General features: G+C 35.0%; 10 protein-coding genes across 13 annotated transcripts; 2 read left to right on the top strand and 8 right to left on the bottom strand.

The window, feature by feature from the left end:
* The first annotated feature begins 3,960 nt into the window (after positions 1-3,960).
* Positions 3,961-25,153, top strand: si:dkey-11p23.7 (V-set and Ig domain-containing protein). 3 transcript variants are annotated; one of them, XM_051132223.1, is made up of 4 exons: positions 3,974-3,996; positions 23,075-23,142; positions 23,233-23,622; positions 24,632-25,153. In XM_051132223.1, exons 2-4 carry the CDS (start codon positions 23,085-23,087, stop codon positions 25,057-25,059), a joined length of 876 nt encoding a protein of 291 aa, XP_050988180.1. In that variant the 5' UTR covers positions 3,974-3,996; positions 23,075-23,084; the 3' UTR covers positions 25,060-25,153. The 3 variants fall into 3 exon arrangements, with proteins under 3 accessions (XP_050988181.1, XP_050988180.1, XP_050988179.1); XM_051132222.1 differs by lacking the exon at positions 3,974-3,996 and adding an exon at positions 6,546-6,831; XM_051132224.1 differs by lacking the exon at positions 23,075-23,142 and having other exon boundaries at positions 3,961-3,996.
* Positions 8,399-13,372, bottom strand: cmtm7 (CKLF-like MARVEL transmembrane domain containing 7). The gene is made up of 5 exons (XM_051132225.1): positions 13,222-13,372; positions 9,797-9,973; positions 9,576-9,674; positions 9,227-9,308; positions 8,399-8,450 (listed from the first exon to the last, which is right to left on the bottom strand). The coding sequence occupies exons 1-5, from the start codon at positions 13,339-13,341 to the stop codon at positions 8,437-8,439; spliced, it is 492 nt and encodes a 163-aa protein (XP_050988182.1). The 5' UTR covers positions 13,342-13,372; the 3' UTR covers positions 8,399-8,436.
* Positions 13,576-17,587, bottom strand: siglec15l (sialic acid binding Ig-like lectin 15, like). The gene is made up of 7 exons (XM_051132221.1): positions 17,487-17,587; positions 16,825-17,199; positions 16,267-16,608; positions 16,145-16,172; positions 15,961-16,043; positions 15,729-15,874; positions 13,576-13,713 (listed from the first exon to the last, which is right to left on the bottom strand). The coding sequence occupies exons 1-6, from the start codon at positions 17,548-17,550 to the stop codon at positions 15,738-15,740; spliced, it is 1,029 nt and encodes a 342-aa protein (XP_050988178.1). The 5' UTR covers positions 17,551-17,587; the 3' UTR covers positions 13,576-13,713; positions 15,729-15,737.
* A 752-nt stretch (positions 25,154-25,905) lies between the features above and the next one.
* LOC127179038 (uncharacterized) lies at positions 25,906-30,511 on the bottom strand. Of its 2 annotated transcripts, none has more exons than XM_051132288.1 (4): positions 30,441-30,511; positions 29,251-29,340; positions 27,648-28,865; positions 25,906-26,563 (listed from the first exon to the last, which is right to left on the bottom strand). In XM_051132288.1, the coding sequence occupies exons 2-4, from the start codon at positions 29,288-29,290 to the stop codon at positions 26,157-26,159; spliced, it is 1,665 nt and encodes a 554-aa protein (XP_050988245.1). In that variant the 5' UTR covers positions 29,291-29,340; positions 30,441-30,511; the 3' UTR covers positions 25,906-26,156. The 2 variants fall into 2 exon arrangements, with proteins under 2 accessions (XP_050988245.1, XP_050988244.1); XM_051132287.1 differs by having other exon boundaries at positions 29,251-29,337; positions 30,441-30,496.
* On the bottom strand, positions 29,401-33,796 carry rpp25l (ribonuclease P/MRP 25 subunit-like). The gene is made up of 2 exons (XM_051132289.1): positions 33,553-33,796; positions 29,401-33,170 (listed from the first exon to the last, which is right to left on the bottom strand). The coding sequence occupies exon 2, from the start codon at positions 33,152-33,154 to the stop codon at positions 32,483-32,485; it is 672 nt and encodes a 223-aa protein (XP_050988246.1). The 5' UTR covers positions 33,155-33,170; positions 33,553-33,796; the 3' UTR covers positions 29,401-32,482.
* Positions 33,797-35,313: 1,517 nt separating this feature from the next.
* Positions 35,314-42,148, bottom strand: LOC127178772 (uncharacterized). Its single transcript, XM_051131872.1, has 5 exons — positions 42,076-42,148; positions 41,878-41,994; positions 38,492-38,564; positions 37,112-38,308; positions 35,314-36,335 (listed from the first exon to the last, which is right to left on the bottom strand). Exons 3-5 carry the CDS (start codon positions 38,529-38,531, stop codon positions 35,893-35,895), a joined length of 1,680 nt encoding a protein of 559 aa, XP_050987829.1. The 5' UTR covers positions 38,532-38,564; positions 41,878-41,994; positions 42,076-42,148; the 3' UTR covers positions 35,314-35,892.
* Positions 42,149-42,921: 773 nt separating this feature from the next.
* Positions 42,922-48,210, bottom strand: LOC127178572 (IgGFc-binding protein-like). Its single transcript, XM_051131534.1, has 3 exons — positions 48,121-48,210; positions 45,305-46,510; positions 42,922-43,379 (listed from the first exon to the last, which is right to left on the bottom strand). The coding sequence occupies exons 1-3, from the start codon at positions 48,158-48,160 to the stop codon at positions 42,922-42,924; spliced, it is 1,704 nt and encodes a 567-aa protein (XP_050987491.1). The 5' UTR covers positions 48,161-48,210.
* An 808-nt stretch (positions 48,211-49,018) lies between these two features.
* On the bottom strand, positions 49,019-54,743 carry LOC127178923 (IgGFc-binding protein). The gene is made up of 3 exons (XM_051132108.1): positions 54,614-54,743; positions 53,329-54,516; positions 49,019-50,023 (listed from the first exon to the last, which is right to left on the bottom strand). Exons 1-3 carry the CDS (start codon positions 54,723-54,725, stop codon positions 49,566-49,568), a joined length of 1,758 nt encoding a protein of 585 aa, XP_050988065.1. The 5' UTR covers positions 54,726-54,743; the 3' UTR covers positions 49,019-49,565.
* A 2,011-nt stretch (positions 54,744-56,754) lies between these two features.
* Positions 56,755-62,607, top strand: aste1a (asteroid homolog 1a). Its single transcript, XM_051130378.1, has 5 exons — positions 56,755-56,907; positions 57,278-58,616; positions 58,703-58,916; positions 59,138-59,297; positions 61,645-62,607. The coding sequence occupies exons 2-5, from the start codon at positions 57,324-57,326 to the stop codon at positions 62,087-62,089; spliced, it is 2,112 nt and encodes a 703-aa protein (XP_050986335.1). The 5' UTR covers positions 56,755-56,907; positions 57,278-57,323; the 3' UTR covers positions 62,090-62,607.
* Positions 62,608-62,672: 65 nt separating this feature from the next.
* atp2c1 (ATPase secretory pathway Ca2+ transporting 1) lies at positions 62,673-107,501 on the bottom strand. Its single transcript, XM_051130373.1, has 27 exons — positions 107,407-107,501; positions 94,414-94,518; positions 92,371-92,487; positions 87,392-87,481; positions 87,266-87,301; positions 87,005-87,066; positions 84,826-84,934; positions 84,287-84,442; positions 82,884-82,952; positions 82,718-82,793; positions 82,497-82,563; positions 82,256-82,380; positions 79,967-80,064; positions 78,842-78,937; positions 78,664-78,753; positions 76,108-76,212; positions 75,381-75,537; positions 73,024-73,194; positions 71,106-71,203; positions 70,768-70,818; positions 70,518-70,684; positions 70,363-70,431; positions 68,708-68,824; positions 68,440-68,587; positions 67,825-67,920; positions 66,455-66,596; positions 62,673-64,310 (listed from the first exon to the last, which is right to left on the bottom strand). Exons 1-27 carry the CDS (start codon positions 107,428-107,430, stop codon positions 64,189-64,191), a joined length of 2,763 nt encoding a protein of 920 aa, XP_050986330.1. The 5' UTR covers positions 107,431-107,501; the 3' UTR covers positions 62,673-64,188.
* Between the last annotated feature and the right edge of the window lie 298 nt (positions 107,502-107,799).

Below are 107,799 nucleotides of genomic sequence, written 5' to 3'. Positions count from 1 at the left end.
TGGCAAATTTTACATTCACAAATGCAAATTATGTAAACGTTTGTAAACCTGTCTTTGTGGTCTTCTTAAGAGAAATGGAGGATTATCTGAATGTTATTTTGGGGTAGAATTCGCTCTGCATATAAGGTCTTTGTGTAAGGAATCTTATGTAATATAATCCACTATTTTATTTATTTATTTATTATTCATTTATTTATTTGTACTCTGTTTTACTTTTATTGTTGCCTTTTCAAGTGTCACTACTGTTAATATTTTGAATTTTGTACTGTTCTGTATGTTAAAAAATAATCGTATACTTTGCACATTTAATAAAATGTAAACTGACGTTTAAAATTATGATGATCCAAGCAAAAGTGAAATTATCACAAACAATTTTCAGTGTTTATTCTGAAAAAACTATTTGAAATTACTTTCCCTTGGTTGTAGCCATTTCCAGCACATCCAATAATTTTCGCCTTAATAAAGTTTTCTAAAACTTAGTGCAAGTACTACAGTACATGCTTAAGATGAGATATGAGAATAAAACAAAATAGTAATATATATATATATATATGTATATAGTGCCCTCCACTAACATTGGCACCCTTGGTAAATATGAGCAAAGGTGGCTGTAAGAATAAATCTGCATTGTTTATCCTTTTAATCTTTCATTCAAAAAATTCACAATATTCTAACCTATCATTTAAGTAAAACCATGGAAAGCAGGGGGAAAATCTCTTTATGAAATAAATGTTTTTCTGTAGTTCATGTTGACCACAATTATTGGCACCCAATTATTGCAATGTCCTTTATTCAAGATAACAGCTCTGTGTTTTCTTCTTTAATGCCTGAAGAGTTTGGAGAACACCTGACAAGAGATCAGAGCCCATTCCTTCATACAGAAACTCTTCAGATCCTTTAGTTTCCCAGCTCCATGCTGGTGCTTCTTCTCTTCAGTTCACCTCACGCATTTTCTATAGGGTTGGGGTTAGGCAACTGGGAGGGCCATGGCAAAAGCTTCATTTTATGCTCAGTGACACATTTTTGTGTTGATTTTGATGTTTGATTTGGATCACTGTCCTGATGGAAGATCCGAACACAGATCATTATAGAACGTCTAACAGATGCAGTCAGGTTTAAATTTTTTATCTGTTGGTATTTGCTAGAATCCATGATGCCATGTATCTGAACAAGATGTCCAGGACCTCTGGCAGAAAAATAAGCCCACAACATTAAAGATCCAGCAGTATATTTAACCGTGGGCATGGGGTACTTTTTGTACCAAACCTATCTTGAGTGTTTGCTGCCAGAAAGCTCTTTTTTTTAGTTTCATCTGACCACAGAAGCCATTCCCATTTGAAATTCAAGTTGTGTCTGACAACTGAATATGCTATGAGTTTGTTATTGGATGAGCAAGGAGGATTTTTCTTAAAACCCTCCAGAACAACATGTGGTGACGTAGGGGCTGTTTGAATTTTTTTTTTAGTCTTTTGGCCCCAAGACTCAACTAATCTCTGCAATTCTCCTACTGTGATCCTTGGAGAATCTTTGGACGCTTAAACTCTCCTCTTCACCATGCATTAGGACGATATAAACACACGTCCTTTTCCAGGCAGATTTGTAACATCTTCAGTTTAATTTGAATTCTTAATTATTGTCCTAATGATGGAAATTGGGATTTTCAATGCTTTAGCTCTTTTCTTACAGCCATTTTCTATTTTGTGAAGCTCAACAATCTTGTTCTGCACATCAGAACTATATTATTTGGTTTTATTCCTTGTGATGGATGATTAAGGAAATTTGGCCTTTGTGCTCCTCATATTTATAATCCTGTGAAACAGGAAGTTATTGCTGGACAATATCATACTCCTAGTCATTCTAGTGTGCTAAATAAATTCAAATATGAATGGGAATATACTTCAGAGATATTTTACTCATTATAATTTCTAAGGGTGCCAATAATTGTGCCCAACATGCATATGAGAAAAAACATTTATTTCATAACGTAAGTTTCCCCCCACTTTTAATTGTTTTACTTCAATGAAAGGTTAGCATTTTGTGAATTTTTTGAATGTAAGATCATAAAGATAAACAAAGCAGATTTATTTTCATAGCCGTCTTTGCTCATATTTACCAAGGGTGCCAATATTAGTGGAGGGCACTGTATATATTGTGCAATATCACCAATCAAGTTGTCAAATTATTTATAGGTGTGAGAATATTTGATTGTTTGTACTGAGGATGCATGTAATGCTAGCTATAAAACCAGCCTTTGAAAAACAAAGGATTCTAACATTTTACATCATGCATGTGATCCTTTTTGTTATTTTCTTGCAATAAAGAAGAATTTACTTAGAAAATGCTTGGCATGGGAGTTTGGAAGATGATGTAGATAAGCAGCTAGGGGAAAAAAACAGCCTAAAATGAGAAAACGTGATTTTAATTCCCATCTTTAACAAGGGCTGTTTATACTGTGGGTCTTTATGAATCCATCAGTTTTCTCTCCTCTTTAATGAATTTGATTATATCCCCGTGTGGGTCGTAACCTTTCTGTACAATGAAAAAAACTATTGTAAAGACAGATGTGAACTGAGTTTGAATCCTCCCACATTACATATTCAAGTTCATTTTACAAATTAAATGATAAATGGACCGAAGAGCAATGAACTTTATTGTTGGCTATGCGTAGGCCTGAATTTTTAGATTAACTTTGCATGGATACACATAAACTACACTTGACCAGAATCCAAGAAAATGAACATCCAGACATTCTATTACAAACCTACAGCTAGAGTTGATCCTGTGAAAAAGGAAATAGGATTTAAGAGTCATCTTTCAGAGTCAGTTTTCATGCATTTTGTGTCTCAGAATACACACACACATCTGTAATTACTGTTTGGAGTCAGTAATAAATGCCAGTGTAGACACAGGACAAAGCATTAGTATGAGTTGGGGATTTGTGTTAACCAAAATATGTTAACAAATGAATCTGCTAAACTCGTCTTATCAGGGTACTCATAAAAAGTGATTCAAGTTAGATCAATGTTACCAGCTCTTTCATCTTGGAATAATAAAAATTCAGTTGAACTGGGACCTGATTACGAAATCCTTCTTTCTTATGCAATTTCTTTATGACCTCATTGAAATATGAAGACATCTATTGGACCTGCAGCGCCACTTCCAGAGGTCACCACCAGAGGTCAGTCGTTTCCACATTTATAATCATAGCTTCACTGACTTATTCAAATTTCATTTAAATTGCTCCAAGTTTTGTGCCATTTAAAATGTTTTGAAAATTTCATTCGAATCCTTAAAGCAGCTGAAAAATAGAATGCATTAAAACTCTCTAAATTAATTGCAATATATGTTGATTAGTCCCCCTTAAGACAAGTTTATAGTTAGTTTTTAGATATTTCTGTATTTATTATTTGTAAGTAATTATTTTGTTTGTATATATAATCTTTCAATGTATCCTTTGTTTAACAATGATGTGTTCTGAAGAGGTTAAAAAAGGTAAAAAAGTGTCACAAACTCTTTATATTTGAATTAGATTTTATTTCACTTTCAGTTTTTACTTTTATTGTAGTTAGTGATTTTGTTATTTTGATCTGTATTTTAGAAATTTTTATTGTTGTTTGTTTTTAATACAGTTTTATGCATATATTATATGATATACGTTTACGTTTTTACATAAAGTAAACATACGTTTCAGTTATGTAGATTTAGTTATTTTGGTATCTACAGTTAAACTAAATGAAAATGAGAAATCATGCCCTGGCAACTACAGCTGAAATAAAATAAATTTGATTTTTTCTTCTTCATTTTTATTACTTAATTTAATTTTACTGAAAGTAACTAAAACGTTTATAGTTTTAGTTTTAATTAATGTTAACTCATGCAACAGACCACAAGAGGGCAGAATAGGTTATGTTCTGGGTGTATAACATCAAGGTATTTATGTGTTAGATCATGCCTCCATGCCAGAAATATCAGATCCAGCCTAGGACCTCAGTTCCGGTAAGAAAATATTCGTTTTGTCTGGTAACAAACCCCAAACCTGTTAACTAGAAATCTCGTCTGGTACCCAAAATCAGCAAGTGTTATTAAACCACAAACCATAGCAATGGAAAATTACTGCTTAACAACAACATGTTAACATTGCAATGAAGACATTCTTGTCTCTTACTGATGAAGACAGACATCCCTTGAAAGTACACAAAACAGTAAAAAAAATAATAGAAAAACAACAATAACTGACTAATCAATGAATAAATAAATGAAATTAGTATATAAATGGCTATATTGAGTATTAAGAAAGTATAACAAAAACACATGTAGGGTTACTCTCTTGAAGCAAACAGAGTTTGCACTTGAGGATCCTTAGATCCTTTATGTTTCCAATTGCACACTGACATCGGCAGCAAACCGCTTTTGTGGGTCACGTAGTAGTGGTTGTGTTTTTTACCATTGCACTTCTGTAAAGTATGACCCACAACTGTGAGAAATGTAGTACGTACAAATGTAACAGTTTCCCTGTTTTTCCTGTTTGGGTATTTAATTTTTAATCAGTTACCAAAGCGCTATTTACTTTAGCCTATGGAATAGAGGTTCTTTCACTGGGCTTGCTGTACTCTAAACAGTCTTAGGGAGGGGTTCAGATGTGCATGAGTCATGTTTCCAAATTAGCTGGACCACTAGGATGGAATCTCTCAAGTACGGCAGCTCTCTCCATTTCACTCCTTCCTTATCCTTCCCATAAATAATGGTTTCAGTCATCCCCAAGGAATTAAAATATATACCACATTACTGTAGAGTTACAACAGCCCGTAAGTGATGCAGCACATGTCACTGTATTTCCTTCTTTCTCTTTTGGAGGCACTTCCGCTTATAGAGGTTAGGGGTTTCCTGTAATTCCTGTAGCCCAGCAACAACCACTTGCTGTAACAAGTAAGTAGTGAGCATGATATGTGAGTCACTCTGTGCTATGTAGTTCTGCAAGATGTCTCAAACATTTCAATTTGATTTTATCATTTTGCTACATTAAAGTCAATTTGATTACACAGTAATAGGATAAATGGAAAAAAAAAAAAATGTGAGGTCATATTTCATGCCAAAACCAAAAGAAACAATGATATAAAGAACATTTGACCTGTTTAAAGGGTTGCATTGAATTATTGTCCCTATAACTATCAATACTGTAATGCATCCAGACACATTTTTTATAATGCATTTGTTTTTAAATCAGCATAAAGGCAATACAACAAATATTATGATGTCTATAAATACTTCACAATCCAATTTACATTTTGGCATTATGTTTATGAGAATTGGGGAGGGAAAATGCGCTTGATGTCACAAAGCAAAAAAATTGTAATGGCACAAAAATCTTAAAGGAGACGTTTACTTCCAGAACAAAAATTTACAGATTATGTACTCATCCCTTTGTCATCCAAGATGTTCATGTCTTTCTGTCTTCAGTCACAAAGAAATTATGTTTTTTGAGGAAAACATTTCAGGATTTTTTTTTTTTTCATATACTGGACTGATAATGGTGCTCCCGAGTTCCAAAATGCAGTTTAAATGCAGCTTCAAAGGGCTCTAAATGATCCCAGTTGAGGAAAAAGTGTCTTATCGAGTGAAACGATCAGTTATTTTCTAAAAAAAAAAAAAAAAAAAAAAACTTTTTAGCCCCAAACACTTGTCTTGTCTTGATCTGCCTGAACTCTGTTTTTGTTCATGGTATGTTGAAAAACTGATCTCATTTTCTCCTCCAACTTTAAAATCATCCTACATCACTGCAAAAGTACCGACCCAGTGTTTACAAAGTGAAAATGTGAAGATCAAACATCCTTTACCAAAAAAGGTAAAACAGCGATAGGACGATTTTGAAGTTGGAGGAGAAAATTAGATGGGAGTGTTTGCGGTTAAAAAGTATATAAATTGTTGGGGTTTTTTTTTAGAAAATAATTGATTGTTTCGCTAGATAAGACTCTTCTTCCTCGGCTGGGATCATTTAAAGCTCTTTGAAGCTGCATTTAAACTGCATTTTGGAGGTTCAAAAGTCAGAAGGTTCAAAGTCCAGTATATGGAGAGAAATCCTGAAATGTTTTCCTTAAATTTTTTTTTTTTTTTTTCGACTAAAGAAAGAAACACATGAACATCTTGGATGACAAGGGGTTGAGTACATTATCTGTAAATTTTTGTTTTTGAAGTGAACTTCTCCTTTAAAAGCATAGTCCACCCAAAAACTAAAATTTTGTTGTAATTTCTTAAAGGGGTCCTATTATGCTCTTTTACAAAGTTTTGATTTTGTTTTGGGGGTCTACTAGAACATGCTTTCATGCTTGGTGGTTCGAAAAACACATTATTTTTAACATAATTTACATTATTACAATACATTTCTCCCAGTCTGGCACATAAGGCTTGATTAGTTCCGGGTTTAATAAAGGCTTGCCTTCCTGAAAAACGAAATGTGTTCTGATTGGTTAGCTGTCCCACTGTTGCGATTGGCGAACAGCTTAGACAGTATTTCAGTACTGCCAGGCCCCTTGTCAAATAAGCAAGTTTCGTGTACTGTTAGCGCAAGCTATTAAAGTTATTCTTACGTTTTAAATATGGATATTTTTCTTACAAAAACGCATCGATTTACTACAGGAGGCCTTTATTAACCCCCCGGAGCTGTGTGAGGCACTTTTTATTATGGACGGATGCATATTATTGGACTTATTTTTGACTGATGAGGAGAAACACCCATCTATGCCATTCTAAAGCTTGGAAGTGCCAGGATAAATTTAATACAACTCTAATTGCATTCGTCTGAAAGAAGTCATATACACCTAGGATGCATGGAGGGTGAGTAAATAATACACTACAGTAGTGTTGGGTCCTATCATCAGCCTGCAAGATAGCCAATACACAACATTATCGTGCTAATGTGTTTAATTATTTACATACTTTCATTGCCCGAAACCAGCTCCAGCGTAAGGCTAAAAGCAGCCTAACATTATCAAAGAATATCATCACTGATTAGCCTAGCCTATTCTAGTGCAAGTTTATGCATTTTAAAAAACACTCGCGTTATAAGTGAAGCTATCTACACTGTATGATGAATACATCTCTTACCACACACTGCACACGTCTGTGGCGCGTTACAGCTCCGACACGGCAAACGGAGTAGATCACGGCTTTGGCATGTGTTTCGACCCCCCTACTGCACACGTCTGCAGCGCGTTACAGCTTTGAAGCGCCCACTCTAGTTAATGCTTGTGTTTCTACCCGCCGCGCTGTGGCTCGCTGAAGCGGTTCTCCGCGCTGCATGCTAAAGTTTGGCTAATCCCCCACCTCGTCCCTACCCTCCCTCCCTCCAACAATCCGAATTTCCGTGGCCGGGATTTAATTTAATTATATTCTAATGGACCGCGTTGTGACATCATTGCATGCGGAAAGCAAACGTTGTAATCCAAAGAAGCTGTTCCTTGTAGTTCTTGAAATTTTTTTAAAAAACTAAATATCTCCTTTTGGAGTGGACTTAGATCTGTAACTCTGTAGATCTTTTTTATGCCCAAAGATACACACCACACACTGACTAAAGTTAAAAAAGTGAAAAAGCATAATAGCACCCCTTTAAACTTCCTATCATTTAAAACATTTGTTGTCTCCATTGTTTTCTGTGCAACACAAAAAGAGATATTTTGAAGAATGTTGGTAACATTTCCAGTTCCCATTGACTTCCACTGTGTCAAAAAATATAATGGAAGTCAATGGAAACCAAGTTGTTAGGGTGACCAACATTCTTTAAAATATCCTCTGTTGTGTTCCACAGAATAAAGCAAGTATTACAAGTTTGAAATGACATGATTTCTGATTTTGAATCAGTTAAGAAGCAACAAAAAATACACACTTGGAGATTTTTTCTTTTTATCACAGTGTATAAAACAATGGGGTATTTGGAAAGTCAAAAATACATTCATCAAACTTTACTGTTGCGCTGCATAATATAATATCATATTTAGTGATACTGTGAAAAGCAAAAATACACTTCAACTCTTGTGATAATAGCAATAATAATACTGTGGGTGAGCATCAATCCTTCATGAACATCTAATTACAGCCAAAATATTCTTTGATCACAGGCACTGAATCAAATCCACCTCACACAATATACTGTCAAATAAATACTGTAAACATTCTCATGAATAAATGGCCCCTTTTAGTTGATAAATATACCAAAACTCCACTCTTAAAATAAACCATTCTTACTGCTGAAAAATTCGGAGTTCCCAGCTGATTAAGTTCATTGAGCCACTAAAGTTTTGATGAAGATCCACTTTTGAAGCATACAGCATCTCAAAAACAACCAAAAATGTCCCTTAATGTCTTTAAAAACTCATCTGTCCAGAACAAACTGAGAATTTGTTTATGCTACTTCCAGCTGATAAGACAGTTTTTTCCATCCGGTTACACTGCAGCACCTTCAAGAGAGAATTATAGCAGATTATGCAATGAAATTCAACAGATCCGTTTTGTTAAAGGAACAGTTCACCGTAGTTAATATTTGCTAAAAATGTAATCACTCTTAGGCCATCTAAGATGTAGATGAATTTGTTTCTTCATCAGAGCAGATTTGAAGAATTTAGCTTTACATGACTTGCTCACCAACATGTCCTTTGCAGTGAATGGGTGCCGTCAGAATGAGAGTTCAAACGAGTCCAGACTCCATGTCTTGTGAAGTGAAAAACTGGGTATTTATAATAAACAAACTCATCTTTAAAATGTTTTTAACTCTAAACCATTGCTTTCAGCTTAAATACAAGTTCATAATCCATAATACTGATTTCTCCAGTGAAAAAGTTAATTAGGAAAGAAATATGCACAGATCAAGTGTAAATGGATTTTAATGTGAGAGGACACACAGGAGATGGACTTTTTTCACTGTACTTTACATTTAACAAGACATTAACCAGGGACTGGATTGTTGTGCATTACTTGTGGATTATTGTGATGTTTTTAATCAACTGTTTTGGACGGCACCCATTCATCGCAGAGGATCCATTGGTGAGCAAGTGATGTAATGTGATGTAATACATTTCTCCAAATCTATTCCAGTGAACAAATAAACTCATCTACATCTTGGATGGCCTAGGAGTAGATTTTCAGCAAATATTCATTTTTTACTTTTATTTCTTTAAACTTTATCCACTGCTTTCATATTTTACAAATAATGTTATTAAAACAGGGTCTGACTCACCAGTTGGTTGAGAGCCACATGTGACCTTATAAGAAGTCCATATGCTGACTGCAATAAGACAAGTAGCTATAAAGCCAAACACCTGTGTTTATGTAAAAACAGACATTAGTAACATACTAGCAATCCTCTATAGTTATAAATTTTATTACTAAACATGAAAAGTCATTTGCTTCTGATGCCTAATAGACCTTTATAAGAATTACTAATGCACTGCCCAATAGCAGTGTGTAATGCAACAGTAATGACTCGTATTTCCTGCTTCCTCGTTCTGACACAAGAAGGCTTTGTGCATTTCCCTGGCCAGTCAGCACATGTATTGCACATATTGCGAGCATAAAAAGGCACTCACAGATCCAGCGATTAAAGCTGAGATCCCATAACTCTTCACGGCTGCAACTATAGAGGCTATAAACACCAGGATTCCTCCCACAGCATAATGTAAAAACTCCTGTGAAAGCAATAAAGAGCCAATTTGAGATGAAAAAGCAGCATAAACTTTCTGAAAGATTACAAATGCCATGATCTTCGGTGAGAAGATGCGTAAGTGAAATGTGAGCTCAGCCAACTTACCGTCAATGTCCAGTTGATGCATGTGATTTTGCTTTGAAGTCGAAACAAATACATGAGGAAGAAGATTAAAAAGACTATGAGAAACCACGCAGTGACCACCTCAAAATAGCGGAAGGCAGAGTATTCGTGCCGACGTTGCTCACAGTACACACAAAGGAAAGCAATCAGGAGGACCACCTGCAAAATTAGAGGTAGTAAATTTCATTTTAAAAACCCTTTGTGCGCTTCACAGCAAATACTAATATTTTACACTGACACATGGAACAAAATAGCAATGGTTTTGATTTCAACAAGATAATACAACTCAGTAAATAAAACAGGTCCTTGATTTCTGTTTCTGTTAATTTCTTTAGTAATATTAGAAGTTTAAATGAATACTGTCAAAATTAGCGTTAACACAAGTGATTAATTTTTCCAGTTTAACAGCATTAAAAATATTTAACGCAGCAAATGCAGGGGTGGGGAAAAGGTTGACCACCTCACTCACGACTGCTGCTTCTGTCTCTTTTTTCTTGAAAGAAGTGTGTTTATTTAGACGCAGAACATCTTTATGACCACATCAAACAGGAGACTTTTCAAATGCTCACTCCAACTTCATTTCAGCGCCAAGCGCTAGTCAAACGATCATGGGAAAGGTACAGGTGATGAGGGAGCTTCAGTAGAACAACGGTTAACTGCGGTCAGATGAGATTTTGTCAGGCGACATGTCATTAAAAACTAATTTTCCTGTCCTGTCAGCCGTTATACTGTGTTTGCAGCATGCACGCTTCAACTGCACGCACAAATAGGCCAGCACGTGCTGTAGCCTGTATCATTTATAATAAAGCGCGAATTAAACTATAAGTCAGATCTGTGTCATGTTCAGTAGTGGTAGCTCTTAAAGTAATAGCAGCCAAATAACCTAACAACCCAGCTGCTGTGATGTCTATTAATCAAAGAACAAAAGAAAAAAAGAGGATATTAATAACTTTTGTAGCTTTAATGATTCATCTTTTAAAGCAAGAAGCCCCAAGAAGCCATGGTTTACAGTGAATTTATAACAATGCGTAGCGGAGTGCCTAAAACCCCCTTAGCTGTTATAAATTCACTGTAAACCACGGCTTCATGGGGCTTTTTGCTCTTATAAAACGGTTATTCCATATAATTAGTAAGGTTTCACAAAATAAAACTGAGCAAATAAAGTGTAATGATATTAATACAAACATTATTCTTTCGCCAAACATTAGCTGCGTCTCATTTGGAAGGCTGCTTCCTTCGGAGGTCGCATTTAAAGGCTGCATACGTCATCAGTGAAGTCGCATTTAAGAAAAGTAACCATTAAATTAAAATTAAAAGTAAAAAATAAATTATAAATAAGTATTTTACACCTAACAAGGAATAACAGTCAGTTTTATTATGGTTACATTTCTTAAATAAGACAGCCTTAATGATGTATGCAGCCTCCGAAATGAGACGCAGCTATTGTAGCTCCTCAGAAACGGTTGTGGTTGCGACAAAGTGGTTGTCAAGCAACACACAAACGTAAACAATACAAAGGTATGTTTGTAGAGTAATTTACAACAGCTTTGAACATGACTCAACCTAACTGTAACTAATGTCAGTGGTTAAATATTATAGGAAAAAAATAATAATTTCCTAGAGACATCAGTAATACTGGTATTACCTTTAGTCATAATTTAAAAAAAAAAAAAAATACTGTCTTTATGTTGTTTCTACATTAATTTGAAGATTAAATGAAAAATTATTGCAATATAAAAAATACATATAAAATATATGTGCAGTTAACTAGTTTAAATATTTTTTGTTTCTGGTATTATAAGTGTCTGATTTTTTAACATTTTAAAATAAAACAATTTATTTTTTTAAATTGTAAAAAGCCATTTTAAATTCTTAATTTTTTTTTACATAACATACATTTTGAAATAAATTAACTTAACCCTACCCACCAAAAATATATATGAAATAATATTTTTAAATAATAATAATAATAATATCAAAACAATAATATTACTCTAGTATTACATTTTGTAATCATATTTGTCTTGGGCTATAGTACTGTTAGAGTTTAAAATATGATGCATTTCCTACTTTAAGATGAATTGTTGTTGCATAAGTGTTAAATGTATGCAAATACAAAAAAAACAGTGTTTCCTGTAAACACTGGTATTTCCCGTTGAACCGCGTAAGTAAAAATGTGTGAATGGTAGTGGGGGGGGTCGGTTGTGAAACTACTTATATTGACAATATAAACTTTGGTTTTGGTGGGTTTTGTGTTGAGCCCTCTTTTTGCCACAGAGGCCCCACATGTTGCAGTGCAAATCTCTCTAAATCTCTCTCATCACTGGAACCATTTTAGCAACCGGCTGTTCCTGAGCATCCGGGGTGTGTGAGTCTTAACAAATTATCATTGCCTGTCATCACCTTCTACACACTCAAACCAGCACACATACCCTAAACCACACTCCGAACCACAAATCACTAAAAAAAAAAAAGTATATAATTTCTTCCTCCTTAACACAGCAGTAGTACCACGGTTCAGTGATGATGTCACATGGCAATGCTGAATGATTAACATATTCACATACCATGGTATTTAATCCAAAAAGAATTGCTTTATTGCAGATTTATATCCTTTGAGGAATATAAATCCATAAACAACGGTGCAAAAGCATTATAATAGTATGACAAATGTATGTACAAATGAATAAACAACGATGAGTAACTTTTTAAGCTTAAATATAATGCTTTTCCCACTTGAGAATAAATAGGTGTTGCACAAAAGGTTGAGTAATTTTAGCAAAAAAAAAAAAAAAAAAATGTGTGAACTCTGTTGTTTCCTGTTTAACTGAGTAAGTATATAAGTCTAATAGTGATCATACATAATTATACTTAATTATTATTATATCATTTACCATGTTGTTTAATACAACATGGTTTAAATAATATTATGGTACTGTTTTTCAATGTGCATTTTAATTAAAAAATTAAATAAAACTTACAGATTTCTCAGATTCATCTTCTGAAGACTAACATAACACTTTCCAAACCATTACAATAACATGATGCATATTAAATGTTTTTGAAAATCATCATCCTACTATCAAGGTAAACTACGTTTTAGCATTTTTATTAGTGAAAATAACTTTTAGGAGATTTTTCACCAACTTTTCCCCAAAAGATATATTTTAGATGTGCTGCTGTGAATAAATTCACTGATTAAGTTACTGTATCCTGCATTGTTCGTGTTAAATGTGTTAATGGAAAGTTTAGTGAAGTGTTCCGTTATTCGGCATCCGTTAGCATCGTCGTGTAAACAAGTGAGTTACCAAATTTCAACCATCTATCTTTCCTACATTAAGGATTATATGCATTCCTCTACGTTAACTTCACAAAATAAATGTCATACAAGTATAACTATCTCTTACCACTTGGGCGATTTTCAGTAATCCATGAAATGAACGCGCATAACCGATGTTGCAAAATCTTCCATCCGAGCTGGACGTTGTTGTTGTTGTGGTTGTAGTAGTAACGACAGTGTGTGACATTCTGGTATATTTAGGTAATATTTGAGGAACTTCACAAATAAAATAAGATAAGATTTATTTAAAGCAAGCTGCTCACATTGAACCAACAGTTCAGTTAGAGGAAGCGTCATCTGCAACTGGGTGTGGCCAAAAAAAAAATGCACGTTTCCACGGGATATAAGACAGCGCCGTCCACACGGGGGCGCGTGGAGGCTCAAAGAACTTTTTGAAAACATTTGTACACCCAAATAATTTTTTTTTTAACATACTAACTATAGTGACATATCTGAAATACATAGGAAACTACACCATACAAATTTAACATAAAATGATTTTTAAAAATCATCATACAGCATTCAAAAACAAATGTGATTGGTCCATCCGGATCAGCGCCTAGAAAAGAAACACACACCACGTGACAAGGTGTAAACGTGATTCTCTAGAAAAATATGCAAATAAGTAAATAATTCACACATCTACGTATCTATCCCTTGCCTTAACAGTAAAACTAAATTATTACTTAATTATTACTTTGTACCTGACCAATAAGACACAACTTCAGGACCGCAAAACCCCGCCCGTTTTAACTCCATGTATTATGAGACTTGCCTAACATTTTTTTCAGAATGAATATTTTCCACCACACGCAAAAGGCTGTTAAAATACAAATCACTGAATACACACCCTCACAAACAGCTATATATATATGTGTGTGTGTGTGTGTGTGTGTGTGTGTGCTTGTTTTTGCTACGTTGTGGGGACCAAATGTCCCCACAAGGATAGTAAAACCTGAAATTTTTGACATTGTGGGACCGGCCTGCAATGTTAAAAAATGATTAAAAATAGTAAATGATGTTTATCTGAAAGTGTAACGATGCAAACATGTTTTCTGTGAGGGCTAGGTTTAGGGTTAGGGTTGGGTTAGGGGATAGACAATATCGTTTGGTCAGTATAAAATCTATAGAAGTCTATGGAAAGTCCCCACAATTCACAAAAACAAACATGTGTGTGTGTGTGTGTGTGTGTGTGTGTGTGTGACCCTGGATCACAAAACCAGTAATAAGGGTCAATTTTTCAAAACTGAAAGCTGAAATAAATAAGCTTTCCATTGATGTATGATTTGTTAGGGACACTACAAATAGGACACTATTTCGTCAAGATATAACTATTTGAAAACCTGGAATCTGAGGGTGCAAAAAAATCAAAATATTAAGAAAATTGCCTTTACAGTTGTCCAAATAAAGTTCTTAACAATGTATATTAGTAATCAAAAATTAGGTTTTCATATATTTACAGTAGGAATTTTACAAAATATCTTCATGGAACATGATCTTTACTTAATATCCTTTGCCATAAAAGAAAAATCAATCATTTTGGCCCATACAATGTAGTTTTGGCTATTGCTATAAAATATACCCCAGCGACTTAAGACTGGTTTTGTGGTCCAGTTATTTGGAGGTTTAAAGAAAGAAAATTTGTTCGAAAAAAACTGTAATAGGCCTACTCCCATAATATTTTCCTAGATCAACTGCTTCCTCACACATACACATAAAAAAAAAAAGAAAAAAGAAAGCATTTCAGCATTTTTATTTCCCCTTTGAAGACTTCCATGATAAACATCTATGTCATCCAACATGTTCCTGCCTTTCTTTCTTCAGTCGAAAAGAAATTAAGGTTTTTGAGGAAAACATTCCAGGCTTTTTCTCCATATAATGGACTTCAATGGTGCCCAACAGGTTGAAGGTCTAAGTTTCAGTGCAGTTTCAAAGGGCCCTACATGACCCCAGCTGAGGAATAATGATCTTATCCAGCAAAATGATTGATTACAAAAAAAAACTTTTTAACCACAAATGCCCTCAAGTGCCCTTTACTAAAAAAGCAAAATGATGATTTTGAAGTACACAGACGAAGAACTAACCGTGTGTGCCTTTTCCAACGTGATTACGCAATGTATGAAGACACGCATACTAGTGCAAGATGAGTATTTGTGATTAAAAAGTATATAAATTGTAACTTTTTAGAAAATGACAGATTGATTTGCTAGACAAGACCCTTATTCCTCAACTGGGATCGTGTAGAGCTCTTTGAAGCTGCATTGAAACTGAAATTTGGACCCTTAAACCTTTAGGCGCTATTGAAGTCCACTATATGGAGAAAAATCCTGGAATGTTTTCCTCAAAAAAACTTAATTTCTTTTGATTGAAGAAAAAAGGGTATGAACATCTTGGATGACAGGGGTGAAATTTTTAATCTAGAAGTGAACTAATTCTTTAAGCTTAACTGATACCATAAGTTGGTTCATGAAAATCTATTAATATGTATACATACACATAAAGGTCAACTTAACTGATCCTTAAATAAAAACAATGCTATTATGAAGTTAAACATAGTTGTAAAATATTCCTCACCTTTCACTTTTAGCCAATGTCTGGCGGGGGTCCTGGGGGTCCTGGGGGCCTAATTTTTGGGGCCCTGCAGCTGGGAATCTTTTCCACCTTTCCCTCCTCTCTCAATGCCCCTGTTGAGTACACATCACTATGTCTAGATTCACGACCTAGAAAGATTAATATATGCGTATTAATACTATGCAACTCTACTATAATGAACAATTATATAGGTTTTATTGATCATCATACTCACCAACTGAACAAGTTCTGATATTGGCATAAACTGTCTCGTTAGTTTGATGTATAGACGTTTTAACCTGCTGTACACCTATATCCCTGGAAATGAAAACAATTATTGGCATCGAAATAGGCCTACTTTATAATAAAGATGCACAATTCGCTATTGGCTAGTTTAAATGAATAACATGCAATCTTACCGTAGCATGACTCTCTGTGCACGGCGTCCTTTTTGGGGAAATAACAACACATACAGCACATCAGAATTTGCACACACCAATTTTTTATTTAAAAAATGCACAAAAAATAATCAGGTACTTACTCCTCATCATGTCCAAAATGAATGCTACAAGTCCGAGCAACAGCAACCACCCCAGAATGGTTGTCACCAAAAGACCAGAACAATTTGGATTGTTTGGTAGAACTGTTTTCTGATCCTGGCCCAGTGAGTTCACAGCTTGGCAAGCGCTCACATCCTGGTCAGAGACTAGAACTGAGCTGGCGACTATGTAGTTGCTGTAGTCAGTTTTGTTTGGAGCGTTTTCTAGCAATCCAGATGAGGTGGTCCATTTTAGTTGTGGAATTGGATTCCCTTGGGCAATGCATTTCAGCATCATACCTTGAACCTCAAAATCCATGGATAGGCTGAGGATTTGTGCCGGAGCTACAGTTGACAACCACAAAAAAAAAAAAAAATCTGTAATTTCATGCATACAATGCAATGGTCCCAAAAAGTATTTTGACGCTTAAGCTGCAATTAAAATGTATCATTAAATGTATAAAATGTATGACAGAATTTTCATTTTTGGGTATCTCTTTAAGTCTGACTTTAGTGTCACTGTTTATTTTTGTGATAATACAAATGCTGTGTAAACCTTACCATTGATATTAAGCATTGTGTGTTTCTCGAATTTATCATAATTCAGCTCCACCCTGCAGGTGTACTGTGAGGCGCTGGTAAACTGTAAATTATTGATCCTTAAGGAAGTGTCTCCTTTCCTGGGGTTACCTTGAAGTGAGGTTTGCTGTGATGATCTTGGATTAGTACAGTTAATGTCTTGTCTATTTGTCTTGTTGTGAACTTTGCACTGAAAAATGGGTTCATGCTTGTTGCCCTGCATCCATTTAACAGTGATATCGCCGGTGTACGTATTTTGTTTTGGGTGTGTGAAGACGCAGGGGAGAATCACATTTTGTCCCAATGTGCCATTGACCTGATCCTGTACTTTCATGGTCCATTGTGAACATGTCAGGCCTGCGGACGAGAATAGAATAACAACATATAATTGTTACAAGATAGCCTAAAAACTCTAAATCTGGAGTTAATCATAGTTTTTTAGAATATATGTTTCCTATTTACATTTATTGCTTTCATTATAATTCTTTCGTACACTATAAAAATAAAAAGATACACAAGGAAAGCTTTGTAATTCCTTAATGCTAGACCAGTTCTCCAAGACCTTGCCTGTATAGTATCGGAAAAAACTAAAGTGTAGAATTAGTAACATTCTTGCTTTTAAAATGTAAAAAATGATATATTACCTTTGAGACTACAAATAAAATAAAGCAGACCAAACACAGAATCCTGCATCTTCGGAGAGAACATTGTGGGATCTCACAGACATAAGATTTATAATGAAGGTATCGCAACTAAACAAGATGGTAAGTAATGCCTAAAAGAAGGAACTGTCTACTTACGTTTCCCAAATACCCTTTTTATCATGAACTGGTCAGTGCAGGTAGTTTCCTCTAAAATGCCCTGCTCCAAAAATAAAAGTCAAATTTCTCACAATGAATTGCTTACAGCAGCACCGCATGTTGCAATCTTTATCAGGTTTCTCGTCACTCTTAGATTAAAGATTTTTCTTAAATTATTTCAGTAAAGTCTAATCACTAAAGTTAAGGCAAAGTTACAGTTACAGTTAAAACTCCAATGTTTGTGTCATTTGATTTTCGTGTGATAGATAAATAGACGGAGAGGAAAAAAGATAGATGGACGGGCGGACGGACAGGCAAAAATATAGATAGATAGATAGACAGATAGATAGATAGACAGATAGATAGATAGATAGATAGGTGGACAAATAAATCAACAAATAGATAGATAGATAGATAGATAGATGATAGACAAATAAATTGACAGAGACAGACGATAGATATATAGATAGATAGATAGACAGATAGATAGATAGATAGATAGATAGATAGGTGGACAAATAAATCAACAAATAGATAGATAGATAGATAGATAGATAGATAGATAGATGATAGACAAATAAATTGACAGAGACAGACGATAGATATATAGATAGACAGATAGATAGATAAATTGACATAGATAGATAGATAGACAGATAAATCGACAGACATAGATAAATAGATAGATAGACAGATAGATAGATAGACAGATAGATGATAGACAAACAAATCGACAGATAGATAGATGATAGACAAATAAATCAACAGATAGATAGATAGACAGACAGACAGACAGATAGATAGATAGACAGACAGACAGACAGACAGACAGACAGATAGATAGATAGATAGATAGACAGACAGACAGACAGACAGATAAACAAATAAATCAACAGACAGATAGATAGATAAATTGACAGACAGATAGATAGACAGATAAATCGACAGACATAGATAGATAGATAGACAGACAGACAGATAGATAGACAGAGACAAATAAATCGACAGATAGATAGATAAATCGACAGTTAGATAGATAGATAGATAGATAGATAAGTGGACAAATAAATCAACAGATAGATAGATAGATAAGTGGATAAATAAATCGACAGACAGGTAGATAATAGATAGATAGATAGATAGATAGATAGATAGATAGATAAATTGACAGATAGATAGATGATAGATAGATAGGTAGATAATAGATAGATAGATAGATAAATCGACAGATAGATAGATGATAGATAGACAGATAGATAGACAGACAGGTAGATAGATAGATAGATAGATAGATAGATAGATAGATAGATAGATAGATAGATAGATAGATAGATAGATAGATAGATAGACAGATAGATAGATAGACAGGTAGATAGATAGATAGATAGATAGATAAGCGGACAAATAAATCAACAGATAGATAGATAGATAGATAGATAGATAGATAGATAAGTGGATAAATAAATCGACAGACAAGTAGATAATAGATAGATAGATAGATAGATAAATCGACAGATAGATAGATAGATAGGTGGACAAATAAATCAACAAATAGATAGATAGATGATAGACAAATAAATTGACAGAGACAGACGATAGATATATAGATAGATAGATAGACAGATAAATTGACATAGATAGATAGACAGATAGACAAATAAATCGACAGATAGATAGATAGATAGATAGACAGATAGATAGATAGATAGATGATAGATAAACAAATAAATCAACAGACAGATAGATAGATAGATAGATAGATAGGTGGACAAATAAATCAACAAATAGATAGATAGATAGATAGATAGATGATAGACAAATAAATTGACAGAGACAGACGATAGATATATAGATAGATAGATAGACAGATAGATAGATAGACAGATAGATAGATAGATAGATAGATAGGTGGACAAATAAATCAACAAATAGATAGATAGATAAATAGATAGATAGATGATAGACAAATAAATTGACAGAGACAGACGATAGATATATAGATAGACAGATAGATAGATAAATTGACATAGATAGATAGATAGACAGATAAATCGACAGACATAGATAAATAGATAGATAGACAGATAGATAGATAGACAGATAGATGATAGACAAACAAATCGACAGATAGATAGATGATAGACAAATAAATCAACAGATAGATAGATAGACAGACAGACAGACAGATAGATAGATAGACAGACAGACAGACAGACAGACAGACAGATAGATAGATAGATAGACAGACAGACAGACAGACAGATAGATAAACAAATAAATCAACAGACAGATAGATAGATAAATTGACAGACAGATAGATAGACAGATAAATCGACAGACATAGATAGATAGATAGACAGACAGACAGATAGATAGATAGACAGAGACAAATAAATCGACAGATAGATAGATAAATCGACAGTTAGATAGATAGATAGATAGATAGATAAGTGGACAAATAAATCAACAGATAGATAGATAGATAAGTGGATAAATAAATCGACAGACAGGTAGATAATAGATAGATAGATAGATAGATAGATAGATAGATAAATTGACAGATAGATAGATGATAGATAGATAGGTAGATAATAGATAGATAGATAGATAAATCGACAGATAGATAGATGATAGATAGACAGATAGATAGACAGACAGGTAGATGATAGATAGATAGATAGATAGATAGATAGATAGATAGATAGATAGATAGATAGATAGATAGATAGATAGACAGATAGATAGATAGACAGGTAGATAGATAGATAGATAGATAGATAGATAGATAGATAAGCGGACAAATAAATCAACAGATAGATAGATAGATAGATAGATAGATAGATAGATAGATAGATAAGTGGATAAATAAATCGACAGACAAGTAGATAATAGATAGATAGATAGATAAATCGACAGATAGATAGATAGATAGATAGGTGGACAAATAAATCAACAAATAGATAGATAGATGATAGACAAATAAATTGACAGAGACAGACGATAGATATATAGATAGATAGATAGACAGATAAATTGACATAGATAGATAGACAGATAGACAAATAAATCGACAGATAGATAGATAGACAGATAGATAGATAGATAGATGATAGATAAACAAATAAATCAACAGACAGATAGATAGATAGATAAACTGACAGACAGATAGATAGATAGACAGATAAATCGACAGACATAGATAGATAGACAGACAGACAGATAGATAGATAGATAAATCGACAGATAGATAGACAAATAAATTGACAGATAGATGATAGATAGACAGATAGATAGATACATTGACAGATAGATAGACAGATAGATAGATAGATAGACAAATAAATTGACAGACAGACGATAGATAGACAGACAGACAGTTAGATAGATAGATAGATAGATAGATAGATAGATAGATAGATAGATAGATAGATAGATAGATAGATAGATAGATAGATAGATAGATAAGCGGACAAATAAATCAACAGATAGATAGATAGATAGATAGATAGATAGATAAGTGGATAAATAAATCGACAGACAGGTAGATAATAGATAGATAAATCGACAGATAGATAGATGATAGATAGATAGATAGATAGATAGATAGATAGATAGATAGATAGATGATAGATAGATAGATAGATAGATAGATAGATAGATAGATAGACAGACAGACAGATAGATAGATAGATAGATAGATAGATAGATAGATAGACAAATAAATCGACAGACAGGTAGATGATAGATAGATAGATAGATAGACAGGTAGATAGGTAGATAGATAGATAGATAGATAGATAAATAAGTTTACAAATAAATCAACAGATAGATAGATAGATAAGTGGATAAATAAATCGACAGACAGGTAGATAATAGATAGATAGATAGATAGATAGATAGATAGATAGATAAATTGACAGACAGACAGACAGACAGACAAATAAATCGACAGACAGGTAGATGATAGATAGATAGATAGATAGATAGATAGATAGATAGATAGATAGATAGATAGATAGATAGATAGATAGACAGATAGATAGACAGGTAGATAGGTAGATAGATAGATAAATAAATCGACAGAGATAGATGATAGATAGATAGACAGATAGATAGATAGATAGATAGATAGATAGATAAATAAGTGGACAAATAAATCAACAGATAGATAGATAGATAAGTGGATAAATAAATCGACAGACAGGTAGATAATAGATAGATAGATAGATAAATCGACAGATAGATAGATAGATAGATAGACAGACAGACAGACAGACAAATAAATCGACAGACAGGTAGATGATAGATAGATAGATAGATAGATAGATAGATAGATAGATAGACAGATAGATAGACAGGTAGATAGGTAGATAGATAGATAAATAAATCGACAGATAGATAGATGATAGATAGACAGACAGACAGACCGATAGATAGATAGATAGATAGACAGACAGACAGACAGATAGATGGATAGATGGATAGGTGGATAGGTGGACAAATAAATCGACAGATAGATAGATAGATAGATAGATAGATAGATAGATAGATCGACAGACAGATAGATGATAGATAGATAGATAGATAAATAAATCGACAGACAGATAGATGATAGATAGATAGATAGATAGATAGATAGATAGATAGATAGATAGATAAGTGGATAAATAAATCGACAGACAGGTAGATAATAGATAGATAGATAAATCGACAGATAGATAGATGATAGATAGATAGGTAGATAGATAAATCGACAGATAGATAGATGATAGATAGATAGATAGATAGATAGATAGATAGATAGATAGATAGATAGATAGACAGATAGATAGACAGACAGACAGACAGATAGATAGATAGATAGATAGATAGATAGATAGATAGACAAATAAATCGACAGACAGGTAGATGATAGATAGATAGATAGATAGATAAATCGACAGATAGATAGATAGATAGATAGATAGACAGACAGACAGACAGACAGACAGACAAATAAATCGACAGACAGGTAGATGATAGATAGATAGATAGATAGATAGATAGACAGATAGATAGACAGGTAGATAGGTAGATAGATAGATAAATAAATCGACAGATAGATAGATGATAGATAGACAGACAGACCGATAGATAGATAGACAGACAGACAGACAGATAGATGGATAGGTGGATAGGTGGATAGGTGGACAAATAAATCGACAGATAGATAGATAGATAGATAGATAGATAGATAGATAGATAGATCGACAGACAGATAGATGATAGATAGATAGATAAATAAATCAACAGACAGATAGATGATAGATAGACAGATAGATAGATAAAAATATCATTAGACATATGGCGTGAGTAATGTGTGATGGTGAGTCAGAAACAGGAACATGCTGCTATAGGATTTTTTTTCTTTTCATTCTGAATCATAAATTCAGAACTTCTGCAATGGATGCACACCGCCTCAGTAAAACTCTTGGTCTGCTGGTGATCCTTTATACTGCAGGTGAGAAAATTCGAATAGAATAGAAGAGCTCAATAGACCCGATCATTTTGATTTGAACTTTGTAAGCTTTGTAAACTTCTTTCCCTATAGCTGTAGCCAAAGATGATGATGGCTGGTTGATGAAAGCGCCCACTGAGGTCCGGGCGATGGAGGGGTACCCGGTAGTGCTGCCCTGCTCTTTCACCCACCCGCACCACACCCATCCCTCCTCCATGCATGTGGTGTGGTCTCTGGGCCACGGACGGACCGCCACAGTGCTGTTCCGCTGCACAAGCATGAACAACAGTCAGCTGTGCCAATCAAAGGCCAACCAGGACGAGCGCTACCGTCTGGAAGGCAACCACCGAAACCATGACATCTCACTCAGGATCAACAGCGTGACCTTGAAGGATAGTGGCCGCTACTATTGCCGTGTGGAGTTACTGGGGCACACCCATACAAGCTTTGAGAACACACTGGGAACACGGCTACGAGTGGAGGGTAAGAAAAGCATCAGCTGAATGTTCCCATCTGATGTCTTACAGTTGAGGTCAAAAGTTTACATACACCTTGCAGAATCTGCAAAATGGTAATTATTTTACCAAAATAACAGGCATCATACAAAATACATGTTATTTTTAATTTAGTACTGACCTGAATAAGTTATTTCACATAAAAATACTTTTACATATAGTCTACAAGAGAAAATAATAGTTGAATTTATAAAAATGACACTGTTCAAAAGTGATTCTTAGTACTGTGTTGTTACCTGAATGATCCACAGCTGTTTTTTTAGTGATAGTTGTTCATGAATCCCTTGTTTGTCCTGAACAGTTAAACTGCCACGGTTCTTCAGTAAAATCCTTTAAGTCACACAAATTCTTTGGTTTTCAGCATTTTTGTGTATTTGAACCCTTTCTAACAATGACTGTAGGATTTTAAGATCCATCTTTTCACACTGAGAGACTCATATGCAACTATTACAGAAGGTTCAAATGCTCATTGATGCTTCTGAGGGAACCACTATGCATTAAAAGCTGGGGGGTGAAAACTTTTGAACAGAATGCAGATGTGTACATTATTATTTTGCCTAAATATCATATTTTTTTCATTTAGTACTGCCCTTCAGAAGCTACATACGATACTTAGATGTTTCAAAGAAGACAAAATAAATTAAATTGTGGCGAAGTTATTCTTAAATTATGATTCTTACACATTTTGCTCAAGATAATCTTCACAAATGAACACAACTTTTAGTAAAAAGCTAATCATTATTTAAAATATAGCTAGAATAATTTGAAACAGCATGAGTATAAACACAATGAGGCTGTGAATGTAGACTAGTGAGTATTTCTGAGTTTTCCGGTTCAGCAAATTGAATTGACATTTAAGTTTCAATTCAAATTTCAATGGGGTTTGGCCTGTACAATTCAAATTCCGACTTAAAAACTGAAAGTGAGCCAACTTTTATATTTCTGACAGGCTATTTTTTTATGTTGCTCATTACTAGCTGCACCACGAATCCTGAGTTTGTCAGCCGAGGGGACTGAAGCATCTGGCTTCAAAGCCGTATGTCATGTTCAGGGTTCCCCTCTTCCTGACATTCAGTGGATAGAACCAGATGGTGTTCGTGAGGGAGATACTTCATTCCCTCTTTCTCAGGAGGCCAACGGGCAATATCGTGCTTCAAGCCAACTGGTGGACATCAAACCTAGACGGCAGTACATCTGTGCAGCTTCAAACTCTTTGGGGAAGGATCAAGCCACGCTCTATCTTTTGCCCCCTAGCCCAGAGAGCTTAACAGCAAAGAGCTCTTTCCCACTCCTTGTGCTGCTTCTTGCTCTGGCATTGGGCATCAAGCTGCTTTTGGCTCTGGGTGTGGGAGCTTGGGTGATCAAGAGGAGGTTTAACATCAGAGCTAGCAACGTGGAGCACTAAGGCGACACAAATGTAATGCTCACATAATCAGAACACTCTGGTCTCAAAGCTGTTTCTTTTCCCATGTGTATTGTTAAAAATATAAAAGCTTAAAATAAACTTCCTCTTCTGAGGTGAGCCATATGACTCTGACTTCCATCTTTGTCTGACCTGAGTGGATCATTTAACACCGAGTGACTTGAATGCAAACTAACATAACTAACTTCATGCATTCATCTGTTCATTAAGTTCTGCAAATGAAAATGAAAAAAGCAGTGCAATGGAAAATATAAAGATTTAGAATCTTCTGTTCCAATACATAAGTACTGATTACTTGCATTTACTTCCACCAAACACGTCAAACACGTCATAACCATTTCTGTCTTCTTGACTGACCGTCTTAAGTCAACATGAATTGCCACTTTGCCAGTCTTTCAGATTTTTTTTTCCTACAACCCAAAAGGAAAACAACAGACTGGGATTTTTTCTCCAACAAGAACAACTGAATACTAAAAAAAAAAATCTATACTGGTCCATAGAGGGGTTAGAAAATAAAATATGGCTTGGAAATGGCAGCTGAAAAAGAATTACAAAGACGAACATTGATTTTTTGTTTCTTATTTTTTTAAATAACATGCACCACTGAATCAAAGAAAGACCATCTGTGAGAAATTAAATAGTAAATTTAGATTTTGTGATGACATTCGATTCAGTTTAAACTTGTTTGACTGTAACTTGACTGTTAAAGTATTAACATTTTTTAAATAAAGGGTTAAAAGCCTATTGCATTATTTTGTATAAAAAAAGTCTACAGGACTCATTTTGGTTTTATTAACATTCTTTAATTGTAATCAATTAAATACACCTCAAAATGCATCTCAGCTTACACACCAATATTTAATAGTCTTATTTAAGCTAAAAGGTTTGCAGTACACGTTTTCCTCTCACTGCTAATGATATTGCTAGATCAATGTCATTGCCCACCACATAATAATTTCTAAATCTAGTATAATATAAGGGCATAACTATATATAGACAGATAAATTTAGTCTCTACTGATCCATATACACCATTCTGAAAGCAAATTAATTCAGCTGAACTGATCTTTGGAGGTGTCTTTAAAAGTATTTTGCGCTTTTATAGCAAACCGGTTTCTTTTTAGAACAGCAGCGCGCACTCTTCCACTTAAAATTCTTGTTGGGATCCAAAGAAACCGAGGCACACAAGCCTTTCTCTGGGCTTTCAGGGTGTCCGCTCTCCCAGTAGGTGAAGCCCACGTTGGGTGGGGAACTGTCCTCGGTTTTCCAGTACCAGTCTGTTGAGTACAGGCTGCGGCGCAGACTAATCCAGCCCTCCGTGGGTTCTTCGAGTGTCATGTTTAAGACCATCTTATCCTGGATGGTTTTATCGTTGAGCCTGGCAAACAGATCAGCATTTTCCATGCAGTAATGTCGGGACATGAACCAGTTCATTTCTTCTTCACCAAGTACAAACATCTCCGGAGTCACCAGACAGCCTTGAGAATCTAAACAGACACAAACGAATATTCATTATTCAGTTAGAATTAAACATGAGTGGTTTAAGAAGAAAAAAAAAAACATAAGTCACTTATTAGGTATTCAGGTTCTGTCAGCCACTAGAATGGGGGGTAGAATTTGTTTAAAAAAAAGAAAAAAAAAAAGATAGCTAATAATTTGGCACTCATGACTCAAACATAAAAAAAGCTAAAGCAAAGCAACAGCAGAAGACAGATGGCTTATATATGTATTATACATGTATTACATAATAGTTCTATTTGTTAACCATCTTAACTGAAATAAACATCAAATTTTAAAGAACTAAATCATCAAATAATTACAATATGCAAGTAAGAAACTGAAATAAACAAGAAAGTGGAATAACTGAAATAGTATTTTATTTTGGCGTGATTAGTCGTGATTAATCAATTTTATAGAGATATATTGAAGAGATAGACAGATAGATAGAGAGAGAGAGAGAGAGACAGAATCATCAAATAATTACAAACTGCAAGTAACAAATTAAAATAAACATGAAAGCGGAATAACTGAAATAGTATTTTATTTTGGCATGATTAATTATGATTAATCGATTTTATAGAGATATATTAAAGAGATAGATAGATAGAATCATCAAATAATTACAAACTGCAAGTAACAAATTGAAATAAACATAAAAGCGGAATAACTGATATAGTATTTTGCCGTGATTAATCGATTTCATAGCCATTCTAAAGATACAGAGAGACAGACAGACAGACAGACAGACAGGTAGACAGATAGACAGATAGATAGATAGATAGATAGATAGATAGAAAAATAGTAGTAAAATCAATTAATTGCGATTAATCGTGATTATTCACAATTTCGTAAAATCGATTAAGTGCAATTAATCACACCAAAATAAAAAGTTTGTTTACATATATGCATGTTACATATAAATATATGTAATATAAATCTACATATAATCTAAATCATATATATATATATATATATATATATATATATATATATATATAAACACAAAATACAATTATAAAATAGAATATAATTATGGTTAAACATCACAAATGTTTAAACACAAACACTCACCTGGGTCCATATTTATAACTGGTGCTGCGCTCCCATAGGTATTGTTAGACTCCAAACGTTCTATCATATACACAGCAATTCTTGCAGTAGGATGCCAGATTGTGGTTATCTTTTCTCCGATCACTAGAGCCCAAGAGTATTCTGTGCCATTCATATCACTCCATTTGATATGTGAAGGCAAAGATTGATTGTTCATTTGCACACCATCAATGCTGGATTTATTAGCAATCACCAAGGCCCCACTCTGTGAGGAATTAAAGTCAACCAGATAGCAGCCAGAAAACTTGCTTAGTGGAATGAGGTCTAGAATGAGTCCAGGACTGACTAATCGGATGGAAACTTTGATGGTGGTAGAAATAAGCGAGGTCCTATTCACAAAATTTGGTAATGATGGCAGGATATCTGAAGAATTTTGCACCCAAATACCACTACAATTTAAAAAATAACCTTGACAGACCTTAACAGGTTTATTTGTTGTCACAATTAGCTGTTTGACGCTGAAGATGGGGGGCACAGGGAATCTGTCTAATGTCATATTTAACACAGAGGGTTGGAGCTGGTTCAGAACCATGTTGCATGAGCAGTTTTGGCTGTCAAAACACGGATGGGTCAAAATCACAGCCACTTTCTTATCTGCATGGATTTCTGTCACTGTCTCATTAATCTCAATCTGCTGAAGATTGTAAGGATCAAGGCTTATTGTATCTTCCAGGCCCTGACCTCTTTCATCTACCCGTTTGATGGTGACACTGTTGTCCATGTCCACTGCATTGATAATCATCACCCTAAAAGGAAGGAATTTGACATCTGATGAGGTAATGTTAAAGGACGCAGCTATTCTGGTGTAATTCAGAGAGGGCACTAGATATATCGTTCCCAGATTTTGATCAGGCTGGACAACGTGAGACTGTAATCTCCCCTCCCATCCACTTACAGAAACCACTGTGATGTTTTTATTACTGGTGATTTGAAAAACCTTATTGGAGGACACAAACTGGGATTCTTCAACCTCCTTTGTCAAATTAAAGGTCCAAACAATTCCTTTGTCGAGGGTTTCACTGGTGTTGACGTTGCCATTGGCCATATAGGTGACATTGACCGTAGTGTCTGGGTGAAGGGCAGTGATTTTGAATCGGCTAAAGGTCTTTCGATAATAAACAGCAACATTCTCGGGGAATGCAGTGATGAAACTCGTTCCACGACTGTCCATTGAAAGCCCTGTGAATGTTCAACAGTCTATTTATGTTGGTTTTGCTATTTAAAAATTTCAAACTTATTTTCAGCCAATGATAATCACTACAGACGCACCAATACTACTCTGTTGTCCTGTTTATCTGGTATCAATATCATCATCAATGTTCTGAATATATTGCCATTATTGCATCGACCAATTTCAGAACATCAAAGTGTTTTTTAAAGATGATCAATAAAAAAGCCAATTGACACTTCGCAGGGAGCTTGACTTGAAGTTTTTTAAAACAAATTCAAACAAATACCTTTTGTTCAAGATGTTTACCATCTTAAATTGGTATTGGTGCATCCCTAGTATTTATATAAATAATGCAGAACATATATAATAGATTTGTCTGTGTGTATTATTTACCTGGACTAAACATTAATATGGTCAACAGAACAGCCAACATGACTGCTTGTGTAGCATATACAGCTCCCCCTTGTGTGACTAGTGAAGCTGCTTAAAAAAAAAAAAAACAAAAAAAAAAAAAAAGGGACAAAAAGTGGAGTAAATGGCAAATTATTTTTAAAAACGCGCAGTTGATCCTATATGTTTATTGAACAAAATTCATATGCAAACAAACAGTAAACCATATTTTCCACTGAGAAGGATCTTCTTACAGTTAGTCAAACAAGACTATGTAAAATACATACCTGCTTTCAATATGTTCTGTCACTCACTTGCAGTGGCTTTTTTAAGTTTAGGGTGAGTTGAATGTGGTAAAAAGTAATATTTAGGAATAATATTAAATATTTATTCCTGTAAAGCTGAACTTTCAGCAGCCATTACTTCAGTCACATTATCCTTCAGAAGTGTTTCGATGAATATAAAGTTCAAACGAACAGCATATATTTGAAACAAATTTCTTTATAAATATTCGTCACTTTTGATCAATTTAATGCATCCTTGCTAAACAAAAATATACATTTCTTTCAAATATATACAGATGTACATCTGTTGAGACTAATGTCATTGATTGTGATTAAATTAGCATTTCACAAGCAAAAAAAGTTTTTTTAAAAATAATAAATTGCCTCTTTTAAACTATAGTTATATCAAGAATATAGAAAGCATAATCCCGATAATAAACAACATTAATAGTTTACTCTTCAGCCTATAATATTGTGTCGAGCAACATTAAGTAATCACATATTAAATACTAAAAAATAAGGTTTTAGAACTTCATACAAGTCCATTAAATACTACAAATATAATTATTTCATGCTAGCTAATATCTAGGAGGCTTTTTAATTAATTCATATAAATGCATAAATTGAAGTTAATCAACAGCAACCACAAGAAAGAAAACTTTTTTTCCCACTCATTTGTCATTTGCTTAAATTCTTGATATTTCTACAGACTTTACAAACTTTCTTCTTAGGCTTGCATTAGAAAAATTCCCTTTTAAAGAAAAACACTACTCTAAATATTGTGCTGTAGGTGCTATAACTGCATCCCAAATACCACTTCTAAGGAAAACATTCAGAAATATTTACAGATGACCTAACTGTAGAAAAAAGATTGTTTGCTTCATGGACTCAAATGATAAAACATCCTACCTTATCGTGGTCAGCACCCTTCCTCTATCCGAACAGAATATGCAGTGTGTTCTCTGTTTTTACAGTAAAACAACATTTGACATTCAAAAACTTTACTCTCTTCTCCCCATGTGGTTTTGCATAAGAGTCTAGAAAGGTTTGTGTCTCAAGATCAACAAGTTGTCATATTACAGATGCGGAAATTCACTAACATCTTAATAAGACACTTTATTCACTCAAAATAATTCAGTTCCAAAACAGTCAATTTTCCTCAAAGGAAAAGAGGTGTTACAATTTCATCAGCCACAGAACTGATAATTGTTTGTAACTACACATCACAACCTTCATTTACATTCTTTGAATTCCTTTTGAATTTTTCCTGAATTTTACAAAATAGAAATTTCTTAACGAATATATCACCTAAGTCTCCTTATTTCTCTAAAGTCTTGGAAAACATGAAGTTCATTTCAGGTTTTTTCACTGCTGCTGATATGCCTAAAAGCTGAACAAATGTTTTCCAACTGAACTATATATCAACAAACAACACCCAATCTGCATGGTTTCAGACTTTCAGCTGTGCCATATAAAAACACTGGCCTTTGGTCACAACCCTTAGAGCCCAAATTTGTGTATTTTCTGACGTATTTGGTATTCAAAATACGCAATTTCCTTTTCCTTTGCATAAAATGATGGAGAGTTCAGTACCACAACATGACATAGGCCTACTTTCATTCTTCTGATATTAAAAACATTGCCTAACACTTAGTCTGTTAATCAGATCTGCAAGAATATAAAACAAAAGCCATTTGTTTACTTCAAAATGGTTTGAATTGCTTCTTGAAAAAAATCAAAAGTGATTAGATATGATCACCAATCTGAACAATTCAATATATTTCTAGCACAATTTTTTAAACAATTTATACCATATATGCTGAAAAAAATCTGTATATACACTATCAGTCAAAAGTTTTTGAACAGTGAGATTTTTAATGTTTTTCAAAGAAGTCTCTTCCGCTCACCAAGCCTGCATTTATTTGATCGAAAGTACAGCAAAACCAATAAACAAGGCGTAAGTCACTGACAAGCTATGCAAAATCACGCTCATAATCTCAGATGAATCGCATTAGATTATGAGCGTGATTTTGCGGCTCTGTGGGTTAATTGCCACTCCAGCTGAACGCACGTGATGGAGATTTACTACTAATCAAAGTACCGGCTTTACTGACTAAACGCACCTCCAAATCGCATTTGATTTATCATGCAGCCCTAATTCATTTCTATAATTTCTTTCCCAAAAAATAAATCAATAAATCCAAGTATTTGAAGTGTATAGTGTATAATGATACAAAAGTTTTTTATTTCATGTAAATGATGAACTTTGGATGTTTTTATTCATCAAAGAATCCTGAAAAAAAATGTTTTAAATATTGATAATAATAATAATAGTTTCTTTAACAGCAAATGAGCATATTGGAATGATTTCTGAAGGATCATATGAAACTGAAGACTGGAGTAATGATGCTGAAAATGTAGCTTTGATCACAGGAATAAATTACATTTCAAAATATATTCAAATAGAAAGACATTATTTTTAAATAGTAAAAATATTTCACAATATTACTGCTTTTGCTGTATTTTGAATCAAATAAATGTAGGCTTGGTGAGCAGAAGAGAATTCTTTATAAATAAATAAATAAATAAATAAAAATTCAAAATCTTACTGTTCAAAAACTTTTGACTAGTAGTGTATATAATCAAGACACCTCTAAAAATACAGTAATTCGTTTTTGCACGTTTTATCGGAAAAACACTCTGTTGCATAAAAACAGAAAAAATTCAATAGGGAAATTTAAGTAAGACTTTTCTGAAGTCAGCCTTTTTTATTTAAAGAAACAGTTAAGGGTGAAAAATAATGAAATAATAAAATTTTTAGGTGAACTATAAAGGGACTTGTCACATATCACCCTTTTAAACTCTCATTTTTATGACAGACATTCTCAAGATATGACACTTCAAAAGGCAAACTACTGAACCAAGCACCAGCAGCAAGTTGCAACACTGATTCAATCCTGCCCACCCCCAGCATGACCTAAAGGTTTACGTGGTTCTCCAGGTCGGCCCGGGTGCTTGCGTGGACCCTTTCCTCTCCCAGCCCCCTCTGTCCTTCCAGCACCTGTTCCTCCCCTCTTCCTTCTCTGTCCATGTTTCAGAGTTGCCGCTTCCTCTTTGAGAGCCTGAGCCCACAAAGCATCAAAAGAACCTGGTGCCTGGTAACCTGCCTGGTTCTTATCAAGTGAGTCTCTTGAGAGCAGAACCCATATACTGGGTACATTTCTGCTGACTGTGAGACTGTCCAACCCGGCCTCAGGCTCCAGGGGCTCCCAGACCTCCTGAACTGTGCGATAGACCAGCTTGGTGTGCTGGTGTAGGCCATGTACACGCCGTTTCATGATCTCCACGCACGTGATGGCTTTAGCCACGCTCGGACCCACACCCGTGAACACGATTTGGCGGCACAGATTTTCCCCCGACCCAACGCTCACCTCTGAGCCTTCATGAGGGCCTGGGTGATCTGCCGAGGCTGTTTTCTCCTCCATGCGGCTTAAAGCAAACCTCATGAGGTTGCGGATTTTGCTGCCATCCTTCACTCGAACTTCTGGAGTGTCGCTGGGAAGGTCGGGGAACGGACACGGGCAGGGCTGTTCGACTGTGCGTGCTTTTCTGTAGTTTTCCATGTCATGTAGCCTTCGCCTGTGGAAACAAACAGAATGAAAGGCAAAATTAATGACTGTGTATATGTAGGTTGTTTTGCAAAAACATCTCCCCAAAACATCTATAACTGTACTAGTATACGCCCAATTCATAAAGCGTGTTTACCAACTATTTTGTACGTTGGTTCCAAAGACCCCAGGTCCAATTAAAATAGTGTAAAAATATATTTATATTTAATTGTTAAATTAAAATTTTGTGGCAGCTTACTCTAAACAGGGGTGATTTTCATACATGACAGCTAGGGTTACGTTTGTCATTTACATATTAAAAATAAATACAGTTTATTACAAAATGTACTCGTATATTTAAAATACACATTTAATAATTTAAAAACAGCACAATAAATGTATCGCAAACTTACTTTCCCTTCCTTTGCTAAAGTAGCGATCTGGCTAACGTTAACAAGTTCAGATATCTGCAGCTGTTCTTCTACTAACTGCGGGCTTTTGTCGTTCCATATGAATGAACTGTGGTCGCTGAGATTCGACAGTCTTTCTAAAACACCGAATAAACCGTAACCAAATCTACACAGTTGAAGAAATTAAACTGTTATGCTACAAATCGCTTATCCACATGTAACAGCGTGTGACGTCAGCTGCTCGTAATGTGACAACATGCCGTAAAGTGCCGCACGTGTTCATGGGAAGTGTAGTTTTGAGGGCGTTTTATTTTTTCACATTACCAAACCGAAACATAACCAAAGAAAACGTCACTTACATATAAAATAATTAAGTTATGGATTCTGCCTGTTAATATTATTTTTGTTTTTTTTTGTTTTTTTTTACTTATACTTATATATGAACTGTTATGTAATATTTAGAGCAATAATTAGCAGGCAATTATTGCTCAAGCAATGACCACATATGGCATGAGGATATTCCCTTTAAGCTCTCAAACTTTTAGTCAAATTAATTTTTTACATTTCTGCTGCTCCTGTTAAAAGAGCCGTTGTAACAGTTTAGAACATCAATGAGTCATTTATTAGAACACAGCGCCACCCAGCGTTCAGAATCAGGAACTTGTCACAGCCGATTTAGTACGAGTGAACTGTCTCAATGAATCAAAGTGATCCCAAACTATTTAAGACTTTTTTTTTACAAACCAGTTTACCTGAATAGTAACTGAATAGTTCGTGCTATAACAACTAAATTTGCAAATATTTCTGTTTATTTCCCCAAAAGGCGATTTTGCAATAGCAACTAGCTTTAAAAGCCTCCCTGCAAATCGGAGGTATGCTAATACATACATTGACACGCAGGTGGGACAGCCTATCGTAGCCATGGCCCGAGGGATGTGATTAGACAAACATTTTATGGTCCTGTTCCTTCCACAGAGGATATAGATACATATAAATATGCATTTAGACCACTTACCTTATTGATTGCTATCAGGATGTGAAGAAGCTTTTAGCAGCATCACCTACCCTGCTTTTAATCATGCATCATCATCTTAAACTTATATATAGCCTAATATATTACAGTTTAAAAGTAAATGTTCTTAAAAGACGCATCTTCTTGCCCCAGTAAAAAGGATCTAGGAACACACATGGATCATTGCATCCGTACAACGAAACATTGCAACTGGACCAAATCTTAATCTTCACTATTCAGCCATCGGTAGCCTTAATGTACAGTATGTCAGTTGTGTTACATTCATATTAGGAAAGTAGCTTTTCAACAGATTAGTGCTTTTATAAAACACCCACATCTATCCAGCCTTGGTTAATGAGAATTTGCATTTAGGAGAATGCATAATTTGCACCTACAAAAAGCACTCAAACATAATGAGAAGGTGTTATACAAGGGAACATAAAAATGGCATATTTGCATACTACTAGTAGAATTTTCTGTTTTATGAAATTGTTCATTTAATCAAACAGTATCTTAGATTGTATAGTTTTCAACAGTTATAGGCCTACCTGGTTTAGGTTAAGGATACAGAGCAATGACAGTAAGGGATGATTACAGTAATTTAAGTCATAAACTGGGGATATTTGGGTCATTAAACTCCTCAAGGAATACATTTGATTCATGCAGTCCTGCGGTGTCAAATACAGTTCACATCAGGGCTGAGACAATGTCTACTGGGGACCTGTTTGCACACAATGAAATGCATGATCACAGATTTTCACATATTCTTTATGGAAAATGAGTACAGCAGTTTGGTATATGAAGTAGGTTATACAGGAATTGGTCACTACATGCTTTATTTAGACATATGTATGCTAGGTAATAACTATTTAATCAGTCACTATAATGAACTTCTTAGCATAAAATCGGCAGATGTTACCACACTGTACAACAACTACGAAAATAAATACTTAATAAGGCACAAATAAGGACTGCATGCAAATTAAACAAACAAAAAAAAAACATGATGCATTATAATTTATGATTGAGACCAAATGTCACGCTTTAAAAAAGTTGGACATTGGTTTTAATATTTTGTTCATTTTAATGATGATATACATTTTACTGTTGATGTGACATTCATAAGTTCTAGATCTACTTCCTGCTTCCATTTGAGTTAAATTCAAAATGTCACCATACATTCATGGTATCAATGCAACTGCTTGGTATAATGTCAAAATGTTAATAACCATGTATCTAAAATAAATCTAACATAAAGGCATTGCAAAGATACAGCTTAGATATGCAGGTATGAACTTCATGAACCTAAAGAATAGCATTACTAATTAGCACTAATAAAAAACATTGGCTTGCAACAATTCTAGTGAAGGGTTGAGGTATGCTGGCCTTTTGTAGCAGACTGGCTTCTTTTTATCACAGCAGCGTGCACTTTGCCATTTGAAATCCTTGTTAGGGTCAAGGGACACTGACGTACATAAGCCCTTCACAGGGTCCAGTGGATGCCCATCATCCCAGTGAACATAATTCACAAAGGTTGAGAGATCATCGTCCTCCTGCCAGTACCAGTCTGTAGTTAGTAAACTGCGGCGGAGACCGATCCAGCCATCCCCATCCTCCTTGGTCAAGTTATCAGCCATGTCATTATGGACAGATTTAGTTACAGGACAGGCAAACTGACATCCTTTATTGATGCAGTACTCATGAGACTTTGCCCAAGTCAGAGGGTCATGACCAATTCTAAATGCTCCAGGAACTACCACACAGCCATGAAGATCTAAATGAACAAATGAACAATTATTTACCACTTAGAATTAAATTGAGAATTTCTTTGTTTTAAATTCTAGTTCAGTTCCTGAAATAGAATTCAAGAAGTCAAACAGGGAACAGAAATAATCTAGACAGATAGGCAGATAGATAGATAGATATATGGACAGATGGATGGACGGATGGACAGACAGACAGACAGACAGGCAGATAGATAGATAGATAGATAGATAGGCAAATACTGTATATAGATAGATAGATAAATAGATAGATAGATAGATAGATAGATAGATAGATAGATAGATAGATAGATAGATAGATAGATAGATAGATAGGCAAATACTGTATATAGATAGATAGATAGATAGATAGACAGACAGACAGACAGATAGATAGACAGATACAGACAGGCAGACACAGACAGACAGACTGATAGATATATGGACGGAGGGACAGACAGACAGACAGACAGACAGATAGATAAGATAGATAGATAGATAGATAGATAGGCAGATAGGCAGATACAGACAGGCAGACACAGACAGACTGACAGATATATGGACGGAGGGACAGACAGACAGACAGACAGATAGATAGATAGATAGATAGATAGATAGATAGATAGATAGATAGATAGATAGATAGATAGATAGATAGACACAGACACAGACTGATAGATAGATAGATATATGGACAGACGGACCGACGGAGGGACAGACAGACAGAGAGATAGATACTGTATATAGATAGATAGATAGATAGATAGATTCAGATGAGATCTTTTACCTGGTTTTTGACTGATTGGTACAGCCGGGCCTCCAAACATTACTTTTGCAGGCATTTGTTCCAGCATATAAACGCCAATCCTTGATGTGGGATGCCAGATTGTGGCAATAAAACTTGGTATAGTTACAACAACCGAGGAGTAGTTTGTGCCAGCAACTGCAGTCCAGTTAGAAGCTGAGAGCAAACCTGCATGTGTGCGCACATCATCTTTGCTGTCTGTTTCAGCGATCACCAAAGCCATGCCATTTGGTTTATCAAACTGCAGCAGGTAGCAAGCAAAAAACATGGTTTCTGGGATCAACTCCACAATGAGGCCTGGACTGATAAGTCTGAGGGAGACTTGCTCTGTAGCATTTATCAGTTGGGATTTCTGCAGGTCTGGAAATGGCAGAAGCGTTGAAGGAGTAGCCTGTAACGTGTTACCATTGTGAAATAGCGAGGAAGTGTTTTCTGAAAGCATAAGTAACTTGGTCTCGGAAACATTGAAGTTGGAAGGTACGATAAAGCTCTGACCCTGAAACTTTGTGGGAAGAATCTGATTCACTACCATGTTACAGTTACAGCCCCCAGTCTCTAAACACGGGTGGGTCAATATCACAGCGACTTCTTTGCTAGATTTGACCCTCAAAATAGAACCGTTGGTCTGAAGCTGGTACAGCTCGTAGGAATCGATATCGAATGTCTCTTCTTGAACACCTGCTGATGTTTGCTTGACTATAGTGACGCTGTTTTGACTGTCCGCTGCATTGATAACAAGTAACTTGATTGAGCTGTATCTCATGGTTGTACTGACAATCCTAGATAGGTTAAATGATTCAAGATACCTTGGGTAATCCAACAAAGGGATCAAATAGTTTGTGCCGAGATTTACCGTTGGCTGAACGACATAGGACTGAGTGCTGCCTGCCCGGCGACTTAAAGAAACCACTGTGATGTTCTTGTCACTGGTAATTCTGATAGATAAACTTGAGGACCCCAGTTGACTTACGTCAGACCTTGAAAATATAACACTCATGGTTTGCCCTGACACTGGAATTTGAAGGTCTCTCTGTGTGTTTTTGTAGAAGACTTTGAAGTTAGTGTTATTATGAAGGGCTGTGACTCTCAGATAGTTCATTGTTTCAGACGGATAGAAGAAACCAAGGTTCTCTGGGAAGGCAGTTATAAAGTTGTCTCCATAGCTCACTACTGTAAGACCTTAAATAAAAATGTTCATTAAACATAAGCATGAAATCAAACACACACATTGGTTTGTGTATAACTTAAAAAAAATTGCAGCCAAATTACCAGATCAGTAAATAATTAGTTTCATTTACATTTAGGCCTATTCGTTTTTATCCAAACTGCTGTTATAGAGGATAGTAAAAGTTCTTCCCTTACCTTGGCGAAACATTGATGCGATCAGCAGAAAAACAAACATGATTATGGCTGTAAATTCCTTTGTGCACTAGCACTGGAAGAAGAGACAAAAAATATTTTTTGAGTGTATAGATGAATAGAATATTTTAATTACATTTAACCATAGCCGTAGCCAGCGCCGAAGCAGTGTTGATATGGTAGCAAACAAACATAAGCCCCCAAAAATAGAATAAACCAAAATAATAATTTCATAACTTTGTAAAGTGTCACAGTGAGAGGAAAAAAGACGGTCCAAAGACGGTTATAATAACCATCCACACACTCACTTTCAACTCTCAACCCCAGTGTTGCCAAGTCCATGGTTTTCCCGCATAATTGGGCAATTTTAACACTATTGCCGCTGGCTGATTTTCATGTCCACTGGTTGAAACGACCCCAATAACATGATATTTAGCCTCTGGAATGCAAATTTGACCAGGGAAACCCCACCAAAAAATTTTTATTTTACCCCCCTGAATGCGATTTTTAACAAGGGATATCCCTTGAAACACAATTGATTTGGACTAGTTTTGAGTAGCAATTGGGCGGGTTTTGTTGTGAAAACCTGGCAACCCTGCTCAAGCCCCTCATTTTTACACCATGGACACAATCTAGGCAAACTGTCTACACTGAATTATAAATTCAGACACTCATAGGAGAAGTTTTAAAAGTTTTAAAGTGCTAATTAGTCATTCAGAGAACTTCTGATTGTTTTTACATATGATCAGGACATCTTAAGATTTTCTCTGCACAAGGCATCTAAATATATAAGATAAAAATTAATACAATTAATATTGTCGATATTTAAAATGCAGTGAATTGTTAAATATTTCTTTGTCCCACATGGACCTGTTTCTATAAAAGCTGCAGTCTTATTCGATTTTTAAGCCAAATGTCAAAATTGTCCTATGGTGTGAATGTCTCAAGCATGGTTCAATAAATTACAACTTCTGTAAACGTTATAAATGTTAAAATGTTAATACCTCCGACATAATTGCACAAGTGTCTATTTTAGTAAACGGCAATAATTTTGCATATTTCTGAAAGCCTAGGAACTTGATACATTTTGTCCTCTGGTGTGACGCCATATCCTGATTTTAAATCGGCCAATTCAGAGAAAACTTTAATTAGTTGAAGGACCCCATTCAAGGTCATGTTACTGAAGCCCCCTGTCAGGCATGATGTGCACATGGTCAATTTTTATCTCAGAATTGTACAAATATTTACCTTTTTCGGAACAACTACAAAATTGTTACGTTTTGTTGTCCTTTGCTGTGACACCTCTAAATTATATTTTTAAAAACTGTAAAAATATGTTAAAAACTGTATGTTAAACTACATAATCATGGAAAATTATGCAAATGTGTCTTGCTAACTGCAAGGTCATTAATTGACACAAAAGGCTGAAATGTCCTATGGTGTGACGCCATCACACCAGAGGACAAGGTCCTTTTTAAGAAGCATTTTAAATAATTAAATAAAATTTGTTTAACTCCTTTTTATTCTTTTTTGCTCATTGTCAGTGTTCTTACATGCAATAATTACATTAATTAAATTATTTACCTGGTGCTTTTGCAGAAAACTTGTATTATAAAGTGTCATGAAAATAAGTATAAAATGTGATATTTTGTTGTTAAAACAGAAAGAACTGAGAAAGAGAAATTTGTGGAAGAGTGAGGACACGGAAATATAGACAGAAAATTAACAGGGATCCACCAGAAGGGAGGAGATCCTACAAGAACGATGCAGAAAGTACACAGAATAAAAATGATGCCTTAAAAAGAGTAGCCATATAGAAATTGTCCAACAAGTTATGGGGAAAAAATGTTGTTAATTACAATTTCATATTTAATAAATAACACTAAATGAAAATAAGTGTCTAACAATGAAGATAAATATTGCTTAAGCTATTTATATATTATTAAGAGTTTTTTTCTTCTTCTCATGTCACACCATAGGACAAATTTATGGTACAGTTCAGTAGATAGTCTATTTACTGTCTATTTGTCAACTACCCATATATATATATATATATACAGTGTTGGGGAGTAACTAGTTACATGTAACGAAATTACGTAATTTAATTACAAAATAAATGTAATTATAATTAGTTACATTTACTGAGAAAAAATGTGTAATTAAATTACAGTTACTTTTGAAAAATGCCAGTGATTACAAAGGGGATTACATCTGAATTTTTCCACACACCCACCCCTACTTACAGATTTAACTGACTTCTTTTGTAAATTGCATTGACTGCTCTAAAATGAGACACCAATGTTTCAGGAGTTTAGGACACAGAATGCTTATTTGATAACTGTTTTATTTCCTATGTGGGTTTATGCATAAACTGTTTTTTAAGATTGTTTTTTCCAAGGCATTGTTAGATGTTAGAACCCGAGTTTGATTCCCGTCTCGAGCTCTTTTGCCGATCCCGCTCCCCTCTCTCCTCCCAGCTCTTCCCTGTCATCTCTCTACTGTCCTATCACAATAAAAGGCATAAAAAGCCCCCCAAAAATAAGTTTCAATTAAAGCTTTGTGTTTGGTTAGCTAATAAAATATTAAAGCTTAATTCAATATTATGTGGACAGTTTCTTAATTCTTTCATCCTGGTATCGTGGACTTGCTCTGTTGTTTCATACAAATGCAGCTGCTGCCATTTATTTATTTGTTTATTTATTTTTGTACACTGTAATGGATTATAAGATAACTAACAAACTAGTGCTACTTCCTTAATTATTTATGTGGTGAAATGTTGTGTCAGAAAAGTAGTATGACTGCGCCGTATGCCTAAAATGTCTAGTTTGAACTTGCCATTTGCTAGCAACCGATTTCTTCATGGAAGTTTTGTGTTCAAATATTTCAACATAGATCAGTGTTTCGTGTTTAATTATTTTGACACAAAACATCTAAATAATCTATCAAGCAGCTGTGTAATAAGTGGGATAATGTTGTTGGCAATGTAGCCAGTTGTTATCGCAAAATAAAGATGTATGTTATCCCTTAATTATTATAATCTTAATTCAAGTGATGAAGGATTTTGAAAGTCTGACAGTAATCAGTGTTTGGTGCTACTGTAATGTTAACTCTGCCTGGTTTAAATGTTTCAAAATGATTAACAGTTGAAAATATTAGAAAGTATTCAAAAAGTAATTAAAAGTAATGTTACATTAATTTTATAAAGTAATTGAAAAGTTACAGTACTTATTACATTTTAAATCAAGTAACTTGTAATCTGTAACCTATTACATTTCCAAAGTAACCTTCCCAACACTGTATATATTCTACATCATTTAAAGATCTCCTACAATATTATCCACACAAGTCATCTGCTATGCTACACCTCTAACTACAGCAAAATCTCTTACCTGCTGTCTTGGTCAGTAGTTTTCTTCTCTCCAAAAACCAGCTCTTTGCACGTATTTTAGTTGTAGATACATTTGACTTTCAAAAGGCTTGATTTTCCCTCAGATTTGCATAGAATCCTGGTTACACAAAACACTTAAGCACGTTTTTATTTAATAAAATGTTGTTCACACCGCAAAATTACACTATTGAATTCCTACCATTAAAATGCCATACAGCACATCCGGCAGACTGTAACTGTTGTTACAACAGTTTTAACGGTTTTGCCACACGGCTGTTCAGTGCAAAAACAACACAACGCTGATGAAAAAGCGTTAACAGTTCACATCTATGATGAACATACGCCTTAAAACACAAACTAGTCCTATATGGATAGGACGCAATAGAGTAAATAATGAAGAAAAAAAAAACATAATAATATTTTAATTAATAATAAAAATAACTTAGGACAAATTATGAATGTGAAACATCCTAAATTTATTGAGAACAGCTAAATTTGTAAAGCAGCACAAGTGATCCAAAATTACAAGCAAAACCACATCTATGATTTAATAAAATACGAAATGTTACCTGATTATGTATATAGTTGTGTGCAATTAAAATGTTAAAACCCGATTTGTCTAAATGACATGACAGCATGGAGGCGATGGTGAGCTGAAAGACGTCAGCCTGAGGTAAACACACCCAAAATGCAGGAGAATCAAGCCAAATAGACTTGATCTTCAAGTCTCAAATGATTTTTAAGAACACTGAGATCTTGTGCTTGTATTCAACCACAATAGGAGCTAGTTTCACTTAATTTGGCTTCACTTCAGATCACCATCTGACATTGAAGTTTTGACAGTTATCCTATTTGAGAGGCTATTCAGTTTTTGTTTTTGCGCAATAACAGTATGTGAAGCCATAAAATATTATATACAACTAATATACTTTTATTGTGTTTTCAGAAGACTGAATGTCACTTTATATTATGCACATAAAAACATCAAAAATACAGAAGCTTTTCTATAATTAAGCAATTAGATTAATTTTACCAAGAACCATGATTAAACGATCATGCTAAAATGATCATATAGTGTATCAAAGGTTATATGATTAAAGTATTTGGCCTCTTTGTAGCAGAAGGGCCTCAGCTTTGCGCAGCAGGGCACACTCTTCCAGGAAAACTCCTGGTTAGCGTCTTGGGACACAGAAGCGCACAAAGCTTTCCAGGGCTTATTTGGATGCCCAACGGCCCACTTTGTGTAGTTCACGCTGTATTCGCTGTCATTGCTTATCTGCCAGGACCACTCTGATGTGAGCCGACTGCGTCGTAGACCGATCCAGAGGTACCCGGGAACTGTGTTGCTTTGCAGAAAGTTGGTCATCTCATTCTGGGCCTTTTCGCTGCTTGGTGTGATCAGCTGGTAAGACATATTTAAGCAGTAATGATGGGACTCGGGCCATGTCATGACAGTAGTATTGGTTTTATAATATGAAGAATCTGCCACACAGCCATCACGATCTGTGAGCACAAAAACATACGTTCACACATTTACAAATTGCACTGGCAATTTCAGCATGAAGTCAAAGTGAATGAAAAAAATTCAAAGAACATTTGTGATACAAGTTCATAAGGAAATGTCAGTGACAGATGCTAGTCATTTCCATACAATAAAAGTGGACGCTGATTTTTATTGTCAAGCTCCAAAAATATTTTTATTGTTTTTGAAAAAAGTCACATATGCACACCAAGGCAGCATTTACAGTATTTGATCAAAACACAGTAGAAACAGTAATACTGCAATATTAATATTACTTGCTAATATTATTACTTAAAATAACGTTTTTCTAATTTAATATATTTTAAAATGTAATTAATTTCTGTCATGGCAAAGCTGAATTTTCATCAGGCATTACTGTCACATGATCCTTCAGAAATCATTCTAATACACTGATTGGCTGCTCAATAAACATTTCTTTTTGAAAACAGTTGTGCTGTTTAATAATCCATTTTGTTTTTAGAATTCTTTAAAGAATAGCAATTGAAGGCATCCTGTGGATTTCTTTTTAAGACATACCAGCTTTCTACTGTATTTTATGCATTTATTATTTTTAAAAAATATAACAATCAATTTAATGCATCCTTGCTGAATAAAAGTATGGATTTGTTTTTCAAACACACCAGTTTTCAACTGTATTTTATGCTTTTTATGCATATTATTTTAAGCATATGAAGTATAGCAATCGGTTTAATGCATCCTTGCTGAATAAAAGTATGGATTTCTTTTTAAAACATACCAGTTTTAAACTGTATTTTATGCATTTATTTTATGCATATTATTTTAAAAAATATAGCAATCAATTTAATGCATCCTTGCTGAATAAAAGTACAGATTTATTTTTAAAACATACCAGTTTTAAATTCTATTTTATGGATTTTTTATGCATTTTTTTTTAAATATAGCAATCAGTTGAATGTATCCTTGCTGAATAAAAATATAGATTTCTTTTTAAAACACACTACTTTTCAAGTGTATTTTATGCATTTATTTTAAGCATATTAAATATAGCAATCAGTTTAATGCATCCTTGCTGAATAAAAGTATGGATTTCTTTTTAAAACATACCAGTGTTAAACTCTATTTTATGCATTTTTATGCATTTATGCACATTTTTTTTTTTTTTAAATAGCAATCAATTTAATGCATCCTTGCTGAATAAAAGATTTCTTTTTAAAACATACCACTTTTAAACTGTATTTTATGCATTTATTTTATGCATATTATTTTTTAAAATATAGCAATCAGTTGAATGCATCTTTGCTGAATAAAAGTATGGATTTCTTTTTAAAACATACCAGTGTTAAACTCTATTTTATGCATTTTTATGCATTTATGCACATTTTTTTTTTTTTTAAATAGCAATCAATTTAATGCATCCTTGCTGAATAAAAGATTTCTTTTTAAAACATACCACTTTTAAACTGTATTTTATGCATTTATTTTATGCATATTATTTTTTAAAATATAGCAATCAGTTGAATGCATCTTTGCTGAATAAAAGTATGGATTTCTTTTTGAAACACACTAGTTTTCAACTGTATTTTATGGATTTATTTTAAGTATATTAAATATAGCAATCAGTTTAATGCATCCTAGCTGAATAAAAGTATAGACTTCTTTTTAAAACATACCAGTTTTAAACTTTATGTTATGCATTTTTATGCATTTATCTTATGCATATTATTTGAAAAATATTGCAGTTGAATTTCATGTCAACTCAGACATTCGATAATATCCTAATTTTGCCAATTCAATCAATTTCTGATTTCATAAACCAAATAAAATTAAATCCTTCCTAAAATGGAAGTAAAATAGGTTGTAAATATTATTTCATATTGACTTTAATTTACTCCATAATAAAAAAAAAAAAAAAGTATAATTTTACCTGGTTTTTCATTTAAAATGATAGCTGGGCTTCCGTAAGGAATTCCACTCTTCATCTTCTCAAACATGTAGACTCCAATCTTGGAGGTTGGATGCCAGATGACATGCGTTCCACTGAGCGACACGGATATTGAAGAGTAGTTTGAATTGGGAATGGGTTTCCAGTCAGTGGATGAAAGCAAATTGGTGTCTATATACACAATTTTCTTACTGGCTTCAGCTATGATAACAGCTTCACCTTCTGTCGAGTTCATCTGAACAAAAAAACAAGCGGCGAACATGTTTTCCGGCATGAGTTCTATGACGAGGCCTGGACTGATAAGTCTGATAGACACATCATTAGCTGCACTGATGAACTGAGAAGCACTTTTGAGGTCCAGTAAGGGAATTAGCTCTGACGAATTGTAAATCTGAGTTTTTATATTCCTGCCTTTGTGCATTACGTTAGTTGTGGTAGACACTTGCAGCCAAGCTGTACTCAGGTTCTTCACCGACGGCACAACAAACGTCTCACCCCACAGACCTCGAGGGAGAATGTGGCTCACCACCATATTGCAATCACATCCGATAGTTTCCACACACGGGTGGGTTAACAGCACAGCCACGGTGCCATTAGAGTGCAAATGAATCTCCGAACCGTTAGTTTGGAACTGGTGAAGTTCGTAAGGCCTGAGGGTAATGTTAAAATCTTTTCGACCGTCAGTGCTGAAACTTTGGATGGTAATTAAGCTCACAGCTTTTATGGCGTTGATAATGATTAGCCTGAACGAGCTGTATCTCCAGTAGTCTGGAGCTAACTGATCTGACATATTGTACAAGGATGCCATCATCTGATTGTAATTAATAAATGGGATTTTATACCACTTTCCGAGATTATTTACAGGTTGAACGACGTTGGACTGCACGCTATCCCCACGCTGACTGAGCCAAAGCACCACTATCTTTTCAGTGCTGGTAACTCGGACAAAAAGTGTGGAGTTTGTATACTGATATTGTTCGATGTATTTGGGAAAATGCACGATTTTAGTCTGCCCAGATTGTAGTTTTTCATTATATACGTTTATGTAGTTGATGGTGATTGAGACGGAGGTGTCGCTGTAGAAAGCAGTTATTTGGAGCGTGTTGGAGGACTCCTGTGGATGGTAGTAGGCGATGTTTTCTGGGAATGCCGTGATGAAGTCTTTTCCATAGCTCTCCACTGACAGCCCTGTCAAATCATCAGTTTCAAATTTATTTTGTACAGATGTAGAGTATAGATATTCCCACAGTGAGCCTAAGGCTTCCTACAGTTTTCTAGTTTCTCTTATATCAATCTGCACTTTCTTCTCAAAAAAGACAACTCACTCTCAACTCACATCAATATTTCATGCCTATTGATTTGCTAAGCAGCCTGGTAATAAGTTAGAGAATGACAGCCAGTCAGTTCAATAGCAAAATAAACTCAAAACAGGATGAAGACCTGACCATCTTGTCAATAAATAAATGGTATTTATACTGTATACTTTTTTTGCATTAAAATACAGAACAGTTTGTATAATAACAGAAAAAAAAACAATAAAACCAATTAGTTTAAATATTCAGTGATTACATCAACTTTGTACATATGTACAGTTGAGGTCAAAAGTTTTCAACCCCATTTCAGAATCTGCAAAATGTTCATTGTTTCACCGAAATAAGAGGGATCATACAAAATGCAAGATTATTAGTACTGACCTGAATAAGACATTTCACATAAAAGATGTTTACATATAGTCCACAAGAGAAAATAATAGCTGAATTTATAAAAATGACCCCTTGATTCTTAATACTGTGTTGTTACCTGAATGATCCACAGCTGTGTTTTTTTGTTTAGTGATAGTTGTTCATGAGTGCCTTGTTTGTCCTGAACCGTCAAACTGCCTGCTGTTCTTCCGAAAAATCCTTCTGGTTTCACAAATTCTTTGGTTTTCCAGCATTTTTTGTGTGTTGGAACCCTTTCCAACACTGACTGTATGATTTTGAGATTCATCTTTTCACACTCAGGACAACTGAGGGACTCAAATGCAACTATTAAAGAAGGTTCAAACACTCACTGATGCTTCAGAAGGAAAAAACATGCATTAAGAGCTGGGGGGTGAAAACTTTTTGAATTTAAATATTAGGGTAAATTTAACTTATTTTGTCTTCTGGGAAACATGTAAGTATCTTCTGTAGCCTCTGAAGAGCAGTACTAAATGAAAAAATATGATATTGAGGCAAAATAAGAAAAATGCACACATCTTCATTGCGTTCAAAAGTTTTCACCCTCCGGCTCTTAATGCATCGTTTTTTTTCTGCAGCATCAGTGAGCGTTTGAACCTTCTTTGAACCTTCTGTTATAGTTGCATGTGAGTCCCTCAGTTGTCCTCAGTGTGAAAAGATGGATCTCAAAATCATACAATCATTGTTGGAAATGGTTCAAATACACAAAAATGCTGAAAAAACAAAGAATTCGTGGGACCTAAAGGATTTTACTGAAGAGCAGTTTAACTGTTCATGACCAACAAGGGACTCATGAACAACTATTACTAAACAAAAAAACACAGCTGTGGATCATTCAGGTAAGAACATACTACATGTAAACCTTTGAACAGGGTCATTTTTATAAATTCAACTATTATTTTCTCTTGTGGACTATATGTAAACATCTTTTATGTGAAACACCTTATTCATATCAGTACTTAATAAACAATAACATGCATTTTGTATGATTAAATAATTACCATTTTCCAGATACTGAAAGGGGAATGTAAACTTTTGACCTCAACTATAAGCGTGCAAATGTGAAAGATGATTTACCTGAGCAAATCAATGAAATGAAGAGAAGATGAAACAACATCACGGTCACTCTGTGGTTCTCAGGACAGTTGATTTGAGCAGCTACTGGTGTAAAACCAAGCTAGAAAAATTAAAAGGATAAGTAAGACAATCTGATACATAAAAACTGTTCTTTGCTGGTCCTTTCAATCAGCTTGATATGGTTTGTTGGTCTGTTCTGATTTTTTTTGGGAGACCAGAAACAAAGCAGCTTAGGCTGATTTTCAAATGTTTTCATTGTTGTTTTCCAGCAGAGATAATAATGATGTCTGAAATTTAATACATTATTTAATACATGCAATGTAAAATAAAATACATACAAGAGTTTGGGAGGAATATGAAGTTATATAAACCTGAAGACCTACCTGATGCTTCAAGATCACAGGTCTTCCACTCTCTGAGCAAAATAATCTTCTTTTGTGTGTTTTTCCAGCAGCACAGGCCCATTTTGCATTCAAACCTCATTTAGTGTCTCCACGCAAGTTTGCATAATGAGCTGTTGACATATTACTATTAGTCGTATAACACATGCTATATATTCTCACTCAATGATCATCACTCAATTCCTCACTCATCTTAGCAAAAAAGTAACAAAAGCTATCAAATACGTACCACAAAAAACCCTTAATATGTACATTCTGAGAGTGTATTGTAAGTCGCTTTGCATGAAAGCGTCTGCTAAGTGCATAAATGTAAATGTAAAGGAAAATGCTGCATGCACAAGGTTTGAAGTCTGAATGTTTGTTTATTCAGAAAAAAAAATCCTAGACAATGCTTTTTTTTTGTTTTTAAGATACACTGGAAATCTTTTTTTAGATTTAGATATAAAGTGCTAATAACAATAATAAAGTAATGTTTCTAGATAATCAGTGTAAACATTGTGAATACGATCTAGGCTACTTACAATATATATGTGACAAATATATATATGTATTTGTGACAAAACAACTTCACTACTTATATTGGATTTAACATCTTTATTCTAATCTATTTACTAGCATAAACTAGAGTTATTCTGGTTTAACCCTTGTGCTTTGCAGAAAACCAGTCAAAAATAAACAGCCTTTAAAATTACTTGCAAATCTCTTGTTAAGCTATATTATCACCAAAATTTGCAATCAGTCAACTTGTTTTATTCTTTTCATTAACTGATTGATCAGCCTCATTGATCTAAATGTACGCACCTCAGTTTTTAAGTGAAAAAAAGTATTATTTATGGATAATTCTGGAAATATTTACTCAAAAACTGACATTCATAAGCTAAAATTCATCTGTCAGAATGACTGGAACACAACATGAAGGTTAAGAAGGTTTGTGTTTTATCAAAATATTATTCAAAGACGTATACAGCTATAAATAGTAAACTATAAACAAAAATGTCATCCTCTTCTGGCAACTTATTTTCCCTGGCCAGTTTTTATTATCTTTCATTTTTTTCCAGCATCTCTTTCTGTTTTACTTGCCATCTTATTTGAGATCGGAAAGTACTTAGGCCTTGTGTAGCAGACAGACTTTAATGGAGTACAGCATTTCTCAGTTTCCCAACTGAAATCCAGGCCTGAGGTCCAGAAAACTGAAACACACATGCCCTTTGCAAGAACACCCGGCTCCTGGTTTCCCCACCGCGTGTATGTCAAGTTTTGAGAGCTGTTACCCTTCTGCTGGTACCAGTCCAACGTCAGCAGGCTGCGACGCACACCGATCCAGACCCCCTCGTTTATGCTTTCATTTTTCAGAATGTTGACCATCTCTATTTCGGCCGCTTCATTGCTGGGACTGAATAGCTCATCACTTATGAGCATGCAGTACTGATGGGATTCAGGCCAGGACAGAGGTTTGACGATGACGTCAAACTTAGAAGGAACCAATGCACAGCCTAAAGGGTCTAAATGCACAAAAACACAACATGTTTAAGTAAGTACATGAGAACTATAGGCTTAGCATACACTCTTAACAAAAAGTAGTAGTGATGCTACCAAAGAACCATTTATGGCTCCAAAAAGAACCTTTCAGAGAACAATTGTTAAAAAGAACACGCTTAAAAATGGTTAATTGGCTGGAACCTTTCCAGTGCACAAACGTTTAGTTATAGTGGAAAAACTTTCGTTATGATATTAAAATGTTCTTTACACTAAATATCACACATATCAGATCGAGGCATGTTGACATATTACTTTATCTGTTATGTATTTTATTAATTACAATTTCTGTTAGCAAAAACAATGGGTTTGAAAGTTTCAGATGTTATTTTGTGCTTTTTGTTGTTGTTGAATCGTTTTACTGTTTAAATTGTGCTGAAAATCTTAAATGCTTCTGTTAAAATGGAAGGTTTTTACTGCGACAACATGCATTGCTATCATGTCAATGTTCAATGGACTATGGACTTTTTTCCTGTGCAATAACAGTGATAACGTAACACAGGGTGTGTACAGAAATAGACTAATAAAAAAATAATCTAATTTCATAAATAGTATTCTGATAACTAGCTCAACTGACCAGAATCAAGCCTTTACTTTAGATCACCATGCATTACATCTGACATTAAAGTTTTGATAGTTGTCCTGTTTGAGAGGCTATTCAGTTTTTGATTTGTGCAAAAACAGTATGTGAAGCCATAAAATAATATACATATCTAATATACTTTTATTATGTAGGCCCATATATTTTTAAATGTGAATATTGCTTTATGCACATAAAAACAACAAAAATACAGCTAGTTGAGGTCAAAAGTTTCCATATACCTTGCAGAATCTGCAAAAATGATAACTATTTTTACCAAAATAAGAGGAAGCATACAAAATGCATGCTATTTTACTTACCAGAATAAGATATTTCACAAAAAAGGTGTTTACATATAGTCCACAAGAGAAAATAATAGTTACATTTATAGAAATGACCCTGTTCAAAAGTTTACAGAGCAGGACATGTCACATGTCACATATTATTTTATCGGTTATGCATTTTATTAATTACAATTTCTGTTAGCAAAAACAATGGTTTGATATTTTATTATGTTAGTTTGTACTTTTTTTTGTTGTTGTTGATGATTTTTTTTTACTGTTTAAATTTTGCTGAAAAATCTTCTATTAAAATTGGAGGTTTTGAAACGGCATGCATTGCTATTGCGTCACATGGACTTTTTTCTTATGCAATAACAGTGAAAACACAACAGGGTGTGTGCAGTGTTGCCAGATTGGGCGGGTTGGTTTTGAATTTGATTGTGCGGGTAAAAATTAGCTTGGGCGGGTGGACAAAATTTAGGCTGGTTTGGGATCAGTTTGCGGTTTTTAAACATCTAAATTGCATAGGCTAATTGGTTGACAAACAAACCCAAGTCTGCATGTACTGCATCCAATCAATCATCTCAATGTTACTAAACAAATGCACATTGTAGAGGCGGGTCTATGCTGATGTTGGCATCGCCAACGTATGTATAACTGAATTATGATAGTCGGCCGTCGCCATCTTGGAATCGTGTCACTGCACGTCACTCCCGGATAATTGAAAATGGGCAAAGAGGCAGGATGTTGGTGGAGCTGGTTGCTGAAACAGGCTGTGAACATTTTTTTTTCTGCTGTAAAGTTGGGCATTTTAACACGGGGGGTCTATGGGATTGACTTCCCTTCGGAGCTAGTCTTACTGTTTACTGCACTTTGTTATTCTTCTTATTTCATATTTAAGCGACTAATGAACCGGAAGTCTCGTACATTGACAAAAAATGGCTTACTTGCGTGTTGAAAAAATTGGTGAATAGCCTTTGGTTATAATGTGCAACACTGTAAAAACGCCTAAAAAGAATTACGGTGCAACATGAGCAGATCTTAATTTAATGCTGTAATCGACACTTTCTATTCATTTTCACTTTGTTGGCAACAGATCTAATACATTTAATTTGTTTGTGCAGCAGAATTTTTGTCCAATTTGGTGGCATTTTTGCCCCAAGTCCACCTATGCCTGCCATGCTGTGTGCATGAACGAGTGTGAAATACCTGATAATTACTTGGCTTTTTCTAATCACATATATTGGGCAATTTTGCATTTAAATTGCCTTATTCTGACTGCTGACATTGAATGCATGTGTTTTTTCGAGGGTATCAGTTTTAAATTTTTTGATTGCCGTTTTGACAGTGTTTGCTTGCATTTTTTAATCATACTTGGTAACTCTCTTTAATGTATTTGCCGTGATTACTGATTTGATCATTTTACCTTATATCTATATTTACATTATTTTAATAACATTCTAATCACATTATTTTGACCGTTAAAGTTTTGGGCATTTTTTTGTTGGAATGGGCAGGTTTTTTGAGCTTTTGGGCTAAAAATCGTCTATCCAATCTGGCAACACTGGTGTGTGTACAGAAATTAATCAAATAATCAAACTTTATAAATAGTAGTCTGATAACTACACCAACTGACCCTTCGCAAAAACCTGCCCTTCTTAGTTACTATTGCTATGTCAGACAAACAATGCCACTCTAACACTACACATCATGTTCTCATGCAGCTTTATGTCATTTTTTAAGAAATTCAAACAATAAATACAGTTTTGTGGCTCTTTAATGTGTTGTGACAGATCAGTGTATTGCCTTATTAGATCAATCAGCATGTGAACCGATCGTCTTTTCTTATTTACTTAAAGCACGAAATAAACATGAACGAACATCAGAACGTATTTTATTTTAACCACAGAAAGACATCAGTACACCGTTTGTCAAGTTTAAGTCCACCAAAGTTAATCTACTCTCCTGTTTGATCTGTTTGTCGGACAAAATGGCAGATTTTGCGTTATGATTGGTCAGATTGCCTGTCAATTTTCCCCTACTTAAAGGGACAGTTCACCCAAAAATTGACTCAGTCAATACCCTAATTTTATTCCATGTTTTAATAGTAATATCTATATAAACCCGTAAGACCTTTGTTCATCTTCAGAACACAAATTAAGATATTTTTAATGAAATCTGAGAGTTTTTGACCCTGCATAGACAGCAATGCAACTGACACATTCAAGGCCCAGAAAGGTAGTAAGGACATCAATAAAATAGTCTATGTGACATCAGTGGTTCAACCTTAACTTTATGAAGCTACGAGAGTACTTTTTGTGCACAAAGAGGTCAGGGTGAATAATTAATGAAAATTTTTATTTTTGGGTGAACTTTAGAGTCATAGAGGTCAATAGATTAAATTTCTTACCTGGTTTTCCGCTTAAAGCTATAGCTGGGCCTCCATACACGATTGTGCTCTTCTCAAACACATACACGGCGATCTTTGTGGATGGATGCCAAATGACGTGCGTGTCATCAAGTGACACTAACACAGACGAGTACGCCGAATTGGCGATGGGGCTCCATTTATTGGATAAAAGCAAATCACCATCTATGTACACACTATCCCTGTAGTTTGTTTCTGCAATGATTAAGGCCATGGCATCTGTCGAGCTGACAGGCGCTAGGTAGCACGCAGAGAACATATATTGTGCGATCGGTTCAATGATCATGCCTGGAACAACAAGCCTGAGGGAAGCAAGATTAGATGTGGTGATAAACTGGGATCCTAACTGCAGAGACGGAAGGGACAGGAGTTTTGAGGAATAGGCATCCAAAGTGTTCAGTTCTAGATTCCCGCCAGTGGCACTGGTTTTCACTGAGGACGACACATGTAGCCAAAAGTTGCTGGTGTTGAGTATTGAGGGTATGACGAATGAGCTATCCCATAGAGTGTCAGGTAAAAGTTGGTTCAGCACCATGTTGCATCTGCATTCTTCCATTTCCACACATGGATGGGTCAGCATCACAGCCACGCTATATTTAGAATAAACCGCAGTTTCTGTCCCGTTGATTTGGAGCTGGAGAGCGGCGAAGGCACTGAGTGTGTAGGTCTCGTTTACAGGCGTTTTTACAATTGTGACAACATTAATGTTATTCATTCCATTGATAATAACCAGCCTGAAAGACCTATATCTCTTGCTGACATTTTTTGCCGACCGATGAAAAGTATTAATCATCTGGCTGTAATTCAGTGAGGGGATGGTATAAACAGTACCAAGGTTTTTCCTAGGCTGAATGACATTAGTTTGCACACTGTCTCCTTTCTTGCTGATCGACTGAACCACGATGACCTCTGAGCTGCTAATTCTGACAGTCTGAGAAATTGGACCAAATTGGTATATCTCAGTATCCACTGGCAAAGGCACTGTTACGGACTTTCCTGCTTGCAGTGTGTCTGTGTATGTCAAAATTTCTGAGACAAAGACTTCCACCTCAGCGTTGGGAAAGAGAGCAGTGATGTTGAGAGCATTGAATGGACTACGTGGGTAATAGAAGGCTATGTTCTCTGGGAATATTGTGACGAACGTTGTTCCATAGTTGTCCCATGACTGACCTGTTAAAACATGCCTTTTATTAGGCCTCAAGTGGACAAAAACTGTAGTGTATGAAGAACGGATCTATTTAGAAAGAACTAATTATATATTTCTTACCTTGGCCAATCATTGGCGTGAGCAGAAGAATAGTCAGCATGATTTCCGTCATGATTTTAGTCAGTGATCTGAAAAAGAAAAAAAAATCCATGTGAACCCATGTGTCAGTCATGTAAAATACTATTTTATATTTTGCAATATACAGTTCTCATTTTACATCATTTTATACCGGACTAATGTTTTTTTTTTTTTTTAAGTGGACTCAGAAATGTAAAAAACAAAGGCAACAAGTTGCATGTGTGTTTTTTTTGGGGTTTTTTTTACATTTACTAAATACAAACTATCAAATTCCGTCGCTTTTAATCAGCCATCACCGTGACAATTCAATTTAGAATGTTATTTTAAATTGTATCAACTTTTAAAAGGTTCCATGCAAATTGTTCTCTTTATTTACATGGTTTAAATGATCCAATTAATCTAATGAAATGTACAAACCGCATTGACAGGTCACAACACATGGACAGAAAAACACAAACTTGCTCACATCAGCCCACACATATGAACTGACAAGAGTAACTTATCATTTTATGACATGTATATTTACATTTTAAAATCTAAATAATACAACAATATACAGTTGCATCTGCAAAATGTTAATTATTTTACCAAAATAAGAGGGATCATTCAAAATGCATGTTATTTTTTTATTTAGTACTGACCTGAATAAGATATTTCACATAAAAGACGTTTACATATAGTTCACGAAAGAAAATAACAGTTGAATTTATAAAAATGACCCAGTTCAAAAGTTCAAACGCTCACTGAGTCTCCAGAAGGAAACACAATGCATTAAGAGCCAGGGGTGTAAACTTTTGAACGGAATGAAGATGTGTACATTTTTTCTTATTTTGCCTAAATATCTATTTTTTTCATTAAGTACTGCCCTTCAGAAGCTACAGAATATATTTACATGTTCCCCAGAAGACAAAATAAGTTACATTTACCCTGATCTTCAAATACAAATAAAAAACAACAACTGTGGATCATTCAAGGGTATTTTTAAAATCAATTATTTTTTCTTGTGGACTATATGTAAACGTCTTTTATGTTAAATATCTTATTCAGGTCAGTACTAAACAAAAAATAACATGCGTTTTGTATGATCCCCCAGATTTTGATAAAATACATTTACATTAATTTTGTCATACAACGGTTTCTTCAGTATTTATGGAGATTGCTACGCACTGTTATTAATTAATTATTACAGTTAAGCACCGTCAATAATAAGAATTAACTAATAAAAAACCTACTTCGAAATGCTTTAGTAATATAAACTTTTTTTTTTTCTCCCAGGCAAATAGAGTAATCATAACTTCTAAAATAATACTAAAGCATCACGTAGCTATTTCTATTTTTATAATTATTTTCTATGCATCATGTTTTGTACTTCAATACTTATGTAAGCTTCACATAAAGATATTCTTACCTCATAAGCGTATCACTGCCTTCTCACTGAACCAAATCACATCGTGTCGTGTTTCATTTATAGCAAAGCATATTTGTCATTCAAACTCCACGCTCTTTTAACAACTTTGCATAAACTGCCTCAAACCTGCCCCCCCTAAAAACACTTGTAGAAGCAACCATTTACATTCTTAAAAGGTGCTGATAATGAAGAGCAGCCCTGATGAAAAAAAAAACAGCATATGCTGGTAGGTATGTTTTGATGCTGGAATGCTGGTTAGGTAGGTTTTGGTGCTGGTTTAAGCTGGTCCTTTGCTAGTTAATACTGGACCTTAGCTGGTTCATGCTGGTCCTTGACCAGCAACATGACCAGCAAAAACCAGCAAAGGACCAGCTTAAACCAGCATCAAAACATACCTACCAGCATATGCTGTTTTTTTCACCAGGGAGGGAAATCTGATTAGTTTATAACTTGTTCTTTTAACATTTTAACATCACAGTGTGTTTATCTGAACAAGTCAAGGTCACAGGTTATGTGCTAATGTCATTTTTATGTCTTGCAAGAAATTTGTTTTCTTACAGAGCTGAAGAAATAAATAAATAACGCAAAATGTGGGGTGTGATTACTTTGTTGCTTGTGATGTCTCTGTAAAACTACTGCCTGTCGTAACACTTAAATCAGTGATGTGACCATCATACACTAACAAGTATTTATGTTTGAGGTATCCATGGAAGTCTTGTGTTTATTATTGTCCTGAGGCATAGGTTTCGCTTTTGTGGAAGTGCCTAACGTCATATGACTGTAAGTTTCGCTTTTCAGTCTCTTCTGTATAATAACATCTACGCCGTATTCAGATACGTGCAGTTAGCAGACGCCTCCTACACCTTCGGTAAGTTCTTTTTTATTTACTTTAGTATTATTTCTACTTATTACGTAATGCAAATCAAGAACGATATTTGATAGCGGAGGAATTCTGAATTTATTTAAACTGTTGTTGTTTGAAGAAAGTTTCTTGCCTGTCATCTGCATAGTATTATAGTGACAGTGACTTTAAACATAACATGTTTTTATAATATGGAAATGATGTGCTTAAGCATTTGTTTATTTTACAGTTTTTCTCAATTGCTACACTATAACCAATCTTTTGAACTAAAATTTCAAAACCATAATGCCCTTTTTCAAACAGCACACCCATTTCCCTGAACTATAAACACTATTACATCTGAATAATTTGAAAATTATTTGTTATACTTTCACAGCAAGTAAAGACTTATTGCTAAAGTTAGTGACAACCATTTTGTCAACATGGGAGTCAGAGGACTGAAGACATACATTGAAAGCAGCAACAGAAATGATTTAAGAAGCTGGCCTTTTAGAGACAAACAACTAATAATCGATGGATGTAATTTATACTACTGCCTGTACTTTGGCTGCAATTTGGATCAGATGCATGGAGGAGACTATGATGCCTTTGAGGAGATGATCACACGATTCTTTGAGAACCTCAGAGCCTGTGACATTGAGCCTTATGTTGTACTTGATGGCGGTGCTGACCATACTAACAAAAAACTGGACACTCTTATGGAACGACATCAGGACAAAATAAATTCAGCCTTTGCTCTGTCAGTGGGAAAAAAAGGGAAGGTCCTTCCTATTCACATTAAAGATGTCTTCACACAGCTTCTTCGCAAGCTCAGGGTACCGCTGGTTCAGTGTCTTGAAGAAGCTGATTGGGAAATCGCGGCTTTGGCGAAAGAATGGAACTGTCCGGTTTTGTCTGATGACAGTGACTTCTATATTTTCAACCTTGAGGCGGGACTCCTGCCAATTGCACATTTCCAGTGGGAACACGTGAAAGTGGACAGAAGGACAAACAAAAAATTCATCCAAGCCAAACACTTTACAGTAAGCAAGTTCTGTGCATCTTTCAATATGAACGCTGACCTTCTACCAGTCTTCGCCTCCATCTTAGGTAATGATTATGTGAAGCTTCAAAATATCAAAAACCTGGATTGGGAGAAATACGCAAAACCTGGCATGGAGAATACCCATATTGATGGGTTGCTTAACTGGTTATCCCAGTTTCCAAGGCCAGAAGCAGCTGTAAGTGCTTTGCTCAAACTAACAGACCACAAAGAAAAAAACCTTGTCCAAGAAGCACTACACAATGGAATCCAAGAGTACAAGCTCATCTCTGGCTATCTTGCCCAGTTCTTCCGCTCAAAGACGATTCCTCGTACTGCTTATACAGGTCCTCTGCAAATTCTACCTGAACAGACCTTGAGGCTTCTCCTTGATGGAGAGATGAGCTCCCTCGTTATCGATACACTGGTACATCAAAGGGTTTCCTTGCCACCCCAGGTTGAAGATTTCCAGCTCCCCTGTAGCAGTGAAACCTCTCGTCCCATACGCCAGGTGATTTATGGGTTACTGTTGTTGGGAGAACAACAGACAGGTAAACCCATTAAAACATTACCTGGTGCAAGCAAGCCCTATGTAAAGGAATATAGCAGACTACAGTTAAACCTAAACAGTCAGAAAGTTGAAGCCATAAAGACCAAGGTGATGGAAGGACTTCAACTGGAAACAGTATGGGAGGTAATGAAGATGTCTTAGCACTCTCGCACTTTTGAAGTGTATTGAAAGTGTTTGTTTTACAGTATTTGTCATTCTAATGTTTATAGGTACCACATGACGTGCAACTTCAGGTGCTCCTGGACACTTTGGGTGTGTCGTCTGAGATGTTAAGAGAGATCCCACATGCTCTTCAGCTGCAAATGCTTGTGACACGTTACTGGCTAGTAAACGCACAGCCATCGCCGTCCAAAGTGCATCTTTGGGGCTTGCTGCTGGGAATGGTCTATGGAAAGGTCAGCTGTACATCTCAAACACAAAAAGGTATTTAAGTTATCATAAATCTTTATCTTGTGACGATGTTGTTCGTTTTAGCATGCAATAAAATAATAAAGCAACCTCAGGTGCCACCATTGTCAAATAATGGACAATGATTACATGCCATTGGAAAAAAGATAAAAACTATGCTGAGGTTCTTAATGTGTGTGTTAAGCCAGTATGTAACAAAGTGTGATTACATGTTATTTTTTGGTTTGGGGATTTAGACAAGCTGTTGAGACTTAAGAATCTAAAAAATGGTCAAAGGAGGATGCATCCAGATCATGAAACGGCTCATCTGTACAGCCAGTGGCAGTCCTGCCTGAAGTGGAGTCTCTGTCTCAATTGTTTACTGTGTTCTCCAGTTCCTGAACCAGAGGTTGCACGGTAAATATACAACCTTGAAAGGTTTCACTCATTATTTGATAGTGTTTATCCTGTTGATTTACTTTATTACAAATCCTGCTTCCTGATTGAATTTAAAGAATTTAAAACTCTTGATGGACAAAATGAATCATATAAGATTCTTGTTTTACTAAAGGAGACTTATTATGCCTCTTTTTACAATATGTAAGTCAGGTGGCCCCAGAATGTGTCTGTTAAGTTTCAGCTCAAAATACCCCAAAGATAATTTATTAGATGATTTTGAAAACACACTGTTTTTGTGCAAGGCTCTTTAAATGCAAATGAGCTGCTGGTCCCCGCCCCGTTTTCCTGAATATGGCTGTGCCTTTACAGCTCCTACCTGGTATAGACCAATTATCTGTTTGTAAACATTCGGGATGTGCACGCAGCATGGTTGCTGAAAACCCGGGTAGGGATAAGCTTTACGGCTAGAGAATTACACGTTGTTGCGCTTTTGTAAAATAATGAAAGAAAACAGAATATCTGCCTCTCTGTTTCTGTGAACTTGAGCGAGAAACTTCAAAACTCTGTGTATACTTGCCTTACAGACATGAAAAAAATATCTAGAGAGTGAAATGTCTACTTTTAAATGAAGCAATTCAAATAGAAAACAAATATTCTCAAATTACGTAATCTGTATGAAACATGCTTACAGGCGCATCACAACTGTGGAGATGATGAGTGAGTGTCGCCGACTTCATCTTATAAGCCGAAAAAAAGAAAGCACTTGTTTATCAACAAATTATTAAAATGTTAATGCAGTTACACTGGTACACTGTTGTCGCTTGCAAAAACTAAATAGCGGCACCGTGAATGGAAATTAAGGGGCGGTAATATCAGAATAAAATCTCATTTCTACATCATTGGAAAGCGAAATCTGAGTGGCTTGTTTTTTCACATTTGCAGACTCACCAAATCAGTTACTGTGTTGTCCTTTTTCACATTTTCTGGGTTGGTAGGTGCACTGGGGAGTCGATTATAGCACTTAAACATGGAAAAAGTCAGATTTGCATGATACGTCTCCTTTAAAAATAAATAAATAAATAGACCTCTACATAATACATAATATACTGTATGTACATATTACCATTTAAAATTTGGAGTTAAGTTTCTTTTTTTTTAAAGAAACTAATCATTTGAATTAGGAATGATGCATTACATTGATTAAAAGTGACGGAGGACTTTTAAATTCACAAATAAATGTTGTTCTTTTAAACTTTATATTCATCAAAGAAATCAGCATATTAGAACGGTTTTTGAAGCATCATGTGACACCGGAGTAATGCCTGATGAAAATTCAGCTTTGCCACCACATGAATAAATATTTTAAAGCATATTAAAATAGAAAACTGTTGCATTCAAGGATAAGTCCACTTCCAGAACAAAAACTGACAAATAATGTACTCACGTCTTTTTTTCTTCAGCCGTAAAGAAATTATGTTTTTTGAGGAAAACATTTCAGGATTTTTCTCCATATAATGGACTGGTATGGTGCCCCGATTTTGAACTTCCAAAATGCAGTTTAAATACGGCTTCAAACGATCCCAACTGAGGAAGAAGGGTTTATCTAGCAAAATGATTGGTTATTTTCATTAATAAAATACAATTTCGTCTTGTCTTGCTCTCCCTGAACTCTGTGTATTCTGGCTAAAGACAGTTAGTGTATGTCGAAAAACTCCAATCGTATTTTCTCCCTCAACTTCAAAAATCATTTCAATATCATCCTACATTACTGCAGAAGTACTGACCCAGTCTTTGCAAAGTGAATATGCAAAGATAATTACATACCCTCAACAAAAAAGGTAAAACAGCGATATAAGATGATTTTGAAGTTGAGGGAGAACATGAGATGGGAATTTTTCGACATATACCCTAACTGTCATGAACCGGGAAAAAAAAACAGTTCAGGCAGAGCGAGACAAGACGAGCGTTTAACATTAAAAAGTACATAAATTGTATTATTTTTATAAAATTACCCAATTGTTTTGCTAGATAAGACCCTTCTTCCTCAGCTGGGATCATTTACAACTGCATTTGGGATCATTTGAAGCCGCATTTAAACTGCATTTTGGAAGTTCAAAATCGGGGCACCACATCGGTCCATTATATGGAGAAAAATGCGGAAATGTTTCCCTCAAAAAACAATTTCTTTATGGCTGAAGAACAAAAGACATGAACATCTTGGATGACGAGGGGTGAGTACATTATCTGTCAATTTTTGTTCTGGAAGTCTCTTTTAAAAAAACCTGATCCCAAACTTTTGAATGGTAGCGTGTATATATAATGTGTTGCACATGAATACTAAATGTGTTGTTCTCATGTTGTTTAGGTTGTACCGTGGAACACTGGTGCACCAGGTTGTTGGCGAGCTCAGGAGAGGCATCAGTCTGGACTCTCTGCTGGTGAGGGGCTCAAGTACCGAGCGGTTCTTCAAACAGCTGAAGGATGCAGTTGTGAGCTTGGTGGGTGAAGACTTAATCAAGACCATGAGAACCGGGCTCGAGCGCAGAGATGCTGAGAAAACACACAGATACTACAACGGCCAGAATCAGCCTATAGATGAACTAAGCAGTTGGATTGAAAATCGAATGTTTGAAATTGATGACGATGATGATGATCTAAAAGAGAACAGGAGTAAAGCAAAGAATCACAAGACTGAATTACCTGACATTTCCTGCACCATCCGTACCAGACACAAGGCTAAAGCTCGCAATGGCAATCATTCCTCTAAAAAATATGAGAGGGTATGCTTTGAGACCTTAATGGACTTGTAAAAACAACAACAACAACAAAAAAAACATGTTTGCACTTATAATGGAAATGACATGGTAGACATGCTACCAGAAAAAAATGACAGCTTGTCTACTGTATATCACAATCATCATGCACAGTCCTGTTTTTGAAGTCATGTATTATGCATTGATAACCTCATTTAAACTAAAAATCATTATGATATTTTCGCATTAAGATGTTGGACTTTGGGATTTTGGTGAATTAGACTGGTGGTCAATGCAAATTCACTCTACTCAGGAAATTTTATGTAACATGAGGTTCTTAATTGAAGTGTTAAATTATTATGCTATTTTAATCTTTCTTTTGTGTGTAAATAATATTATAGATTTCTATATCACTGCATAACACAAGAAGCGTTATATATCAAATCTAAACCGTTTGATTTTTCGTATTATCACCGTATGTAAACCATCCTATTGCCTAGTGCTAAACTGTTAAATGTTATCAACATTATGGATTTCAATGATCTGAAAAGAATAAAAATAGACTTGACCTGAAAACAGTGCATGTGTTCCATTGTTTTCCAAAATGCATAGTTAAATCATCAGATTAACAACATTTTTTAAATTTGTAAAAATTTTATTGTACAATTGTGTTCTGAAATGACCACAACAGATTACTGGTTTCAGCTGTGCAAACCACAATAAAATAAATACAATCTTAAAAATAGAAAAAAAACCATCAAAAATTAAAAAAAATAAGCTTTTACCTATCACCCTTCATTTAAAATTTTTATACTGTTTAATATCAGTGTATTACATTGTTTGTTTTCAAAGCAACAGCAATGCCAGAAAACCGAACGGGCAGAAAAGGAATCTCACCAATTAATAAATATGGACAACGTGATCATAAAGAACCACTATCTGCAATACAAAGGACAAATGTAATCGCATACTGCAAAAACTCAAGTGTATCATCTGTAGCTGTACCTTATGAACAAGATACAGAGTTTTGGCAGATGGGTATAAGACAATGCCGGTGGGGTGCACTGAGGTTTTTCGGCATGGGTTAGTGTCGAACATTTCTGTACATCCAACATAAGCATCCACTTAACCGACAACTACATCATTATATCTTCAAAGTACTAAGCATTCACCTAACCGAGCTCCAAGCAGGTAGGAAAATAAATAACACTTTAGGAAAAGCCAAAGTAAAGTGAAAAGGCAAAAGCATCTTATTTCAGACGGCCCTAATACCAGTGTATTAACATAAGGAAAGGAGCAATATAGCATTGATACTATGTAAATAGAGAGGGACTGATACAAGCCAGTTGTATTAATCGAATAACTAATAGTGCATGTACCTTGTAGGTCATCATAAAGTAGGACCCTGTAATCTCGAAACACCATCATATTGTGGGATCCTGTATCTTCAAATAGGAAGTCATTACAAAAAGCAGATTATGAGAAAGACTTTGCAGTGCTTTGCCGTCAATCAGAATCGAAACAGTGCCTGTTTCACGGTGTTATGGCACCCGTGCCGCTGTAAGTACATTATGTGACGATTATGAACATCACACCTCGAGTGTCTGAAGTATGAAGTATGAAATGGTCCGTTTTACAAAACACTGGACCTTCCTTCTCTAATGCAAAACAAATGATTATTCAAACACAATTTGGAATCTGGAATGCAGAAAGGCATTGTTCCACAAACCTCTAACCAGAAACGCTTAAACGAAAGAAGATTTAAAAGACACAAAATCCTTTTAATAATAATTATAATAATAATAACAATAATGTTAAAAAATAAATCATAATACATCCCTTAAATCATGAATTCAGTACAGCCACTGTATGGACAGATACAGTATCTCATAAATAAAGTTTGCCCAGATGCTATGGGAAGTAGTACAGTCACAAAGCAGCACACCCGAAGCATCTCCACGGGCGAGAGCGCTGATTTCAGTCAGGACCAGTTCATTGCTCCGCAGTCAGCTCCTGACCTTCAAAAAGGAACTGTACATACAGGTCGGACCCGACTGATCGCTGCCTTTGATAGTTTTGTATGGGATGAGACCGGCCCGAGCGACATTCCAAAACCACGTGAACCCAGCCCCACCCTCCACAGGACACAATGTGCGTCATACGTCATGGAAATCATCAGTGTCTGCCATCTTTTCTCCACCTCTGAGTCTCTCTAATTTCTTTATGACTTCTGATACCACGCACACAGAAGATGTGAGCCCCACCAGGAACAGCAGATCTGCACGGAGAGGACAGTGCGTGAATCAGTCAATGAATCACGTGAAGCACGCACATTCAAAACACAATACGTGCTTGAGTGAAATGGCAATAAAACACACAAACAAGAAATGTTTTGTTCATGTTAACAAGAATTTTACATTGCAAATTATTTTCAGCTTAACAATTTAAGTAAAAAGCTTTAGCTTTAATGACAGCAGTATTCAAAAATCCAGTTAGAGTAAAGGCTGAGAAATGTTCTATAGGATTGTTGTTATTGTTAATTAAAACTGAACATACACTACCAGTCAAAAGTTTTTGAACAGTAAGATTTGTAATGTTTTTTTTAAAGAAGTCTCTTCTGCTCACTAAGCCTGCATTTATTTGATTCAAAATACAGCAAAAGCAGTAATATTGTGAATTTTTGTTTTTGATTATTTAAAGTAACTGCTTTTTATTTGAATATATTTTAAAATGCAATTTATTCCTGTGATCAAAGCTACATTTTCAGCATCATTACCCCAGTCTTCAGTGTCACATGATCCTTCAGAAATCATTCTAATATGCTGATCTGCTGTTCAGGAATCATTTATTATTATTATTATTGTTATCATCATCAATATTTAAAACAGTTGAGTACATATTTTTCAGGATCCTTGATGAATAGAAAGCTGCAAAGATCAGCATTTAACTGAAATAAAAAGCTTTTGTAGCATTATACACTATACCGTTCAAAAGCTTGGAGTCAGAATAATTTTTAGAACAATATATTTAGAAATTATAGAAATTAATACTTTTATTTAGCAACTGTGCAGTAATGATGATAAAGACATTTATAATGTTACAAAAGATTTCTATTTCAGGTAAATGCTGTTCTTAAACTTTCTATTCATCAAAGAAACCTGAAAAAAATTCTACTCAGCTCAGCAGTTTTCATCACAATAATAATAAATGTTTTTTTGAGCAGCAAATCAGAATATTAGATTGAGTTCTGAAGGATCATGTGACTGGAGTAATGCTGCTAAAAATTCAGCTTTGAAATCACAGGAATTATTACATTTTAAAATATATTCAAATAGAAAAGGGTTCCTTTAATTAGTAAAAATATTTCAAAATTGTACTGTTTTTGCTGTACTTTGGATAATTTTTTTTTTTTTGGCTGGTAGTGTATTAAAAAAATGAATAAAAATGACAAAAGCATGTACAACTTCCTAAATTACAATGACAATTGAAAATAAATGTAAAAGCCAATTTAAAATGAATAAATACTATGATAGTATATGGATTAGTTCACTCCTGAATTTAAATTTCCTCATAATTTCCTCATATTGCACTAGCTCTGCGATGCATGAAGTCATAGACGTGAAGTATGTAATCACGTTTTAAAAAGTCACGCTCTGTTAGTTCTTTGTCTGTGTACTCCGAGTTAAAAAGGTAGGGTACGGCGAAAAACATCTCATTTTCCCCAACTTCAAAATCATCCAACATTGGTTTACCTTTTTTTGTAAAGGGCGTATGACTTTCTTTGCAAGTATGCTTGTCAGTGTCATGTGGCACCTTTCCAGCGCCACTATGTAATGCATGAAGCCGTGGATGCAGAGCTAGTGCAAGACAAACATTTGTGGTTAAAATGTAAATTTATTTATTTTTTTAGAAAATGACTGATTGTTTTACTAGATAAGACCCTTATTCCTCGGATGGGATTGTGCAGAGCCCTTTGAAGCTGCATTGAAACTACAATTTGTACCTCTAACCTGCTTATCCCCACTGAAGTCCACTATATGGAGAAAAATCCTGGAATGTTTTCCTTAAAAACCTTAATTTCTTTTTGATCGAAGAAAGACGTGAACATCTTGGATGACATGGGGTGTGTAAATCAGGACATTTTTAATTCTAGAGCAAACTAATCCATAAAAAAGCTAAAATAACACTCCTTCAGGATGATTTGCAAATGTTCTAGAGAACATCTTGTGGTTCAGTAGAAGCACAGAAGTAACAGATTGTCTGTACAAGAAGTTTTCATGACCAATGTTAAATATTTGCTTGCTTTATGTGACCTACAAACAGTGCAGAATCTATTTCTTCTGCATTTTACACAACAATTTTGGGCTCTACTATACATGATGTGAAAGATGTACTGTGGTTTCCTGTTTGTTGGTTGCATACCTAAAATGCTGAGGCTCTCAGTTTGAAAGACCTTCTGTAGAGGAGGGAAGTAGATGACGAGGAGTTGGCCCATGATAGAGCCCAAAACAGCATAGCAGAACATCCTGTTACTGCATAAGCCCATCTCATGCACCATCCGTGTCTGTAGAATGACAAAACAGTGATGAATCGCTGACATAAAACTAGAGCCCTATGAAATCCGTTTTATTTTTTCCCAAATTCCGTTTTTCCATTTTAATTTTTCTAGATTTCATTTTTTTCCGTTTAAATTTTTCTCAAGTCCTTTTTAATGGTTAAATTAAATTTTATTAATCAAAGAGCATGGTTAATTAATTAAAATCATGAAACGTATACAATTTCACGTCAATTTAATAAAAGTTCAACAAAAATTACATGTTTAGGGTCCTATGAAATGTTTTATTTTTTCTCACCAAATGTTTTATTGTTATATGTTTTAGCATGTCTAATTATTTGAATGCATACTTAATTATTCAAATTCTTAAAATAGCCTTATGAAAGTTTTTTTTTTTTTTTACCCTCAGAAATTCTGTGTTGTGTATGTAAAATGTTCTGGTTATCAAATGAAGGTAGAAAACATTAATTTAATTTATCTTTGAATTATTGAAAATTAAGCAAACTTTTTTTTTTGGCAAAAAAGGGGAATTTACTATTAAAATTAAAACATGGAAAAAAATAAAACATTATACCCTTAAAAATAATGTTTCATTTTAGTAGTGGTAGTAATAGTAGTAGTATATTTCTGGCACAATGTCTTCAAGTTAAACCTGACTTTTATTTTGACAGGTTGCCGTGTCTACTTTTACATTTCTGTGTGTATATGACATGATGGTAATTTGCCTAAAATGGAACGGTCAAATGCTGAAATCACCGCGAGGCGCGAGCGTCACGCGTGCTTCAGTGTGTGTAGTAAACAAAACCGCTCATCTGCTCCATTCATTAAAACAGAGACACGCAGAACATGCAGGATTCACATTTAAATGGTATTTCTGCTGCGTAATATTTACAGATACTAGTCCAAATTGTGGTTTGATTTAAGTGTAATGACCTACTTTTGATTAATTCATTCAAACTTTGACAAATTCCGTGACATTCCACGTTATTCAGTAAATTCCGTTTTCATGACTGGATTCCGTGATTCCATCCGCGTTTTCCGCATCGCGGAAATCATAGGGCCCTATAAAACCCATGCTTAAACACTAATCGAAGCAAAATGCACTTTAAACAACAAGACTCATAATCCCTACAGCAGGTGGCAGTGTTTAAGATCCTGCTCCCCCCAAAGTCTTAATATGTCCCATAAGAAAGTAAACAGGAAACATGCATTTTGTTCATTATAGTGATGCTTATACCTGTGATCGCGAACTGAGAGCGTTGAACATATCGAAGAACACAAAACATGTAAACGTCATGGTGGTGTCCCGTGGGGTGATCTCATTGTCCCGCAGCTGGAAAAAAAAAAAAAAAAATATTAGACTAAAAGGAAATGGTGAGGGAAAAAAAAAAAAAAAAAAAATCTAGGACATGCTTTTATGGTTTCTTGTAAAGCTTTTGGCATTGCTCCTGCAGCTTCAGGAGGCAATTATTTCATCAGACTTAATGTACCTCATTATTACTACATTTTTCACAATGGTTTCGATGTTACTTTACCCAGAAAAAAACAACACTTATTAATTTTACAGCTCTCGTTTAAAGTGTTTCTAACCAATTAGAGGATAGACAAGGTAATAGCACTTGTGTACCAAGGCTCCATATTAATTCTCAAGTCGACAAACCAAAAAAAACACCACACAGTTAATATATAAACATAGTTGCATGATGCCTCTAAAGCAAAAACAAGGCGCAGTGCAAACAAATCACTTAGTCATTTACCTAATGGCCTGTTTTGAATATATATGGAACACAAATGAAAAAACAAAGCAGAACACAAATGTTCAGGAACGGCTCATCTGATGAACACTGCCTACCTCTCTCCAGAACACGAACAATGTGCCGCAAACAATGATGAAGGACGACACCAGGACTTTCACTATCAGACTGCGTGTGATGATGCTGTCTCGGACGTTGCGTGGAGGTTTTCTGATCACGTCACGATCGACAGGCTCTACTCCCAAACTAGGAATAAAAAACTCGAGTTCATTCTCATTCTGATAGAAGCAGTGTTCAGTGTTTTTATACTAAAATTGCAGTCCTGATCAATGGCGGTGATAAATCTGTTGGTAATCAGTTTATTACCTCTGGGCTGGCGGTCCGTCCATAATGATGTTGATCCAGAGGATTTGCATGGCATTCAGAGGGTTGGGGAAGTTCATAAGCGTTGCCAAGGAGATGAGGGTGAGGGCAGCAATGCTCCTAAGGAAGAGATAATTTCAACAGCATTTATAACCTGGATAAGTATCTTATTAAATATAAATGCACACTGCCATTTAAAAGTTTGGATCAGTAAGATTTTTTTTTTTTAATGATTTCTTCTGCTCATCAAGGCTGCATTTATTTGATTATAAATACAGAAAAAATTATATTGTGAAATATTACTGCAATTTAAAAAAATATTTTTTCTATTTTAATTTACTTTAAAATATAATTCATTCCTGTGATGCAAAGCTGAATTTTCAGCATCATTACTCCAGTTTTCAGTGTCACATTATCTTTCAGAAATCATTCTAATATGCTGATTTATTATCAATTTTGGAACACAGCTGTGATGCTTTAATTTTTTTGGAACCTGTGATCATTTTTTCAGAATTTCAATAAAAAGTTAAAAAGAACAGCATTTATTTAAAATATCAATATAAAATATTTATATAAAAATCTCTTCTAACAATATGTCTTTACAATCACTTTGTATCAGTTTAGCACATCCTTGCTGAATAAAAGTATTAATTTCTTAAAAAAAAAAAAAAAGATTTTTTTTATTTAACCCAAAGCTTTGAACAGTAGTGTATATTGTGTGTATATTGTATTTTATATTTATTTTAAATTAATGCTGTTCTTTTTAACTTTTTATTCATCAAAGAATCTTAAAGTTTCACAGTTTCCAAGAAAATAAAAAGCATCACAACTGTTTCCAACATTGATAATAAATCAGCATATTAGATGATTTCTGAAGGACCATGTGACAGTGAAGACTGGCGTACTGATGCTATTTTACTGATGATATTTTAAAGTATATTGAAATAAAAAAAACATTATTTTAAATTGCAATAATATTTCACAATATTACCGTTTATATATACACATACATATATATACACATACACTAGTCAACATTTGAAGTGGATCAAAACCTATATATATGCAAATTAGAATATTAGAATTATTTCTGAAGGATCATGTGATACGACTGAAAGTGTGATAAAGACTGGAATAACATCACAGGAATAAATCACATTTAAAAATATATTAAAACAACAAAAAGTGTTAAAATTATCATAATGTCACAATATCCACATTTTTTTACAGAATTTTTGATCAAATTAATACAACCTTGGTGAGCATAAGAGACTTACCAACCGAAAAATTTTACCAACCCCAAACTGAAAGGTAGTGTATTCATAGTAATCAAACTAAAGCTAAGACACATTAAAAATACATTTTTGTGACTATGGAGCACCACACAATATTTAAAAATCACATTGTTAAATATTTAGGGTTGTTTTAATTCATGATTTCAACATTAGTGCCTCTGTCTGTGAGTCTCCACCAGAAAAAATGGTGTAATAATAAAAAATGAGGACACTAGATCCCCAGAAAAATCCATTTTAAGCTCATCTAGACTCAATCTTCAGAGCAACTAAAAACAGCACAACCCATTTGGCTTCACATACACACATAAATATAAAAAGAAAACTTTGTCTTTATTGATACAAAATGAGAGCATGCCAACTCACGTGCTCAGCTGAAAGCGCACAAAGTTCTTAATGTTGTTATAAATCCCTTTCCCCTCTTCAATAGCAGACCTAGAGTGAGAAACAAAGGCTTGAGAACATGTGTAGACCTCACTAGTCCTCACAAGTCTGATAAAGGCAAAAAAGCATATGCTTACATGATGGTTTGAAAGTCGTCGTCTACCAGGATCATGTCTGCTGCCTCTTTGCAGACATCAGTGCCAGTCTGACCCATTGCTACACCGATATCCGCTGCCTTCAGAGCCACCGCGTCATTGACACCGTCTCCCGTCATTGCGACAACTGCACCGATGTTCTGTAAGGACTGAAGCCAGAAAGAGCACTCTAAGAAACATATGGACATTACATGTGGAGTATGATTACAAACAATCTGTTTGCTGCACTCACCTTGACGATCTTTAACTTGTGTCTAGGGCTGGCTCTGTAGAATACCACTATCTGTGGAGCCGAGTTACAAATTAATTTCATGGCACTTCTAATAACAGCTCTTTTATACACATTGGCAGATACAAATGAGAAAAAGTGTTATGTTCAAGATTCAATTATTGCATTAATCTATTTAAAACACTGTTTTTACTATTAGTCAAAAATTAAAGTTAAACCTTGTGTGCTACAGACTGCCTACAAAACACTTGTGGACTTGAAAACTGTCCAAACCCCAACTGTGAGTCTTTTGGATGGTAGTGCAGAGAAGAAGCTTATAGTGTATTAAAGTGTGTTCGTACCCTGGGCACTATCTGAGAGAGATGCTGGAGGTCCATCTGGTCGACTTCATCTCCAGACAGAGATTGAGAACCTTTGGTATAGAGGCCCAGACGACTTGCTGCGGTTAAGAGAGGCAACAGAATAAATATATGCAAGTATGTTATTTATTGATTAATAAGTAGATTCAGAATTGATTCAAACCAGTGTTACTTTAGTGTAACTGAGATACTATCATAGTATGCACATTTTGAAAGTTTTTATTTTTAATTCCCCTCTTTCAGTTTAGTTACAAAGTTTTTTGTTAGTTACAAAATTTTGCTGTTGTCAATTGTAACCAGTGTCATTTTAGTATAATTGAGATACTATTATAGTATCCATATATTTTGAAATAGTTTTTTTTTTCTCATTTAGGTTAAAAAGTTTTAGTAATTTTGCTGTTGTCATTTTCATTAGTTTTAGTTTTTTTTCTAAATAGTTTTTATTACTTACTTTAGTTTTACTTCTTACACTTGATTTAAACCAGTGTTATTTTAGTATAATTGAGACACTATTGCAGTATGCAAATATTTTAAAATAGTTTTTATTTTTATTTCCCGTTTTCATTTTAGTTATAAACTGCTAATAATTTTGCTGTTTTCATTTTTAATAGTTTAATAGTTTTTTTTTTTTAAATACTTGTAATTATTTTAGTTTAATTTTTTACACTTGATTTAAACCAGTGTTATTTTAGTATAACTGAGATACTATTATAGTATGCATATTTTTTTAACTGTATTTTATTTTTATTTCCCATTTTTATTTTAAATAGTTATAAGGTTTCATTTTTTAGTTATAGTTTTTCTCTAAATTGTAATAATTTTACTAAATATTTATTTTTATTTCCCATTTTCATTTAATCTATGAAATTTAAGTTATTTTGCTGTTGTCATTATTAGTTTTAGTTTTTTCTAAATAATTATTTCTGTTTTATTTTTTACACTTGATTCAAACCAGTGTTATTTTAATATAATTAAGATAATATTATGAAACAGTTTTTATTTTTATTTCCTGTTTTTTTTTGTTTTTTTTTTTTAGTTATAAAGTTTTAGTAATTCTGTTGTTTTCATTTTTATTTGTATTTTTCCTAAATAGTTTTACACTTGATTCAAAGCAGTGTTATTTTAGTACAATTGAGATACTACTATAGTATGCATATATTTTAAAATAGTTTTTATTTGTATTTCCCATTTTTATTAGTTTTATTAGTTTTGTTTTTTCTAAATCGATTTTATTAATAATTACAGTTTTATTGAATTCATCAAGAAATGCTGAATTCTGACAACTAGCTGAAAGAAAATATAATAATTTATGGTTTGTTTTAACAAACTATAACAACCCTAATTCGATGAGTAGAAAGAAATTGTAGAATTGACTTGTTTTCATGAATAATGTTACAATAATTGTTCAAAAATGTGATTCAACAACTTTACAAAAGTGATTTGTAATGTATTCAACTGCTGTAGTATAAAATGTAAGCAAAAATTGTTTATACTAATAATAAAGTTTAATTTATTATGTATTATAGTTTTCCTGTGTGTTTATTTACAGCAAGACACCTTTATTTACAGAATCTGACTTGTAGTTTTGTTTTTATTTTAACAAAAATTGGTACCCATATTTCACAGGCCTAAAATGTGAGATGTAGGCCTAAATGATATAAATCGGGGATCCTCAAATCTGACCCACGAGATCCACTTTCCTGCAGAGTTTAGCTCTAACCCTAATCAAACACACCTAAGCAAGCTTATCATTGTCTTCAGAATCTTCAGTGTTGGAGCTAAACTCTGCAGCGCATTGGCCCTCCAGGGCAAGATTTGAGGAACCCTGATATAAATCGTTAAAGATGGAGAGACGAGCACTGTGACCAAAAAAAAAAGATAACATAGTTTAATGTCATACCAATTGACACTGCAGTCTCTTTTGAATCCCCTGTGATCATCTTCACCGCCACTCCAGAGCTGATCAGCGTCGCCACAGCCTCTTTCACTCCTGCTCTGGGAGGGTCGATGATGCCCACCAGCCCCAGGAAGGTAAGAGAGCCCATCTCAGATCCAGCAGCAAATGCCAGCACTGCCAGAGGACAGGACAACATCATCAGCTGCTGCCAAAATCTGCTTGATCTCAATATTACTGTGCCCTCCATGAAATGCCTTTAATTAAAGGAAACTAATAGAGAGGAATGTCAATATGCAAAAGCACTTCCACGTCCTCAGAGATGCCTTAATCTTATCAAAACAAGCCAAATGACATGCAGACAGCTGTAAGCTGGGAAAGACTTGCCAGGGTGCAACTGAGGAGACGCCATTAGAGCTGACAGAAAAACATTTGGGTGTCATTTCAAAGTTATGTATGATTTGAACATGGCAGGAGAGCTGTTTGACATTAAGCCACAGCCTGGGAACCCAAATGAGCAGACTTTTATGTACTGAACTTTTCAGAAATGCTCTTAAGAGTAGTATAAGCGGTGACTGTTAGTAGGTTAGTAGGAAAAAATGTAGTACATCAGAGCTTTACATAAAGAAGCTAGTAGTAACTTTCAACACAGTACAAGCTATATTCTTACGTATTGACAGGTAGTTCACCCAAAAACATCACTGTTGAACCACTGGTTTTGAATGTGTCAGTTGCGTTGCTGTCTATGCAGGGTCAGAATGCTCTCGGATTTCATCAGTAATATCTTAATTTGCGTTACATAGATGAACGAAGGTCTTACGGGTTTGGAGCTACATGAGGGTGAGTAATTAATGATAGAATTTTCATTTTTGGGTGAACTATCCCTTTAAGTATCATAAAAGACAAGCAATGTGAACCCATAATGCCATTACAACCGCTGAATCAGCTAACTGTGTGCCTATAAGGGTAATACAGCAGGCCATTCTCATTTGTTATTAAATAAGATGACTTGCTATAACAATGCCTTCAAAAGTTTAGACATGTAGTCCATCAAATGTTTCAAACGTATAATAGCTTCTGTACCTCCACAATAATGAGTTTCAACATTCGTAATGTGATGCAACAAAAAAAAATAAAATTGGGCTGATGGTTTTTGCTCAACTACAAATCACACTGGCCCAAATTGCATTTATATATATATATATATATATATATATATATATATATATATATATATATATATATATATATATATATATATATATACAGGGGTTGGACAATAAAACTGAAACACCTGTTTTTTTAAAAACAATTAGTACGTTGTTGAGCCTTTTTGTGCCCAATGCAGCATCATTTCATCCTGGGAATGACAAATATAAGTCCTGCACAGTAGCCAGAAGGATTTTAAGCTATTCTCCTCTTGCAAAAAAAAAAAAAAAAGTGGCCAGGTCACTACGTGATGCTGGCGTAGGAAAACTTTTCCTAACTCGCTCTTCCAAAACATCCCTCAATAATATTCAGATCTGGTGACTGTGCAGGCCATGGGAGATGTTCATCTTCACTTTCATGTTCATCAAACCACTCTGTCACCAGCCTTGTTGTGTGTATTGGTGCATTATCATCCTGATACAAGGCACTACTTTCAGGGTACAATGTTTGATCCATTGGGTGCACATAGTCAACCTTCACTCTCTGCTCTTACTGGTGCAGTGTGCAATCAGTGAAGATAGGCCACCAGGCTGTGCAAACATATCCATGAAACCTCCAACACTATATTGGCCAGTGTTTCAGTTTCATTGTCCAACCCCTGTATATATATATATAAAGAACAGTGGGGTTTCTTGACACCAGATCACTCCAACACATTATTTTCATTGCTGGAAAGACTGATTTCGATCTGTGACCATGTAATGCAGCTTTCCTGCAACTCCTAACTAGGTTAGAATACCTAGCTTTTAAGTAATACAGAAGCTGAGACAATGTTTCTACACTTTTGTTTCAACAACATTATGTATGACATTCACAGTTAAGGTTAAATTAATTATTTCACCCAAATAAAAGGGATCATACAAAATGCATGTTATTGTTTATTTAGTACTCACCTGAATAAGATATTTCACATAACAGTTCAAAAGGGTTTTTTTTTTGTTTAGTTATAGTTGTTCATGTGTCCCTTGTTTGTCCTGAACTGCCTGCTGTTCTTCAGAAAAATCCTTCAAGTCCCACAAATACTTTGGTTTTCCAGCATTTTTTGTGTATTTGAACCCTTTCCAACAATGACTGTATGATAACATTTCTAATGATTCTGATAGGGGGATGTAAACTTTTGAAATCAACTGTATTGGAAAAAAAAAGTGCTGTACCTCTGAGACCTGCAGTGCCCATGTAGCTCTTTTGCTGCTGATAGAGTTCTTTCTGCTGATGGGTCAGAGGCAGAGAAACGCCTTTACTGCTGTAGGAAGTACAGAAGCGGATGACCTGCTCATAGGCGCCCTTCACAAAGAATATGCCAGGTTTGTCCTGTCATTTAAATCAGACGTAAAGAAAGATAATTAGTTAGTCTCACATAACTCACAGCTAAATTTTACAGCTATGAATGGTTGTACAGACAACACAGTTGAAACAACTTCTTGTAGACTCTGTAATCAGAATATATGTCTAACTATTCATTACAAATTATTTCCAAGACAACACAGAAAACAAAGCAGCAGACCCAGCAAAGAGTTCTTTCTACGCAGCAGCCTGGCGCCTAAACACACTTTTGTTTCCCGGTGGACTGATAAACAGTTGTGCACCCTGACACCCATAAGCTAGACAATGAGATTGGATCTTAAGATTTCGAAGGAGCTCTTTGAGAGAGCTCAGCGTGAGCCTGAGAGTAGTGATAAATAGCCAGGCAAGAGGAAAACCATTTGAGCACTTTCTATCCATTTTAAGACGAGACGTTTTTTGGTGCATGTGAATCAATGAGATCAGTGATGTAATGTGAATTTGAACATGCACTATTGTGATGTTGCCAAGTAATTTTCAGCTCCAATTACAGTACCTTGCACCATCTATTTTTTTCCACATTTACTAAGTGTTTTCTACCTGCTGGGTGCGATGGACGACGCGGACCGCCATCCATTTCTGTTCGGAGGAGAAGGGAATCTCTTCCAGGCGCACAAACTCTTGCTGCAGGCCCTCCAATCCCATCTACAAAGAAAACAAAACAAAGACACATGTGGTCACATACTCGGCTCACTTAAATCCTTCAAAGAAAATATAGAAACTCCAAAGTAATCTCAAAGAGACCTATCAGCTCAGGCACAATAACTGATAAAACAGACTGGAGAGATACAAAATCAGCGTATCAAAAAGGGCAAGGTCTAATTAAGCAAGACAAAGTGCTTGTCGTGCCAAATCACAAACCCCAGATGCACTCAATGTGGAAAACTGAAGCAAAGACGGCCAAAAATGAAAATACGGTCACCATTTACTACAAACCTACAGTTGTAATCAAAATTATTCAACCCCCTTGACCTGCAAGACATTTTGCTGCAGAGAACAAAATTTTCTGAAAACAAAAACAAAGGTCAAATTTTGCACAGAATCATTTATTCTTTAAAACCACCAATAAATGCTGCCTGTAAGCGCTCTACTAGAAGATACTGTTACCTCTCTACTGCAGTCTTAGCCCATTCCTTGCCTGAAAAAGCTTTGGTTTTCACTTTGCCACTGCTTTCTTCAAATTCAACTAAATGAATGGAGACTGAAAAGGCCACTCAAGAACATTCTATGACTGATCTCTGGATCAAACTTAAGTAAATTTGGATGTATACTTTGGGATGATTGTCCTGCAGGAAAGTCTATTGATCATCAGCTTCAGTTTTTGCACCAAAGGTATCACATTTCTTGTCAAAATGGCCTGATACTTCAAAGATGTCCTTCATACGGTCATGATTTCCACTTCCTGCTACAGTAAAACAACCCCATAACAGGACTAATCCACCTCCAATGGAGATTAATGATGAAGATGGTGTTCTTCTGCTTATAAGCGTTGCCTTTTTTGCACCAGACATACCGCTGATCAATAGGTCCAAAAAGTTTGGGTTTGGTCACAGCACTCCACAAAACATTCTTCCAGAACTCCACAGGTCTATCCGAATAGATTTTAGCATGTTCAAGTCTGCCTTTTTGTTGTTTTTATTCAAGAGTGGTATTTGTCAAGATACCTCAACATGAAGGCTATACTTGTCTAGTCTTCTTATACTCTGCATTGAAATATTTATCCTCCTTTCGTCAGGTCATCTTGCAAGTCTTTCCTGTACATTGCAGGTTTTTCTCAGTTGCTGTGATTAAACATTTTATGATATTGTGCTTTTTTGTTCAACTCCCTCCGACGTTTTCTGGTACAATACATTTTGAACTAAGGAATAAGGCTGCCAGCTGTGTCTCTAGGAACTTTTAATGTCTTGGAAATTTTCACAGCCTTAGACTTTATAATATAATAAAACTATTTCTTCTCTATAGCTTTTGTGAGAGCTTTGTTGACTTTTCCATATTTGCTACTCAACTTGTAAATGTATGCATGTGTAATAGCCTAAGCTAATTCTGTTTTTTAAATAGAGCTTCTAAAGGCTTAAGTGTTTAAGAATTTCGTTCCCTACCATAAAAATAAGGGCCTTAAAAACAGTTGAACAGGGGTTGAATAATTATGACATAGCTGTGTTATTAAAAAAAAAAAGCATTACATTATATATTGAGATTATCACTTTTAATATGTCAGTAAACTGGTATAGATGGAATTTTTATAAAATCCTGGATCTTCAGAAGAGCTTGTATTTGTAAAGTACTGCAGTCTCTGAGGGGTTGAATAATTTTGATTGCAACTGTATATGACTGACTAACCAAACAGTTTTGGTTCCCATTGATTTCCATTTTATTAAAAAAATAAATAAAAATACAATGGAAGTCAATGGGAACCAAAACGCTTTACAAACATTCTTCAAAATACCTTCTTTTTTGTTTCACAGAAGAAAGTCATACACGTTTGGAATGACATGAGGGTGAATAAATGATGACAGTATTTTTATTTTTGGGTGAGAAATCTCTTTAAGCAGTTCTCAATAGAGCAAGTAACTGTTTTGAAACTCTTTCAGACCCAGAACTCCAGAGTATTGTGGCAGTAAGTTTTGCGCAGAAAAGAACCACCCACATTTTCTTCCGAAAACATCAAAATCTAGTTTTTATCCTTGTATTTGCATCACATTTCTCTCAGATTAATCCCCATGTAAACGTCCCTGTGGAGAAAACAATGTTATTAGTGTACCAGACGTTAACACAACTGGGACCCTCAAGGGAGATGCTGTTGCCACAGTAACCTGTTCTATGGGGTGTGAAAGCGTGTCTGCTCATCTTAATTAGCATGAGTGAGCAGAGCCGATTCAAACATTCTCTGTTTGCCAAAATGAGGTGACATAAGGTGACAGACAGAACCACGCAGACATCATTCCCACAGGCTGCTGCCTCTTGTTTGCACAGGTGGGCAGAGCCACCAGGCACGTCCAACCTCATTGTTTGGGTTTACTTATGATACAGTATTTGCAGGTAGTATAACAAAAGATCAATTATCAGCGTACCATGCAGAACAGCAACATACTGTACCTTCATAGCCAAGGCGATGAGGGCACCTTCGGTAGGACGGCCCATCAGGGTGTTGTTTCTGATTACTGCATCATTGCACACACAGCCAGCCTACAGGATTTCAGACAGCACATGAAATATGTCACAGAATAATACCTCAACAGCTTTGCATTTCATAACAATCTTTGCTCAGCCTCACCTCCACAATCTTGCTGATGGAAGTGTTGGAGAAGCCATGGACCACCTCCCCATCCAGCAATACCTCACCGGAATTGTTGTATCCGACGCCAGTGACCTGTAAACAAAGCCAAATCAAGTCAAGGAGATCTTAACACCTTAAAGTAAACATGAAATGGCATTTACAACCTCTTTAACCTAAGTTATGAGTAAAACAGAATTTTCAATACAAAAATGATTATATATATATATATATATATATATATATATATATATATATATATATATAGAAAAGTGGTCTTTATATGGCAGGTTAATTGAGTTCTTTCCAAAGATGTTATTACATTTTGAGGAAAGACAACAAACATTAAAATCTATACAACACTCGAACGCTGACACTAGATGACTTCAGCAGTCTTTTGATAGAGCTCTGTTTGTAGCCCACAGGGATGTGAAATAAAAAAGCTTGATGTAATAGACCTGGGAGAAGCGACCTAGTAAGTTTAAAAAGTGAGAGACTCAATCAACTCCACGGCTGACTCCTTTGAAGATTTATTAGCGCAGACCGATGGCACGGCAATGAATTCAGGACTCTGCACTGATACCATCAGGTTTCTGAGACATTCCTCCAGTTCCTCAGAGAGAAACCCAGAGGCTTCTCTTCACATCCATAGGGCTCATGAAACATTGCAGCTATTAATACTTATTTCCAAAGTAGAGCTGGCTTAAGGACAAATGGCACCTGACGTCAGTTTCAAAGTCAAAGTGATTTTTGGATCAAAAATACAGTAAAAGATGTAATATGAAATAGTATGACAATTTAAAATAGTTGTTTTCTTCGTTAACATTTTATAAAGTAATTAAAATACTGAAAAAAACGTAATATTCTGAAATATTATTGCAATTCAAAATAATGTTTTTCTATTTGAATATACTTCAAAGTAGAATTTATTTCTGTGATGCAATGCTGAATTTTCAGCAGCCATCACTCCAGTGTCACATGATCCTTCAGAAATCATTCTAATATGCTGAATTACTGCTTAAGAAACATTTCTTATCAATTTTGGAAACAGTTGCACCGCTTAATATGTTTGTGGAAACTGTGATACATTTTTTTTTATCTTCTTGAAAGTTTCAGGGCTCTTACCTCAGCGTGCTGTCCATCCGAGGTGAACAGGTGAGTGACTGTCATCTCATTTTTAGTAAGAGTGCCTGTCTTATCGGAGCAGATCACATTACAGCAGCCTGGGTAGGAGAGGGAGGTAAATACACACAACTAAGAGGTTCATATCTGTCGAGAGAAAATGCAAATGAGATCCCATTCCAAGACACCTACATAACATTATTTTCATAGAGAAACACACAAACAAATTTTGTGGTGTGACATCACCCCTTAACCATGGCAAAATGTAAATTTATGGCCTCAAATGGCAACAGCTTTACATGTGGCTCATCTAATAAGATCAGTCCAGGATGGTGACTGATAAAAGAGCTTTTTTACACTCCTTGCCCCCAAGCATTCTTGTATTAACATCTGCAAATAGTTCAACACAAAGCTACATTCAAATCTTGTTTTGTAGATAAACTCCTCTGTGAATTGTGCAAAACAGTTCTAGTGGTGAGTGTTTATTCCTTTACTTGGCCATTAAGTCCATTATGTGTTTGAAGAGGCTTCTAACCAAAGCAATAAACATTTCTTTAAAATGTTCAAATGCTACTGACACCCACAAGAACATTTGGGCTTGATTTAATGTGTCTGCTCTGCATTAAATTAGTACATGTAGAGTGTCACTGTGGCTGGTCATTTGACCATGATTCTCATATGACTCATTACGTAATGGCACAGAGGGGAAAAACCACCAAAGTGACTTTTTGTTTTCCTGTGAGCTGTCCAACAGGAAGGAACTGCAAAAGGTCTTTGTCTGAACATTAGATGAGAGGTGCTCTGACAATAGATTACAGATCATTTACGGCGTGTCCTTGTATTCAATTGATCAGTGTGTTTTGTGAACATTCACTCCATCTGTTCTGATTTGGTCACAGATAGCATGAAAATAAATGTTATATTTATGAATGTAAATCTGTTTATGAACGGAAATGTAAGTGTTTTTCATCAGTATTTTTATCTTGTTTTACAATGCAAATGTCTAAAGATTCTCAAAAGAGAAGTTCACTTCCAGAACAACAATTTAGAGGTAATTTACTCACCCCCTTGTCATCCAAGATGTTTATGTCTTTCTTTCTTCAGCCGTATAAGAAATAATGTTTTTTGAGGAAAACACTTCAGGATTTCTCTCCATATAGTGGACTTCAATAGTGCCTGAAAGTTTGAACTTCCAAAATGCAGTTTAAATGCAGCTTTAAAGGGCTCTAAATGATCCGAACCAAGGAAGAAGGGTCTTATCTAGCGAAACGATTGGTTATTTTCTAAAAAAAAAAAAATTGACAATTTATATTCTTTTTAACCTCAAATTCACTATAGGAATATTCCTAAAAAAAATTTCCTCAAAGAAAATAATAATTTCTTTACGACTGAAGAAAGAAAAACAAACATCTTGGATGACAAGGGGCTGAGTAAACTATCGGTAAATTTTTGTTCTGAAAGTGAACTTCTTTAAATCAAGATACATTTACTTCAGAAGCAAAATTGCATAAAATACGAATTCTTAACGATTAACATTAAGTGACTTTATGATTAAAACATTAGCAAATACCTGCCAGTGGGGTTTAAGCTGAAGGGAACAGAAAGTTTTCATTCCCCAATGACAGACATTTGCTCTTGTTTTATGCAAAAACTCACTTCACTTCGTTTAATTTCTAAGACAACAAGACTTTATGTGTTCAGTTTGCATCTCAAGTAAATATATGTTAATTTAAGCAAGTTTAGATATTTGTATTGGAAAACAAATAAAAAATTCTGAGAAAAATATTCATGTTCTTGTAATGCATGCAACATTTAATGTCAAGACTTAATGAATTTAAGACTTTCTGCTCTGATTTAAGACCTTCTTAAGGTCTAAATTTGTGGATGGGTGAATTTAAGACTTTTTAAGACCTCTTTAAGACACTGTAATTAGGATAGCAAAATAAATACGCTTATCAGCATTTAAGGGAAAAGTCATTTGGTATTTTGCTAAAACTTCATTGCCACTTTTCATTGTAGTCAAATTAGCCAGATAACACAGGCAGGCTGCTGTCAGGCCCTTGGAGGAGGAATAAATGTGTTTTTTGCTCACTACAATGTTCTCTGAAACCATTAAAACTCAATAGACTGCTGCAAAACTCTGCAGTACAATGTCAAACAAGTACATTTCAGTGTTTGACATTAAAGACACTTTTGTTTACTTTTTGCAAGATAAACAATTCTGGTACTACACTGGGTAACCACATGGTGTCTAATGCAAAATGCGTGTCATGAAACAAATGTAGACCATACCCAGCGTCTCCACTATGGGCAGTTTCTTAACGATCGCTCGTTTCTTCACCATTCTCATCACTCCAAGTGCCAAAGTCACAGTCACCACAATGGGGAGGCCTTCTGGGATAGCTGCCACAGCCAGGCTAAAAAGAAGAGCAATGACGCAACACTTAAAAGGCCGAAATCTGCACTACACGTCAAGCCACATGCCTCTTGGGAACATATGTCTCTGTGCTGGACTCGCTGATTAAAGACATACCTGACGCCTATGGTGAACATGTCTAGAATGTACTTCCCCTGAAGCCATCCGACCATCATGATCACCCCTGAAAATGGAAATGCGTTAGTGCCGTCACAGAGAGCGAAGACAGGATATGACAGAATAGAAATTAGGGTTTGCATTTTTAATGAGACGGTATGCATCGCTAACTCATGAAAGTGCAATGAATGTTAATTGGACAATCTTAACAAGATGTCTACCGATTATCCCAAAGGAGTAAAGGGAGAGCTGTTTTCCCAGCAAATCCATGCTCTTCTGTAATGGGGTTTTAGGAGCCTGTTTAAACAATAAATAGAAAAAAAATAAATGTGAAGCAAAGATGTTTTTTATTTATAATGTCAATCTATCTGGTTTAGGCTTGATTACCTCCTCTGCTTGCATCATCTTAAAAACTTCACCAAATTCTGAGTTTTCTCCAGTGCCTATGACAATGCCCTAGAATTTAAAAGAAAAATGATTACAAATATGTGCAGATCATTCGTCTTATCCAAAGGAGAAAAAAAATGTCTGAATCAGAATCTTGAATCACTTTTTTCACATGTTCTAAGTATGTGGGAAAATCTAAATGAAATAAAAATCAATCAATAAATAGCAATTTAATATAATATTAAAATAATGGATCAATATTTGATTATTTTCCACTAAATAAAAAATATAACAACAAATTAATCAGTGAAATATCTCAGTACTTGGACATCAACAACGAAGGATCAGGAAAACAAACTGTGAGACTTGACGTTAAAAGATTGGGATCAGTAAGATTTGTAATGTTTTTTTAAAGAAGTTTCTTATGTTCATCAAGGCTGTATCTATTTGATCAAAGATAAAAAAAAAAAATGTAATTTTGTAAAATACTATTTCAATTTAAAATAACAGCTTTCTATTTTAATATACTTAAAAATATCATTTATTCATGTGAAGCAAAACTGAATTTTTATTTCAGTTTTCAGTGTCACATGATCCTTTCAGAAATCATTCTATTATGCTTTATAATCAATATAATCATTTATAATCAATACTGAAAACAGTTGTGCTGCTTAATTTTTTTGGGACCTGTGATACTTTTTTCAGGATTCTTTGATAAATAAGAAGTTAAAGGTCAGTACTTTTTATTCTTTCTTTTTTTGTTTTAAATAAATTAATAATTAATAAAATTAATCATTAACAATACATTTATTCAGCAAGGATGTGTTAAATGAATAAAAAAAAAAGATAGCAAAGACTTCAACAAAAGATTTCTCTTTTGAATAAATGCTGTTCTTTTTAACGTTTTATTCAAAGAAAATGCATCACAGGTTACGAAATAATATTAAGCAACACAACTGTTTCAACACTGATCATAAATCAGCATATTAGAAAGATTTCTGAAGGATAACGTGACACTGAAGACTGGAATAATTGTTGATGAAAATTTCGAAGAAATTGCAATAATATTTCACAATACTGCAGCAGTGTATTTTACACAAATCTAAATTACACACAAACATGTTTAAAGGGGCCTTTTGTAAATTTTGCATTGAGTTATGGTGTTATGTTTGGTGGTACCTTGTGGTCTGACTCATCAAATCGCAGTTACAAATATGTAATAGTACCTTGGCTTTCCCACAGGGCACCAATGAAATTTTATCTTATTTAAACATTTATCTAAAACACTTCCAAATTTCAGTTATACTAAAGAAAAACAAAAAAAAAAAAAAAAAACAAGAAAGCAGTGGGGAATATGTAAAACTGTAAGAATGAAGGCAGTTTGAGAGATTCTGTAACTGTACCTTGGCTTTCCCACAGCGCACCAGCGTACCCATGAAGGCAATATTACTGCGGGACGTGATATCGCCATTGGTGGCAGCCGGTTGAGGAGCATAAGTCTTGGTGCAGGGGGTGGTCTCTCCTGTCAAACTGGACTCATCAACTGACAGATCCATTGCCTGCAGGGCAGAGAAAGGTTATCTTCACTAACAGGCCATCAGAACAGTGCTGCTATTTCACACACACAAGCATTTCTACACATACTGTTCTAGGATGTTTGTGACTGTAGTAGTGTAACACTAACAGTTTACATGTGCAGCATTTTTCCCTGGATAAGCCTTCTAATATCATCCAAAAATACCTTTGTTTGGACATTCAGTTACAGTGAATACTCTGAATTAAGCGGTTCTAGAAACTGGAGAATTGGTTACGGCATCAATAAGGTTAATGGTTAAGGTTAATATATATATATGTTGTGCATATAAATGCAGTCAGTATGTGCATGGAAGAGAAGTAGAAAGAAAAAGGAGAGATGTTACTATGTGTCCATATCCATTCACACCTCAAACAGGCGCAGGTCAGCTGGGACTCTCTCTCCGACTGACAGACAGACAGTGTCTCCAGGCACTAGCTCTCGTGCCAGAAGGTGTTCCAGACGTCCTTCTCGAACACTGGAGTACAGGGAGAGACAAGATTAGTTGGAAAGAGCAATGAAGGCAGCGGCAGAGAGATTGCTTGTTGAACGGTTTGAAATTAGGCCAGTGAAGTCAAGTGAACAGACCTTGGGATTTGTGCCCCGCGGGCTAGACAGAGGTCAAATAGTTTTGTTAATGTACCTTTAACAGTCTTGGCAATAAAAAAGAAAAAGCTTGTTGCGAGAAACTTGTGCCCGATTAGGAAGAGTGGCAGAAAAAAGCAGGATAACACATGGTTGCGCGCTGAGGGTGTTCTACAGGTGTCTGGGAACAGGGCTCAAGGCTGTGGCACGGCCCGGTTTTGAAGTGCAAATATGAGACTTTGTGTGTTTGAAGTGGAAATTACGCCTCTCATTCTCACTCTCTCCATATGTCGTCTGAAAGGCAGGCTTTTATGCGTTTGGTGGGTGTAAAGCTCTGGAAAATACACCTAAGACATCAAGACCTCACACCCACAGTCCTGACTCCTTTTATCATTAATGTAGTTAAGAGAAAGAAAGAAAGAACGAAAACAAAAGAAAGAAAAGCTCTCATCTATTTAAAGGAGAAGTTCACTTCCAGAACAAAAATTTACAGATAATTTACTCACCCCCTTGTCATCCAAGATGTTTATTTCTTTCTTTCTTCAGTCATAAAGAAATTATGTTTTTTGAGGAAAAAATTTCAGGAATGTTCTTCATATAGTGGACTTCTATGTTTCCTCATGAGTTTGAACTTCCAAAATGCAGTTTAAATGCAGCTTCAAAGAGCTCTAAATGATCCCAGCCAAGGAAAAAGGGTCTTATCTTGCGAAACGATTGGTTATTTTCTAAAAAATTGACAATTTATATACTTTTAACCTCTTGTCTAGCTCTGCATGAACTTCCATCTCCCAACTCCCATCTCATTTTCTCCTCCAACATCAAAATTGCTGTTTTACCTCACTTACATCACTGTTTTACCTTTTTTGTAAAAGGTGTTTGACCCTCCTTGTGTGTTCACTTTGTAAACACTTGGTCGGTACTTCTGCAGTGATGTAGGATGATTTTGAAGTTGGAGGAGAAAATGAGATGGGAGTTTTTCAACATAACGGTATTGAAGTCCACTATATTGAGAAAAACCCTGAAATGTTTACCTCAAAAAACATAATCTCTTTACGACTGAAGAAAAAAAGACATGAACATCTTGGATGACAAGGGGTTAAATTTTGGTTCTGGATGTGAACTTCTCCTTTAAGGATAAAGTCATTAATATATAATAATAATAAAAAATAAAAACGATATAAGATATAGGAACCTATATAAAATTCATTTTTTATTAAACAGAGTATTTCAGTAGAATAAAACAGCTTTCTTCATCTGATAGTAAAATGTATGTGTGCATTAACCAGCATCGAAAGTAAAGGAATTTTTTGTTGCATAAAATATTTCAATGGAGCATGCACTACTGGTAAAAAATTTGGGATCAGTAAGATTTCAAATAAAAAAAATTAATACTTTCATTAAGCAAGGAAGTATTCAATTAAAAGTGACAGCAATAATTAATAAAGGATTTTTATTTTATGATTATGAGACTTCTATTTTTTAAAAATGCTGTTCTTTTAAAATTTGTATTCATGAAAGTATCATGAAATAGGGGCATCACAGTTTTCACAAAAACCTTTTGGAGCAATGGCTGCTGAAAATTACAAACATTTGTACATACATTTCATATAAAAAAAAAAAAAAAAAAAAAAAAAAAAAATATATATATATATATATATATATATATATATATATATAAATATAACAATACAAAATGGTTGTTTAAATTGAAATATTTTGCTGTGTTTTTAAGCAAATAAATACAACTTTGATGAGCATAGGAGATTTACTTCTAAAACATTTTTTTTTAATCTTACTAAGTGCAAAATTTTAACAGTAGTGTATATATTTTCCCAAAAACAGGATTTATTTGTTAAGCCAGATACAATTCTAATAGCCATTTGTTTTTGATAAAGAAATCTATTAAAGCTTTCAGACCTGTGGAAGGACAAGCACTTTTTTGAGTTTAATAAATAATGCTCACCAATGGCATTCTGGAGGCACAAGTTTCCCCAGCTCCTCCAGGGACTTTTCTGAGCGGTATTCCTGTAAAGAAGCAGAGCAGAGCAGGCATTAAATGTCCACCGCACTTATGCTCTCACTACACCTCATTAATCTATGAGACTTCAAGTTTTTCCAAAAATCCTCAAGTCCTCTAAAAGCATTTGGACATTTGCATCCGTTGTAAGGTCTACAAGCTTGGTCATCAAATAATGTTACTTTAGGTAATGTATGTTGGATTTACCTGTACAAAGGCAACTGTAACAACAATAATAATGGCCTGCAAAAAAGAACAAAACACGTGTTAATGGACTGATGCAGTACTTCAAGGAAATCAAAAATCTGACAAGAAAAGTGAGCGGAGACTTACCACGGTGATACTGACGGCATCGTCAAACTGACGCATCAACACACTGATGACAGCGGATGCCAGCAGCAACAGGATGAGTGGGTCTTTAAACTGGGAACCAAAAGAGAGAGGAAAATTCAGAGACTGCATGAGGGTGCAATGCTGCTCAGAATTCATTGTGTCCCACATCTCAGGGCGAAAGTTTGTGTTTATCTGCCTCAGGGCTTGAGGTAGAAAAATCAATGTTAGCTATACATGACGACAACAATTATCGACCTCTGTGTCATACAGTCTGCTTTTTCAGATACCGCAGACACATACATTGGCAAGAAACCAAAACCCAAAGCAATTTACAGTATTAGTCTGTGGGGCTAAAAAGTAGCTAATACTAAAGAAAAGAAATTTCATACACAACATGGCCAGCTAATTTTTGCTATACAGACAAATATAGTTCAGTTAACTAGCAAAAATGTCAAATCACTTAGTCTGAACATTTCTTTGAATTGGTTCAAACAAAGATTTAATAATTAGTTTGTAGGAATGTAACGGTATTATCATGATATCACAATGGCATTTAACGTCTCGATATCATCGTGGTCTCATGATGATATGAAAAGATAGGACTTCCGGGACAAAGTGTAGTTTTTAAAATATATTTAAACTTCTTATTTTAACATAAAAGGTCTTTGAAGTTGTGTTTTAAGGTATTATGCTTTAGCACAGTATCTGTCAAACAAACTAAAACCGAAAACACAATATGGTTTAATCCCATTATCAAGTCTATTTACGCAGAACGGCTCCATTCACAGTAAATGCAGTGAACTTGCTTAGTGCATGTGCTGTGAATTTAGCACACATTTGGAAATGCAACGGCTACCAGCTATGCTTTATTTTCACTGCAAAATAAAAGCAAAAATAATATACCTATCAAATATTCCTTTTCATTCATTTTACAGTGCAACTGTTTTACAGTATATGGCTATTACTGTCATAGGAATAACAATAATATAAAATGTTATTACATTTGGAGTCCCCTTTAAAGTTTAGGTACAAGTCAGTAGGGCTGCCCTCGACTAAAGACTTTTCTGGTCGACTAGTAGTTGTTCATTTTAAGCAACAGTTGACTAATCACCTTTTATCAATAAACCATTTAAATCACAATAATGAGCCTTTAATTGCCTACATAGCCTACATAAGTGCTCAAGCGCACGCATAAAACTTGCCACGGCACACCGCGGAAGTAATGATTATGAATATATCAGGGGAAAAGTGTAAGGAGGTTACATTAATATTTTAATAATTTATTGATAAACAAGTGCTTTCTCTGTTTTCGGGTTAAGAGATGAAGACGGCGAGACGGACTCGTCATCTCCGCAGTAGTGGATGCTCCTGTATGCGCGTTTCATACAAATTACATAATCTCAAGAGTATTTGTTTTTCATTTGGTTTATTTGAAAGTAGACATTTCACTATCTATAGATATATTTTCATGTCTGTAAAGTAAGATTACACTGAGTTCACAGAGACTGAGACGGCAGAAAGCGCATCCTGTTTGCTTTCATTATTTTACAAAAGTGCAACATTCTGTTGTTACTGTGACTGCACACAAATAAACGTACAGTCTTTACAGATTTGAAAGATGCATTACTCTTATCTGTATGACCAAAAAATGACGGAGTATTTTAAGGGCAAGTGACAGCACTGGTGCCTCCATCTGTCATGCAGAGAGGGTGCTAATATTCAGCACACTCCGCACAGACGCTTCAATAGCGCACATTTTTCTAGGTTACATTAGATAGAATAATTTAACTTTAAAATGTACAACATTCTTTTTATATTTTTAATCAAGTCTTCATTTGTATTTTTTTTTATTGCAAAAAATATTGTATCATGGGTTTCATATCAAGATATTATTGTATCATTAGATCCCTATTAGTTTGTGTTGCCACAAAAAAAATAATATTTGGCCCTCTAACACTAACAAACACTGTATTCTGTTTCTATTCTAATTGTTTTCTTTTTATTTATTAAAAAAACAAAAAAACTGGACTCTCTGACATTAGCTGTCTCTATTCTATTTATTCTATTTAATTTTTATTTATTAAAAAAAAAACCTTGCTACATGTACTGTGTCAGACTATTCAGAACTTGAAGAATATATTATAATAATACATCAATTGCAATATTATATTCATTTCCAATTTACAAACACCAGATTCATAGCCAACTGAGGTAGACTCACAAATATTCAAAATGTTCAGTTCAACACTAAATGCAATGCTCTTGGTGGAGTGACACTGTTTAGACAGGAAATTTAGCATGTTATTTTTTTATTTTTAGAGTCCCCAAGGTCACCTGATAACCAACAGCACCAGAAATGGCTAATGACATGCTGGTTAAGCGCTAGAAAGTAAAGATTAAAAAGAAGGGAGTGTGGGTTACTTTCTTTGATTGGCCACATACAGAGAATGCAGAGCTTTAATCTACGGCAGGATCTGACACCCGCGGATTGCCCCGTTTGCATAACCGGCAATTAGCAGCACCACACAAGATGAGCTCATCATTTCTTTTGAGCGAGCAATACGGCAGCCTTTTGAAAAGCAAACCACGGCAGCACAGTTACAGGCAGGTTACACATAGCACGGGAAGGCAAAACAAACAGGGTTTGACTTTGCTGTCTGCTAAAAGTGCTTTGACATTCTCTCACATCTACTGTGACACATCCGGATTTACGCTTAGAGCTGGTGGCTCTGTGATAAAAATACCATTGAGAATTTGAATAAATCTGGGGGAAAAAGCAAAAGTAGTAAGGGAGATTATTTTAAAGCGGCACTGGTGGTCGTGCCTGAAAAAAAAAAAAAAAAAAAGTCTGATATGTTCTGGTCTGTGAAGCATGGGGCGTTAAACGGGGGAGGGTGCCTGAAAGAAAGCCAGAAAGAGGGGGAAACAAAACAGAAAAGAGAGAGACAGAGGGAGGTCGGTACATCCCAAAGCTAAAAGCCAATACGAAGTGACAGATTAAAGGCACGACAGCTTGTTGCTTTTAAACAGACCGACTCTACCTCAGACACCCTTGCTCACAGACTTAGATGCTTTTTACGCGCCCAGAAAACAAGTCTTTGCTACTCTGAACAGGAGAGGTAAGACAAAGGTGAAACTGGGAACTGAGCTGTGGCTGCATTAGAAAATTAGTGTAATTACAGGTGTTAAATAAGACGTGAAGAAGCCTTTGTGATTCGCAGAGAAAAAAGAGTCACAGTAATAATAAGAAAAAGCCAATCCCTTCTCACACAGAGTAGTTATCAGGATTAAGCACCCAGTCACATTGAAAGTTGACGTGACATGTTTGTGCTACAAATTTACCCTTTTAAACATGCTTGGCAGTTTTAGAGAAATTGGGATGCATCACAAACCCACGGATGATGAATGCGACAATGTGTGCCACCTCTGAAGAGGGCCCAGGTGAATGAGGGGGGGAAAAAAATACAATTCCTTCTAGATATAATGCTATATTTAGCCAATCAGCACAAACCTCCAGACCAAGGTGGACTGAAATTTTTCACAGAGGACAGCGACCTGTCATCTCCCATATTGGAAGAGAGAACTGGATGAACTGGGTCGTTTTACAGCTTCAAGGCATATTCACAAAAGTGTTATTTTTTGCCACAATACTTTAAATAGAAACAATGCAACCTTATGCTTACAGACCATGCGCGAAAATTCACAGTGACTTTTCTTAATGGAGTGTAGGTCAATAACGTTTGTAGAAAACTCACAAGACCAAAAGGGCTGGCTAGATTTTTTTTTTTTTTTAATAACCACAATAACCACAAGCTTCCAGCTGTTTTTATATGTACAAAATAGCTTGTTTATATTGCAGATGTTTGTGTCTCTTACCATATTATTTTAATGTATTATCTTAATTATGAACACAAGGGTTTGTAGTGCAAACAGTTTTACCATTTACTGCACTTCGCTATTCTTCTCGTTATTTCCCTACAGCGGCTTATGAAGCGGAAGTCTCACACGTTACCAAAAGACAGCTTACTTCTGCATTGAAAAATAAGGTGGATAACCCTACAACAAAAGTCGTCATAATTTTTAGTCTGAACTGAATGAGATGTGATGGCAAAAATATGCCAAGAAAATATTTTTTTGTACCACAGTTCCTTCAGAGGTTGCACGCAAAAACATACAGCACAGCCAGTGAAGTCTGATTCACAAGCAAATGATTCTTATGAACCAGTTAATTTGAGTGAATCAAAATCATTCGGAATAAACTGTGTAATTCAATTCACAAAAAAATGACTTTGAGCCATTCATTCTTTTGAAAAATCTTTAAAATTAATTATTTTTATTTTATTGATTCTAATTTGTTTATCAATTATTTGATTTTTATCAATTTTTTTAAATATATTTTTTAATAAATACATTTTAATAAACCAAAAATTTTAAATAATTTAAATTTTAAGTCATTTGTTTGTGAATTGGATTACACAGGAACATTAGAGACAATGATTTTGATTCACTAATTAACTGGTTCATAAGAATCATTTGCTTGTGAATCAGACTTCACTGGTCATGCTGTATGTTTTTGTATGCAACCTCTGAGGGAACCTCAGTACAAACAAATATTTTAATATAAATAAAAAAACTAATAAAATCAGAGAATTTTTTTTTTTTGACTAATTTATTTTTTAAATAACTGTATTACTGACTTGACTGTTACTTGAATAATTATTAAGCAACACTTAGGGTTAACAAATATATATATATATATATATAGTAATATTTACAATAAAATTTATATTTAATATATATATATATAGTAATATTTACAATAAAATTTAACTTTAACTTTAAGGACTGTGTTCATTGTTGGTTTTTTACTGTGGTACCAAAAATGTTCACTTGAATCAGTACTGCCTGAAATTTTTGTATCGCATTAGCAAGTTAAGGATGAGGGTTTTTTGCTTTTGTTACATTTTTTGCCAACCAACCTGAGAGAGATATTTTTTCCAGAGCGGTTCATCTTCACTAATGTCAAACTCGTTCCATCCGTGGTAGGCGCGACGTCGTGTAACCTCCTCCTGGGTGAGACCGAACTGCAGGTCAGCCTAACAAAGAAAGAGATGAAGAGAATTAAGTGAGAAAAAAAACAGCTTTCCCAAAATAACACTCATCAGATGCGTAACCATGACAACTGACATTAACCACTAACAAATAAGAATGCTGGAGCCATGGAAACAACTAATAAAGCCAGTGTCCTGGAACTTGAGCTTTGGTACGTCTACTGTTAGATAATCGTCACCAACAATGCACTTCTGCTCCCTTTGTGAAGAAAGACCTTGAGACCAGAGCACTGTATCGTGAACTAGAGAGAGCAAAATCTTGATCACTGTACCTTCAAACCTGCTGTCTTAGCAATATTAGAAATGGTGCTGAGTACAAACAAATCTGACTGCTTTGTATCACTTTACAGTAAACTGGGAAGCCACAAGGTCTCCATTGCTTTCCATGTTCAGTTCACACTGAAAAAAACATTGCAGTTTCTGTGGGCACACAAATGAAAGACGCATTGTTTTATTTTCTATTCAAAAAAGTACTACCCATGGCGTATTATTCATGGTTAAAGTGCTTCCCGGAGACTGTGGCTGAATGTTGATGACAGTGGATGAATAAAGGTCTTCTGGGAGCAGATGGTCGTGTCAGTGTGGTGATGGACATGGCACTAGAAGCTCTATCATCCACGCTGAGACTGCAAGAGCATCCCAGCACTCTCTAATGTTCCTGGTGTGATTCATTAAGGGACACTGTGTGATATCTGCAGGGATGGGCTTTGAATTCCTCAGTGTCAAAGCATGCGGTCTGTGCATTTAGTGAATGTTTGACTGCATGAGGAAATTCAACTTGACTTGCTCTGTTGTTGTTTCCATAGGCTATGGCTAGACACACAATGTGCTTTAAGCAAGCAGAACGTGATCCAGGATCACCATCCTGTTTTGCTTCTGAAACATAATTCATATCAGCAAAGACCTATGCTTTGCCTTGGCACTAAAATCAGATGTCAATAATGCTTAATGGGACTGTGGATCCAGGAAAAACAAACAATGTTGACACATCTAAATTCATCACTCAGGATTGTTCCAGGAAGTCCTTCCTAGAAATTCCTAGAAGCTGCATTATGGAACACCTGATTCTGATTGGTCAATTGTGGCATTCAAATATTTATTTATTAGTATCAGCACATTAGTATAATGGCTTTAAATCATTCTGAAAAATACATGCAAATATGCCATGCAAACATGCCATTAGTCACATTTGGAACCAGTAATTAATGAGTTCACATGCATATTTAATTCTGTTATATTACATAAAACAGTAAAATTAAACGTGCAATTATCTTTAATTTATTTATTTCATCCCAACAAATGTCCGTTAGTAAAAAAGAAATTTTTTTTTTAGTTTTTTCCCCATTTATCAAGAATGAAGCACATACTTCCAAGTTTTTTTTTTTTAAAGTTGTTTATGAAAAGTCATGCTTTTAAAGTTATATACGAATCGTCATGGCCGAAATATTAAACGAGTCAGTTATTCAGTTTATACAATGGTTACCACATGTACATCTTTATCTCTAAATCATTCTTGAGCATGGAACTACTCTTTTATGTAACCGATTAAGTTACACAGAAACAGTCAAAGCCACCAACAATAGTTCAAAAGAATGTGGCACGGAAGAGATAAGCAACTGTAGTATGATCAACAAACCTTTTTTTTTGCACTCTATAACAGTGCAAATAATGAAAATGAATCAACAACCTTAAATATATAAACAAGTCAAAATAAAGAATTCAGCAATGCTGTAGTTAAATTAAATTTGCTTTGATACTTACATAATTAAACAATATTATATTAAAAGCATCATAGCATCAGTTTTTGTTAATATCCTGGGCAGCTATAGGGTTGCCAATAAATTAAATATTTAACTGCAATTATTTTTTTGCTTGTTTTGTTTGTTATTTTTATGTGCGACATGAAAGTACCTGCAGTGCACAGGCAACCTCGTTCACAGGTAGTTCACTGGCTTTTTTCGAAGTCAGTACTGGAACCATGGTCTCATTTTCACAGTGGGGTTGACACTCGGCAAGCTGAAAGAAAAAGGAAAGATAAAAAAAAAAAAAACTTATTTTAAACAGATTAAAATAAAACATCAACAGAGGAGGATGTTACACTCTTAAAAATAAAGGTTCCAAAAAGGTGTTTTTGCAGTGACGCCATAGAAGAACTATTCTTGGTTCCCCAAAGAACCTTTCAGTTAACAGTTATAAAAAAGAACCATTTTGAAAAACATTTTAAAAATCCAAAAGAAACCTTCTTACTATAAAGAACCTTTTCTGCATTTGAAAGGTTCAATGGATGTTCAAGGTTCTTCATAGAACAATTGATGCCAATAAAGAACATTTATTTTTTAAAAGTGTAGCATCCGGGCTAACACTGAAAAGGTTACAACTTTGGAGGTAATCCAAATCAAAGATTACTAATCTCTCCTCCAAAAAAATAAATAAATAAATAAACAAACATGACTGCAAAGTACAACAGGATTACAAGCCCAGAAGAATAATCAATGCTCAACCATTCAGGTACATGAAGACAAAAAACAAATGAAGGCAAAGCACATGTACCATTTTGACCAGACTAACCAGTCACAGAAGAGAAGTAGCTCCGCTAAATCATCTGACACTTTCTCAATTTGCACAGACTTTCAGCTACAAATGATGCATTAGAGCAATCCACAGCTGTGCCTCAGCCTGACCGGAGGAAGATCGTCCGACAGTAATAATGGAGACCAGCAGATGGATTGAAAAGCATTAGGGAACAGAATGACATTAAACTCTAGATGGTCATGAACATCAGGTTAAGCCTCACAAAGAGCACTCAATGAACATCCATGCAGTAACCCATTTGCTTTGCTGGATATTGATCTGGTCAGCTAGCAATAAATCCTTCAATGATTTTCCAAAACCACCTGTCAATCAAACTCACAAACAAACAGAGATTAAAAAAATAATAACATACTACATTTTCACAATTTCTTAAGAAAATGTGGGTGATGCTTATCTATGCAGAACATCCTGTTGCATGTTGCTGAGGTGTTCTGGGTGACTCAAGTCAAAAGATAGACCAGTTCAATACACGCATCTTACTAACTCTAAACATCTGAAAGATTGCATGCATCTATGGGATTAAAAAAAAAAAGTAGTGGCCAGGAACTACTTTCACTACCAGTTTGTTTCTAATTTTAGGAAGTTTCAGCCAATGATTTACATTTACTGTATCTTGTGACTGGTAAATGAACAGAAGTTAATGAAATGTAGATATATTCTTGGGCCATTCGGAATTACCCAAGGTTAAAATATTCAGAGACTTCATACTAGAATACTATGCTTTAAACAAACTACAATGGAAAGAACAAAACATTCCAGATGCTTGTTTAAATTTCAGGGCACAACATGCAAATGCAAACAAAATCCTGTTGTGACTGGATTTCAGGACACGACTGCAACACATAACAGAGAGACAGTACGCTCAGAGCATATACTAAACATAGTCTCTGAGAATGAACTTTAAAGAGAGCTACCCTAAGGATGCATGTCATTGGAGGGTATCATTCAGAGTGACGCCCTTCTTAAAAGATGGCAGAGACAAAAGCTACAGAGAAATAGAAAATTGGGGCTACCTTTTGTAGTCTGTATCATGTTGAGTATCAGATCCAGCTTGAATCTTACAGCGCCCCATACATCAGCTTAACATCTTGAAGTGTTACACCGTATTCTTCCCGCACTACCACTCGGCAGGTCCAGAGTAAAGATAAAAGAAAGTATCTTACCGAAGATCTAGTGTGTCTGAGCCTGAGCGGATTCCCATAATTAAGAGTGGCAACAGCTTAAACCTAGAAGAGCCAATCCCATGTTCTCACCTCTCTCCGAACAGACTCTTTATACTAAAGAATGAGTGCTATCTCAGCTATCCGGGTCAATTTGTGAAATTGGTATTGTGCCACAGTTAAATTCTGCACTGTACCAATACCGTATAACACACACATCCCTACTCAGAAAAAACTAATTATAATTATAACAGCGTTTACCTCTCTAACATTTTACGTTTAAGTTTCAAGTTGGTAAGATGCTTTTGAAGGTCTCTTATGTTCACCAAGGCTGTATTTGGTTAAAAAAATACAGTAAAGACAGTAATACTGTGAAATATTATTACAATTATTATATACCTGCTTCATATGTTAGTATATTTAAAAATGTAATTCATTCCTGCGATAGAAAAGGTGAATTTTCAGCATAATTTCTCCAGGTTCAGTGTAACACGATCCTTCAGAAATCATTCTCATATGCTGATTTGTGTCACTTTTGAACAATTTAATGCTAAATCAACATATTTATTGAACGGTAGAGTACACCTACTCCACAAATAATTTTAGAAATAAGAAAAAAAGACAAAACAGTCAGATTATGTTGAAGCTCTAAAATATTTATGCTTGTATTCATTAAAAAAAAAAAAAAAAAATGACACTTAAATGTCATGTTAGGTTTGAGGTTACTGACACCCTTTGACTTTTCAGGATGTAGGTCAGTTTGGAAACAAATGCAAATTAGACTTCAGGGGTCTCATTTATAAAACTCTCCCTAAAATTTCAACCTAAAAGTTTACGTATGCACAAAAGCTAGATTTTGCGAACACACGAAAGTTTTTAGATTTATAAAAACATGCGTACGCCAGAACCTGTGCAAAAATCCCTTTATAAATCCCAGTCAGGGAAAGATTGTGTGTACGTGCATCTCCACCCCATCTCCTCCCCTGAATATCACCATATATGGAGCTTGTTTACCATGCATAGCCTCATCTGCATATCATTTCCATGCATATTCCCATCCATGTGACACCAAGTTTAACACAGTCAAAGGTATAAGACATTAAGGAAAAATGAGATGCAAACTATAAATGCCATTGGTGCCATACACATTCATTTTTATTACTAAAAATCCTCCAGTATCCTTGTTATGTTTTAGAATAAATATATCAAAATATCCATAAAAACAAAGCTGCTTAAAATAGTTCTTAGATAAATATTTTAGAATAGAGTTGATCTCATTTTCCACTGGCCAAATAATATTTCAATTGCTCTAAACAATTTAGATAAAATTAAAATGTATGCAGTTTTGCTGATAAGGTCTATAGGTCTATATTTATTGCAGTGTAAATACAATTGACTGTTCGCAAACAAATCAGACAGGAGAGTAGAGATCAACCGATATATCGATTTACCGATATTTTCCCAATATTTAAGCATTTTACCATAATCGGTTATCGGTTTTGTAATATCGGATTCACCGATAAACGGCATCTTGTGGGTGTTTTGAGAATTACCGGCAGGATCGCCATTTCAGCGCATCTGAGGGGAGACAAGACAACAACAACGGCATGCATAGGTAGAGCACTTGCTTAGCTGTAAATAGTAAACTTTATTTAGCATAACAGCCATTAATGCACATATTAGATGTGTTACATTATTGCCTGATATGTAACTAGTTTATGCAGCTTTGGATCTAAGAAATACACAAACTCACAGAGTCACGTAAGATAATCCATCCTAAAAATCACGTAAATTTGTCTTAATTAAATAATAAACAGCCATTAATGAGCACACGGGAAATGAAAGCGCTGAATTTAATTCTCTGTGTGTTGTCTATATGCTCATCCTTAGTCTCGTGAAGTCGGAATCGGCTAAAATAATCTGTCAAGTCCTGTCCCAATAAAGACTTAACTTTGTCTGAATTAAATAATACAGCCATGAATGAAATAAAAGCGCTTAATTTAATTCTCTCTGTTGTGTATATCATTAATCTTGTGAAGTCGCTTTCATTTTGCTGTTCACTCATCGGGTTGATGCTCAGGAAATGTTCCAGCACAGCCTCCGCATGTAACTTTTAACAAGATTCACTTGTTTAAAACACCCTAAATTATATTAACATTTATTATATAACCACCATTGCGCTAATACACACCTAAAAATATACAACTCTATGGAATTTAATTCTTTATAATCTCCGTGAGCGACCGCAGCTTGAGTATAGTTCTGTGTAAACAGCGCTTTGTCAGAATCTAGAACGATAAAATATTAGTAATTCTGATATAACATACCAGTTTAGAAATGCAATAAAATATGATGTTTTGTTTGTTATATTCCAATATTTCAGTGAATATTATTCAGTGAATTAACATTATCCAGTGAGCTATTCTTCACTCTTTATATTATATAGCTTATAAACCTACTAAAAAACATTAGACATTCTACATTTGTTTTGCTTAGTGTTGCAGCTGAGGCATTTTACAAAAAAAAAAAATAATAACAATAAATAAAAAGTTTTTATTGTTGTAATATGAAGATTAAGGAGGAAAAATCTAAGTGAAGTATGGACTTACTTTAAAACAGTAAATTAATATCAGTTCTGCATATCGGTTTCACGCACATAAACATGCAAATAATCGATATTGGCATTGGTTATATAAAAATCATTATTGGTCGATCACTACAGGAGAGTAGATTAACTTTAGAGGACTTGAAACATTGTGTGTATTGACGTCTTTCGACAGTTGAAGTAAAATACGTTCTGATGTTCATTTTTTTCGTGCTTTAAGTAAAGAAGAAAAAAACGATCGGTTCACGTGCCATTAATCTAATAAGGCAATATACTGATGTATCATGACACATTAAAGAGCCACAAAAACAGTATTCATTGTTCGAATTTTAAAGTGAGATCTTGTTTCGATATACATCATTTTTGTTTACTTCATTAATTTTCTCACTCCAATTAATACACATAGGTCAGAGCTTGCATGCAGATGCGCAAATTTTTCCATCAAGTTTGTTTTTATAAAACTTTTATAAAAACCTTTTGCGTAGGAAGTGGCTTACTCTTCCAGGGCAGGTTTTAAATGAGGCCTCAGAGCTACAGCAGACAGAATATTAAACGAATGCCTTAAACCTAGATTCTCAAACAAAACAACTGTATGGTTTCAGAAGACTAGAAATTTGGGATGTAACAATTTGTTTAATTCACAATGCAATACGATTCACAACACTGATTTTATGATACAATTTTCACAAACCAAATAAAAACACTAAATACATGAGGCATGAGTGTTTTTTGTTTTAAGTTAGATTCAAAATTTGAAGCAAAAACAGAAACAGTTTGACTTTAGCTTTGTGAAACTATACTACATAAAACACATCTGCACGAAACAGAAACAGCAGACAGGATGAAAAACGCTAAATCACTCTCTGACAGCAGTGATGCAGCGTTTCCTTGGTTAATGCTGTAAACAGCACTGTGCCTATAAAATTATAAGCTTATAAACCGCACTTGTAATTTGAAAACAAATTACAATCTAAACTTTTTTCTGAAGACAGTCAGTTCCCCTCATAGATGCATTCATATAAGCCCCCCAACTGTATCGTGATTTGTTTAACATCTCAACTAATTTAAATCATCACATATTTTTATCATTTTTTAACTTGCTCAGGGTGCATCATTACATCCCTACTAGAAATACAGACACACATGTAGTATGGACTAAATTTCTGGTGCATTTTGCACATCAGCTTTCTTTTATGAAAAAACACTCCACTGAAAAACTCATTTTGTGCTCGACAAAGAAGCAAAAATGAAAGTAACACAGGGTTGAAACAAGCTTTAACAGTTTCAGAGATCTAGTAATAGCTCAACATCTCATCGTCCTCTAATCAGTATCAGGAATATCATTTTTCTATGATGTTACCACCAAGATGTGCTATAAGATTGACAGTTTCTGTCTACAATTACATCATATTTTCATAACTAAAACTGTAAACTGGTTACTAACAAGTGTGATATTGAAAGCAAGAAAATGCATTTATCCTCTCATTCAGAGCAACATGAATCGAAAATAAATAAATAAACCAAGCTTTAATTGTTTTCATGTCTCCCGGGCCCCCCTATCTGGGTCTCAATTACAAACTCTGCCTGGTTCTCCAGCTGACAGAATTGGGCCAAGCGCAGGTTCAAGGCCATACAGGCACAGAACAAACTGCTCTCTCAGCGCTCTCCATTAGATGATCGAGACTGATCGTCTACAGTCCACTGAGAGGCACAAGGTCATGTTCACTCCAGCAGAGCCTCCACGGAGTTAAAACCACACTCTCCCCTATCAACCTCTCTTCACCTTTTAAACACTTCTAGAGTAGAAGCTTACGCATGTGGTATGAAAAGAATGTCTTAAGAAAAACCAAGTACGCAAAAAGGAGGAGGAAAAATGCAGTTCACTAAAACACTAACAAAAGCGTTTTCAGCTCCTGGCGTGCCCTTAACAAACCCTACTCTCCACCTTCTATCTGACAAGCCGAGCATTACACACTCCTCCTAAACAAACCAGAACACAAATACGCACAAATTCTTTGAATGGTCACACCTGGATTTCAGCTTTGTCTATGGAAATTCTTGAACCTTTGTTAGTTAAACGCCTCTACCTTTACCCTGTGCTTTGTGTTGAAGGGCATTCCGCATTTGTTCCTCACTACCCTTCCATAATTGGAGTCCTTCTGTTTGTGAATAAAGCGTTGTACACATATCTATGACAATGAGAGAAAGAACGACACACAGAACGTGCACAGAATTTGTTTCTCTCTTGCCAAGCACAAAGCTGAACAGATTGTGTTAGGCAATACACTGATTATTTACAATATTTGCAATACTATCAACAAATAAGACATTTTAAACTAATTAACCAACTTTGTAAATGCCTAACCGCTGTGTTATAGACATGTTGTGTCACAACTCATGAAAGCCCAAATGCAGATTACTTGTTACTTTATTTATTTCTTAACGTCACGCCATCTTTTGACTATTTTTAATTGCAAAAACCAAACTCGGTGGGTGGGTTCCCAAGTATTTTAATACCATCTTTAAAGTTACGCAAATCATTCCTGAGAAGCTTCATTCAAATGATTAGTACTTTTAGTACTTTAAATTAAAATAGCCATACCATAATTTAAGTGAGCTATCCCTTTCAATGTTTGAGAGAAAAAAAACCCGCTAGTATTGACACAGCCAAACAACAGTGGCAATGCCTTAGTAAGCACAACTAATAAGAATAAAACATATCTCCAAAAAGGTGTTTGTTATTTTACATACAGTTGAAGTGAAAAGTTACATTCATTTAGCAGAATCTGCCAAATGTTAATTATATTACCAAAATAAGAGGGATCATACAAAATGCATGTTATTTTTTATTGAACTAAAGAAGATATTCACATAAAAGACGTTTACACAAGATGTATAGACACTATAGTCCACCAGATAAAAAAAAAGTTGAATTTATAAAATTGACCCCGTTCAAAAGTTTACATACACTTGATTCTTACAGTTTTTCTCGATTGCTAAAACACTATAACCAATCTTTTGAACTAAAATTTTTAAAATTTTTAAAAAAAAATTTAAAAAAAATTTTTATGGGTTTTAAAACCCATTTTAAAACCCATAAATGCCATTTTTCAAAAAGCACACCCATTTTTACCCCGTGTGTTACCCCTCAAAACATCAAGTCTTTAGCTCATCGAATGTCTTTACAGTAAGTGCTAAATTTTTTATCTAGTTGTCATAAACTGTCAAGCATATTCTACAACACAAGAGTTACAAATTCTGACAGTGGACTTTCTAATTTATATTTTGCCCATTGCCCATATTTCTTTTTCTTTTCTCTTTTACAATGACTTTGTAATGTATTTTTATCTTGATATATTTTTGTCAGACCACTAGTAAAAGTGTAACTTTGAATTCTATCCGGTCTTTTTCAATCAGTATCCGGGATACAGTAATGTGTAATTTCGAAGAGGAAGAGTAGAAGGTAAAAGAGAAAGAGGAGGAGGAGAAGAAGGAGGAGGACGACAACAACAACATGGAAGAGAAATAGGAAGGGCAAGGGCAAGGGCAAGAAAACAAGCAGTCTCATATATTTTAGTTGATGCATGCCAGGCTGGGTCAGGGCATGCTAGAGGATTTTACCCCTGCTGCCTGTCCAGGGCCAATTTAGTCTGTGATGTTGAGGAGGTTCTTTGGCCTGTCCCAGACCAAAGACAGGATGCTGGGGCAGAATAATTATTTTTGTTGTTGTTTGCTGTTTTGTGCTGTACTCTACAGTACAATAAATTAAGGATTAAAACACTTGCAGATGCATACTTTTTTTTTCCAAGTTTTACCAGTTTTCGTAGTATTGTTTTGAATTGATCTCATCAGTGTGTAAAACTGTTGTAGTGTGTGTGTTTTTGAGGGTTTGTGTGTCATGTCTGAGAGCAAAGTTTGTTTTTTTTCAGCAAGATTGAGTTGTTTTGAGTGGAGAGCTTCATTTTGACCTGAATATAGTAAGTTCAGGGAATTGAGTTAGAAACGGATTTGTGAAAACTGTAATATTGTGTTGTTACCTGAATGATCCACAGCTGTGAGTTTTTTTTTTTGCTGTTGTTGTTTGTTTAGTGATAGTTGTTCATGAGTCTCATTGGTCCTGTTAAACTTCCTGTTGTTCTTCAGAAAAATCCTTCAAGTCCCAGGTTTTTTCAGCATTTTTTCCAACAATGACTGTATGATTTTGAGATTAATCTTTTCACACTGAGGACAATGGGGGGGGCACATACTCAACTATTGTTTTCACCCCCTGGCTCTTAATGCATTGTGTTTCCTTCTGGAGCATCAGTGAGCGTTTGAACTTACTGTTGTACTTAATAGTTGTATGAGTCCCTCAGTTGTCCTCAGCGTGAAAAGACGGATCTCAAAATCATATAGTCATTGCAGGAAAAAGTTCAAATACACAAAATTGCTGAAATACCAAATAATCTGTGCAATCTGAAGGATTTTTCTGAAGAACAGCCGGCAGCTTATCTGTTCAGGACAAACAAGAGACTCATGAACAACTATCATTAAACCAAAAAAACACAGCTGTTTATCATTAAGGTAACAACACAGTAATAAGAATCAAGCGCATGTAAACTTTTGAACAGGGTCATTTTTATAAATGTAACTATTATTTTCTCTTGTGGGCTATATGTAAACATCTTTTATGTGAAATATCTCATTCAGGTCACTACTAAATAAACAATAACAGGCGTTTTGTACAATCCCTCTTATTTTGGTAAAATATTAACATTTTGCAGATTCTGCAAGGTGTATGTAAACTTTTGACTTCAACTGTATATCCCAAAAAAGTTACATGTGACCCTGGACCACAAAACCAGTCCTATGTTGCACAGGAATATTTGTGGCAATAGCCAAAAACACATTGGATGAGTCAAATTTATCAATTTTACTTTTATGCCAAAAATCATTAGGATATTAAGTAAAGATCATGTTCCATGAAGATATTTTATTAATTTCCTACTGTAAATATATTAAAACTTAATTGTTGATTAGTAATATGCATTGCTATAAACTTCATTTGGACAACTTTAAAGGCGATCTGATTTTTGCACCATCAGATTCCAGATTTTCAAATAGTTGTATCTCGCCCAAATATTGTTCTATCCTAACAACCATATGTTAATGGAAAGCTTATTTATTCAGCTTTCAGATGATGTATAAATCTCAATTTCAAGAAATTCACACTTGTGACTGGTTTTGTGGTCCTGGGTCACATATGTGTCTGTTATATGTTAAAACACATATGTTATATGTTAAAAAGAGCAATACCTTGAATTAATGTTTACAAAGCGAGAGTTGAATTTGGGATAAGAACAAATGAAAGATTATCATTTACAATGGAATACGTCCAGGCTCAGAGATCATACAGTTCAACAAATACAAAAAGCGGTATTGTCGACTTTGAAAGTCTGTTCTGAGAAGAGTGTTGTTGAAACAAGAACAGTGCTTCCCACAGAGAAAGAAAATCTTTTTTTCTCCAAAACCAAGGTAAACAAGGGACCAAACATCCAAGCACTGGCTGCTCAGTGGTGGGAAATCAAAAGATTGATTCCACTTGTGAAAATACCAAACTAAAACTTTCAGGATTGCATTACAACATTACACTGAAACACATGCCATCAATCGCTTGGTCCCTAATTTCACTTTCACTCTGATTTTGAATGTGCTGTCAGTTTTCCTTAAAATTCTGCATATCTGGGTTAGGAAACAAACATCAGGTAAACACTCTGTATCAGGGACCACACACTTTCAGCTACTTCTCAGTTTTTTAATCTGTCACCCAAAACTAATGGAAGCTTCACAGGAAGTTAAATGCACTGCAAAGTTATATATAGACGGAGCAAGGGCTGCTGGGACAGAGAGCGGTTTATAATCTTCCTCCTGGCTGTCCTGACAGTGCCTACAGGCGCAGGCTCTCTGGAACGGTTAGATAGCAGAGAGATGTCAGTCCACAAGTGCAATGAAAAACGGAGAGCAACAGAAGACAGGGCAGCGAGAAGAAGAGGGAAATCCAGTGGAATGAAGTGTTTTTCTTCACTCACAAAACCTTTTACACACACATGGAAAGAGCAAATATACCCTACCCATCATCCAAAGAGTGAACAGTCAGAAACCCTGTAAACTCTCCCTCACCTCCTCAATCACACACAAACATATTGTTCTACTATTGGGAATTACTTTGGGCTGTAGAGCGAAACAGTGACGTCTGCTTTTTAGAAACATCAGTTAAGAAAGCACTTTTCATATTCATTGTCTCTGCGGAGACTTGAAAAACCAAACCATCCGGCTCTAAGATGATTCACAAAATTACAAGCCTGATTTAAAGCAAACACAAATTAGATGCACACTATGACACAACCTTTAATATGATTTGTCACAGTTAACCTGCATTATAACTAGTTTGGGAGTAAAACTGTGCAAACTGTGAAAACAGTCAAAAATGGCCTGCATTTTAAAGATTTCTTGTAAATCTATTGTTGTCCCACTGTAGTCACCACATCTTGGCTTTAGTCTTTTTGTCAACTCATTTTTTATTTATTTATTTTATTTGTTTTTCAATTTGAACAGGTTTCTTTTAGGGAATGATTGATTGCAGGCCTTTTTTCATGCATTTGTAAATGGACTGATGTCAGTTTTTAAATAAAAATAGCATTATTTGTGAACAACTTTGCCAACATTATCCAAAAACCAAGGTGCATAAGCTCAAATCAATAAGACCTACAATCAGTTCCAAATAAAAAGATTATTGATAAAAAGATTAATTCCAATATTTGGTAATTATATAGCATAACAAGAATTTAAAAGCTATTTTTGGAGGCGTTCGTTTTTGAGCAAAGTCAGTCGATTTTAGTCCAATGTAATAAAATTAGCATTTTTTGGCAAAAAGAAAATCCTCCCTGGGTAAAAATGACTGGAACATAATATGAAAGTAAAAAAAAAAAAAAAAAAAAAAACTGAATCTAAGAAGCACTGAGAAACAGGTTTTCAGAGTTTGTGCTTATTTACACAAGCCATTTTTTTAATTAACTATGATATTATAACATATACTTCAATAAGAAGTACTGATGCAATTTGAGAATGAAAATCTCAATGTATCATTGAATACGCATAGACCTGAAAATGAAGTCAAAATCTCATTGAAACTGAGGCTTACACAAGCACAACTCAATCTGAGTGGTATGTCTGTTCAGTTTATCCTATTGTTAAAATTCAAGCTCTCTGTGGAGATAAAGAAGGGGATTTTTACTTCCGGGAACCTATTGTTGTGCTCTATTATTGACCATTATTATAACTAGTGGCTTGCTTTGACTTTGTCACATGACACTCCACTGGTTTCACGTTTCACTACAGACTTATTGGAATACTCACTAAGCCAAAGGACAGGAACGTGCTAACTGTGTAATGTGATGTTAGATCGTACACACTATTGTAACAATCATGCTTGCAAATGATGACACTGCCAGCATACACAGACATAGCGATAAGCTCCTCTGACTTCCCTTCATTTTATCTGATCAAGTCTGTTTCAAAGTAGGCATCTCACTAGGTTTTAGGACACAGCCCTACATGCGTATGCGTTCTCCCTTCCAGAGCACAATGAACTGGACTGTCACCAGAGTTACTCCAGGTTTGTTGTCACTGGCACATCCGTGGTTGTAAAAACCTCTAGTCAAGCACACCACACAGTGGCAGTGAACTTTAAACACCGCATTAGCTAAAGAACGACAGCAGGTTTGGCTGGGGTGCAGTTTACTACTCATGTGACGCTTGTATGGTTACTCTGAGGCCTATTTCGTTAAAGAATATAACAGTCCCTGCCCTGTTCTGTTTGTTTAGCTGCTGATAACAGATGTAGCTGTAGATAACAGCTGAAAAAACTGCAATGTTTGACAGGATAATGCTATAAATTATGCGCGACTGTACGCCCGATAAAACGCAACGGTATCTATATTTTACAATGCTCTACTTCAAGATACATGTGTTATATACGACCAAAATAAACCAATTCAATCCACACACACTACAACGGTTGGTTGTATCACTTATTATCAACTCTCAACTCAAGTTTCAAGCGTCCTTAGCCACAAATGCGTTTGAGGAAACGAACTGAATTAATCAACAACACTATTACCTGTCACGCGACACACGGTTAAACACGGTTAACTGGATATTTTGGTGAGGACACTGACAGCACAGCACATGACGGCTGACCTTAAAGCTTCCCCCGTCGCTTTTCCAGCCGGTGTACGTTGCTTTCCGTTAAAGCCGTTAATTTGAATGACTGTCGCTCGCCGAGCGCGAACGGCGACAACACGCTTTCTGCTAATGTTTTAAATCACACCAGCGGTTCTCTAATTATGTTTTTAGCTGTGTTTTAGGGCATACACTCACATCGAACACAGTGTGGAATAACGTCTAAACAAACGAGGCTTGTCTGAGCCTCGCAATGGGGGTTTCTGAGCGCTGTAAAGCCGGCAATGGCTCACGGAACAAGGAAAATTGGCTTTTCTTGAAACTTACCAGCGGGTCCTTTTTCTTTTGCATCTTCCGTGAGCTTTCGTCGTATCTGTCTGACGGCCGCTGATGGCGTCATCGCGCAAGGCACGCAAAAGGGGGCGGGGCGACGGAAACAGACTTGGGAACGGTCAATAAACTTAAAGAGTTTACTGAAAGACAAGTCGGTGAAACAATATAATTAATGCATCGTTCTTAGAAATTAGTTATAATCATTTACGGAGGAAGTATTTGCACTAGGTGCAAATGGCCTGTGTCAATAACATAAAGTATATGCCAGTTTCTTTGTCTCTGAATTATTGGCTTTATAATTTTGAGCCGGTTTAGGTAAAGAATACGCTGTAACCGTTTTTTGGGGATCTGTAAAAGACTTTTAATAATATGTTTATTTTATATAGC

This window comes from Labeo rohita, chromosome 16 (genome assembly GCF_022985175.1).
Source record: "Labeo rohita strain BAU-BD-2019 chromosome 16, IGBB_LRoh.1.0, whole genome shotgun sequence".
NCBI lineage: Eukaryota > Metazoa > Chordata > Actinopteri > Cypriniformes > Cyprinidae > Labeo > Labeo rohita.
This window is presented reverse-complemented; position numbering and strand designations above follow the sequence as displayed.

What these genes read in the sequence shown, in the direction of transcription:
- si:dkey-11p23.7 (XM_051132222.1), top strand. An exon ending in GGTGATCCTTTATACTGCAG is followed by an intron (nt 23,143 to 23,232) that starts GTGAGAAAATTC and finishes CTTTCCCTATAG; the next exon opens with CTGTAGCCAAAGATGATGAT. An exon ending in AACACGGCTACGAGTGGAGG is followed by an intron (nt 23,623 to 24,631) that starts GTAAGAAAAGCA and finishes GCTCATTACTAG; the next exon opens with CTGCACCACGAATCCTGAGT.
- cmtm7 (XM_051132225.1), bottom strand. Translation starts at nt 13,341, where the DNA reads ATGTCACACACTGTCGTTACTACTACAACCACAACAACAACAACGTCC. An exon ending in GCATCAACTGGACATTGACG is followed by an intron (nt 9,675 to 9,796) that starts GTAAGTTGGCTG and finishes TTGCTTTCACAG; the next exon opens with GAGTTTTTACATTATGCTGT. An exon ending in CAGCTTTAATCGCTGGATCT is followed by an intron (nt 9,309 to 9,575) that starts GTGAGTGCCTTT and finishes ACATAAACACAG; the next exon opens with GTGTTTGGCTTTATAGCTAC.
- siglec15l (XM_051132221.1), bottom strand. Translation starts at nt 17,550, where the DNA reads ATGTTCTCTCCGAAGATGCAGGATTCTGTGTTTGGTCTGCTTTATTTT. An exon ending in TTTTATTTGTAGTCTCAAAG is followed by an intron (nt 17,200 to 17,486) that starts GTAATATATCAT and finishes TCTCGTCCGCAG; the next exon opens with GCCTGACATGTTCACAATGG. An exon ending in CACAATGCTTAATATCAATG is followed by an intron (nt 16,609 to 16,824) that starts GTAAGGTTTACA and finishes TGTCAACTGTAG; the next exon opens with CTCCGGCACAAATCCTCAGC.
- LOC127179038 (XM_051132288.1), bottom strand. Translation starts at nt 29,290, where the DNA reads ATGTTGGCTGTTCTGTTGACCATATTAATGTTTAGTCCAG. An exon ending in CATATTAATGTTTAGTCCAG is followed by an intron (nt 28,866 to 29,250) that starts GTAAATAATACA and finishes GAACATTCACAG; the next exon opens with GGCTTTCAATGGACAGTCGT. An exon ending in AGTTATAAATATGGACCCAG is followed by an intron (nt 26,564 to 27,647) that starts GTGAGTGTTTGT and finishes GTGTCTGTTTAG; the next exon opens with ATTCTCAAGGCTGTCTGGTG.
- rpp25l (XM_051132289.1), bottom strand. Translation starts at nt 33,154, where the DNA reads ATGGAAAACTACAGAAAAGCACGCACAGTCGAACAGCCCTGCCCGTGT.
- LOC127178772 (XM_051131872.1), bottom strand. Translation starts at nt 38,531, where the DNA reads ATGTTTGTTTTTCTGCTGATCGCATCAATGTTTCGCCAAG. An exon ending in CGCATCAATGTTTCGCCAAG is followed by an intron (nt 38,309 to 38,491) that starts GTAAGGGAAGAA and finishes TTTTTATTTAAG; the next exon opens with GTCTTACAGTAGTGAGCTAT. An exon ending in ACCAATCAGTCAAAAACCAG is followed by an intron (nt 36,336 to 37,111) that starts GTAAAAGATCTC and finishes TTGTTCATTTAG; the next exon opens with ATCTTCATGGCTGTGTGGTA.
- LOC127178572 (XM_051131534.1), bottom strand. Translation starts at nt 48,160, where the DNA reads ATGTTGTTTCATCTTCTCTTCATTTCATTGATTTGCTCAG. An exon ending in CATTTCATTGATTTGCTCAG is followed by an intron (nt 46,511 to 48,120) that starts GTAAATCATCTT and finishes ATGATTTGACAG; the next exon opens with GGCTGTCAGTGGAGAGCTAT. An exon ending in CATTTTAAATGAAAAACCAG is followed by an intron (nt 43,380 to 45,304) that starts GTAAAATTATAC and finishes TTGTGCTCACAG; the next exon opens with ATCGTGATGGCTGTGTGGCA.
- LOC127178923 (XM_051132108.1), bottom strand. Translation starts at nt 54,725, where the DNA reads ATGACTGACACATGGGTTCACATGGATTTTTTTTTCTTTTTCAGATCA. An exon ending in CACGCCAATGATTGGCCAAG is followed by an intron (nt 54,517 to 54,613) that starts GTAAGAAATATA and finishes ATGTTTTAACAG; the next exon opens with GTCAGTCATGGGACAACTAT. An exon ending in AGCTTTAAGCGGAAAACCAG is followed by an intron (nt 50,024 to 53,328) that starts GTAAGAAATTTA and finishes TTGTGCATTTAG; the next exon opens with ACCCTTTAGGCTGTGCATTG.
- aste1a (XM_051130378.1), top strand. Translation starts at nt 57,324, where the DNA reads ATGGGAGTCAGAGGACTGAAGACATACATTGAAAGCAGCAACAGAAAT. An exon ending in TACATCTCAAACACAAAAAG is followed by an intron (nt 58,917 to 59,137) that starts GTATTTAAGTTA and finishes TTGGGGATTTAG; the next exon opens with ACAAGCTGTTGAGACTTAAG. An exon ending in CCTGAACCAGAGGTTGCACG is followed by an intron (nt 59,298 to 61,644) that starts GTAAATATACAA and finishes CATGTTGTTTAG; the next exon opens with GTTGTACCGTGGAACACTGG.
- atp2c1 (XM_051130373.1), bottom strand. Translation starts at nt 107,430, where the DNA reads ATGCAAAAGAAAAAGGACCCGCTG. An exon ending in AAAAGAAAAAGGACCCGCTG is followed by an intron (nt 94,519 to 107,406) that starts GTAAGTTTCAAG and finishes TTTTTCTTTCAG; the next exon opens with CTTGCCGAGTGTCAACCCCA. An exon ending in TCATCGCCTTGGCTATGAAG is followed by an intron (nt 76,213 to 78,663) that starts GTACAGTATGTT and finishes TTTTCTTTGTAG; the next exon opens with ATGGGATTGGAGGGCCTGCA.